The 112304-nt window shown below is 45.2% G+C and overlaps 2 protein-coding genes across 5 annotated transcripts in view; both read right to left on the bottom strand.

Annotated features, from left to right (window-relative positions):
- Positions 1-27908, bottom strand: part of arl13b (ADP-ribosylation factor-like 13b) — a 163630-nt gene extending 135722 nt beyond the window's left edge. For both annotated transcript variants that reach the window (XM_086006595.1, XM_086006596.1), the window contains exons 1-3: positions 27737-27908; positions 22740-22865; positions 8089-8159 (exon numbers count right to left, since the gene is read on the bottom strand). In XM_086006595.1, the coding sequence (XP_085862721.1) occupies positions 8089-8159; positions 22740-22798 (130 nt within the window). In that variant the 5' untranslated portion in view covers positions 22799-22865; positions 27737-27908. The remainder of the gene's footprint in view (positions 1-8088; positions 8160-22739; positions 22866-27736) is intronic.
- Positions 27909-48206: 20298 nt separating this feature from the next.
- Positions 48207-111664, bottom strand: LOC147107521 (OX-2 membrane glycoprotein-like). 3 transcript variants are annotated; one of them, XM_086006594.1, is made up of 5 exons: positions 111350-111662; positions 92764-93099; positions 90673-90972; positions 77304-77411; positions 48207-53150 (listed from the first exon to the last, which is right to left on the bottom strand). In XM_086006594.1, exons 1-5 carry the CDS (start codon positions 111390-111392, stop codon positions 53107-53109), a joined length of 831 nt encoding a protein of 276 aa, XP_085862720.1. In that variant the 5' UTR covers positions 111393-111662; the 3' UTR covers positions 48207-53106. The 3 variants fall into 3 exon arrangements, 2 of the variants coding, with proteins under 2 accessions (XP_085862720.1, XP_085862719.1); XM_086006593.1 differs by lacking the exon at positions 48207-53150 and adding an exon at positions 72325-73143 and having other exon boundaries at positions 111350-111658; XR_015080825.1 differs by lacking the exon at positions 48207-53150 and adding an exon at positions 78279-78600 and having other exon boundaries at positions 77333-77411; positions 111350-111664.
- Positions 111665-112304: the final 640 nt, after the last annotated feature.

The raw sequence follows: 112304 nt of genomic DNA, 5'->3' as shown, positions 1-112304 counted from the left end.
CCCAGTCGCTCTCTCTCTTCCCCCCGTCGCTCTCTCTCTTCCCCCCGTCGCTCTCTCTCTTCCCCCCCCAGTCACTCTCTTCTTCCCCCCCCAGTCGCTCTCTCTCTTCCCCCCCAGTCGCTCTCTCTCTTCCCCCCCAGTCGCTCTCTCTTCCCCCCCCAGTCGCTCTCTCTCTTCCCCCCCAGTCGCTCTCTCTCTTCCCCCCCCCAGTCGCTCTCTCTTCCCCCCCCAGTCGCTCTCTCTCTTCCCCCCCCAGTCGCTCTCTCTTCCCCCCCCCAGTCGCTCTCTCTCTTCCCCCCGTCGCTCTCTCTCTTCCCCCCCAGTCGCTCTCTCTCTTCCCCCCCAGTCGCTCTCTCTCTTCCCCCCCAGTCGCTCTCTCTCTTCCCCCCCAGTCGCTCTCTCTCTTCCCCCCCCAGTCGCTCTGTCTCTTCCCCCCCGTCGCTCTCTCTCTTCCCCCCCCGCAGTCGCTCTCTCTCTCTTCCGCCCCCCCCAGTCGCTCTCTCTCTTCCGCCCCCCCCGTCGCTCTCTCTCTTCCGCCCCCCCCCCAGTCGCTCTCTCTCTTCCGCCCCCCCCAGTCGCTCTCTCTCTTCCGCCCCCCCCCACAGTCGCTCTCTCTCTTCCGCCCCCCCCCCACAGTCGCTCTCTCTCTTTCCGCCCCCCCCCACAGTCGCTCTCTCTCTTTCCCCCCCCCCCCCCACAGTCGCTCTCTCTCTCTTCCAACAACAACATGCCCTCGAAAAAGCCTCGGCACCACCGGGCACCCCAGCTAGTATATATATAAAAGGATACTTCTGTCTGTCATTCCATCTGTCTTTCTGTCTGTCTGTCTTGATTTAACTCGAAAGTTATAGAGCGTACCTACATGTGCGTTACGTCGAAAGAAAGCTGACAATTCCAGAACCGTCCTAAGCGTATTTACGTTTCGGCCGGACAAAAATTGCGCCCGCGGTATCCAAAAAACGTTCAACATTCCGCTCATTAGCATCTCATTATCCGCTCATTAGCGACTGAGTGACCTCGAGGTCGACCAATCGTACGCCGGGTTCCTGGCGCGTGCGGTGCTCTCTCCTAGTCGAGTGACGGGACGATTGACCAATCCTACGCTTTGGTGACCTGACGGTCGACCAATCGGTGCATGTGTGGGCGGGGCCTTATCGTTCTGAACCGAGGTGAGTCGCCGCCATCTTGATTCTAAACTTTTCATTTCTTTTTCCCGCTTTCTGCGTGTTTCTTTTCAAATCTACATTTCCAGCAAAAAAAAGTTGCTTTTAAAACACAAATTGTTTTTTAAAAAAAGTTAATTAATTTGTAAATCTTTTCTCTAACCTCTATAATTCTTCTCCTACCTTTCACCATTTTTCCAGGCCCGGGGCCTAGGCTTCTCCAACTGCCAGCAGTGCAACTCTAGACCCAGGCTCCCGGCCTAGGCAGAGACAAACACTGGCAGAGGGGAGAGGGTGTGCTGCCTCAGCTCCATTCCCAGGGTCAGTAGGTGGGGAGGCTTCATAAGCAACTGGGGTAGGTCGCAAGCCCCGAATAATAATCTGAAGATCCTGTGTTTGCAGCTGAGGAAATTTCTTCTGCTGACAGCCCCAGATTAACGGCAGCCATCTTTGTCAAGGAGGGCGAAAAGTTTCAGTGCGACGCCATTTTGATTCAGTGTGTAACAGAGTGCCTGCGCGGCCATCTTAGTACAGGAACAGAGAGTGGGTGGGGCTTCTGTGCTCCAAATCGGGTCCTGGTGACCGAGACAGACAATCGACTGTGTGGGCGGGGCCTAATCTTTCCAACTGAAAAGCAAGCGGCGGCCATTGTTTGTGGTACAACACTGAGAGGTGAGGACCACTTTTTTAATAAAAAGATTGGTGAGGTTGTAAAGTGGATGTTATAGAAAGATTTACCAAAAATGTTTTATAAGTACAGGAAACTTTGTGCTATCCGGAGGTGAGCTATCCGGCAATCTGCAGCCACCACAAAAATCAGCAGCCGTTTTTTATTCTTTGTTTGTTCTATTTTCCTTTGTTTGAACAGTCAAGCTGGGCAAGGTCTGTAGCTATAGCAACAGCTTCAGCTGCAGAGCTTTAGGGCCACACCCGAAGCTGTTGCTAAGCAACAGTGTTTGCTGTCAAATACGGAGATAAGAATCTCCGTATCTCTCAACATTAACTCTGGAGAGTAGGGCAGTTTTAAGGCAAGGCAGCAGCTCGGTCCCGTGGGTGCCGGATAGCACAAAGTTTCCTGTACTTTAAGTATATCTCCCTCCACCACCCCCCTTCCCCCCCCCCACACCCCCCCCCTTCCCCCCCCCCCACACCCCCCACTTCCCCCCCCCACACCCCCACCATCCCCCCCCACACCCCCTCCACATCCTTCCCCCCACCCCCCCTACCCCCCTCCTTCCCCCCAGCCCCCCTACCACCCCCTCCCTCTTCCCCCCTCCCTCCCTTCTTCCTCCCTCCCTTCTTCCCCCCTCCCTTCTTCCCCCCCTCCCCTCCCTCTTCCCCCCTCTTCCCCCTCATCCCTCCCCTCCTCTTCCCCTCCCTCTCCTCTTCCCCCTCCCTCCCTCTCTCTCCTCTTCCCCCTCCCTCCCTCTCTCTCCTCTTCCCCCTCCCTCCCTCGCTCTCCTCTTCCCCCTCCCTCCCTCGCTCTCCTCTTCCCCCCTCCCTCCCTCGCTCTCCTCTTCCCCCCTCCCTCTCCTCTTCCCCCTCCCTCTCCTCTTCCTCCCCCCCTCTTCTCCCCCCTCCCTACCTCCCTCTTCTTCCCCCCTCCTTCCGTCCCCCTCCCCCCTCTTCCCCCTCCCTCCTCTTCCCCCCCCACCACCTCCCTCCCCACCTCCCTCTTCCCCCCTCCCTCCTCTTCCCCCCCCACCCCCCCTCCCTCCATCCCTATGTTCTATGGGAGGTTATTTGTGTCCTCCTTTGTGAAGACAGAACCAAAGTATGTATTTGATTGGTCTGCCATTTCTTGGTTCCCCATTATAAATTCCCCTGATTCTGACTGCAAGGGACCTACGCTTGACTTCAACAATTTTTTCTCTTCACATATCTATAGAAGCTTTTACAGTCAGTTTTTATGTTCCCTGAAAGCTTACGCTCATATTCTATTTTCCCCCTCTAAATTAATCCCTTTGTCCTCCTTTGCAGAATCCTAAACTGCTCCCAATCCTCAGATTTGCTGCTTTCTCTGGCCAAATTATATGTCCTCTCCTTGGATCTTATGCTATCCCTAATTTCCCTTGTTCGCCACGGTTGATTTGCCTTTTTTGTTTTATTTTTATGCCAAGCAGGGATGAACAAATTCTGTAGTTCATCCATGCAATCTTTAAATGTTTGCCATTGCCTATCCACCGCCAACCCTTTAAGTAATGTTCCCCAATCCATCCTAACCAACTCGTGCCTCATACCATCATAGTTTCCTTTATTTAAATTCAGTACCCTAGTCTCTGAGTCAACTACTTCACTCTCCATTTTAATGAAGAATTCTATCATATTATGATCGCTCCTCCCAAAGGGGCCTCGCACAACAAGTTGCTAATTAATCCTTTCTCATTACATAATACCCAGTCTAAAATGGCCTGATCTCTAGTTGGTTCCTCGACATTTTGGTCCAGGAAACCATCCCCTATACACTCTAGGAATTCCTCCTCCACAGTATTGTTACTAATTTGGTTAGCCCAATCTATATGTAGATTAAAAAGTCACCCATGATGACTGCTGTGCCGTTATTGCACGCATCTCTAATTTCCCATTTAATGCCACCCCCAACCTCAGCATTACTCTTTGGGGGTCTGTATACAGCTCCCACTAACATTTTCTGCCCCATGGTATTTCTCAGCTCTACACATACAGATTCTACATCATCAGAGCTAATAGCCTTCCTTACTATTGTGTTAATCTCCTCTTCAAACAGCAATGCACCCCACCTCCTTTTCCTTTTTTCCTGTCCTTTCTGAATATTGAATACTCCTGGATGTTGAATTCCCAGTCTGGGCACCCTGGAGCCATGTCTCTGTAATCCCAATTATATCATATCCGTTTACATCTATTTGTGCAGCTAATTCATCCACCTTATTACGAATGCTCCTCGCATTAAGACACAAAGGGGCAAAAATTGGGTGAGTAGCACCACCTGTTAGCGCCTAAAGAGGCAGTCAGTGGCTGTAGCGCCACTGGGTGCGCCTCCCGCGATATTCAGCAGGGGCGCTAATGGTGGCATTAGCCTGTTGCGCTGCGCCGCCACCGATGACGTCATCGGTGTGCGCAGCGCCCCATTAGCGATATTTGGTAGCGAACGCCGTTGTAGTGCCGTTTGCTACCCGCGCCCGGTTCACGGGGCCTTGCTGTGCCGACAGCGGCGCAAGTTAAGGTGGAGGTGCGGGGCGACCGCCTGCCAGCACCTCCGTCCCCGGCCTCCTGGCGCCACCCCCCCCCCCCCCGCGGCATTGCCGACTGTTTCCCGAGAGCCCGGCACTTCTCCTCGGTGCCGGGCTCTTTTGCCGGCACTCGCGATCGGGGATCGCGCTGTTGCAGGCCCCTCCCCCTTAACAATGGGAGGAAGGCCTGCAGTACCGCAGCGTGCCGTGCCGCAGCGTGTGGCGCTGCGGCACGTTGCGCTGCGATATTCAGTTTCAGCGCCCTAAGAGGGACGCGGAGCGCCTCGAGCCTCGCCCAGTGTCCCTTGAGGGTTTCTGAAACTGAATTTCTGGCGATCGGTATTACTCCCAACGCTGCGCAAAAATCAGTGCCCAGGCGAACTTGGCGCTTCAACCCAATTTCTAGGCCAAAAGCCTTCAGGCTTGATTTTTTTAACACTCTTAGTCCTTTTAGAATTATTATTTACACCCTTGATTTCTCTGCCTTCCACGTTTGCTTTTCTTCTTCCTATCTTTTGTTTCTATCCTTGCTTCCCGTTCTCTGACTCCCTGCACAGGTTCCCAACCCCCTGCCATTTTAGTTTAAACCCTCCCCAACAGCACTAGCAAACACTCCCCCTAGGACATCGGTTACGGTCCCGCCCAGGTGCAAACTGTCCAGTTTGTACTGGTCCCACCTCCCCCAGAACCGGTTCTAATGTCCCAGGAATTTGAATCCCTCCCCCTTTGCACCATTCCTCTAGCCACTTATTCATCTGAAATATCCTTCTATTTCTACTCTGACTAGCACGTGGCACTGGTAGCAATCCTGAGATTACTACCTTTGAGGTCCTATTTTTTAAATTTACCTCCTAACTTCCTATATTCAGCTTTTAGGACCTCATCCCAGTTTATACCTATATCAATGGTCCCTATATGCACCGCGACAACTGGCTGTTCACGCTCCCCCTCCAGAATGCCCTGCAGCCGCTCCGAGACATCCTTGAACCTTGCACCAGGGAGGCAACATACCATCCTGGAGTCTCGTTTGCGGCCACAGAAACGCCTATTTATTCCCCTTATAATAGAATTCCTATCACTATAGCTCTCCCGCTTTTTTTCCTCCCGTCCTGTGCAGCAGGACCACCCACGGTGCCAGGAAGTTGGCTGCTGCTGCCTTCCCCAGATACGCCATCTCCCTCAACAATATCCAAAATGGTATATCTGTTTGAAAGGGGGATGGCCACAAGGGACCCCTGCACTACCTGCCTGCGCCTACTACTCTGCCTGGCGGTCACCCATTCCCTTCCTGCCTGTGCAGCCTTTGCCTGCGGTGTGACCAACTCCTTAAACGTGCTATCCACGATGTCCTCAGCATCGCGAATGCTTCAGTATGTATCCATTAGCAGCTCCAGCGCCGCAATGCAGTCTGCCAGTAGCTGCAGCTAGATACACTTCCCGCACACATGGTCATCAGGGACACAGGAAGTGTCCCTGATTTCCCACATAGTGCAGGAGGAGCATGCCATGGGGCCAAGCTGTGCTGCCATGACTTAACCTTTAATTAATTCAAATTAAATTAAATCAAATCAATACCACTAATTACACTACAATTAAATGATATACTCAAGGGCTCTTGTTTACAAGCACTCCCAGCTACACAACAGAGACCCTAGAAACTATAAACCACATGCCGCGGATGTGTGATCAGAAGCTCATTTCAGGGTCAGATATGACACCAAGGTTTGAACAGTGTGGTTCAGCCTCCGACAGATGCCAGGAAGAGGGCTGGAGTAGGTGGCTAGGGAACGGAGTTTGTGGTGGGGACCGAAGACAATGGCTTCGGTATTCCCAATATTTAGTTGGAGAAAATTTCTGCTCACCCAGTACTGGATGTCAGATAAGCAATCTGACAATTTAGAGACCATGGAGGAGTCGAGAGATGTGGTGGTGAGGTAGAGCTGGGTGTCGTCAGCGTACATGTGGAAACTGACGCCGTGTTTTCGGATGATGCCGCCAAGGGGCAGCATGTAGATGAGAAATAGGAGGGGCCCAAGGGTAGATCCTTGGGGGACCCCAGAGGCAACGATCCGGGAGCGGGAAGAGAAGCCGTTGCAGGTGATTCTCTGGCTACGATTAGATAGATAAGAATGGAACCAGGCGAGTGCAGTCCCACTCAGCTGGACAATGGTGGAGAGGTGTTGGAGGAGGATGGAGTGGTCAACCGTGTCAAAGGCTGCAAACAGGTCGAGAAGGATGAGGAGGGATAGTTTACCTTTGTTACAGTCACAAAGGATGTCATTTGCGACTTTGATGAGCCGTTTCGGTACTGTGGCAAGGGCGGAAACATGATTGGACGGATTCAAACATGGAGTTCCAGGAAAGATGGGCAATGATTTGGGAGGTGACAACACATTCAAGGAATTCGGCGAGGAAAGGGAAGTAGAAGATGGGGCGGTAGTTTGCAAAGACGGAGGGGTCAAGGGCTGGTTTTTGGAGGAGAGGGGTGATGGTGGCAGATTTGAAGGAGAGGGGGACAGTACTTGAGGAGAGAGAACCGTTAATAATATCAGCTAACATGGGAGCCAGAAAAGGAAGATGGGTGGTCAGCAGTTTAGTGGGAATAGGGTCGTGAGGGCCGGAAGTGGGTCTCATGGACAAGATGAGCATGGGGAGGTCAAGAGGGGAGATTGGAGAGAAACTGGAGAAAGATGAGAGTTCAGGGCTGGGGCAGGGGGGAACCTTAGAGGAAGTTTGGCCCAGTGGGCTCGGGGAAATGGCAGAGGCAGCTGATCGGATGGTCTCAATCTTGGAGACAAAGAAGTCCATGAGCTCCTCGCACTTGTTATTGTAAGAGATATTCCCATTTGTTGAAAAGCAGGCTGCTGGTGGTGAATCTCCCAGTCCCATAAAACCCACCTGGACAATATTTCCAGCTGGCCTGTCTTTGATCAGCAGTCATTATAGTAAGCAGGAATGGCAACCTTTCTGACTAAAAAGATCAGTACCTGGCTACAGAGATCAATACCAACTAAGATTAAGGACCCCTTTAAAGTATGGAAATGTCAGCATTTAAATTAATTTCTAAATGTATTCACTAAAAGAGACACAAATATATGAACTCAGAGTTAGGCAGCACTTTCAAAAACTCTCGTCACCAGCCCATAACATTCTCCTCATTCATGTTCATGAACAGAAAATTATGGTCATTCTAACAAGTCATCTGCTGCATGAGAGGTCAGGTCAGTGGAATGGGGTCTTGGAAAGTTTCACCTTCATATCTTATTTCCTTCTCCATCCCACCTCCTTCAATTTTCTTTACTCCTGAATATGATATTTCATATTAGGGTGCAATTCCATGGCACCAGCTACATCCAATATCTTGCTCAAACAGACCAGATTGCCGAGTCCAATTGTTATGCAGTGGCCACTGGCTGAAAGGTGTGTATTGTGTGGTTGCTGGCTGAAAAGAGGACTGGGCTCAACTGTGATACCCCAATGCTCAATACTTGCCGATTAAGCTTACACATGAAGGTAACATGTTTGATAAGGCCAAGTTTTCTTACTTGGGAGCAATGCCAGCACTATAAGATTTGAATGGTCTAATTAAATTTTATAAACTAGAAGCTTACAGGAGCCATAACTTCCTGTTAGACAAGATTTCATGTTGATACCTACAACCATCACAGAGATTTACAAAAAGTTAAAGTTTTGGTGGATCACCAGAGATCTCTTACCTCCTTGAATCCCTTTTACAGTTGCAGTTTTCCCAGCATTATCCAATCCCACCATTACTAGAGTCACCTTCCTGCGAAAAGAACATGTTGCATTCACTTAAAAGACTAATTTTGCAATTTGCTATACTATTAAAAAGATGAATTGTGTCAAACTACAGCTCTCTCAGAATTTGTATCATTATATAGTTATAATAAAACTGGAGGCTTACACACTTTAGATCATAAAATTAACAAAAAACAAATTTTCCAGAATTATCTCTTAACCACCATAATTGTGTCAAGGCACAGTTCCACTAGATCACTATAAAAATACAGATTAATATATGGGCTGGAGTATGTTACAAAGGAGCAATACATCAGGGGCTTCACATTACATCAAATTGAGGGAGCAAAACTTGAAAATGATTTATCAATAATTATTGTAGGGTCTATGAATGAATGAATGAAGAGGTAAAGCTGGATGTTATCAGCATATACATGGAATGTGGACCGGTGCCTATGGAAGACGTCACCTCCAGGCAGAATGTAGATGAGGAACAGGAGAGGGCCACCAAGATCATCCTTGGGGAATTCAGGGGGGGGGGGGTGTGGGGGAAGTATAAGGTTGGGAAGAGAAACTTCTTTTGGAGATGCGCTGATTGGTTCCACTCCTCCTGTACTAACACATTCAAGGGTGAAGACATGAAATACTCTGGCCGGAATTTTTCGGGTGTCAGTGGGTCAGGAACCCACCGTCAACCCACCACAATGCGCTTTTCCCAATGTCGGGTCTGTCAGCACCGAGCAGACCCAACAGGCAGCGGCGGGCGACCCAATTAAACTAATTATAATGTAATGGACTTACCAGACCCTTAACAGGCTTTTTTACCTTACTTTTTAACTTTAACTTCATGGCCACGGGAACCACGCTGTTAGGTGACCACAGCTGTCAAGCTGAGGTGGGAGTTCAGTGGCCATTGCTCCAGCTGATTACTTGACAGCTTCAAATGTACAGTAATATCTCCCACCTGACAGAGATCACTTTCCTCAGCCACAAGCTGTTCCTCACTGCATTTCCACAACAGATTTAGCATGCTGCAAGTCTTTCCACAAGTCTCCATTCAGTCTCACCTCATTACCTCTCTCATTGACAGATAGCTTCTGTCATCTGTACTTCACCTGCCATCTATTCCATCGACATGGGTGCCCTTTATACTCTCTAACATTGGTCCTCAGAATACCACCACAATCAGCCCAAACACCAGCAGCAGCAGCACCATCAACACCAACCTTCTCCGCAATCACCTGATGCTGCACAGGACAGAGGTCCTCAGCACCAGAGCACATTACTGCCCAGGAGACCAGGGATGGTCTCATCATGGCCAGATTTACTTAACGTTACGCTGCACACCATGGCTGTCACATGATCTGCCAGGTTGGCAGCACCCCACACCAACACCATAAAGCATCGCTACAATGCCCAAGCCATTCCTTTCACACTCCTCAGCATTGTGGAGGATACCATTATGTCTCACCATTCACTGTAACTCACTAAGCCACTTCCAAAGGTGCACAAAAACCTGTCCAAGAGCGTAAAGTGTTGAAGATAAAGATTAGAATGTTTGACAGCACATTAATAGAAACTTTACATAAACTTTGGGTAAAAGACACAAGTGGCTACTCTTGTGTGTTGTTAGTTGGTATGATTGCACTCTGATGAGAGTGGGTATTGGGGGGGGGGGGGGGGGCTAGTGAGATGGGAATGTGATAATGTAGATAGAGAGGGATGGGTGGAGGTGTAAGTTAAGTTGGTGGGACTAAGGATGAGCAGGAGTAGGGCACGGAATACAGAGTGATGGGGATGTGATGAGAGGTACAGCAGGATGAGGTTGAGTGTGACTTTGTACTAATGTTTCCTGATCTACTAAGTTCATTGAAAAGGTTTGCCGCGACCCACCTCCGACATCACCCACCCCGGACCCACTGAGGTAAGGAAAATCCCGGCCTCGGTGATTCAAAGCAAGTGAGAAAAAGATCTTTAGGACACGAAGCAAGCAGTGAGATCACAGAGATGCCCGCATTGTGACTATCCTAGATACCCTCCAAAATCGCTCTACTTTACCCCCCCTTCTCACTCTGGTCTCTGCTCCCTATCTCACTCAATCCACTTACAAGTTCCTGGGCCTGGGCCTCTCAGTTACGTAGAAATCACAAAAGGCCATTCAGCCAACCAGTCCACATTGGTTTTATCCTCCATATTAGTAGCAGTCCCAATTCCTTGTGCCCCAATTCAGTGCTGCTCCCTTTTGCTCTTTAGTACTAAGAGGACTGCTATTAGCTTGAATTTTTTTTTTTGGGGGGGGGGGGGGGGTGCGGGCAGTAAGAGCTTTAAAAGATTTTTTTATTTTTTTATTTTTTTTAAAGAAGTTATTTTTCACCCCAACTGTTACTGATTGGTTGACCCCAAGAAGCAACCAGACTGTAGCTCTGCAGCACTTGGTACCATACAAGAACCAATGCAAAACAGCCTGTGAAAAAGGGTTGCTGTACAACACATCCCTAATGCCCTTATTATTTTGCAAAAACAGAAAATTAACTAACCTCATTAACTGGAGCATATTGTGCAAATATTATTAACCAAGCAGATCATTAACCTAGATTATGAAACGACTTGCGACCATTGGGAAGGTGATAAAGGAAGCAATTAACAGCTCATTCAGTATGAATGCCCTTCTATATTACAGTAGGAATCCAAATCAGTGAATACAGTGATGTGTATGTGGTGTAGTTGTCTTGGAGACAGCACTCCTGACCATGTTAGGCAGTGATATTATTGTAAATATACGTGTAACAGGAGGTTTTGACAGAGGGCACAATTCTCTTTTTTTTGTGGAAGCTGAGTGCACTGAATCTGTAATTCAGAATAGGCACTGACTGGTTTCTTTAGAAAAACAGTGTCCAGAGTCATGACAGCTGAGCATAAGTAGAGCATACTTTACTTAGAGAAGTATTTTAGAATTATGTTCTATTTATGTTCTCCCTCCCATTGTCCAACTCAGTGGAACAACACTCACTTGGTGCTATGCAAGGTGGAAAGCTAAAAAGAATGACTTGCATTTATATAGCGTGTTTCATGACCTCAGGATGCCCCAAGGAAGTGCTTTTGAAGTGTAGTCACTGTTGTAATGTAGGAAACGCAGCAACCAATTTGCGCACAGCAAGTTCCCACAAAACAGCAATGTGATAATGACCAGATAATCTGTTTTAGTGATATAAAAACAGAAAATGCTGGAAAGATCTGTGGAGAGAGAAACAGAGTTCATGTTTCTCTCATTTCAGATGAAAGGTCATTGACCTGAAACGTTAACTCTGTTTCTCTCTCCACAGATGCTGCCTGACCTGCTGAGTATTTCCAGCATTTTCTGTTTTTATTTCAGATTTCCAGCATCCACAGTACTTGACTTTTGTATCTGTTTTAGTGATGTTGGTTGAGGAATAAATATTGGCCAGGATACCAAGGAGAATGCCATGCTCTTCAAAATAGTGCCATGGAATCTTATACGTTCACCTGAGAGCAGACGGGACCGGGGTTTAACAGCATCCAAAAGACTCCCTCAGTACTGCACCGGGAGCATCAACCTAGATTTTGTGCTCAAGTCTCTGGAGTGGGACTTGAACCCACAACCTTCTGGCTCAGAAGCATGAGTGCTACCACTGAGCCACGGCTGACACCATGTACACAATGAAGTACACTGGAAAAAACAAAGCTAACACTTGGCGTACACTACAGACCATGAGGTCTGCTTAATAAAGAAGACAGCTTGCGCTATGAAGAGGTAGGAAGGGTATGTGAGAACAGGAAAAATATTGTAAAGGGCAACATTAATCAACTAAATATAAATCACGTTGGCAAACATAATCCATGATGACTGCTTCATGAACTAGTGCGTTAGGGAAGCATAAAGGGTCATCTTGACCTGGTATTCATAAATGACTCAAACAACATTAATAAAAAGAAAATCATTGCACCCTGGGGGGTGGGGATAGCAATCACAGAATGATAAAGGTCAATACAATCTGGAATTCAGAAATACAAAGGGCCATGGTATATAAATGTAGAAGACTAACTTGAAAAAAAAAGGAGGGAACAACTTAAACAAATTGATTGGAAGTTGTACAACAGCACTTCAATACAGAGCAGAATGCCGAGCAGTCAGGATAAATACATACCTAGAATGATCGAGCAAAGATGAAACAAGCATAACCATAAATGGATCAACAAAGTAACTGAGACAACCTACACACATCCTGCAGAGAGAGAGGAAGGGATTCACTAGGACAGATATAGGAACATGCAAAACACATTAAAAAGGTAATCAGAGGGGCAGAGAGACCCAGGTAAATAGCTGCAGAGGCAAAACAAAACAGTAAGAAATTCTCTCAGTACTTCAAAAATAAAAAGGGGACTCAGAAGAGGCAAGAGCCATAAAAAGCACAAATGGGCTTGAAACAGAGGATGAGCACACGATAGTAAATATTCTGAATGATTCGTGCCTCCAAACATTCACAGGGAAGACGCAAGGACATTCCTGCTGAAGCAGAGATAACCTAAGCAGAATGAATGAATTTGATAAAACTGGTTATGTTCAGATTTCCAAAAGGCATTGCATATTATTGCCCGTAGCTATTAGTTAAGCTCAAAGTTGTGGGGATTCTGGATAAATCCTGGGAATGGATAAGAAACTGGTTAAAGGAGCCTTGAAAGGAGGCATCCCAGAGGTGGTCTTTTAGAGTTATACAAGATAGTACAGTAAATGGTAGATATATATAATGGACTTCCAGATAGAATAGTGGAGCAAAATATCCGGGAATCATTTAAGAAACAATTAGATGATACAGTGGTGGAACTTTAAGGCGCTAAGATGGGCCAAATAGGTTCTCTCATCTGTAATCATCTTGTGAAGAGCTGCTACCTCACTGTATTTTCCACTCCACAGCCTAGTGTGCTGCAAGCCAAGTTCTCTGTCCAAGTTTTTTCCTGTGGCCCTCAAATTAGGGGCTTCCACTGGAGCATATGTCTACATTTTTCTGTGTTACTGGCATAGGGGAGGGCTGGCTTAAACTCAATTTAGCCCGATTGGCAAAATTGGGCCTTTTATCCACAAAATGAAGAATGTTAGCTTTGGGGAATATTTCCCCACTCCAGACACCCAATGACATACTAAGCAACCACAGGTCAGGTATACATTCATACAATCAATCAGCTACACAATAAAGTTCCCTCTACTATAACCCAATATGCACAATGCAAAGCGACTGACCCACATTAAAAAGTCTTGAAAGCTACAGCAATAAACTTTGTCCTCGCAAAGAAAATGGCATTTGAACTTTTAAACCACTAATACAGAACGGAACCAAATATTTAGATATGTCAAAAGAATGGAATGTGCATACGGACATTGAAAGAAAGTGGAAGAGCTTCAGAAACAAAGTGAAAGCATGTATGCAGATGTGGGGGAGGAGAGCGCGAGCAGGCAGAGGGCATTTCTTTTTGGCTGATATTGCTGGCAACATTTTATTCATATTTTTCTTAGCTAGCTTAGCAAGACTTACTTTTTTCTCTGCTTTCTTTCTGCAATTTATTCAGATAAATTGCCATATGTCCCCTTTCCAGGAGACTGTCCTCCTATTTAGTAACTTGGAATCAGAAAATTGTCCAAAATTATCTACCACATTTATTGAGTAAAATTCCTTGAAAGCTCTTTGGTTAAGGGGGAAGCTTTGCTGTAAGTGGCGAGGGGTGGGTGCAGGGGGAGGGAGGAAGAGAAACAAATCACTCACAAGTGAAGCACCAGGAAAACCAAAGTTCACACAAAGAGCAGACAGAGGCATTTTGAACAAAAAACCTACACAGCCATGAGGCGTATCATTTGAAGAAACTAATGGCCCAGAAATTCGGGTCTCCACGGGTGAGTACGCACAGGGTACTCACCTGTAGGCCGAATGGAAGTGCCGGTTTTCTGCATGCGCGGGAAACCGGCACTTCCGATCCTCTGAACGAAGGGGTTCAGAGGTCAAACGCGCGCACAGGAGAGGCTGCACGTGCGCTTTGAACTTAGGTTTTTTTTTTGCAAGTTTTCCCGGGATCGTAAGCCTGCAGTATTTAGAAATGTATAAAGCAGGTGTAAGGCCTGCTTTTTACAAGGTAAGTGGTCAATTAATTAAAATTTAAACATTTTTTCCACAGGTTATTATTTTTAAATACTTTAAAGCAAGGTAAGTTTATTTTTAGCCCCGTTAGAATATAAAATTATTTTTTTCAAAAATTTAAATTATTGTTTAAAATAGTTATTTAGTGTAATTTATAGTTTATTTAAAAAGTGTGATTTAAAAAAAAAAATTATTTGAAGGTTTACTACTATTTTGGGGCCGTAGTATTTATAAGTTTTGACAGGTCTTCCTGTCAATCTTATGAATGGGCTTTTCCCTCCTCAGATTGGCTGCCCATGGCTCACGTGATCCCAGGGGACGCATCGCACTAACTGCGCCCCTGGGACACGCAAGCACAGCGCGCCAGCAGCTGGGCCAGGCCCCGGATCGGAATTCCACGCAGGCCCACAGCTCAGCGGCCGGCGCCCAAGGTAAGTGCAGGTCGGGGGCTTACACCCACGGGAAGCCCCCGACCCGAATTTCTGGGCCAATAAGTCAAGTTAAAAGAATTCAGAAGTGGAACACACAGGCCCGAATTATGCAGTCAGCAAAGTTCATTGCACTTACACTTGCCCACAGACTTTCTGTGGGCATTGCGACTTGTGGTAATTAGAGACCAAACAGCACAGCGCCCTCTACAGGGGATCTGGAACCTGAGCGAACAGGAAAAGTAACAGCATGTCTCCTCAACCCATCAGATTGAAGAATCCTTACTGCGACACAGTCTAAACCAGGAAGTGTCAGTTAGAATATTTAATTCAATGTAAAAATCATGTACAAAAAGCAAAATATAGAGAGAGAAAGAAAGATGGGATTGAGAGAGATAAAAGAGACAGAAGGAAAAAGTTTTAAAAAAAATTAAAATCTCCAATAATTAAAATCTGAAGGAATAAGACTCTGCATTTATAAAAATAAATATTCAATGCCAGAGAAGTTGGTTGGCAGTAATTAAGACTTACCACGCTGTTAAAAACTCACTTACACTTGAATGGGCAAGTTCTAACTTTTTCTGGTGTGTAGCTAGTGGGTAATTACCGCAAGTTCACACCGTTGCATGTGCATGGATACAGAGTCTATGGGCGAGGTACCGGTGTAGCGAAGGTTCTGAAGTAGCAGGGCAACTTGGACAGAACTTCAGCATTTAACTGCGCATGCGCAAACACTGGAAGTTGCTGTCCGATTTACTCCTTAATAACGATGAACGCTGATAGCCTTACCATTATGGTTACCACAAATTCCGGGCCATTACAGAACTATTCTATTCACCACGTGTCTTGACCCCATAATTGCCTTTGTCTTGTCAGTCTGCGTGCCCGACATCCAGTCCTAGATGAGCTGCAATTTCCTCCAATTAAATATTGGAAAGACTGAAGCCATTGTTTTTGGCCCCCACCACAAATTCCTTTCCTTGCCATCGATTCCACAGGTCTGTTTTTTCACCTCTTGTAGAAGAGAGCGCAAAACTCAAGAGAGGACTGCAGGTGGGCCACCACAAATAGTCCAGCTAACTGATGCAGAGGAGGCGGCACTGGAGATAAGTCACACATATGCATCCCTCTCCATCCGAGATAGAGAGACAGGGAGCTCACAAATAGCTGGTGACAGAATTACAAATATCTCTTGACACACACATGCTGATCTTATTTAATCAATGACTGAAGTATGTGAAGATTAAGTATGGCGATTGTCAAGATTGTGGCTTTGCCATGATTACATCATATCCCTTTATTTTTTCTTTCAGGGCCTACACACGCACAGCAAGTGTCGCAGGACATCCACGAGGGTGATTCTGCAGAAGACCTCATTCCTTCTGAGGGTGCACAGGACGTACAGCCATGCACCAATGTAAATATTCGCACTTCGGTGGATCCACTGAGACAGTTAGCTGGGTTTTCACTTGGTGATTCACACCTCACAAGTGAGCACAAGCAGACACTGGTGACAGGGACAGCTGTGGAGAGTGGTAGGAAGCGCAAGTTCAAGAAATCGTAACTCACCGTGGGCATGCAAATTGGTGTATGACAAACTGTTACATTGTTAAGTTTTCTTTCTTTTCTAATGCCAAGTAAAATTTATTGATTTGCACCACTTCCATGCCTTGCCCATTATTACGTCCTGAGTGCCAACTCACCCTTTCATTTGTTTCATGTCAATACATGTGCAATGCCTGGATGAGTGGTTGAAGGAGTTTGGGGGGGGGGTCCTGGTGGTAGGAGTGGACTGCAGAATTTCATTTCTTATGTTTTACACTAGGTGAACCTTTGTTATATTAGGGCATCCCTGGCAGCAATGTAAGCGGCTGGTCTGGTGATGGATGCCCCATCGTCATTATCCTCCTTCTCCTCTATATTCTCCTCATCCGAAGATGAGCGAGGAGCCCCTTTGTCCTCCTCAATCTGCAATCCTCACTGCTGCGCAATGTTGTGCAGGGCGCAGCACACCACTATTATTCTGGAGCCCCTCACTGGCGAGTACTGAAGGGCACCTCCAGACCTATCTAGGCACCTGAAGCTCATCTACAACATTCCAAATCTTTGCTCTATGACACGCCTGGTGGTCATGTGGCTCTCATTGTAGCACTCCTGCATAGCCACCAGGTCCAGCAGGGAGCAGGTCTTCCTCGAAGAGGCTGCAAATGTCTGCCAACCACCCGACGTGACAGCCTCAGCCTGTGAAAGCGTTGCTCTTCCGAGGTGTCAAGGAAGCTGAACTTGTGTCTGTAAACCCTGTGCCGTGGGTAGTGCCCTCCTCCTGTGCATGTGCTGATCCCACCACAGCACGTCGTCGCTGCCGTAGATCGTGATAGTCTTCCTTTTCTAAAGCGGTGTTAAACACATACAACCAACAACACAAGGAGATATTAGGGCAGATGACCAAAAGCTTGGCCGCAAAGGTAGGTTTTAAGGCGCGTCTTAAAAGGAGAAAAGAGAGGTAAAGAGGTGGAGAGGTTTAGGGAGGGAATTCCAAAGCTTAGGGCCTTGGCAGCTGAAGGCACGGCTGCCAATGGTGGAGCAATTAAAAATCGGGGATGCTCAAGAGGCCAGAATTATAGGAGCAAAGATATCTCAGAGGGTTATGGGACTGGAGATTACAGAGATAGGGAGGGGCGAAACCATAGAGGGATTTAAAAATAAGGATGAGAATTTTAAAATCGAGGCATTGTTTAACTAGGAGCCAATGTAGGTCAGCGAGCACAGGGGTGATGGATAATTGGGACTTGATGCGAGTTAGGACACAGGCAACAGAGTTTTGAATTACCAAGTTTATAGAGGGTAGAACGTAGGAGGCCAGCCAGGAGTGTGTTGGAATAGTCAAGTCCAGAGGTAATGAAGGCATGGATGAGGGTTTCAGCAGCAGATGAACTGAGGCAGGAGCAGAATCGAACAATGTTCCAGAGATGGAAATAGGCGGTGTTAGTGATGGTGCAGATGCTTGGTCGGAAGCTCGTCTTGGGGTCAAATATGACACCAAGGTTGCGAACAGTCTGTTTCAGCCTCAGACAGGGAGAGGGATGGTGTTGGTGTCTAGGGAACGGAGAGTGTGGTGGGGACCGAAGACAATGGCTTCGGTCTTCCCAGTATTTAGTTGGAGGAAATTTCAGCTCATCCAGTACTGGATGTCAGACAAGCAGTCTGACAATTTAGCGACAGTGGAGGGGTCGAAAGTGGTAGAGGAGAAGTAAAGCTGGGTGTCGTCAGCGTACATGGGGAAGCTAACACACCTTCCATCCTGATCTTTTCAGTTTTAAATCCTCCAAGATTGGATATAGCTGTATCCACACATGAACTCTCTGCCAAACATTTGCCAGAGGGAACGGAGACATCAGCTGCAATAAAAGGAGCTTTTATTCAAATGAGGTAATGACAAGTTTAAATACTGACCTGAATTGCAGCGCAAACTCGCCTCTGTTTTACTGGTCAGTTTCCCAAGCCCCAGGAAACCCATGATGTGCACCTTAAATTTAGAGTGAAGTTAAAATCAATGTGCAGACCTCATTAACAGCTCCCAAGGACGTTAATTGCACCAATAACTACCCATCCACCTGCAATAATTAAATCTCCAACTTTGGTGAGTAGGTTTCTCGCCAGCATCCAAACATGACTCGATTAAACCCGGAAGTGGGCACATTGGAGCTGGGTTGTGCTCCCAATCAAACATTTTAACCCACCCCCAACCCATCCATTCTTGGAGGTTAAAATTGCCCGCCCCCCCACCCCACTCCTTGTCTTCTGAACTGGTAACTAAAGCCTGATCCAACTGATTAGTCTTCTTTGAATAATATTTACATAGAAGAATTGTTCTTCCCCAAATATTCTTCCGCAAAGCAGATCATGCAGTTCCAGCTTCATATTTTGGAAAGCCAAAATGAGAATGTTAGCTGAGATACTGCAAGTGGCAATCCTATGGTAGATGCACCAATATCCATCTAATTCCTGAACAAAATGAATCAATAACTTAGATGCATCAATCAGACTAGCATAATGAACTTTCTTTATACTTCTATTTTCAGAACTCCAGTGGTTCTCCTGGGGATCTGCAAACATCTGGCAGAACCACTGGGTTGGTCTACTGGTAAACAATGCATCAAAATTATATATAAAGTGGAAGTTCTAAAAATTGTTAAAACACATTACATACACTCAAAAACTGTGATCTTCTAGTTTTGTTTAGACAAATAGCCCAAAGTTCTACATAGCACCAAAGTTCTACACAGCACCAAAAGTTAAACTTTTCTTTATAGAACATAGGAACAGGAGTAGGCCATTCAGGCCCTCGAGCTTGTTCCGCCATTCAATGAGATCATGGCTGATCTGCGACCCAACTCCACATATCTGCCTTTGGCCCATATCCCTTAATACCTTTGGTTAACAAAAAGCTATCAATCTCCGAGTTAAAATTAACAATTGATCTAGCATCAAATGCCGTTTGCGGGAGAGAGTTCCAAACTTCTACCACCCTTTCTATGTAGAAATGTTTCCTAATTTCACTCCTGAAAAGGTCTGTCTCTAATTTTTAGACTATGCCCCCTAGTCCTAGACTCCCTAACCAGCAGAAATAGTTTCTCTCTATCTACCCAATCTGTTCCCCTTAATATCTTGAAAACTTCGATCAGATCACCCCTTAACCTTCTAAATTCTAGGGATTACAACCCTAATTTATGTAATCTCTCCTCGTAACTTAACCCTTGAAGTCTGGGTATCATTCTGGTAAACCTACGCTGCACTCCCTCCAAGGCCAATATATCCTTCCTAAGGTGTGGTGCCCAGAACTGCTCACAGTACTCCAGGTGTGGTCTAACCAGGGTTTTGTACAGCTGCAACATAACTTCTACCCCCTTGTATTCTAGTCCTCTCGATATAAAGGCCAGCATTCTATTAGCCTTTTTTGATTATTTTCTGTAACTGTCCATGACATTTTAATGATCTATGTACAGGAAACTCTTTTTTATCCGGCACCGACGGGACCAGCGTGGTGCAGGTTGATCAAAAAGTCCGGATTACAGAGAGGTATACTTACCAAGGTACGAGAGCCCCGTACACGGCCACAGGTGCAGGAGTCCCGGTTACACGGCCACAGATCCAGGAGTCCCTGTTGCTCGGCCACAGGTGCAGGAACCCCGGTTACACGGCCACAGATCCAGGAACCCCGGTTACACGGCCACTAATATATAGTAAAACTTACCTGAACCTACTCCTGAATTTTGCTGGTTAAGAGAGATTTCCGAATATTTAGGTGCCGGTTAAGAGAGAGTTTCCTGTACCTGGACCCCCAAGTCTCTTTGGACATCCACTGTTTATAGCTTTTTACCATTTAGAAAGTAACCTGTTCTATCCTTTAACAAGTGTTACTATCAGCCTAGTTTGCAATCTCTTTGTGCAGTTCAAAGCAAGTTAACAGAATTCAACAGCATTCTGTAAATTCCAACGCCTGTCACATCATGTTTCACAATCAAGTTAAATTCAGTGAAGCAGCAATAGTACCAAACCCCTAAAAAGCCTTTTAAACAAATGGTCCTGGTAGATTATTCTGTGCGAGGCAATTTCCCAGCGGCCTGCCTTACTGATTTTTAAAATGCAAAGTTTTCATTTAGAAACATAGTTGGTACAATGTAGCCCCAGTCAGTCATAAACAACAACTTTTTAAATATGTGGTACAGGTACACCATCCCTTATCCGAAAGCCTTGGGACCAGCTGAGTTTCGGTTTTCGGATTTCAGAAGGTATTATTATAAGACTGGGAAATTTGTATTTAATATAAATTTTTTAAAGTTCAGGCTACCTCTTGCGACTGTTCCGTGTCTCATTCCCCTTCCTGCTTCTCTGGAAAGCCGGATATCGGCTGACTCCTACTAAGCTGGCCCGCAAATCAGGTCGGGGGTCGGGTGGGGGAGAAAAGAATATCGGACGGGCCGCGGGTCGGGTGGGGGGGGGGGGGGGGGGGGGGAAAAGAGAGGGAAAGAATATCGGACGGGCCGCTGCAGCTATCGGACGGGCCGCTGTATTGTTGGGTTCACTCTCCCGGTACCTCCTTCACACTGCCCGGCTCGGCCTGCAATCTCCTACCCAGGAGGGAACTCTGTGACCCTCTGCCCTGCTCAGCGTAAGTCGTGCGCCACTCTGGTCATGTCGTGCACACGACTTACACTGAACGAAAAAACTTTCGGTTTTTAGAGGTTTTCGGTTTTCAGAAGTTCGGATAAAGGATAGTCTACCTGTACTAGTAAGAACATCTTTACAAGGAAGATAACTACTGGGGTAGGAGGCTAGTTCTGGATAATTTGCTTAGTGACCCAAATTAGGATTTGACTCCAGCATTGGGTATCAAATGTGGGTAGGCCTTGAATATTGGGTCTGTCAATAAAAAGAAATTAACTGTGGGCCACTATTGTTAAAACTATGATGTGACACACAGTACAATCCACAGAAAGTATTTTCTTTTTCACTGCTCTGACAGATTTAATAAGACCAGAAAGAAAGTCTGGTTCATACTCTCATGCCTTTACCAAACAGGCATTTAATCAACTTTAATGGATTAACATTGAAACTTAAGCAAATTGCCGTTGCTATCAAATTACTAAAAGTAATGAAAGGCAACAAAGCACAAATGCAATATGAAGTAAATATTTCATGTTAGGAATCGTTGAATCCCTTTCATTTGATAGCCCTATTTCTATTGCCGGCAGGCATCAAACTCCCACCACAGAAGCAGTATCTGCTTCGACAAATATTACTGCACCTGGGTAGTCAAAGTCGTTTCAGAATATTAAAAATATATGATGCAGTGTAGCTTATTAAACAGTTTATGCCAAGAATATATCTTGAATAATAGTAATAGTACCATTAATCAACAGCTCAGAAGTCATGAGAGATTGCCAAAATAATTCTGCCTGCACTGAATAAGTTAAAAATCTAGAAAATAAACTACTTCATAATAAAAGGATTCCAAACAGAAATAACACTACATCCATCTGTACTAAAATGATGAACAAAATTATGAAATAGGTTCTATATCATCATGCATCTTTCTTCCCTCTTATGTAACATTTTGCCAGACTTAGAGCTCACTAGTAATGGTTTGAAAGCTAAAATTTGCTAGTCATCTACAAATCAGTTAATATTTAGGCATATAAATTGCATAGAACTATTGTTCAAATAGTTTTCATCTTTGTTTAGCTAAGCTGTTTTTGCGTATGCATCACATACAGACATGTCTCTGAATTAGAATTTGTGCCATTTATGTTACTTTTCAACCAGTGTACAAGTTTAATTAGTATTTTAAAAGTTAACAGATCTATTTCACCAAATAACTTGTCAGTAGGCAGAGAGCCCTTTAACACAGACAGTGAACATGGGTATGCAAACTTTGTAAGGCCAGTGTGCACCCTTTTTAAGAGATTTCAATTTTTGGAAAAGTATGCACTGTACCACTAAACAGAGCATTACTCTGGAAGTAGTCCATTTAGAGTGCTATTTTAAGAACACAGAAGATACACCACTGAAGTGAATAATTATCTTTATTTCACAATTACCTATTCAATTTGCAGCAGAGAAACAGACCATGCATATTAAGCCTCCAGGTTGCATTCGATCATGCGAATAATGTTTTTCTGAACTAAATCCAAATGTCGAAGTCCTCACTTATGGAATACTGCTTAAACACTATTTCCACACAACTTGAAATCACAATTTCCCCAACTGTAATTCTTATTTCTTGGTAGAAATCATGATGACACAGGATAGAGAAATTCAATAATATGGTTTTAGCATTTAATTCAAAACCCAACAAATGAGATGTGCCACATTTCTACGTCAGAAATATTGGACTTTATTAGGCCGAAACCTGTACTGACTTACAAGGAGAATTCTTTTTAGCAAGTACTTTACCAATTGCAGCCAGACCAATTATCTGGAATGTCTATATTAGCAGGAGGCTCACTTAGAGCAATACTGCTTAAATCATACCTGACAGGTTCTCGCCAACGTTTTAGCCAGCTGCAGCAGTTAGCCATGAGGCTAAACATCCCTTCTCAGAATTCTGTGAGGATCAAACTTCAGCTGCCCAAATACCAGCAACTCAGAGGTAAACATCTGCAACAAAATGAAGAAAACCATCAAACAGAGTTCACAAGAATGTACTTTCAAAATTAAAAACAACAGCTTTGAATTTGAAATGATCTAATCAAAGAGATCAGATTCTTTCTCTAAATAATAAAAGAAACATGAAATCTGGAACCTTAGTTCAGTGAATTTAATCCATGTAGTAAAGCAATGACCTTGGCACTTTTAAGTGCTAAATAGGTACAACGATATAAACACAAATCATTGCGTTATTATTAGCATATATTGCATTCTTTCAATTTAAACTGCTAGTCCACAATAGTGTTTACTGTTCTCCAAAAAAAAGTAAAACAATTATTTCTCTCCATTCATATTTTGCAAGTACAGGTATTAGGACTTTTTTTTTTTTTTAATCATTTTGTTTCAAGCCAAGTGCAAGTGGTTTCATACATTTCAATTCCTATAAATGTTGAGAACTAATTTTATAAATAAATCAGAACTGTGGCATTGTTTACTTCAGGTCATAGGCCATGCTGTGTTATAATTAATTAAGTGTGACACTTACAGGAAGTGTGCGCTAGATGCAACATTTTTAATATATTATTAGATTTCCCAATGAGGAAATCGGGGGGGAGGGGGAAGGGGGGAGGAGGAAGGGGAAGGGAGGAGAGAAGGAGGAAGGGGAAGGGTAGAGAAGAGGAAGTTGAAAAGAGGAGTGAAAGAGCAAAGGAGGGGAGGGAGAAGGGGCACAGCAGAGTTTGCCTCAGCATGGGTTGGAGGATGTCAGAGTGCAAATGTTGCCTATCAAGCGAGACGTGTGAGGGGCAATTCTGTCTCAGCAATGGTGGTCGGGTGGGGGTGGGAAGGGGGTTGCTACTAACTATCCAGCTTCTGCCTCGGGGGGGGGGGGGGGGGGCAGATCTAATTTTTGCCGTGGGGTGGGGTGGGGGCGTGCTTGGGAGGTGTTGTCAAGCATCCTACATCTAATTTCTGTCCTGGGGAGGGCAGGGGGTTGCAATTTTTATTCTCAACGAGGGGGAATGGGGCGATGCTGAATTTTTAGCCTCTTCGAGGACCGGAGATGCTGCTGGCCACTAATTACTGCCTCAGCCAGGATGGAACGGTGATTTGTGTCATGACTACATTGCTGGGGGCAGGGGGGGGGGGCAGGGGGGGGGGGTGGCGGAGGGGTAGGATGGGCCAGCTCCGTGCAATTTTTTATTTCCTCTTCAGCTTTAGGCATTCTTTATCAGGGTTTCCTATTCAGTATTCAGTTTTGAGATAATTCAAGCTTCTGGCTGGGATTGGATTTTCAAAGCTGGGGTCAAATTTATACAATTTTTGTTATAGTGCATTTAGTTATCTAACTTCGTGTAATCCTTTAGTGTTTCTTCAGTTTGGCCTCAGTCGGTGCGGCTGGTTGCAGATACTTATCATGTCATTCCTACAATTTACTTTTTTATTCTTGCTCAAGTTTCAACATCTTCAATTTTTTTCTGCGCTGTTCTTCACTTTTTACAAAACGTGGTTCCACATTTTATTTTATCCTGCATGATCCGAAGGTGTTCTTCCAATTTTTTTTTTTTAATGGACCGGTCACCTATAGCTACAAGACTGTTAGAACGTTGCCACTCAGCGTTTAGCATATAATAAATAAAAAAAGATGGAAGATGGGGAAAGGGGGGGGGGGGGGGGGTGGAGGGAACACAGGGAACAAAAAAGGAAAAAGGGAAAAATTTGCATATTTGGTGTAGTTCAAATCCTCGGGATGCCCCGAAGCTTTTCAAACAATTGTTCGTTCTTGAAGTGCCGTCGCTGCTTTTAAAAAAGAACTTGTATTCATATAGCAACTTATTCCATTCTCAAGATGTCCCAAAGTGTGCTTCACATTCAATTAATTACTTTTGAAATGTAGTCACTACTGCTATGTAGCAAACTTGTTAATATCATACAATTAAAAGCAAATACTGTATATAGATAAACTGGGTCAGAATGAAAGGAAGGCATCATATTTTGTTGTGGATGATTGCATCCTTTATTATTCTGCACCTCTTACATCAGTACTGAGTGCATGGCAGGGGAACTAAACATAGCTACTACACAGAAACAGACTATGTATAGCAGCATTCACAGAGCCACACTTCAGCCACAAAAAGCTCCAGAGGCACCAGTTGGCCAACACTGTAGTAAAGCAACACACTCTCCCATTATAATGAGCCTTGGGTAGAATTAATAGCTCTCAGAAGATCTGAATTAAGGAATTAAACTAACATTTTTTAAATGTTAAAAATATTCAGACAATGGCCAAAAATTTGCTGCCACAATAACAGTGAGTTTAAAGGCATTCGCCGTTATATATGTGTAAATCATCCAGCAACTAGTGGTGAGGAACAGAGGCCCAGTGAATTGCAAATCACCAGAAATTGCAGGACAATTTGCACTGCACCACCGTTAACCTCGCGAAAATGGCAACTCATCCTCAACCGCCCCATAAGTTTCATGAAGTTGCTGCATTTGAATATTAATGGCCATTAAACTTGCATCAGAAAATTAGAACTAGTAATTAACAGTGTGCCTTTTTAATGAGGAGATTTATGTTCCTGCAATGCCAATCAATCACTCCGACAGGTAGTAAATTGTTGTTGAGATTTTTTTTTAAATATATAAATGTTCTTACTTTTCCTTTCTGTCTTATTTTTCTCTCTCTTAATCCAATCTTTCTTTCGCTTATTTTATTTATCTTTCTGTTCCTGATTTGACTAATTCATCCACTCTAATTACCCTCTTTCGCCATCATTCTTCATTTTCTTTCTCAATCCTTAAATCTCAATGGTTAAGGAGAAACTCTGGCTCCATCATTCACAAAGATCCCAGTTCCCCCATTGCCCTCGCCACACAATTATCAGCTCACACTTCCAGCAATTTACAGGGCAAAAAAAAATTGAGCAGACAGGTGAGGGAAAAAGTCTAATTAACAGGGGATGCCACAAGATGTCCTGCTCCAGCAAATTGTGGCCTATTAATATGACTGTCAGAAGTGAACTTAAATCAAGCAGGTCAGCAAAACAATTAAAAATGCTAACAAAGCAATGGGATTTATTTATAGGGGTACAGACTTCAATAGCAGTGACATTATGTTAAACTTGTATAGAACCCTGGTCAGACCACACTTAGAGTATTGTGCACAGTTCTGGTCTCCATACTATAAAAAAGGACTTAGAAGCACTGGGGGAAATGCAACAAAAAAAAATGACAAGGATGGTACCAGAACTGAGATTACAGTTAACAGGAAAGATTGAACATGTTGGGGCTTTAGACTTGGAGGTGACCCGATAGAGATCTTTAAAATTATGAATGGGTTGGACAGGGTAGATGTGGATGCTGCCTGACCTGCTGAGTATTTCCAGCATTTTCTGCTTTTATTTCAGATTTCCAGCATCTGCAGTATTTTGATTTTGTAGATGTGGAGAGAATATTTCCACTTGCAGAAGAATCCAAAACTAGGGGCCATAAATACAAGATAGTTACTAATAAATCCAATAGGGAACTAAAGATAAATTTCTTTACTCAGAGAGTGGAACTCACTATCACAAGAAGTGGTTGAGGCAAATAGCTTGGATGCTTTCAGAAGGAAACTATACAAGTACATGAGAGAAAAAAATAGAAAGCTATGTTGAAAGGCTGAGGTGAGGTAGATAGAATGGGAGGAAACTCGTGTGGAATGTAAACACCAGCACAGACTAGTTGGAATTAATGGCCTGTTTCTGTGCCATACATTCTATGCAAGTTCCATCTTCAAACTGTTTAGGTAAAGCTTTGTTGACAAAATACAACGTCATAATGTTAGAACAAATCATCGGGCTGCTTGCACAAAACAAGTCAGAGGGAGACAGGAAGGGTGGCAAGCAAGCAGTCACTGAAAAAACTTTTGTCCATGAGCAACGTCAAAGGAGATCAGCCAAGCATGGTGATGAAATCGATATACGGCTTTTATAAGAACTTAAGAAATAAGAGCAGGAGTAGGCCATTTGGCCCCTCGAGCCTGCTCCGCCATTCAACAAGATCATGGCTAATCTTCTACCTCAACTCCACTTTCCTGCACTATCCCCATATCCCTTAATTCACAAAAAATCTGTTGATCTCTGTCTTGAATATATTCAATGACTGAACTGCCACAGCCCTCTGGGGTAGAAAATTCCAAAAATTCACCACCATCTGAGTGAAAAAATTTCTCATCATCTCAGTCCTAAATGGCCAACCCCTTATTCTGAGACTGTGAACCCCGGTTCTAGACTCCCTAGCCAGGGGAAACATCCTCCCTGCATCTACCCGGTCAAGCCCTGTAAGAATTTTGTATGTTTCAATGAGATCACCTCTCATTCGTTTAAACTCTAGAGAAAATAATTTCATGACCCCCAATCGCCTACTCACCCCCCCCAAAAAAATTGCCACAATTTCATCAAAATAATGCATCTGTAAAGAGGCTGCATTTCTTGTTCATCCCCAAACATTACTGTGAAAACCTTTGATTACTGGTTCCTATCCATCTTGCAATAGATGAAGCCAAGAAACTGTTCAGCTAAAATAATAGGCTTCAGGTTTGCGTTCATAATCTGCCGCCCTCTCCAAGTCTTTCCTTCGAGCGACGCCGACCTCCTTATTTAATGTTTGTCCACAAACCGTGAACACGACCGTAGATCGTGGGTGGGTGGCGGGGACAAAGAAACTCTCGGCACAATGTCCCGCTCTTCGGCTCCAGCCCCTAATACAGGCTGGCGCCTGTGAAGCTGCAACTCCCGCACAGCGGCAGGGCCGGGCCTGCTTCCCATGTGGAGCAGAGCCCGGGGCTGGTAGTCAGGATGAATGCGATTCCGAGCTCGGCTGAAGGGGGGATTACTTACCGCAAGGCCATGGCTGCTCTTTCCAGTCACTGTTCTCCACAGCACTCCGGCGCGGCGCTGTGTATATACGGGTACCCCCGTTGCCGTGGCGCTTGTTGCTAACGGGGGTTACCTGGTGACGGGAAGAACCTTCCGCCGCCAATCAGCGCGTTCGCCCAGTGACGTCACTGCCATCTGTGCCGCTCGCTCGCGACATCTCCGGCTCGACGCCCCGCGGGGCCGAGCCGACGCCGACACCGCTCCTGGCTTTACAAAGTGCTGCCAGCCTTGCTGAGTGTTTCCAGCATTTTCCCCTGGTGTTTGTCTTCGGCTTAGATTGTGATCGTTTTCTTCGGTGGGGCGAAAACAACAACTTGTATTTATATAGCGCCTTTAACGTAGTAAAACGTCCCAAGACGCTTCACAGGAGAATTATAAGACAAAGAATTTGACACTGATCCACATAAGGATAAATTAGGGCAGCTGACCAAAAGCTTGGTCAAAGAGGTAGGTTTTAAGGAGCGTCTTAAAGGAGGGAAGAGAGGTAGCAAGGTGGAGAGGTTTAGACGGAATTCCAGAGCTTAGGGCCTAGGCAACAGAAGGCACGGCCACCAATGATTGAGCGATTATAATCAGGGATGCTCAAGAGGGCAGAATTTGAGGAGCACAGATATCGGGGGGGGGCGGTGGTTGTGGGGCTGAAGGAGATTACAGAGATAGGAGGAGGTGATTCCATGGAGGGATTTGAAAACAAGGATGAGAATTTTGAAATCAAAGCGCTGCTTAACCGGGAGTCAATGTAGGTCAGCGATAACAGGGGTTGATGTAAGCCAAAAGTGGACCAAGTGATATACAAGGTCGACGCTTAGTTGGGTACAGATGACAAACTTCGAGTGATGGTTCAAAACGATCCTTTAATTTTCACAGGGCTTGGGGAGAACCTTCTGAGACCCTTCTCAGATTCGACTCCACCGATACCTTGGTTATGTTTACATTTATACACACAAATTGCATCCCGCCCTCAGGACAGGTGCAAAGCTATCAACGTCTGAATGACAAATATAAAGCATGACATTAATTACATTTCTGTTATCCGTTGGTTCCGGGACCTTCTGTGACTGTGGCCTTGGCTTAGTCAACAACCGCCCTTTGTCTCTGGCCTGATGATTTGTTCAGTAACATGTTTTCTTAAGATAACAGTTCCTGTTCTTGTAACAAGCTCAAGTTACTTCTTTTGTACAAGCGGGTAGATTGTGATTAGTTCCAATCAACCCTGTCTAGACAGCTATTTTAGTTTTGTACATTACAAACTTCCTTTAACTTTGTCTTTCATGTCTTGTTTCTCAACTTTTTGATAGTGGTTAAACATATATATATATATATATGCAACCTTTTGTACAAGTAAGTCCTTCTGTTAACGTAATACACATGAACAAAACCTTAAACACAAATTTTAGTTACTTCAGGGGTGATGGGCAAACGGGTCTTGGTGCGAAAACGGCAACTTGCGCTTTCAGGAGGCTAACTTTTTTAACTGCTGGTGCTCCACAGTGACCCTGATAGCATTCGTTTCATGTATTTACCGAATGTCGAGGTCAACATTTGGGATATGCCTTTTCTGTTAACCCAGAAGGAGACACAGGGTTGCTCCAGTGTCGTCAACCCAAATAATTTAGCAAAAGTGCCCCCTTTTTAAGAGGGGCACAGCTAATAGAATCCCAAATCGTACAAAACAAAGGAAACTTAATAAACAAAATAATACTATTTCTACTTTCACCTACGCACGCCAGTCCCCCGCGGTGCCCACTGGGCACAGAAGACATCAAGCGTACTGGCGGACACCGCCTGCTGCTTCTCCAGGGCCACCCCGGCATGGACAAAGCCACTATCCCCACAACATTTGGGATCTCTTAAGAAGTCAGAAATATCACTTCTAAACATTGGGGAATCCCGCCACTCTGTAAACCTGCAATGCACTGGCCTGCACTAGCAAGCACCTGTGACTTGCTTTATGCGCCAGTGCACTAACCTTACTGATGTCTCCAGTGGTAGCCAAGAATGATCTGGTATCATAAAAAGTTCAGGATAATTGTGACCTTTCCAGCTACTGCCAATACAGTGCCTGTGGTGGAGGCGCACTGTAGGTTATTTTGTGGTTTCTTTCGTGAACAGCAGTGTTCACCATTGCAGCTCCTGAGTGAAATGGAGGCAGAGGCACCTTGGTCTGTATATACTGTGGTGTGGGAACTGACAGAAGGGCAGCGTATGTAGGGGGTTTGCACAGGCGTGTTTGGTCAGTCAGCTTTGCCTCTGACTACCTTCTTTGAGCAGTTCGAATCGCTCGCCCCCTGGGTTCTGGACACCGGACTTAGATACAGGCAGCGATACAGAAAATCGAGTAGACAAGTGGTTTGGCGTAAAAGAACCAAGATTTTATTGAACTGAAAAATTATAACGATCTTACACAAGAAAATTACCGGTACAGCACACTACAGACATAAAATGCTTATACTTAAAGGGAATGGGGAACACATGGCACAATCGAGGGAAAACAACTATATTAGCAATCCCCTTAATTCCCACCACCTATACCTAACTAGATTAGACTATGAGGGGCCAGAACTTCATGCTCACCAATCCAAGAACTTGTTACGTTTAAAAAAACAGTTGAAGGTTTTGGGTTCACTCCTTGTGCACTCTGTGGCCTGCTGACGTCACGTGGTTCCAGCGCGCTGCAAGGGTGCCGTCCAGGTAAAATACCCCAATATTAAAGTCTCTGCCTGGGTATTTTACCTCGCAGGACGGGCTCTTCTTCAGTTGATGTTCTTCCTTGGTTGATCCTGTTGGGTTGAATGAGCTGGACTGAGGGCCTGTTTATTCGAAGCCCCATGCAGTCTTCTTCATACAACCCGTCCTGGTTGTAATCTGGCAGCGAATTGAGAGGCAGGAGGGAAGAGAGAAAAGGCAAGAGCCAGGGTGGCTTCCTGATGGGCCCATAGTTATACCCCCATCGGGAGCCCTTATCTGCGCTGCAAATCTGTTCAGTCCTTTGTCTGATTTGAGTGAGCTCATTTAAATGTTTAAAAACGTTTATAAAAATGACCTGTAGAGTGATAGTCGTTATATCTAAAGTAGCCTCGAAACCCTGGCCGTTGTTAAAGACAAGTTGTGAATTGCTCCCATTCAGGCTTAATGTCTCTGGTGAGCGGTTCCCGATTTAAAATGCAGAAAGCCTAATGGCTTGATGGAGCCCATTCCAACTTAATGACTGGAATGTACAGTCTTTTTGTTCATTTTATCAGTCCTTACAAAGTCTTTGATTAGTTTAAAACTTGAACTCCTTGACCTGCTTGTTTTGCAGAACCTTTGTTTTAAAATGCCATTCGGCCTGGTCACGAGGTTTACCGCAGCCATTTTTGGGTACCCTGGTTTTAAAATCAAGTCCACCCAGGGTCCCTTTTGATTAATAACTTCGGGGAATGTTGGAATTTTGAGAACCTTACACGTATGCCTCTTGAGGTGACCGACCAAGCTGTTCTCTCTCCATAGCTGCTCCTTACTCCAAAGAAGCAAGATATAGTGATATTCCCATTGGGAAATGCATTGTAACCTCTTTAGAATTGGGGTAGGAGAAATGGGAAACCCACAGCAGAGGCGCAAAAGTAGGTTGGCCTCACCGATAAAAAAAATTTAAATGATGAAAATCAGTATTTCAGTAAATTTGTATGCCTCTTTTAAAAGTACATGCTGGGCCCCTTTAAAATGTCTGCTGGGTCCTATAAATGATTTGCACCTTTTCTTCACTGTCTAGCAGTACTGGATGCTCTTTTTATACATCTATTACCACATCATTAACATATTATTTAAATACGCCTGTCCGTTTTAAGGCAGGTGATTCCAGCATTGGGTAGAAGTGATGTTAAAAATTTGGGCATGCAAAAAAGTGGATGTGATTCTTTCTCAAAATTAGGCTGAGATTTTGGATTGCTTTTTAAGTATAAAACAAGACCAACATATTTTTGTTGTCTGTAATTAAAGCAACCCACTGTCTACTCCACAGAGACCGTGGGTTGCTGAAAATACAGACAAAGGAAGTTGCATATTATTTATGGGTCCTTGCTGCTAGCAGGAGCTCAAAATTACTCCTTATTGCTCTCCCGAGCAAATCTGACCCATCCTTCAGCTCCAAGTACCTTAACCATAACAGATTTCCTGAAATATTTCATTCTGCATCAATGGGAATTTATCTTAAAAATGCCAATATGGCAAAGGTGGCACAGTGAGCATAAAATTACATGCTATAATGTTACATGGCAGGGCCACCTTAAACAAAAGACAACATAAGAAGAAACAAAAATGTTTTAAAAGGTGCCTTTAAAAATAACACAGAGCACATTTTTTAAAATCAAAAAGTAATGACAAACCCAATTGTGGAATGAGCTGAAAGTAACCTGCAGCCCCCCTGAACTTCTGAAACGGCAACATAACTGGCAAGTAAAGTTTTATTTTAAAAAAATTACAAAGTAATCACTCGCAAAGTGGTCAAAATGATTTAATAATAATGCAACACCCATCTGAAGGGCTGTAAAATTGCAGAACTGTTCTGATAAAAGATCATCGACCTGAAACATTGGCCCAGAAATTCGGGTCAGGGGCTTCCCGCGGGTGTAAGCCCCCGACCTGCACTTACCTCGCGCGCCAGCCGTTGAGCTGTGGGCCCGCGTGGAATTCCGATCCTGGGCCTGCTCCAACTGCCGGCACGCAGTGCTTGCGTATCCCAGGGGCGCAGTTAGTTCGATGCGTCTCCTGGGATCACATGGGCCATGGAGAGCCAATCGGAGCAGGGAATGCAACTTATAAATACTACGGGCCCCAGAACATCACTAAATCTTCAAATAAATTTTTAAAAAACATCACATTTTTTAAATAAATTATAAATTACATGAAATAACTATTTTAAACAATAATTTAAATTTTTGAAATTTTTTTTAAATTTTCTAATGGGGCTAAAAATAAATACCTTGCTTTAAAGCATTTAAAAATAATAAACCTGTGGAAAAAATGTTTTAATATTAATGAATTCACCACTTACCTTGTAAAAAGCAGGCCTTACGCCTGCTTTTTAAATGTGTAACTTCTGTAGACTTACCCTCCCGGGAAAACCTGCATAAAAAACGTAAGTTCGATGCGCACACGCAGCCTCTCCTGCGCACGCATTTGACCACTTAACCCCTGCTTTCAGGGGAATGGAAGTGCCGGTTTCCCGCGCATGCGTAGTGCATGCAGGAGACCGGCACTTCCATTGGGCTTACGGGTGAGTACCCCGTGCGTACTCACCCGTGGAGACCTGAATTTCTGGGCCAATAACTCTATTTCTCTCTCCATAGATGCTGCCTGACCTGCTGAGTATTTCTAACACTTTCTGTTTTTATTTCAATGTTTCCTGCTAATATTTTTGTTGGGTGCGCTGTCCCTTTAACGGGCTGCGCAGGACCTCCAGACAGATGCACAGCCGTGCAGCTTAGCGAGCACTGGGGTGAATGGTGAATGGGACTTGCTGCGTGTTAGGATACGGGCAGCAGAGCTTTGGATGAGCTCAAGTTCATTGAGGGTGGAAGATGGGAGGCCGGCCAGGAGAACATTGGAATAGTCAAGTCTGGCAAATAACACATAAATGTAATGTTGTAGGACCAACATAGAATACGCTCTCATTTTTAAAAATTCATTTATTTATTGCCCAACCCTAGTTGCCCTTGAGAGGATGGTAGTGGGCAGCCTTCTTGAACTGCTGCGGCCTGGCGGGGAGGAGAGGGAGAATGTGGTGCAGGTGTAAAGGGGATGGGGGTGGAAGAACGTGATCCAGGCTTAACGAGGCAGGAGAATGTGGTCTATCTTCCCATCTGAATCATGTTCTTGCTCTCATCCCCCTCTCCCCTTTAGACCTGGATCATGTCTTCCCCCCTCCCTACTGTTCTCACTGTGCTCCTCCCCTCCAGCTCCTTACCTTCTCCCCCCTCTCCGAGCTCCTCTCTCTCCGATCCCCTCTCCACCCCACTCCGATCTCCCCTCTCCCTCCCATTTCCTCTCCTCCCCCCTCCGATCTCCTCTCTCTTCCAATCTCCTCTCTTCCCTCCTCCAATCTCCACTCTTCCCCCCACCTCTGATCTCTCCTCCCCCCTCCGAATTCCTCTCTCTCCAATCTCCTCTCTTCCCTCCTCCGATCTCCACTCTCCCCCCCCGATCTCCTCTCCTCCCACCTGATCTCTCTTCCTCCTCCAATCTCTTCTCCTCCCCCTCCGATCTCCACTCTTTCCCCCCCTGATCTCCTCTCCTCCCTCCCGAACTCTCTCTCCCTCCTCCAATCTCCTCTCCTCCCCCTTCTGATCTCCTCTCTTCCCCCTCCAATCTCCTCTCTCTCCCTCTCTCCCCCTTCGATCCTCTCTCTCTCTTCTGCCCTCCAATCTCCTCTCTCTCTCTCCCCTTTCGATCCTCTCTCCCCCCTTCAATCCCCTCTCCTCCCCCCTCCGATCTCCTCTCTTCCCCCCTCCAATCTCCTCTCTCTCTCTCACCCCCCTTCGATCCTCTCTCTCTCTTCCCCCCTCCAATCTCCTCTCTCTCTCTCTCTCGCCCCCTTCGATCCTCTCTCTCTCTCTTCCCCCCTCCAATCTCCTCTGTCTCTCTCTCTCTCTCTCCCCCCCCCTTCGATCCTCTCTCCCCCCCTCCAATCCCCTCTCCTCCCACCCTTTTCAGCCACCAACTTGATCCACTAACCTTCTCCGCCCAGAGCCGACTGGAGTGAAGTGTGGCGGTGCAGGCTGGCGCTGCACCGTTGGGTACTGCGCATGCACGACCGGATCAAGGGCGTATGCGCAGTACCAAACAGGCGCACATGCGCAAAGAGAGTCAAAAATGCGTTGCAAATAATCACTCCTATATGCTGCACAAATATAGCAGTTTTACGCCATTCAGTGTATTTTAATGGTGAAGCAGACAGCAAGATGTCGTTTTCGCAAAGCTAATGGCAGATTGGTGCATCTCGAACAGCAACCTTTGGGTTTCTGCGTTTATCTGCGCATCTGCTCCTCACCTAAAGGTGCTGTAGCATTTGCACATAAATAATAGTGAGCGTGATTAACCTCACCATTATTTTAACATAGAAACATAGAAGATAGGAGCAGGAGTAGGCCATTCGGCCCCTCGAGCCCGCTCTGCCATTTAATGAGATCATGGCTGATCATCCAAATTCAGTACCCTGTCCCTGCTTTCTCCCCATATCCATTGATCCCTTTAGCCTCAAGAAATATATCCAACTCCTTCTTGAATATATTTAATGAATTGGGCTCAACTGCCCTGTGTGGCAGACAATTCCACAGGTTCACCACTCTGGGTGAAGAAATTCCTCCTTATCTCAGTCCTAAATGGCTTACCCCTTATCCTTAGACTGTGATCCCTGGTTCTGGACTCCCCCGCCATCGGTAACATCCTTCCTGCATCTAGTCTGGCTAGTCCTGTTAGAAATTTATGAGTTTCAATGAGATCCCCTCTCATTCTTCTAAACTCTAGCGAATATAAGCCTAATCAACCCAATCTCTCCTCATACGTCATTCCTGCCATCCCAGGTATCAGTCTGGTAAATCTTTGCTGCACTCTCTCCCGCTGCACTCTCTCCATGACTAAAACATCCCTCCTCAGATAAGGCAAACTGCACACAATACTCAAGGTGTGGTCTCACCAAGGCCCTGTACAGCTGCAGCAAGACATCCTTGCTCCTGTACTCAAATCCTCTCGCTATGAAGGCCAACATACCATTTGCCTTCTTAACCGCCTGCTGCACCTGCATGCTTATCTTCAGCGACTGGTGCACAAGGAGACCCAGGTCTCGTTTCACTTCCCTTTTTCCCAATCTATTGCCGTTCAGATAATAATCTGTCTTCCTGTTATTGCCCCCGAAGTGGATAACCTCGTATTTATCCACATTATTACTGCATTTGCCATGCATCTGCCCAATAACCCAACCTGTCCAAATTATACTGGAGTTTCTCGGCATCTTCCTCACAGCACACATGCCCACCCAGCTTTGTGTCATCTGCGAACTTGGAGATATTACATCTAGTTCCCTTGTCTAGATCATTTATTGTGAATAGCTGGAGTCCTAGCACCGATCCCTGCGGTACCCCACTAGTCACTGCCTGCCACTCGGAAAAAGACCCGTTTATTCCAACACTTTGCTTTCTGTCTGCCAACCAGTTCTCTATCCAAGACAGTACCGTACCCCCAATCCCATGTGCCTTAACTTTACACGCTAATCTCTTATGCGGGACCTTATCGAAAGCCTTCTGAAAGTCAAATACACCACATCCACTGGTTCTCCCTTATCTATTCTACCAGTTACATCCTCAAAAAATTCCAGTAGATTAGTCAAGCATGATTTACCTTGTTGACTTTGTCCGATCCTGTCACATTTTTCCAAGTGCTCTGCTATTACATCTTTTATAATGGACTCTAGCATTCTCCCCACTACCTGTTTTTTCTCTACCACCCTTTTTAAATAGTGGGGTTACATTAGCTATTCTCCAATCCATGGGAACTGTTCCAGAGTCTATAGAATTTTGGAAGATGACGAGCAATGCATCTACTATTTCTAGTGCCACTTCCTTAAGTACCGTAGGATGTAGATTATCAGTCCCTGGGGATTTAACGGCCTTCAATCCCGTCAATTTCCCTAACACCATTTCCCTACAAATACTTATTTCATTCAATTCCTCCCTCTCATTAGACCCTATGTTCCCCGACATCTCTGGGAGGTTATTTATGTCCTCTGTGAAGCCAGATACAAAGTATGTATTTAATTGGTCTGCCATTTCTTTGTTCCCCAATATAAATTCCCCTGATTCTGACTGCAAGGGACCTACGCTTGACTTCACCAGTCTTTTTCTCTTCACATATCTATAGAAGCTTTTACAGTCAGCTTTTATGTTCCGTGCAAGCTTACTCTCATAATCTATTTCCCCCTCTTAATTAATCCATTTGTCCTCCTTTGCTGAATCGTAAACTGCTCCCAATCCTCAGGTTTGCTGCTTTTTCTGGCCAAATTATATGTCCTCTCCTTGGATCTTATGCTATCCCTAATTTCCCTTGTTAGCCACAGTTGAGTCACCTTTTTTGTTTTATTTTTGTGCCAAACTGGGATGAACAAATTTTGTAGTTCATCAATGCAATCTTTAAATGTTTGCCATTGCCTATCCACCATCAACCCTTTAAGTAATATTCCCCAATCCATCCTAGCCAGCTCGTGCCTCATACCATCGTAGTTTCCTTTATTTAAATTCAGGACCCTAGTCTCTGAGTTAACTACTTCACTCTCCATTTTATTGAAGAATTCTATCATATTATGATCGCTCCTCCCAAAGGGGCCTCACACAACAAGATTGCTAATTAATCCTTTCTTATTACATAATACCCAGTCTAAGATGGCCTGATCTCTCGTTGGTTTCTCAACATATTAGCCCAGGAAACCATCCCGTATACACTCTAGGAATTTCTCCTGCACAGTATTGTTACTAATTTGGTTAGCCCAATCTATATGTAGATTAAAGTCACCCATGATAACTACTGTGCCCTTGTTGCACGCATCTCTAATTTCCCATTTAATGCCACCCCTAACCTCAGCGTTACTCTTTGGGGGTCTGTATACCACTCCCACTAATGTTTTCTGTCCTTTGGTATTTCTCAGCTCTGCCCATACAGATTCCACATCATCAGAGCTAATATTCTTCCTTACTATTGTGTTAATCTCTTCTTTAACCAGCAATGCTACCCCACCTCCTTTTCCTTTTTTCCTGTCCTTAAATTCCCAGCCTTGGCCACCCTGGAGCCATGTCTCCGTAATCCCAATTATATCATATCCGTTTACATCTATTTGCGCAGCTAATTCATCCACCTTATTATGAATGCTTCTCGCATTAAGACACAAAGCCTTCAGGCTTGATTTTTTAACACTTTTAGAATTATTATTTACTGTGGCCCTGTTTGATTTACACCCTTGATTTCTCTGCCTTCCACTTTTGTTTTTCTCCTTCCTGTCTTTTGTTTCTATCCTTGCTTCCCTTTCCTCTGTCTCCTTGCACAGGTTCCCAACCCCCTGCCATTTTAGTTTAAACCCTCCCCAACAGCACTAGCAATCACTCCCCCTAGGACATCAGTTCCGGTCCTACCTAGGTGCAAACCGTCCAGTTTGTACTGGTCCCACCTCCCCCAGAACCGGTTCCAATGTCCCAGGAATTTGAATCCCTCCCCCTTGCACCATTCCTCTAGCTACGTATTCATCTGAAATATCCTTCTATTTCTACTTTGACTAGCATGTGGCACTGGTAGCAATCCTGAGATTACCACCTTTGAGGTCCTATTTTTTAAATTTACCTCCTAATTCCCTATATTCAGCTTTTAGGACCTCATCCCGTTTCTTACCTATATCGTTGGTACCTATATGCACCACGACAACTGGCTGTTCACCCTCCCCCTCCAGAATGCCCTGCAGCCACCCCGAGACATCCTTGACCCTTGCACCAGGGAGGCAACTTATAGTCCTGGAGTCTCGTTTGCCAGAAAATTATGGCTTATAAAAAAAATCAGGCAATATTAAATACTGGAATAAAAGTAATGCATAGGTCAAAGTGGAGAAAGCTTTTTGTAATGTATCAAACTGCTTTGCAGATCACTGTTTCTATGCCAACAAAGAAAGATGCATTAATACAATAGCAAAATACTGCGGATGCTGGAAATCTGAAATAACAACAGAAAACGCTGGAAAAACTCAGCAGGCCAGGCAGCATCCGTGGAGAGAGAAACAGAGTTAACGTTTCACGTCGAAGACCTTTCATCAGAACTGGAAACAAACAGGAAAAGGAACAGATTTTAAAACAAGTTTTGGGGCTGGGAAATGGGGGAGGGGATGAAAGAACAAAAGGAGAGGTCTGTGATTGGATGGAAGGCAGGAGAATTAAAGAGACATTAAGAGATATTCAAGGCAAGGGGAGATGGTAATGGGACAGGTAAAGAAACAAAGGATGGCTCTAGATGGAGTGTAAATTGCGCTGGCGGAATGAGAGACAGCTGCCATGTGGGGGAAAAAAACACAAACACAAACAATAAGTGTGGATAAAAAATATAAATGTGATAGAGGCCGAGGTTATGATCTGAAATTGTTGAACGTTATGTTGAGTCCAGAGGGCTGTAGAGTACCTAATCGGAAGATGAGGTACTGTTCCTCAAGCTTACGCTGAGCTTCCGTGGAACAATGCAAGAGGCCGAGGACGGTGAGGTCGGAGTGGGAATGAAGCGGTGAATTAAAGTGACAAGCGACCGGAAGCTTGGGGTCCCCCTTACGGACTGAACAGAGGTGTTCCACAAAGTGTTCACCCAATCTGTGTTTGGTCTCCCCAATGTAGAGGAGACCACATCGTGAGCAGCGAATACAGTATACTAAATTGCAAGAAGTACAAGTAAATCGCTGTTTCACCTGGAAGGGGTGTTTGGGGCCCTGGACAGTGGGAAGTGGGGGAGGTATAAGGGCATGTGTTACATCTCCTGCGCTTGCACGGGAAAGTGCCAGGGGAAGGGGTGCTGGGGGTGATAGAGGAGTGGACTAGGGTGTCGCAGAGGGAGCGGTCCCTACGGAATGCTGATAGGGGAGGTGAGGGGAAGATGCGTTTGGTGGTGGGATCACGCTGGACGTGGAGGAAATGGCAGAGGATGATCCGTTGAATGTGGAGGCTGGTGGGGTGAAAGGTGAGGACAAGAGGAACTCTGTCGTGGTTCCAGGAGGGAGGGGCAGGGGTGAGGGCAGAAGTGCGGTAGATGCTTGATTTAATTTTGGGAAATGAAGTGGAGCAAATAACTGATGTGAAAGAGGGACAATATTTGTGAAATAACAACTACAGCATAGGTTCAATATAAGAATAGAAATAGCTTGGAGCCAAAGAGAAGGCTGTTGGACTAGAAAAAAGTAAAGTTCTATATGGTAACAATAATAAAATGGGCATAAAAGTTAACAACAGGTTAATGGACAAGCAATGGGATATCTTCAAATATGAGATGGACAGTGGGCAAATAAATATATTCCTATAAGATGAAAAAATGGCACATCAAAGAACAGAATTTCATGGATAAATAGTGAAATTAAAATTAAAACTGCTACTGAAAAGGGAGGTATATAATAAAACAAAAGGCTGGAAATACTCAGCAGGTCAGGCAGCATCTGCGGAGAGAGAAACAGACTTAACGGGCCAGAAATTCCAGAACGGGGCTTGCAGCGCGTGCAAGCCCCGTATTTGCACTTACCCCGCGCTCCTGCCGATCAGCTTCTGGGACGCCTGAACTTGGAGAAATAGAAAGCACATTCCCGGGCAGCGTATGACGTCACGCCGCCCAGGAGTGCAGCCAGCGCGGACCCAGGAGCGTGCAGTGTAAGTGAGACACGCCCCTTGAGGTCTCAGTTTCACAGGACACGCCCCCAATGTTTCTGTCAAGCTGCTTTGCTTTTTTACATGCAAAGCAGCAGTTTAAATAGGTTTTTGGAAGTTTTTTGAAGATTTTGGTAACTTTTATAAACTTTTTAAAATGTTTACATTATTTTGAGTAATCTGAAGTAGTTTTAAAGAGAATTAAAGCAATTTAAAGACTTTTAAAAGCCCTAAAAGAATTTTTTTAATTCCATTTATTTATTTAGCAATGTCGTCGTCATACGTGTCTTCACACTGTTCCCTTTGGGGAACTGTATGAAGTGGTGGAAGGATTTATGGCCGTGATTAACGCTCATTCCGTGACCGTAACCATCTTTGAACCAGCCATTAGGGCGGTTAGTCCTATGGCGGGAGGGTTTTACGGGCTCCCACAAGCTATACAAGGAGGGGGGCCACCCACACCCACGGACGCAAATATCCCACTGGATGTCAACCCAGAATTTAGAGCTGGAGCTCCGACTCCACTTGCCGGGACTGTCTGGAGCGGGGTTCGAAACCCTACCCTGATCTGGCCCAGCGGCGGGGATCCTACCGCTATGACAAAGGCCCAATCCGATTAGCAACGTGAAATGGCAGCATAGGGCTCCAGTCACGGGGAGGGAAAAGGCGCAGGAAACGTATGGGTGTCACCTTTTGTGCGGAGTGGGCCTTTTGCGTAGCAGTAAGCATCCCCGCCGCTGGGCCAGAAGGAGTAGGGTTTTGAACCCCACTCCAGACAGTCCCGGCAAGTGGAGTCGGAGCTCCAACTTTAAATTCTGGGTGGACATCCAGCGGGATACTTGCGTCCGTGGGTGTTGGTGGCCCCACCCCCCCCTCAGATGGGTTGTGGGAGCCTGTAAAACCCTCCCGCCATAGGACTAACCACCCTAATGGCTGGTTCAAAGATGGTTACGGTCACGGAATGAGCGTTAATCACGGCCATAAATCCTTCCACCACTCCATACAGTTCCCCAAAGGGAACAGTGTGAGGATACGTCCGATGATGACCTCTTGCGCAATGCACCTCCTTGGACCCTCAGTCGCAGATGCGAGGGGGCAAGTCGTGCAAGTGTTAATTTTTTTATTTTATTGACATGTAAAATGTTGGCCCAATAATTCCCTTCCAAATGCGCTAGTACGGTCGGGGTACTTACGCATCTGGCTGGATGAAATGCCGGTTTTCAGCATGCACAGTGCATGTGGGGAAAACCGGCATTTCCTGTCCTCTGAACGAAGGGGTTCAGAGGCAGAACGCGTGCGACTGCACATGCAGCGCGTGCGCAGTATAATTCGCCGCTTTCATTAATGCTTTCAGTGAGGTCCAGTCATTACAACTTACACATGAAAAAAGCATGGGTACAGTTGCTACAGAGGCTGCGGAGGAAGATATTTCTTATCGTGGAGCTTCTGAAAGTATGTATGTCTGTATATATTCCTTTGCGTGTTATGTATATATTCCTTTACTTATGTGTATGAATGTATTATTTAATTATGACTTTCAGAGAAAGTAACTTATTGGAAAATCATAATTAAAAACATACATTCATAGTAAAGGAATATAAAACATACATACATATACGTAAAGGAATATATGTGGACATACATACATAACTCATTCTCACATTCCATTCACACAGCCACAATTGCTCCTTCTACCTACCGTTCTGAAAACACTTTAAAAAAAAAAAAATTTTAACTTTAAAACTTACTTAAAATTTCTTAAAATAACTTCCCTCCCTTTCCCAAACAAAAATATTGCATTTGAAAAGCTCCACGATAAAATATATCTTCCTCCGCAGCCAATGAACCACTTTACACTTGCTTTTTTTCAGTGTAACTTCTAAGGACTTAACCTCACGGATTTCATGAATGAAATCCACGAAGTTCACTGCGCAAGCGCTGCCTGTGCAGTCGCACGCGCTCGAGGTCTGGAAATGCCGGCGTTCCCCGCATGCGCTGTTCATGCTGAACGCCAGCATTTCCAACGGCCAGAAGCGTGAGTAAGCCGACCGTACTCACGCTTCTGGCCTGGAATTTCTGGCCCAACGTTTCAGGTCGATGACCTTTCGTCAGAACTAGAAAAAGTTACAGATGTAACAGGCTTTAAGCAAGTGTATGGGTAGGGAAAGGGGGATGGGAGGAAAGAACATAAGGGAAGGTCTGTGATCCCAGTTTCACCCCAGTTTGGCATAAAAATAAAACAAAAAAGGTGACTCAACCATGGCTAACAAGGGAAATTAGGGATAGCATAAGATCAAAGGAGAGGACATATAAATTGGCCAGAAGAAGCAGTAAACCTGAGGATTGGGAGCAGTTTAGGATTCAACAAAGGAGGACAAAGGGATTAATTAAGAAGGGGAAAATAGAATATGAGAGTAAGCTTTCAGGGAACATAAAAACTGACTGTAAAAGCTTTTACAGATATGTGAAGAGAAAAAGATTGGTGAAGTCAAGCGTAGGTCCCTTGCAGTCAGAATCAGGGGAATTTATAATGGGGAACAAAGAAATGGCTGACCAATTAAATACATATTTTGGTTCTGTCTTCACAAAGGAGGACACAAATAACCTCCCAGAGATGTCGGGGAACATAGGGTCTGATGAAAGGGAGGAACTGAAAGAAATCAGTATTTGTAGGGAAATGGTGTTAGGGAAATTGATGGGATTGAAGGCCGATAAATCCCCAGGGCCTGATAATCTACATCCTAGGGTACTTAAGGAAGTGGCCCTAGAAATAGTAGATGCATTGCTGATCATCTTCCAACATTCGATGGAATCTGAAACAGTACCCATGGATTGGAGGGGAGCTAATGTTACCCCACTATTCAAAAAAGGTGGTAGAGAGAAAACGGGGAATTACAGACCGGTAAGCCTGACATCGGTAGTGGGGAAAATGCTAGAGTCCATTATAAAAGATGTAATAGCAGAGCAGCTGGAAAACAGTGACAGGATCGGACAAAGTCAACATGGATTTACAAAAGGTAAATCATGCTTGGCTAATCGACTGGAATTTTTTGAGGATGTAACTGGTAAAATAGATAAGAGAGAACCAGTGGATGTGGTGTATTTGGACTTTCAGAAGGCTTTCGATAAGGTCCCGCATAAGAGATTAGTGTGTAAATTTAAGGCACATGGGATTGAGGGCAAGGTATTGACTTGGATAGAGAACTGGTTGGCAGACAGAAAGCAAAGAGTTGGAATAAACGAGTCTTTTTCCGAGTGGCAGGCAGTGACTAGTGGGGTACTGCAGGGATCGGTCCTTGGACCCCAGCTATTCACAATATATATTAATGATCTAGACAAGGGAACTAGATGTAATATCTCCAAATTTGCAGACGACACAAAGCTGGGTGGGCGTGTGTGCTGTGAGGAGGATGCCGAGAAACTCCAGTATGATTTGGACAGGTTGGGTGATTGGGCAGAAGCATGGCAGATGCAATGTAATGTGGATAAATGTGAGGTTATCCACTTTGGTGACAAAAACAGGAAGGCAGATTATTATCTGAATGGCAATAGATTGGGAGAAGGGGAAGTGCAACAAGACCTGGGTGTCCTTGTGCACCAGTCGCTGAAGGTAAGCATGCAGGTGCAGCAGGCAGTTAAGAAGGCAAATGGTATGTTGGCCTTCGTAGCGAGAGGGTTCGAGTACAGGAACAAGGATGTCTTGCTGCAGTTGTACAGGGCCTTGGTGAGACCACATCTTGAGTATTGTGTGCAGTTTTGGTCGCCTTATCTGAGGAAGGATGTTCTTGCCATGGAAGGAGTTCAGCGAAGATTCACCAGGCTGATACCTGGGATGGCAGGAATGACGCATGAGGAGAGATTGGGTCGATTGGGCTTATACTCGCTGGAGTTTAGAAGAATGAGAGGGGATCTCATTGAAACTTATAAAATTCTGACAGGACTGGACAGACTAGATGCAGGAAGGATGTTCCTGATGGTCGGGGAGTCCAGAACCAGGGGTCACAGTCTAAGGATAAGGGGTAAGCCATTTAGGACAGAAATGAGGAGGAATTTCTTCACCCAGAGAGTGGTGAACCTGTGTAATTCTCTACCACAGAAGGCAGTAGAGGCCAATTCATTAAATATATTCAAGAAGGAGTTGGATATATTTCTTAAGGCTAAAGGGATCAAGGGGTATGGGGAGAAAGCAGGGACAGGGCACTGAATTTGGATGATCAGCCATGATCGCATTGAATGGCGGAGCAGGCTCGAGGGGTCGAATGGCATACTCCTGCTCCTATCTTCTATGTTATGTTTCTATAGGATGGAAGGCAGGAGTGATTAAATGACAAAAGGGATGATAGTACAAAGCAAAAGGAGATGGTAATGCGACAAGTAAAGAAACAAAAGATGAGTCTAGAAGAGGTGTAAATGGAAATGGCAGAATCATCAACAGCTGCCATGTGAAAAAATAGGGGCAGAGGTTATGATCTGAAATTGTTGAACTCGATGTTGAGTCCAAAAGGCTATAAAGTGCCTAATCGAAAGATGAGGTGTTGTTCCTCAAGCTTACGTTGAGCATCGTTGGAACAATGTAAGAGGCCGAGGTCAGTGGGAGTGGAGCAGAGAATTAAAGTGACAGACACTCGGAAGCTTGGGGTCACGCTTACAGACTGAACGGAGGTGTTCCGCAAAGCAGTCACCCAATCTGCGTTTGATCTCCCCAATGTAGAGGAGACCACATCGTGGGCAGCGAATACAATATGCTAAATTGGAAGAAGTACAAGTAAATCGCTGGTTCACCTGGAAGGAATGTTTGGGGCCCTGGACAATGGGAAGGGAAAAAGTAAAAGGGCAGATGTTGCATCCCCTGTGTTTGCACGGGAAGGTGCCATGGGAAGGGGAGGGGGTGTTAGGGATCTGGGTGGAGAGTGTTGCATGGAGCAGTACCAATAAAACAAATTTTGAAATCACTTCACAGACTCCCAGGCCGCCTGTAATGTTTGTGTGATGAAATATTCCATTCATCACTGCCTGTGACTGTGGTTGGTTTCAGTTTCATTTCCCTCACCATTGTATTGTACTATGTGTAGGGCTCCGCCCATACCTGGCCCCTATGTAAGCTGGCCCAGCCTGCAGCACATCCAGTACGGCAGAGCTCTGGATGGAAGATACCTCTCTCCTGTGTGTTACCTTCTAAGTCAATAAAAGCCTTGTTTTGTTTCGCTAACATCGAGTCTCGGATTTATTGAGGCACATCAGTTTGCAGCCTCGCGTCTGTATTCCATGTTTATATGGAGTGTGGGAGGTTGCAGCCCCTGTTCAATTATTTGAAGGGGCTGCTCCTCAATTTCTGGCTGCACTTCAGTCTCACGCTCCTGATCTTTGACCACCCAGTGCGGAGATGGTAGGCAAGTCGGAGGACCTCTTCGTAGGTCTGCTCCTGAGTCTGGCCAAGGTGGCCATCCACAGGTCCAGGTTAGATGTGTCCCGTGGGGGTGGTCGCTCTGGCTGCTTGCCTCTCATACAAGAATGGAAACCCAATGTGCAGGCATAATAGTCTGTGGCTAAATGTTGGAGTGGTGCAGCACTTCCTGTTTGATGGCTGGCAAAGTGGATCCTGCAAGTAGGGTCACCCTGTTTGGCACTCCTGCGCATTTTCTTTCTGTGCCGTAGTACACCTATCTGCCAGCAGATGGCAGCTAAGCTCAATATTCTGCACGTTACGGGCTGGATGTTTCCAACCTCGGCAGGTCCATGGCGGGCGACACCTGTGTGGAGACCTCGCATCTGTCTCGATCCTGGCCTCCAACAAAATTTTACGTTGATTGGGCTTCATAAGCCCACCTTGCGCAGTTCTCGGCCAATTAATAGTATGCGGGTCTGATGGTGTCTTTTGATGATGCGTCATCAGCCGGTTTCCTTAAAGGGGCCATGACCAAATTGATTTTGACAGTTCTCCTGTCAGTGCTCTGCAGCATTGAGGTGCTGCAAACACTGACAAGCACTGCACAAAGGTGCATGGCTGCACCCAGGCTCTCCCATGACTTTATGGAGGGAATCACAGCACGCAGGGAGGTTCTCTTCCCTTCCAATGGGCGGAAGAGACCTCCCCAGGACACCAACTCAGCCTGGTTGCACATTGCACAGGAGGGCACAAGCAGGGATGTCATCGGGAGGACCAGGCTGCAGTGGCGCAAACCTGTCAATGATCTCAGTAGATCATGAAACGTTACTGCAAAGCCACACGCAACCTTATCCTCCTGTACCACTCATCACATCCTCATCACTCTGCCTTCCCTACCCTACTCTTGCACATCCTTACTCACACCAACTTACCTTGCATCTCCACCCATCCCTCTCTCTTTCTACATTATCACTTCCCAATATCACTAGCCACCCCTCACACTCACCCTCATCCTAGGCCAATCATACCAAATAACAACACATAAGGGTAGGCACTTGGGTGTTTTAGCCAAACTTCATGTAAACTTTCTGTTAATGTGTTGTCAAGCATTGAAATCCTTATTATCATGACTTTCCCTTCTTGGACAGATCTGTGTGCACCTTTGGAAGTGGCTTAGTGAGTTCCAGTGAATGGTGGTGAGTGTGAAAGGAATGGTTTGGACATTGTAGGGATGCTTTATCGGGCTGGTGTTGGGTGGTGCCAACCTGGTGCATCATGTGGCAGCCAGGGTGTTCAGTGTTAAGTGAAGCAAATCTGGACATGGTGAGGCCATCGCTGGCGTCCCAGGCAGCAATGTGCATGGGTGATGATGCCCTGTGTCCAGGGCAACATCAGTTGATTGCGGAGAAGGTTGGTGTGGATGTTAGTGCTGCTGGTGTGCCCAGTGATGCTGGTGTTGGGGCTGATTGTGTTGCAATTCTGAGGATCAATGTGAGATTTTTTTAAGGGCACCGATGCTGATGGAATAGGTAGCAAGGGAGGTTGAGTTGACAGAAGTAATCTGTCAATGCTGAGATAGGTTGTTCCAAGGAGGTGACAGTGGATAGAGAGATTACTCCAAACACTTCAAAAGTGCATAAAGCTCAAAAGTGGATTCCAAATCATTAATGCTCCAGCTTCTAAGATTGGGAAGTGAATAGCTGTGAAATGGTAGGTTTTATACCACTTTTGCAGCTTTCACCAATTCACAGCAATCCACAGTCATTGAGAACCCAACATACTTACCTGACGTGATAGCCGCTCTCCAGGAACCTCGTTGAAAACCTGGTAAAATGGTAAGTACATGGGAAAATGGTTCTTAACTACCTTTTAATAAGTTTTTAAGTATCTAAATTGGCTGACCTGTCGCTTGGTGTCTGGTCTGTTAAGGGATGACAGACCCGACACTTGGGAAACTGACAAGGAGGCAGGTTCAGTGCGGGATACCAACCCGCTGTCAATCTTTGTGATTTTAACAGCGGACCCGCCTCCAAACCCGCACTCTGAGCGCTGGCAAAATTCAGCCCTTCATCTCTGACGCACTGCACTTGTGAAAGCACGGCCACCCAGGGAAAGTTTTGTGCTCTGCTGAGTTGATGCCTCTTTTCCACAGGGAAAGTAATGAACACGTTTCCCCTTGCAACAAGGCCTCTGCTACTTGCTTGATGCATCTGTGCAGAGTGACTGACTGATTTGGCATATGTCATAAATTGTGGCTTGGAAGGATCAGGTGGTTAAAAAGTCACAGTCACAGAATATAGTGGCCTAGAAATTTGCCAATTTTTCAGATGGTAAAGAGGCACCTAAATCTCTAATGTGGGGGCATGAAGCGTGCACTCATAAGAAGCTAGTAGTGCGTGCCCGCCATATTAGTATAGGCAAAAAAATTGCCTCCAAGGCCCATGCCTGAAACAAGCATTGGGCCCTTTGCCTATTTAAATATGGAGCACAACATCTGCTTGAAGCCCCCTGTGCAAAATTGCATTGCCCTGAACGCAGCTGGCGTTCTAGGCCATTAAGGATTATAGGGATCCCCTCAAATAATTTCCATCCTCAGTACTTTGTTTGCTATAACTTCAATCACAGCAGCAAGCAACAGTGCAAGAGAAAAGTCTTTTATAAAAAAAATGTTTATATGCAATTAGACATCAGTGCTTCTTTGAAAAACATTCATAAATTTAGAATCAACTTTTTCAACACAAATGCAGTTTTAAGAATTGAACTTCAGCAGCCCACGCTAGTGGATTGATCATGTGTAGATTTTATATGGGCAAGATGGGCCAGGGTGATGCTAACCATAAGAAACATAGAAACAGAAAAATAGGAGTAAGAGTAGGCCATTCGGCCCTTCGAGCCTGCTCCACCATTCAATATGATCATGGCTGATCCTCTATCTCAATACCATATTCCTGCTCTCTCCCCATACCCCATGACGCCTTTTGTGTCGAGAAATCTATCTACAGGAAACTTCACGATATCCGGCACCGACGGGACCGGCGTGATGCCGATCTATGAAAACTTCCAGACAGACCAGCGCTAATGTTGAAGGATACGGAGGTTTTCATCTCCGTATCTGACAACAAACACTGTTGCTTAGCAACAGCTTGTAAACAGTCGGCCCATACCTTGGAAGCATCTCTGTAGCTTAGCAACAGCTTTAGAGAGGCTTTCCAGAGACTGACTGTTTAAAAAAATGCTAGGAGAAGAAAAAAAAAGAAAAAAAACCTAACAAAACGACTGCTGATTTCTGCCGTTAGATCGAGGTTTCCGGCCATACAACCTCCGGATAAACCAAAGTTTCCTGTATTTCCTTTTTAAATATATTCAGTAACTTGGCCTCCACAGCCTTCTGTGGTAGAAAATTCCACAGGTTCACCACCCTCTGAGTGATGAAATTTTTCCTCATCTCAGTCCTAAATGTCCTACCCTGTATCCTGAGACTGTGACCCCTCGTTCTAGACCCCCCAGCCAGGGGAAACATCCTCCCTGCATCCAGTCTGTCTAGCCGTGTCAGAATTTTATACGTTTCAATGAGATCCCCTCTCATTCTTCTAAACTTTAGTGAATACAGGCCTAGTCGACCCAATCTCTCCTCATACGACAGTCCTGTCATCCCAGGAATCAGTCTGGTGAACCTTTGCTGCACTCCCTCTATGGCAAGTATATCCTTTCTTAGGTAAGGAGACCAAAACTGCACACAGTACTCCAGGTGTAGTCACGCCAAGGCCCTATATAACTGTAGTAAGACATCCTTGCTCCTGTACTCAAATCCCCTTGCAATGAAGGCCGACATACCATTTGCCTTCCTAACTGCTTGCTGCACCTGCATGTTTGCTTTCAGTGACTGGTTTACAAGGATACCCAGGTCCCTTTGTACATCAACATTTCCCAATCTATCACCATTTAAATAATACTCTGCCTTTCTGTTTTTACTACCGAAGTGGATAACTTCACATTTATCCACGTTATACTGCATCTGTTGTGTATATGCCCACTCACTCAACTTGTCTAAATTGCCTTGAAGCCTCTTTGCATCCTCCTCACAACTCGCAGTCCCACCTCGTTTCGTGTCGTCAGCAAACTTGGAAATATTACATTTGGTTCCCTCATCCAAATCATTGATATATCTTGTGAATAGCTGGGGCCCAAGCACTGATCCCTGCGGTACCCCACTAGTCACCGCCTGCCACCCTGAAAAAGACCCATTTATTCCTACTCTCTTTCCTGTCTGTTAACCAATTTTTAATCCATGCCAGTATATTACCCCAATCCCATGTGCTTTAATTTTGCACACTAACCTCTTATGTGGGACTTTATCAAAGGTCTTCTGAAAATCCAAATACACCACATCCACTGGTTCTTCCTTATCTATTCTACCAGTTACATCCTCAAAAAACTCCAGTAGGTTTGTCAAACACGATTTCCCTTTCATAAATCCATGTTGACTTTGTCTAATCCCGTTGATATTTTCTAAGTGTCCTGTTATCACATCCTTTATAATAGACTCTAGCATTTTCCCTACTACTGATGTTAGGCTAACTGGTCTGTAGTTCCCTGTTTTCTCTTTCCCTCCTTTTTTAAATAGTGGGGTTACATTTGCCACCCTCCAATCTGTAGGAACTGTTCCATAATCTATAGAATTTTGGAAGATGACAAGCAATGCATCCACTATTTCCATGGCTACCTCTTTTAGTACTCTGGGATGCAGATTATCAGGCCCTGGGGATTTTTCGGCTTTCAGTCCCATTAATTTTTCCAGCACTATTTTTTTACTAATACTAATTTCCTTTAATTCCTCCTTCTCACTAGACCCTTGGTTCTTTAGCATTTCTGGGAAGTTATTTGTGTCCTCTTCCGTGAAGACAGAATCAAAGTATTTGTTTAATTGCCCAGCCATTTCCTTGTTCCCCATTATAAATTCTCCCATTTTGACTGTAAGGGACCTACATTTGTCTTCACTAATCTTTTTCTTTTTACTTGTAGAAGCTTTTACAGTCCGCTTTTATGTTCCTTGCAAGTTTACTCTCATACTCTATTTTTCCCCTCTTTATCAATCTCTTGGTCCTTTTTTCCTGAACTCCAAACTGCTCCCAATCCTCAGGCTTGCTACTTTATCTGGCAACTTTATATGACTCCTCTTTGGATCTAATATTACCCTTAATTTCTTTTGTTAGACATGGTTGGACCGATTTTCCTTTTGTATTTTTGCGCCAGAAAGGAATATATAACTGTTGCAATTCATGCATTCATTCCTTAAATGTTAGCCATTGCCTATCCACCGTCATGCCTTTTAATGAAGCTCCCCAATCTATGATAGCCAACTCCCTCCTCATATCTTTGTAGTTTCCTTTATTTAGACTTAGGACCCTAGTTTCAGATTGGACTACTTAACTTTCCATCTTAATGAAGAATTCTATCATGTTATGATCACTCTTCCCTAAAGGACCCCGCACAACAAGATTATTAATTAACCCCTTCTCATTGCACAATATCCAATCTAGGATATCCTGTTCCCTAATTGGCTTCTCAACGTACTGGTCTAAAAAACCATCTCATACACACTCCAGGAATTCATCCTCCACAGTATTATTGCTAATTTGGTTTGGCCAGTCTATATGTAGATTAAAGTCACCCATGATTACTGTAGTACCCTTGTTACATGCATCTCTAATTTCCTGTTTGATGCCATCTCCTACATTACCACTACTGTTTGGAGGCCTATAGACAACTCCCACCAATGTTTTCTGCCCCTTGGTGCTTCTTAGCTCCACCCAGACTGATTCTGCATCTTGATTTTCTGAGCCAATATCCTTTCTCACTATTGCTCTGATTTCATCCTTTACTAACAACGCCACCCCACCTCCTTTTCCTTTTCACCTGTCCTTCCTAAATATCGAATATCCTTGGATATTCAGCTCCCAGCCTTGGTCACCCTGCAACCATGTCTCCGTAATCGCACTTATATCGTATCTGTTTTCATCTATTTGCACTGTTAATTCGTCTACTTTATTATGAATGCTTCGTGCATTCAGATACAGTGCCTTTAGGTTTGTCTTTTTAACATTTTTAGAATCTTAACATTTTTTTGTACTATGTCCTTTTGTACTATAAGATTTTGAGATTTGGCATGAAACCTGATTACATGATTATGATATTGAAATATAGCTTATGCTGGCTCCCTTTACCGACAGATTTTCTTTGCTGCAAAATGCAGCGTTCTGCAAATTGGCTGCATGATTCATTGAGTCTCCATGGCGCCAGTGGAGGTTCGCCAAGTGGAGCCACCATGATGCTGTTAAGACTCGTAAAAACCCAATTGGTTCACTAATGCCTTTTAAGGGAGGAAACCTGCCGTCTTTACCTGGTCTGGCCGACATGTGACTGCAATCCCACACCAATGTGATTGAATTTTAACTGCCCTTTAAAGTGGCCTCACAGCCCACTCATTTGTATCAAACCTCAGGGCAGCTAGGCATGGGCAATAAATGCTGGCCTTGCCACTGATGGTCACATCCTGAGAATGAATATAAAACTAAATCAGGGCTGAAGAGTAAAATTTATCCACAGGAGGAGGGGGAATTAATAGAGCCACTGTTATACATTTCTCACAAATGAGTTACAAAATGGCATATGCAGAGGATTGTGGAAGGCCACCTTCTTAGCATCTAAGTTGGGGCTTATAATGCATATTGGCAAAATATACAAACTACCAGGGCCACAAACTATCTGATGTTATCTTTAGGCTAATATTATGAATGCATGTTCCTCACAGGGAGCCTTGCCTGCCATATTAGGAAATTACAGGCGAGATGAGTTCCCACACTTTTCTGACATACACTCCCGGCTGACAGTGCAGTTTTGTAGGATTGGCCCTTATGTCAAACACTCAAATCTGTGTAATTAGCCGTCTCTCTTTTTGTATATTAGACATAACAACAATAAAAAAACTAGAAGCAACTTGAGCCATATTTGAAGCGATTAATGTTAGAAAGGTTACAGAGTAGAAGTGTCTTTCCTGCGTTACACTGTAATTTTTAAAAATATATTAGCATGTGGCCAACTGACAGAACAAAAAAGGTTCATATTTCAGCTTACTGAATAAAACTGGAGGCAAGACACAATCACATGGAAATCTGTGATATTATGTGAATCAGTAATAAAGTATAGTTACATGAAATTAAAGCCACAATATATTTGTGAAAGCAAACTCAAATGTAATTCAAACATGTATAGCTTGTGAGTGCTCAATAAAATCCTATCTTTCCAATATTTATAATGTAATGCATTGAAAACAGAGGAATAATACTATTTCAATCAATTTTACATTTCAGTAGTAAATTAATTCTCAATGGCGTCTCCCGTCTCTGAGTCAGAAGGTACAGGGTTCGACTGAACATGTCTGCCATCATACGTCGTGGTTCTGTTTCTTACAAATCCTGGTTTGGGGTCAAACTGCTTTTAATTAGAAGTTAATGGTGGAAATTCCTCCTGAGTTGTCAGCTGATCTACCGCTGTCCAAGACGATTTAATCTCCAAATAAATTCAAACCCTAAGAAAATAAAGGCCATAAATTGCATATTGTAAATGAATAAAACCAAGAGAGAGACCAAAATGCAGTAATTAGATATCATAATTTTATGAAGCAACATAAAATGCAGAAGGATATAGCTGTGGTTATGTGTGGGACACCATTACCCTGAGGACCACCTGTGGTGTTGAAAAAAGTTTAATGACCTCACTGGTCAGCTCAGTGGTAGCTTCCCCTCCTCAGCTCATTTGCCTAATGAATCACAGCACGAGGTGCAAACTCAGATGTGTTTTAAGGATGACGATTGGTGGGAGGGGAAAATTCCAGTGTAGACCCTAGAGGCAACCAGTAATTTGTATAGAACTGATTCTGCCTAGCTTTGTTGGCCAGAACATCCTTATGCTCAAAACTAGGCACAGATAAGTAGTACTTGACATTAAAATCAGTCCCAAAGAGTCTTATGTAATCTGTAATTGGCTATTCTGCTTCCAACATCTATAGCTAGGCCCTCTGAAATGGCCCAGCAAACCACTCAGTGTAGCAAACCACTATGAAGCACAATAATAAGAATAAAACCGGACGGACCACCCAGCATCGACCTCGGCACCGGCTATGGACACTGTAGTGTATGTGCCTTTAAGTCAGAACTACTTTTTACAGCTCCTGTATACTGTAGTACCGGCAGTGACCACACCGGTATATAAGCTGTGCGCATGCCTCTGTACCCCAGTCTAGAGTTTACCCTCCTCCAGTAAAGACTTGTTATTTGTTTATGTACAGCATCCGTGTGATTATTTATCCACTGAACCACGGATCTAACAGTGGCGACGAGTGTCGATGCGAATCTACCTGCAACATTAAAAAAAAATAGTCGAGTCCAGGAACACGGACGTCGACCGCGAGCAACCGCCCAGCAGTCAGGCAGAGATCCAACTTCGCTGGGGAGGCTGTGGAGAGCCGGGCTTGGTTCCCCAGCCACAACGAGCAGTAAGAGACCGACGACAGGCCCAGAGCAGACCCTTCCCAAGCAGCGGCGGCTGGAGCCGACCGACAGCAGAGAAAGAGAGCCGAGCAGCGTCGACGGGGTAAGAAAGAGGGTGAAGAGAGCAGGCGCAGCCGGGGGTTGATCACCGAGCGGCATCGAGGAAAAATACTGCAAACCGGAGAGAGGGTAAGAAACAGCTGGGTTCTAGACTGAGCGGCGTCGACAAATATCAAAAGAACGCGCAGAGCACAGCCAGGGATCACGGGCTGATCAGGGTCCGCGGAGCGAAGCAAGGGGAGACGCCATTGAGCCGTGGAGAAGCAGGGAGAGGCCATTTTGCGAAGCAGCAGCGGAGAAGACGGGCGAGCGCGGGAAGGAAGGAAAGCGCGGGAGACGCCATTTTGTGCCAGCGGAGAAGAAGGGGAAGCGCGGGAGGCGCCATTGGTGATAGTTAACGCACAACCAAGGATGCCGAAGAGTGGCAGTATCTCTACGTTCGACAATGAAGTCGAAGATTGGGCGACATATGTGGAACGTATTGAGGTGTACTGCAGGGCGAATGAAGTACCAGATGCTAATAAAGCACTGGTTCTGTTAAATTCCATGGGTGCAAAAACTTATGGGTTACTGTGAAATCTAATAACCCCAGAGAAGCCGGTAAACAAGAATTTTGAAAGCATAGTAGAAATCCTACAGGACCACTTAAACCCCACACCGCTGCTGATAGCAGAGCGATTTAAGTTCCATAAAAGGAACCAACACAAAGATGAAAGCAATGCTGAGTACCTAACGGAACTGCGCAAGCTATCAAAATACTGCCAGTTTGGAGCGAGACTAGCAGACACGTTAAGGGATAAGTTTGTGTGTGGGCTACAAAGTGAAGGAACCCAGAAACGGCTTCTATCAGAAAAGGACCTTACGCTGGACAAAGCTTTCAGTATGGCAGTATCACACGAAGCAGCCACAAGGGGCGCTGCAGAGATACAACGGAGACCGCAAGAATATGGCACCAACGAAATGACCTATGGAACAGGGAGGTGCTATCGCTGCGGCAGAACAACACATGACCAGAAAGATTGTTGGTTCAAGGACCAAGTGTGCAGACAGTGTGGGAAAGCAGGACACATAGCAAGAGTCTGCAGGTCTGGGAAGAAAACCAACAGTAAGAAATCTCCACAGGAGAAGTACAAAAAGGTACACCAGGTGATGGACAGTGGTTCAGACGAACAGAAAAGTGACACAGACTCCGGAAGCAAGGAGCTGGGTTGTCTGAAACTACATAATGTAACCGAAATGGAAGATCACCAGACTATCTGGGTTACACTCAAGATAGACGGAGTCCAAGTGGAAATGGAATTGGACACAGGGTCAGCTCTAACAGTCATAAATCAAAGAGACTACAAGCGGCTATTTTCACACATACCCTTGAAAGCTACAGAGATTGTCTTGAAGACGTATACGGGGCAAAAAGTCTACCCCAAAGGAAAAATAAGGGTGAAAGTGACATATAAAGGTCAGGAAATACCTAAAATGGATATATATGTATTGCCAAATGGAGGACCACCACTGCTAGGATGTGAATGGATCTGGAAGATACATTTAGATTGGCATTCCATACAGGCACTGAAGGTGGAGGCCAAAAAGGATGACGACGTCACATCTGGACGACTGTCAAAAATGCTAACTGACGCAAAAGAAGTGTTCCAGGAGGGACTAGGAACACTAAAAGGAATAACAGCAACAATTAAAATAGAGGATAATGCAAGCCCAAAGTTTCTGAAGGCCAGACCAGTGCCTTATGCGATCAGACCAGCAGTTGAAGCAGAGCTGGAAGGGTTGGAACGTTCAGGAGTACTGTCCAAAGTGGACTGGAGCGAGTGGGCTACACCCATCGTTCCTGTAATGAAGAGGTCGTTGAGTAATACGCCTGGGGAACCAAAGAAGGTCCGCATCTGTGGGGATTTTAAGGTGACAGTGAACCCAGTCCTTCACACGGTGCAATATCCGCTTCCACGGATTGAGGATATTTTCGCCTCGCTATCTGGTGGTAAACGCTTCACCAAAATTGATCTAGCCCAGGCGTACTTGCAAATGGAGGTAGAAGAAGCTTCGAAACATTACCTTACGATCAACACCCATAAAGGTCTCTATCATTACAACCGGCTGGTGTTTGAAGTAGCCTCGGCTCCGGCTATCTGGCAAAGGGTGATGGATCAGGTCCTGCAAGGGTTTCCAGGGACCCAGTGTTATTTGGACGACATCTTGGTCACGGGCGAAAATGACGGTGATCACCTCGCTAACTTGGAGAAGGTGCTCGCCAGATTAAAGGAATATGGGCTACGAGCTAATCGCCAGAAGTGCGTGTTTTTCCAGAAACGGTTTGCCAGAGCAGATCTGCTCTGATAATGGACCATAGTTTGTGTCCGACGAGTTCCAAAAATTCATGAAACGGAATGGGGTAAGGCAGTACACATCCGCCCCGTATCATCCAGCCACCGATGGATTGGCTGAGAGGTTCGTACAAACCTTTAAGAAGGCGATAAAGGCCATGTGCGACGAGGAAATTCCACTACAGCATAAGATGGACAATTTCTTATTAGCCTACCGAAACGTGACACATGCAGTTACCAACCAGACCCCGGCCATGATGTTCTTTAACCGAAGGTTGAGATCTCGTCTGGACTTGCTCAGACCAAATGTGCGAAGAAATGTTGAGGACAAACAATTCCAGCACATCAACGAGAAGCCGACAAGGAGCTTCAATGTAGGGCAACCAGTCTTGGCCCGGGACTATCGAACAGAGAAGTGGCAACCCGGAACGATATGTACAAGGCAGGGGCCATTAATGTACACAGTGGATGTCGGGGAGAACATTGTGAAATGCCACGTCGATCAGATCTTAGCATCACAGGAATGCGTCAACCCCATGTCTCGAGTACCTGGGGATGAACCCGACATACCGGTAGCATCTACTTCAGACCCAGTAGCAGTAGAACCCGATGAACTACCCGATGAAAGGGGGTCAGAATCGCCTCTGCACCAAGAACAAGAACCTCCGGAAAGGCGCTATTCCGAAAGGGTCAGGAAGCCGCCCCAAAGACTGAATCTATAAATGAACTTTTGTTATTGAATGTACATGTAAAAATGTAATTGTTATTTGAATATTAAGGGGGTATTATTAATCTAAAAAGGGAGGAATTGTAGTGTATGTGCCTTTAAGCCAGAACTACTTCTTACAGCTCCTGTATACTGTAGTACCGGCAGTGACCACACCGGTATATAAGCTGTGCGCATACCTCTGTACCCCAGTCTAGAGTTTACCCTCCTCCAGTAAAGACTTGTTATTTGTTTATGTACAGCATCCGTGTGATTATTTATCCACTGAACCACGGATCTAACAGACACGGCAACGGCACACCCAGTCCAGTCAACCCTGCAAAGTCCTCCTCACCAACATCTGGGGAGAGCTGTCCTACAGACTAGTCAAGCAACAGCCTGACATAGTCATACTGACATAGTCACACTCACAGAATCATACCTTTCAACCAATGTCCCAAACTCCTCCATCACCATCCCTGGGTATGTCCTGTCCCACCAGCAGGACAGACCCACCAGGGGTGGCGGCACAGTGGTATACAGTCGGGAAGGATGGCCCTGGGAGTCCTCAATATTGACTCTCGATCCCCTGAAGTCTCATGGCTTCAGGTCAAGCATGGGCAAGGATACCTCCTGCTGATTACCACCTACTGCCCTCCCTCAGCTGATGAATCAGTACTCCTCCATGTTGAACACCACCTGGAAGAAGCACTGAGAGTAGCAAGGGCACAGAATCCACTCTGGATGGGGGACTTCAATGTCCATCACCAAGAGTGGCTCGGTAGCACCACTACTGAACAAGCTGGCCAAGTCCTGAAGGACATAGCTGCCAGTCTGGGCCTGCCAGACCACTTGGCTCCCGATCTCATTACAGACTTGGTCCAAACATGAACAAAGGAGCTAAATTCCAGAGGTGAGGTGAGAGTGACTGCCCTTGACATCAAGGCAGCATTTGAACGAATCTGGCATCAAGGAGCCCTAGTAAAACTGAAGTCAATGGGAATCGGGGGGAAAACTCTCCACCGGTTGAAGTCATACCTAGCACAAAGGAAGATGGTTGAGGTGGTTGAAGGTCAATCATCACAGCCCCAGGACATCGCTGCAGGAGTTCCTCAGGGCAGTGTCCTAGGCTCAACCATCTTCAGCTGCTTCATCAATGACCTTCCCTCCAACATAAGGTCAGAAATGGGGATGTTCGCTGATGACTGCACAGTGTTCAGCGCCATTCACAATTCCTCAGATAATGAAGCAGTCCATGCCCACATGTAACAAGACCTGGACGACGTTCAGGCTTGGGCTGATAAGTGGCAGGTAACATTCACGCCACAGAAGTGCTAGGCAATGACTATCTCCAACAAGCAAGAGTCTAACCACCGCCTCTTGACATTCAACGGCATTACCATCACCAAATCCACCACCATCAACATCCTGGGGGTCACCACTGACCAGAAACTTAACTGGACCAGCCACATAAATACTGTGGCAACAAGAGCAGGTCAGAGGCTAGGTATTCTGTGGCGAGTGTCTCACCTCCTGACTCCCAAAGCCTTTCCACCATCTACTAGGCACAAGTAAAGAGTGTGATGGAATACTCTCCACTTGCCTGGATGAGTGCAGCTCCAACAACACTCAAGAAGCTCGATACCATCTTGGACAAAGCAGCCCGCTTGATTGGTACCCCATCCACCACCTTAAACATTCACTCCCTCTACCACTGGCATACCGTGGCTGCAGTGTGTACCATCTACAAGATGCACTACAGCAACTCGCCAAGGCTTCTTCGACAGCACATCCCAAACCCGCGAGTCCTCTTCCACCTAGAAGGACAAGGGCACCACCTCCAAGTTCCCCTCCAAGTCACACACCACCCTGACTTAGAAGTATATTGCTGATCCTTCATAATCGCTGGGTCAAAATCCTGGAACTCCCTACTTAACAGCACTGTGGGAGTACCTTCACCACACGGACTGTAGCAGTTCAAGAAGGTGGCTCACCACCACCTTTTCTAGGGCAATTAGGGATGGGCAATAAATGCTGGCCTTGCCAGCGACGCCCACATCCCATAAACGAATAAGAAAAGTCCAAAGTTGCTGCAGGTCACTCTCTAAATCTGCCTGAGTGGACTGGCCCAGACCACATTCTAAATTACGGAAACTGGGATCACTTAAATATGTGGGGTGAGTATCATGCTGGTGCGGCAGGGAGGCGGCCCTGGGAGGGCCAATGAAAATCCTTGTGGTAAAATCTTTGGGGGGAAAAATTAGGTTGGTTTGTGCCGCGCCCAGGTGCAAATTCCCTAGCGCCCGGGTGCGGTGCTGCTAACGTCTCCCGTGAAATTCAGCGGGAGTTTAGCGGCGGTGGTAGCTGGTAGTGCCCTGCGGTGCTACGCCGCCGGCAATGATATCAGCACCCCGCTTGCGGCCCGGCCGCAAACTTCCCTTGTGCCCCCTGACCTATCGCCGGACGATATGTCCGACAGGATCAGGAGGTGTTTTTGCAGTGGCAGCGGCGCTCCTTAAAGGGCAGGTGTCGGGTGGCCATTTTTATTTTGGCCGACTGCCAGCACCTGCCCCCTTTCCCTTTCTTATGCGGGGTGCCTGCCGCGATCGCTCAGCCCAGCACTCCTCAGTCCTGCAGGGCACCAGTGTGCACAGCACTAGGCCCTTCCCCTTTAATCAGGGGAGGAGGCCTGCAATGATGCAGCGCTACGTGCCGCCGCGCATGGCGCTATTGCACGTAGCAGCGCAAACTTCAGTAGTAGCGCCCCAAGGAGGAGGTGGAGCGCTTCCAGTAGTGCCCCACCTCCTGCTTGGGGCATTACTACTGAATTAATGGCGGAGTGGTGCTAACTTTTTCGGGGCACTAAAATTAGCACCCTGGCAACATCGTGCCCCAAAATGGGCGCCACCCAATTTTTCCCCCTTGGTTTGGAATGGAGCAATGAATCTTCTCTGGGATTGATTACCTTTCACTAGTAATAGTTGAGGGTTTTCGTAAAGCCCTCAGGAGGCATCACACCAGCTGTCAGCTGCCAAGAATTCCCGATAGGCCTTTAAAAGGGTGGATTATATTAAATTCACTGGGTAGCCTGGGAACTCCCCAGACACACCCACTTAATGTAGGGGATGTGGGAGGAAGATCCATCCATACCACCTTCTATTAGAAAATGATTAAGTGGAAGAAACAGGGCAGAATCCTGGTGTAATCCGGTTCAGCCCCAAAATCCAGCCACAGGTGGACAACCCACCTGATCTCTGCCCTGAATCGGAGTTTCGGGGCCTAAGTAAATAAGAGCATAAGTGAGCTGATCAATATTGTGCAACTACCCATTACCTGCCACTGTGTACACATAACCGCCTTTTTATATTGAGCATGCAATGCATCACCAGTCAAAAATGGATCTGGCCAGTGAGTTATTTCCTTTCTTTTGAGTTTTGTGGATGTAAGGTCAGTTCTTCTTCTGTGCAACCAGGATTATTTTCAAAAAGCAAACTAATATGAATCACTTGAACGTGTTTTTCAACAGAAATGAGGACTTAGCAACATTTTAGCAGAATACAATGGTATAACTATGAATAAGAGGAAACTGACCAGTTTCCTCATTGGTGCGTGATAGGAGTTAGTGGGAATTCCAAAGAAAATTCAAGCTGATAATATCAATGCTAACTTGTGTCACCTTCCTCACTTCTGGCAAGATCAACGGGAGCAATTTAACCTTTAGACTACAACCTTTAGACTACAACAATTATGTTCTTATGTTCTTAATCCAGGGAAATAATGTCTCCCTGGACTGGACAAATTAGCACATTTTTAGTTCATACATGTGATGCTGAGAAACACTGAGGGACCATATTTCGTTGAATGTTCCAGTGGACTCCCACTGTAACTCTGGTGGAAATCCAGAGAACAGTTCAGATGTTCTGCTTTATGAATTAAACTGGGATTTGCCCACTTGGGCTTGTAAGATGGGTGGAGCCGGAGGTGGGAATCCTACACTGGGTGTTGCCATTACCCCGGAGCAGTTGCGACCCAGTGTATGTCTGGGCCAGTGCGCCTTATGAGATGAGGTGTACCAGCCTTCAGCAGAGCACAAGTGGGCACCACTGGGCTGGGCATTACGAAGCAGCCTGGACCATTGAGGAAAGAGACAATTATTTAAAAAAACAAAAATCTGAAGGGGGCTGTGGATCGTATCTCAGGAAGGAGGGGACCAAGCAGAGTCGAGGAGGTGGCGATGGTCCCCAGTTAGCAGGCAGGCGCCAGAGTTTCCAGCAACATAGGCCAGGCAGGGTGCCAAGATGCATCACAGTGGCACAGGAGCTTCCGGAATCATACAGACCAGGTGCCTTCCTACTGACCACGCATACTCTGGCATGATAATGCTAAAGAGCACCAGCAAGCGAGATCCGAGTGCAATGGCTGCGACCACATCTCATGTAGTTCTAGGATATAATATTTTATAGTAATAAAACAAATCTAATGTCTGCAGTAGTTTTATTTACTGCTATTTCTAAACTATAGATTTTTTCTAGCTAATTAATGGGGTCAGTTTTAGTGCCACTGCCATCACTATTTGGGGTTCAAACAGGGTAGTAAAGCCAAGATATCCAACATAGATACATAGAAGAAAGGAGCAGGAGTAGGCCATTCGGCCCCTCGAGCCTGCGCCGCCATTCAACGAAATCATGGCTGATCATCCAAATTCAGTACCCTGTTGTCCCTGCTTTCTCCCCATATCCCTTGATCCCTTTAGTCTTAAGAAATATATCCAATTCCTTCTTGAATATATTTAATGAATTGGCCACCACTGCTTTCTGTGGTAGAGAATTCCACAGGTTCACCACTCTCTGGGTGAAGAAATTCCTCCTCATCTCTGTCCTAAATGGCTTGCTCCTTATCCTTAGACTGTGACCCCTGGTTCTGGACTCCCCGACCATCGGGAACATCCTTCCTGCATCTAGTCTGTCTAGTCCTGTAAGAATTTTATAAGTTTCAATGAGATCCCCTCTCATTCTTCTAAACTCCAGCGAGTATAAGCCCAATCGATCCAATCTCTCCTCATACATCATTCCTGCCATCCCAGGAATCAGCCTGGTGAATCTTCGCTGCACTCCCTCCATGGCAAGAACATCCTTCCTCAGATAAGGCGACCAAAACTGCACACAATACTCAAGGTGTGGTCTCACCAAGGCCCTGTACAACTGCAGCAAGACATCCTTGTTCCTGTACTCGAACCCTCTCGCTACGAAGGCCAACATGCCATTTGCCTTCTTAACCGCCTGCTGCACCTGCATGCTTACCTTCAGCGACTGGTGCACAAGGACACCCAGGTCTCGTTGCACTTCCCCTTCTCCCAATCTATTGCCATTCAGATAATAATCTGCCTTCCTGTTTTTGACACCAAAGTGGATAACCTCGCATTTATCCACGTTATATTGCATCTGCCATGCTTCTGCCCAATCACCCAACCTGTCCAAATCATATTGGCGTTTCTCGGCATCCCCTTCACAGCACACATGCCCACCCAGCTTTGTGTCGTCTGCAAACTTGGAGATATTACATCTAGTTCCCTCATCAAGATCATTAATATATATTATGAATAGCTGCGGTCCTAGGGCCGATCCCTGCGGTACCCCACTAGTCACTGCCTGCCACTCGGAAAAAGACCCGTTTATTCCAACTTTTTGCTTTCTGTCTGCCAACCAGTTCTCTATCCAAGTCAATACCTTGCCCCCAATCCCATGTGCCTTAACTTTACACGCTAATCTCTTATGCGGGACCTTATCGAAAGCCTTCTGAAAGTCCAAAAACACCACATCCACTGGTTCTCCCTTATCTATTTCACCAGTTACATCCTCAAAAAATTCCAGTCGATTAGTCAAGCACGATTTACCTTTTGTAAATCCATGTTGACTTTGTCCGATCCTGTCACTGTTTTCCAAGTGCTCTGCTATTACATCTTTTATAATGGACTCTAGCATTCTCCCCACTACCGATGTCAGGCTTACCAGTCTATAATTCCCCGTTTTCTCTCTACCACCTTTTTTGAATAGTGGGGTAACATTAGCTACCCTCCAATCCATGGGTACTGTTCCAGAATCTATTGAATTTGGAAGAGAAATTAATTGCACCAAATTCTCTCGAGTTTAAAGCCCCGCCCCATTATGTGGGCAGGAAGCTTACATCTGAAGCATGTGGATCTGTGATTAGCCTGTCCAATGGGGGCAGGAAGGGCACGGCCCCATTTCTTAATCCATTATTAAGGAAGTGGTAACAAGGTTCTTAGAAAATCATAATATGATTAGGCAGAGTCAACATGGTTTTATGAAAGATTAATCATGTTTGACAAATGTATTGGTGTTTTTTGAGGATGTAACTAGCAGGGTAAAGGGGAACCAGTGGATGTAGTATATTTAGATTTCTAAAAGGCATTTGATAAGGTGCCACATAAGAGTTTGCTACACAAAATAAGGGCCCATGGGGTTGGGGGTAATACACTAGCATGGATAGAGGATTGGTTAATGGACAGAAAACAGAGATTAGGGATAAACAGGTCATTTTCAGATTGGCAGGCTGTAACTAGTGGGATGCTGCAAGGATTAGTGCTTGAGCCTCAGCTATTTACAATCTATATTAATGACTTAGATGAAGGGACCAAATGCAATGTATCCAAGTTTGCTGCCAATACAAATCTAGGTGGAAAAGTAAGATGTGAGGTGGACGCAAAGAGCCTGCAAAACGATATAGACAGGTTAAGTGAGTGGGCAATAAGGTGGCAGATAGAGTATAATGTGGGGAAATGTGAGGTTATTCACTTTGGTAGGAAGAATAGAAAAACAGAATATTTTTTAAATGGTGAGAAACTATTAAATATTAGTGTTCAGAGAGATTTGGGTGTCCTAGTACAAGAAACACAGAGGCCGCGATTTTACTAACCTCGGCGGGTCTGGGGCAGGCGATGTCAGTGGTGGGTCCCGACCCCGTTGCTGGCTCCATCTCGCTGTGTAAAATGACTTTCTGTTGATTGCACTTGTTAAGCCCGCCTAGCACGTTACCCGGCCCAATTAGAGGAAGCGGGTCTGGTGACGTAATTTTATGGCGAGTCATCAGCCGTTTTTTTTAAAGGGACCATGCGCAAATTGATTTTGACAGTTCAGCTGTCAGTGTTCTACAGCATTGAGGTGCTGCAAACACTGACAATGACTGCACAACGGCACAGGGCTGCACGCAGGTTCTCCTATGACTCCCTCCATATGCTTATGGAGGGAGTCACAGCACACAGGCAGGTCCTCTTCCCTTCTGATGGGTGAAAGAAACCTCCCCAGGAGATCAACACAGCCTGGTTGCACATTGCAGAGGAGGGCACAAGCAGGGCCTGGTTGCAGTGCCGCAAACATTTCAATGATCTCAGTAGATCACAAAATGTTAGTACAAAGCCACACTCAACCTCATCCTGCTGTGCCTCTCATCACATCCCCATCACTCTGCCTTCCCTATCCTACTCCTGCACATCCTTACTCACACCAACTTACCTTGGTGTGGAGATGCCGGAGTTGGACTGGGGTGGACAAATGTAAGAAGTCACACGACACCAGGTTATAGTCCAACAGCTTTATTTGAAATCACAAGCTTTCGGAGCGCTGCTCCTTCACCTGAAGAAGGAGCAGCGCTCCGAAAGCTTGTGATTTCAAATAAAGCTGTTGGACTATAACCTGGTGTCGTGTGACTTCTTACAACTTACCTTGGACCTCCATCCATCCCTCTCTATCTGTATTATCACATCCACATCTCACTAGCCACCCCTCATACTCACCCTCATCCTAGTGCAATCATACCAAATAACAACACACAAGGATAGCCACTTGGGTGTTTTATGCAATCTTCATGTAAAGTTTCTGTTAATGTGGTGTCAAACATTGAAGCCTTTATTTTCAACACTTTGCATTCTTGGACAGATTTGTGTGCACCTTTGGAAGTGGCTTAGTGAGTTGCAGTGAATGGTGAGACATAACGGTACCCCCCGCAATGATCACGAGTGTAAAAGGAATGGCTTGGGCATTGTAGAGATCCTTTATGGTGTTGGTGTGGAGTGGTGCCAACCTGGCGCATAATGTGGCAGCCAGGGTGTACAGTGTCAAGTGAAGTAAATTTGGCCATGGTGAGGCCATCCCTGGCCTCCAGGGCAGCAATGTGGTCGGGTGCTGATGCCCTGTGTCTTGTGCAGCATCAGTTAATTGCAGAGAAGGTTGGTGTTGTTCTTGGTGCTGCTGGTGTGCCTGGGTGCTGCTGGTTTTTGGGGCTGATCATGGTAGGATTCTGAGGACTAAGGTGAGAGAGTATAAAAGACACCCATGTTGATGGAATAGATGGCAGGTGAAGTAGAGATGACAGAAGCATTCTGTCAATGGTGAGAGAGTTCTTCCAATGAGGTGAGAGTGGTTGGAAAGTGGAAAGCCTGCAGAATGTGTGCTGGAAAAGCTTTTGCCTGAGGAAAGTGAATATCAGTCAGGTGGGAGCTTTTACTGTACATTTGATGCTGTCAAGTAATCAGCTGGCGCAATGGCCACTGAAATCACGCCTCAGCTTGACAGCCGTGGTCTGTGCACAGCGGGAATCCCGTGGTCATGAAGTTAAAGACAAAAGGTAAGTGAAAAAAGGCTGTTAAGCATCTGGCAACTAGATGCTAATCATTTTAATTAGGTCCTCCACCACTGCCTGTCGGGTCTGCTCAGAGCTGACAGACCTGACATTGGGGTTGGCATGCGGCCGCTGGCAAAAAAACGTTATCACCCAACCCACCACCGATCGCACCCGCTGAACCCCTGTAAAATCCCGGCCAGAGAATTGGCATGCAGGTACAGCAAGCAATTAGGAAGGCAAGTGACATGTTGGCCTTTATTGCTAGAGGGTTCGAGTACAAGAGTAAGGAAGTCTTACTACAATTGTACAGGGCTCTGGTGAGACCACACCTGGAATACTGTGCACAATTTTGGTCTCCTTATTTAAGGAACAACATACTTGCCTTAGAGGTGGTGTAACGAAGGTTCATTAAATTGATCCCTGGGATGAGACGGTTGTCCGATGAGGAGAGATTGAGTAGATTGGGCCTATACTCTGGAGTTTAGAAGAATGAGAGGTGATCTCATTGAAACATACAAGATTCTGAGGGGGATTGACAAGGTAGATGCTGAGAAATTGTTTCCCCTGGCTGGAGAGTCTAGAACTAGGGGGCATAGTCTCAGGATAAGGGGTAGCCCATTTAAGACTGAGATGAGGAGGCATTTCTTCACTCAGAGGGTTGTGAATCTTTGGAATTCTCTGCCCCAAAGTGTTGTGGATGTTTAGTCTTTGAGTATATTCAAGGCTGAGATAGATTTTTGGACTCCAGAGGAATTAAGGGATATGGGGATAGGGCAGGAAAGTGGAGTTGTGGTCGAAGATCAGCCATGATCTTATTAAATGGTGGAGCAGGCTTGAGGGGCCAAATGGCCTACTCCTGCTCCTAATTCTTATGCTCTTATGTTCTTGGCCTGACATGTGGGGGCCCAAAATCTCCAGCATGTCCAAGGAAACCTAGCACGGTGGCGGTCTCATGGTGGACCTTCAGATGGGGCCTCCACTAAATGGCTCACGAATGTCAATGGCAAGTGTTTCTAAGCATTTTAAAGGTCCTTTTGGTAATTAAAAAAAAATCCTGCTGGCACCTTGACTTTCATGAGCCTTTGTGCCAGTTGTTATTCTTTCTTTTGCTCCAAGCTCACTTTACTAATGGAGATCCTCCAAATTGACATGTTTGGAGGAAGAGGAGAATCTGCGGAGTGATGCCGGGCAGGTCAGGCTAACCAAAAGATGCTCCATGCCCTCCTGCCTGGTCCAGCACCCCTGCATCTGCAGAGACATGTCATATTACCTTGCTTTGGCATATAGCGTGCTGATTGAGGCTCCCGTTTCCAAAGGAGACTGCACCAGCAAACCCTGGTAACATCACCATGAGATGTGAATGCTTAAGTAACCACTGTGCTGGAAGGATCTTGAGAAGCACCTCAAATAGGTGCCCAAAAATATTTTTGTAAATTGATCGAAACACCTTCTTGTCTTGACAATGTGAATGAACATTCTTGAATTAGCTGACAATCAGATATTTTATTAAGAATGGTCTTATAAGTAGCAAGATGTTCCCCACTACCTCTCAGCAGCTATATGACCTTTTACAATACTGGTAGATGTTTAGAATTAAATACATATTTAATTTAATATGGAGCTACCAGTGCAATTGCTTGGCCAGTTTTACTGGAGAGCAAATGATTTAATTGGCCTTAGGTAGTTATATACATATCCTATAAAGTCTCAAATTTACCTTCCAATTCACAGAATCATTGAAACAACGCAGACATCAGCCAATCAGCGCATCAAGTCTGCACCAGTGCTTTTCTCCATGTGAGCCATTTTCTCATATCACACTCTCCTGGTAGCTCCCTAGTGTTTATTATTTGTGTGTTTTAAGCAACTATCTAATTGACTTTTAAAATAATGAATATGGACTCTGCTTGAACAAGGACACCATAGTACTAGTAGCCAATTAATCAGTGGTGAGTAGAGGAGTGGAGCAGATCCAATTGGGATGAGGCTTACTGTTACAACTCTAAAAAGTTGCAATTAAAATTACCTACCTAAATTACTACACCCACACTCTGCTCATCGAATGAGCAGCAGCCCATAACACTTCTTGTAATTCACTCTATCATATTTTCAGGAAGTGCCCTGAAGTGAAAAAAGGTTCTGCTTTCTGAAAATAATTTTGAATTTCCACACAGGGTTTAAACCTTCTGCAAATATGCAAATATCCCAGATGGACCCACAAAAAAATTGCAGTAAGGCTGAAGGTGATTTTACAAAATATGAAGCAAAAACAAATGACAGAAACAAAATAACAATTCCGGTAGTACTAATATTTCTGAAATAGGAAAAAGGGATGTAGTTCTCATGATGTCCTGATACAACCAATGCATTACTGCTGAAGTCCAGTCACTATTGTTATGTAGATGGATACACAGCATATACCCAATTAAAATTTTTGTTGATGAGCATGTACTCACTTCTGGGGAGCCAGAAACGGTGACATATGCTTGTTAACTGGCCGCCAGGATACTGGAGTCAAAGCCGTCCTGCACCACCCCTACCAAAGTCCCACTGTAAGATCTATTGAGTCTGTTGCTGTCACCATAAAGGTAGAAATGATTGCAGACATGTCAGCCATGGCTTAGTGGTGGCACTCTGAGTCAGAAGGTTGTGGTTACAAGTCCCACTCCAGAGTTTTGAGCTCATAATCCAGGCGGACACTCCCAGTGCAGTACTGAGGGAGTGCTATACTGTTGGAGGTGCTGTCATTCGGATGAGACATTAAACTGAGGCCCCGTCTTCCCTCTCTGGTAGGCATAGAAGATCCCACAGCACTATTCAAAGAAGAGCAAGGGAGTTGTCCCTGGTGTTCCTGGCCAATAATTATCCCTCAACCAACATCACTAAAAATAAAACTGGTCATTATCTCATTGTTATTTATGGAACCTTGTTGTGTGCAAATTGGCTGCCGCGTTTCCTACATTACAACAGTGACTACACTTCAAAAGTACTGTAAAGCACTTTGGAACATCCTGAGGTTGTGAAAAGTGCTATATAAATGCAAGTCTTTGGGGGAAAAATTGGGTCACACCCCCTTTGGGACGCTAACTTCGCCGGGGCGCTACTTTTAGCACCCTGAAAAAGTTAGCGTCCCTGCGCCCAAAATTGAATGGGAGCGCCAGCGCTACTGGAAGCGCTCCCCCTCACTCTTGGAGCGCTCCCATTAAATATCGCGGTGTTATGTGCAGCAACGCCACGCACGTTGGCACGTAGCACCACGGTACTGCAGTCCTCCCTGCTGATTAAAAGGGAGGGGCCTAGTGCCGGGCTGACCGATCGCAGCCAGCACCCTGCTTGAGGCGAGAGGGAGCAGGTGCTGGCAGGCGGCCCAAAAAAATGGCTGCCCGGCACCTGCCCATTAATTTGCGTCGCCCCAGCCGCAAACATGGCACCTTAACCCTGTCGAACATAGCGTCTGGCGGTAGGTCAGGGGGCACGAGCCAAGATTGCGGTCGGAGTGCATCACCGGAGGCGCAACGCCGCAGGGTGCTACCGGCTACCGCCGCTGCTAACCTCCCGCTGAATTTCACGGGAGGCGATAGCGGCGTCGCGCCCGGGCACTAGGTGCATTGCGCCCATTAGCGCTCCCTCTGGGCGCTAACAGGAGGCGCAAAGCAACCAAATTTTTCCCCCTTTCTTATTTCCGCTTTTAGTGGCGCCAGCGGGGCTCAATGGCAGCAACAGTGGCTCTTGGGTAGAGGGTTAAGTGGAACTGACACTGGGTGCTGCAGCGGGATTCGGGTAGGCTGCTGGAAGAGGGAGAGTGAAGAGCCCGGGAGTAGCCCTGGTGTGGAGGGGCGGGGGTGGGTGCGGGACTGACACTGGGTGCTGCAGCGGGATTCGGGTAGGCTGCTGGAAGAGGGAGAGTGAAGAGCCCGGGAGTAGCGGCTGGTGTGGAGGGGCGGAGGGTGGGTGCGGGACTGACACTGGGTGCCGTAGCAGGATTCAGGCAAGCTGCTGGAAGAGGGAGTGAAGAGCCCGGGAGTAGCGGCTGGTGTGGAGGGGCGGGGGGTGGGTGCGGGACTGACACTGGGTGCTGCAGCGGGATTCGGGTAGGCTGCTGGAAGAGGGAGAGTGAAGAGCCCGGGAGTAGCGGCTGGTGTGGAGGGGCGGGGGGTGGGTGCGGGACTGACACTGGGTGCCGTAGCGGGATTCGGGTAGGCTGCTGGAAGAGGGAGTGAAGAGCCCGGGAGTAGCCCTGGCGTGGAGGGTGGGGGGGGGGTGGTGGCTGTGGGCAGAGGTGGGAAGAGAGGGACACAGTGTTAGATGGCTGGGTGATAAACAGAGAGGCAGCATAGGCTATGGGGGAAGGGATAAAAGGTTTGTTTATTCTGTCTAGTTTCAGAAGTCTTGCTTTAAAGATCCCTTTCTGGTCTGATGATGGTACATTTGTACAATCTCTGTTCTTCACAACATGCACTCGGGTTTATTCACCAGGCTGTTTTCTGTATTGCCAGTACTTAAGGCTAAAGGGATCAAGGGATATGGGCAGAAAGCAGGGACAGGGTACTGAATTTGGATGATCAGCCATGATCTTATTAAATGGCGGAACATGCTCGAGGGGCCGAATGGCCTACTCCTGCTCCTATCTTCTATGTTTCTATTACAATTGTAGCAGTTAATTGTTTTGCAGTCTGTTTTTCAACATGTTCCACAAATTAAGATTCCATACTTTCCCTCAGGCCTCCAACTTCCATCCTTTCTCTCTTCCCCCCTCCACTCCCAAGGCCTCCATCTTTGTCTTGGTAGCAAGCTATAGTTTGACTGCTCTGGCTGGCTGCTGTTGGTGGATGGTTGGCGTCTGGTAGCTGGCTACTGGTTATGGATTGAATGCTTCTGATTGCTGACTGCTGTTGTTTGCTGACCTCTCGTTGGTAATGTTTGGTAATGAGGGAGAGGGCATTCCCAACTGTTCACTTCAATTGCCTCTGGTTACATCCATGGGCCCTGGTATTCAGTAGTGCCCCAGGAAGCTGGCAATTGTGTAACAACAACCAGAAGGCCCCATGTTCGATGGGCATTTCTGTTTCTGCTCCTGCTTCCTTGTGTTGGTGGTGCCTGGGTACTGGTGGTAGGTGGCTGTATTTTTGTCGGCTGCTGGTGGTGATTGGCTGGACACAGGATGGTGGACTGACTGCAGGATGGTGGGCTGGTTACCCTTCCTGATCTACATTAGCTCAGCTATTCACTGGATAAAATCACTGAGTCATCAGGGGAGCATATTTTATGCGTTTTAATTGTATAATGTGTTTTTACATATCATGACATAGTATGCACATCATAATGAATTTATGCACACTTATATACAAAAAGTGTACTCCAAAATCCTGGAAATTGCACCAAATTAAATGTCAAAAATAGTCATGTGCCCTCAGACCTCCATAGAAAAAATTTATTTTCCATGGTATGCAGTAAACTTCTAAAAATTGCCATTTACTGAGAGTAGGTACAATTTAGGGAAACACCTTATTTTGTGGAACTGCACAATGCAGGTGTTTAGAACTGACAACCATTATCTGAAAACCAATGTGGCCTCAGAATTGCGGACGCTATCCAGTGTGTGAATGTGGTTTCTAAGGCGCTGAGAAAATATAAAGAGCTGAAAACTACCTCAAAACATCTCTATCAGAAGATGGAAGAAGCTGCAAGAATGAAAAATGAAGCTGGCATAAGTTGCATTGGGCAGAATTCCTTTGAATGTGTGCCAACCACCAGTAGATGTCACTTAGACCATCCTTCCAGTTTATGCTCCTTTCCGAAAGACGGCACCTCCAACAGTGCAACAATCACTCAGTACTGCACGGGAGTCAAATAATAAAGAGATAATGCGCCTGTTTCATGACCATTTCTCCCTGGGACTGCCTATTCCCCAGGCACAAATTTCAGGAAAATGAGAAGGCAGAGTTTTGCCAGTTCTCTGCCATCTTTACATTGCCCCAGAATCTCCAAGACTTCCCCAGAGGGGAAAAGCTTTGGTAATGAGGGAGAGGGCATTCCCAACTGTTCACTTCAATTGCCTCTGGTTACATCCATGGGCCCTGGTATTCAGTAGTGCCCCAGGAAGCTGGCAGTTGTGTAACAACAACCAGAAGGCCTCAAGAGTTCGATGGGCATTCCTGTTTCTGCTCCTGCTTCCTTGTGTTAAGCTCTGCTAGTGGGTGAGCCTACACAGGGAGTGTGCCTACACCATGTTAATGACCTGGCCGCCCCATATATGGGTGTCCATAAATTTGAACAGGGACAAGGTAGTTTGGGCATGTTGCACCTGGGCACAGGTCCCCCCAGGAAAAATGCGCATTACAACTCTAAGAACTAAACTAATCCTTTGTAAATAACTTTTAAATAAAACAGTTTCTTTTAACATTTCTTACCATTGTGAAAGCCTAATTAATCTAAAGGGTTTCTTTTGAATTTAAACCTATAACATACAACGGATGTGTCAAAACTGCAGTTTATTCAACATAATAAAGCTAATAACAAATGAAAAAGAGAAAATAAAAACACATTGAGAGAACAGAGTTTGATAATAATTAATTCTTGAACATAACATACAATCTTGCACCTGTCTCTGAGCGTTCATCTCTTGCAAATTATTATAATAACAAAGAAGGGAGGGGAAAGGAAGAGGCAAGTTAAGAATACTCCATATTCAATAGGACAATTGACACAACACCAACACACTAATAAAACACTCTTTAAATCACTTTTTTTATGTTTTGCAAGACTCTGCACCTGGCATGAGGACTTGCTCGATGAGAACACAAATGAGAGAATCCGATGAGTTGGTCTGGTGCCTGATTCGTGGTAATCCCGATCATTAAAATGAATGCCAGGAAAATCGGGAGTCCCACTAATCGAGCACACTGATCCCCGTGATTGATTCTCTAACCTGCGCCCATGTTAAGTGGGGCTCTTACCCAGAATGGAGCCTCGCAAAGTTCACACACAAGTACAATCTTTCAACCTTATGCCTGCTAGAAAAAAATTAAATAAGTCTTTTCTTTTGTTAATACAACATCTAACATCATCTGAAAGAAATAGTGCTGAGCGTCAGTAGTTTATGTTTCTATTTTGAATAACAAGATCCTCTGAAAGCATTTCAGAAAATATATTAGTACATCTACAGCCCTTCTTGGATATGCTTCTCCACTATTCTTTTGTATTGCTCCAAAGGAGGTGTTTTTGATATGTGGTTGTGTAATTGGCTGGTACTCTTTTTCACTTGACATCCTCCACACACTGCTGGATCACATTCTGGGGAAACCAAGTGAAGGGATAATCTTACTTTAACATATTTTCAATGTTAGTTAATGGTGAGTCTTTATGTAATAGTAGCAAACTGAGACTATACAATAATAACTACACTTTAATACGTTAATATAACGGTTGAAAACTGGTTACAGTCCCAAGGCATTCCCCTTTAACTTTTGCTTCCAGAGTCTCTCGAGAGTTTTTATAGAATTTCCCCCAATATAACCATCCGCTCCAACTAGTTTCCCCAGTGGGGGGACAGACGATAGCTCATTCAACCTTGATGGGGTTTCTGTAGGGGGGCTTTTCAAAGAAGTGCGAGTCACTAATTCTAAACAGTATAGAAGTGAACCAGTACAATATCTGATATTCACTCTCTGCACATTTTTCCTTCTATTGTTTTTGTGAGCTGCTCAATAACACAACAAAAAGTTAATTAAACTCTGCTAAATAAAACGCTCATTTCCATCTATTCCCAATTTTCTTCTCTCATTTCCTGGCTGCAGCATCATACAAGTGGCCATACTTCACAGCCTAGATTTACCACTTAAGTTAGGAGAGCCTAACTCAGGCAGACTTGAGTGAGAAATACAATGGGAGCTGATCCACTGGCTCCCAGTTTGTTTCTGCTGCTTCTGGGACTTTTGTCCACATGCTCCTGGGACCAATTATTTCCAATGCATGTTAACTCATCGACCTGGTGTTAAGGTTGTATTTGCTTGTTAGTTGCTTGGTAATTCATGTGGAATGTGCAAGTTAATTCAGCATGATTTAATTTTCACTTTGTGTTCATTCCTCCCATTTAAAGCTGCTGTTAAAGCACAAAAGGGAACTGTCAGGGCTAGTGAGTAGTACAACAGATACTGCCTAAACAAAGAGGATTCTGAAGCATGGCTGCCCCATCGAGTCTGACAATCTCTAGCGGGAAGAACAGCAAAAGAAGAAAATCATAGCCTGGATGGTTCAAGGCCATGTGAGGCAGATTTTCAGGACTACTTGGTGACTACTGTGTGAATACTGCTGACATGTCTCATACCAAGATCTCAGTGACAAATATTGTGAAAGTAGGCTTTGCCTTAACAGGGATACGACTTCAGGCCAGTGCCACTTACTGGAACAAGACCTGCAGCCAAGCAACAACATTCGAAGGTCATTCTCAATGAAATTGAAAACTACACTCAATTTCTCTACCACTGGATTATTTCAGCTACCAACAGAAGATGTCATTCAGATCACTATAGAGTTCAACAATACAGCACTGATATAATTTTTGAATATTCAGGGAATCAAGGGATATGGGGATAGTGCAGGAAAGTGGAGATGAGGTAGAAGATCAGCCATGATCTTATTGAAAAGGCTCGAAGGGCCAAATGGCCTACTCCTGCTCCTAACCTATTCTTTTCAATTTATCAAAAGGAGAAAACAGACAAGTCATGCACTAACAATTGTTTATTGACTTCAAAATTATCATCATTAATAGTTAAACTTAAACAGAAAGTATGTAAATAATTAGTAGATATTAAAGCTGCAGACAGGGTCACCTAGCAATTTGAATAACAGAGTTTATAAAGGACTCGCCTGCCACTATCTCGCACTGCCCTCTCCCAATCACAGGGACTCCTGTGGGACAACCGATCACACCACTTACCTGGTCTTGGCAGGCGGTCTCTGGGCAATATGAATTTCCGCCACTTCCCGCCCTGACTGGATTCTTACTAAGTTACATAATTCTGACTGAAGTAGTTAAATATATTCCTTGCTGTTTACTGAAATGTTTAAACTATCTGACTGCGACTTCTCCGGCAAAAATAACCAGAAGGCAGATACAGCTTTGAACAGGCATGCTCATGCAGTAAAGTCCCTTTGTAATTACTGAGATCTATAATTATCACAGCAATAACACTGCTTCCTTTATAATTTCCTCCTGCAGTTGGGCTCCACATGGAGTACTGAGAACAACATTGATCGGCATTCTAAAGTAGGCACCACTTTACTTTGAAGAGGTCATTGCATAGGTTGAATAACTTGATATCTTTAGGAGGAGTAGTGAATATGGAGGAGACAGCTCAGAAATTACAAAATGAGTTGAACAAAATATATAAATAGGCAGAACAATGGTGGATCAAATTTAACTCGGACAAGTGTAAAGTATCACACATAGGAAGGGAAAATAGGTGACATACGTGCTTCATGAATGGTGTTGAAATAGCTTCAACAACAGCTGCATGCCATTCTATAACCCAATCATGAGAGACATCAAACCCTGGACATAAAGAAAGCTTAGGCCACCTCTGCCACAGACTCTTCCCCACTTCCTGAACACAAGAAACCCGCAAGAGGACCACGGCCAAATGATTCCTGCTGACTTCCCGCCTGCTCTGCCATTAGCCTCGTGAAAACAGGAGCTTGCCGTCAATCTCCCAGTGAGTTTCAAGAAATTACTGCATTTGTGCTGTTAAAATGAATTAAACTCACTGCAGAAAGCTAGGGCTGATACTCCACAATGTAAGAACCCTTTTAATGATGAGATTTATGTTCCTGCAATGCCACTTAACCTCCCTCAGCCCAGGTAGGGAACAAATGGAACTGTGAAGTTTCATTCTTGCAGGTAGTAAATTGTTCCCAGAGGTTTTTAAAATTCTAAATTTTTAAAAGTTGTTCTTAAAAAATTTTCTGCCTCTTTTTTCTCTCTTGTAGGGGTTCGCAAAAATCCCCTAAATCCCTGAAGATTGGAAAATATTGGTCCACATCGTGGATGAAGAATTGTGTGACTTGAATTGTCTCTGGGTTGGACAATGTTTTAAAAGCATACCCAGAACTCTTGGACAACATCAGGACTTTAAGATCAAAATGGTACCTCTGAGTTTCGAACTGTGTAAATTGCAGAGGGGTTTGAAAATGGCCATCAGAAAAGCTTGGCCAAAAGGACAAAAGAAGCAGCTCGAAGTGTCTGTGTAAGTGGGAGGATCAAACAGTGGCAGTCAGATTCTGTCAATCAAAGGGGATTTCCCTTCCCTGCTGACAATCGATGTTTATTTATTGAAACTGCTGTCTTGTTGACATAGCACTCAGGCTGCGGTTTCAGGGAACCGCAGAACAAAGGGCTTCTGTTTACACAGAAATCCAACCCCATTCAACACCACTTACACATAATGGGACACATCGAAACTACGGCAAGGACTTTGATAAGGAATGAATGGGTTTTTGAATCACCCATTAAACTCCAGATGTGGGCGGGAACATTTCAGCCCCAGAATGTAGACACATTCATACCACTCTGAAGCAGGCAATCATAGCCTTTCTCTTGTGTATTCGAACTTTTGGGCACCAATTTGCACACAGACCCTTTCAGCACCAAACAGCAGGAGCTGGCAGGATATAAAGATAGCTCCTGAGAAGCTATCTCTCTCTTATACCCTTGGACCACAGGTGAGCAGGTTTCTGACTCCTCAGCAAGGCAATCTAGTAAGGAGTTAAAGGGGGGTGGTAATTTAAGGGAAATTGCTAAGATTGTTTAATTAACATTGAAGCCATTTATCCCTCATTTTGCCGTCTGTCTTCCGCCATTTAAGCAATTGTACAGTGATTACTAAAATCGTGTGATGTAGTTTTCTTTAGTTTAATAAAGTTTGACTTTCTCACATCCAGACCAGTTGTCCGTTTTAATATATATCATTAATTATAAGTCCTCCAGTCAGAACTGGAAGGGTGGGATTAGCGATTCAAAACCGCTGCTTGGGATTGGTCAGAGTGTAGTAGCAAAAGGCTGCCTGACCAGGTGAATTACCGTAAACCAGGTAAAGGAAGGTAAATTACCGTAAACCACGGAAAAGATGCCCCCCTACACTCTCTCTCTCTTAATCCAATCTTGCTTTGCCTCTCTTTATTTCTCTTTATCTAGTTTGACTCTAATTCAACCTATTTCCTTCTCTGTCATTTCTGTTTCTTTCTCTATCCTTAAATCTCATTGGTTAAGGAGATAGACTGTTGGTCCCAGATGTCCCGTTGCCCTCGCTGCACCATTATCAGCTCGCACTTCCAGCAATTTGCGCCGCAAACATTTTTCAAGCTGAAGAATGAGGGAAACAATCTAACAAACGGGCACGCTGTGAGTTGCTCCAGCAAATTCTGGGCCATTGTGTAAAACAATAAAGTTTCCTTACCTTTCTGGTATATCCTCTTTTTGTAGCAATAGAAACTGAATATGAATATAACTACCAGAATTGCTACCAGTACTAAAATAATCCATATACGGTTCTGCGATGTGTGTGCTGCAGAGACACAAAAGGGAAATATTAATAACTTTTGTAAAAACTTGGATTAAATCCTTGTGTTGTTTCTTTCTGTTTGTAGGATTGTTAAGTATGACTTTGGATCAGATAGTCCTGGTTCTGAGCGATTACATAGGATTACATAGGCTATACGGCACAGAAACAGGCCATTTGGCCCAACCAGTCCATGCTGGCATTTATGCTCTACTCGAGCCGCCTCCCATCTTTCCTCATCTAAATCTATCAGCTTAACCCTCTATTCCCTTCTCCCTCATATGCTTGTCCAGCCTCTCCTTAAATGCATCTATACTATTCACTTCAACCACTCCCTGTGGTAACGAGTTCCACATTCTCGCCACACTTTGGGTAAAGAAGTTTCTTCTGAATTCCCTATTGGATTTCTTGGTGACTATCTTATATTGATGGCCTCTAGTTATGCTCTTCCCCACAAGTGGAAACATTCTCTCTGTATCCACTCTATCAAAACCTTTCATAATTTTAAAGACCTCTATTAGGTCACCCCTCAGCCTTCTTTTTTCAAGAGAAAAGAGACCCAGTCTGTTCATCCTTTCCTGATACGTATACCCTCACATTTCTGGTATCATCCTTGTAAATCTTCTCTGCACCCTCTCTAGTGCCTCTATATCCTTTTTATAATATGGCGACCAGAACTGCACGCAGTACTCTAAGTGTGGTCTAAGCTTACAAAGCTAGGTGGGACAGTAAGCTGTGTGGGGAACACAAAGGGGGCGCCATTATTGGCGGTGCGCAAAGTTTAGAGCCTGGCGCTAATTATCGCCTCCGACAGCAAACTTGGCTTTTATCACCCCTGGAGGCGATTGGAGCGCTAAGTCAGGCGCTACACACCTCTCTTAAGGCGCTAAGGCCGAGGAGCGAGGCGCTACCTCAGAGCGCTGGCGAAGCTCATGTGATGTTAGTTAGCAGTGGAACACAAACACACTGGCACCGTCCAATTCTTAAAGGGGAGTTCTGACGAATGGTCATCGACCTGAAACGTTAACTCTGTTTCTCTCTTCACAGATGCTGCTTGACCTGCTGAGTTTCTCCTGCATTTTCTGCTTTTATCTTAAAGGGGAGGGTTGATCTTGCTCTCCATCCACATCCTGCTCATTGCAGCCTTGAATCTCGGCCTGAATCTCAGCCGGGAGAGACCTGTACATCAAATCTGCTGGAAAGAACAATGGAGAGAACCAGGGAAAAAGCTCAGAGTGCAGACCCCATAGTCTCTTCTAAATCGATACAAGGAAGGTCAAATCAAAAATCAACCTGCAAAGTGCTGCTCAGTACCCAAAACTCCTTCACACAGCGTTGACTCTTTCCACAAGTCTCTCTCTCTCTCTCAGAATGCGTGGTGCAAAAATGTCACCGACAAAAAAAGGCAGGAAGTGGTCGCCTTTAAATAGCACTCCCCTAGTCCCTTTCTGACAGCATAACACTCCCCTCAACCTGTTGTTGCTAGCGGCAGGCAGTAAGGCAGGGGGCGCCACCCAATTTCCGGTCCGGGACACTAACGGGGCGTTGCGCACTCTACTGATGTCATGATCTGCCGGCGCAGGAGATCATGACGGTAGTGTTTAGCGCCGCCACAAAATGTCTAGTTAATTTTGCGAGCGGCGCAAACATCGCTGCGCCCGGGCGCTAGTTGCTTTGCGCCCCACTTGGCACCCTCTTAAGGCGCTAACGGGAGGCGCAAACAACTAAATTTTTCCCCCAAAGAGTCTGCAAAGGGATATGGATAAACTAAGTGAGTGGGCAGTAAGGTGGCAGATGGAGTATAATGTAGGGAAATGTGAGGTTACTCACTTTGGTAGGAAGAATAGAAAAACAGAATATTTTTTAAATGGCAAGAAACTTTCAAATGTTGGTGTTCAGAGAGATTTGGGTGTCCTCGTGCAAGAAACACGGAAAGCTAGCATGCAGGTACAGCAAGCAATAAGAAAGGTAAATGGCATGCTTGCCTTAATTGCAAGGGGGTTGGAGTATAAGAGTAAGGAAGTCTTGCTACAATTGTACAGGGCCTTGGTGAGACCACACCTGGAGTACTGTGCACAGTGTTGGTCTCCCTATCTAAGGAAAGATATACTTGCCTTGGAGGCGGTGCAACAAAAGTTCACTAGATTGATTGCTGGGATGAGAGGGCTCTCCTATGATGAGAGATTGTGTAGAATGGGCCTATACTCTCTGGAATTTAGAAGAATGAGAGGTGATCTCATTGAAACATACAAGATTCTGAGGGGTTTGACAGGGTAGATGCTGAGAGGTTGTTTCCCCTGGCTGGAGTGTCTAGAACTAAAAGGGCATAGTCTCAGGATAAGGGGTAGGCCATTTAAGACTGAGATGAGGAGGAATTCCTTCACTCAGAGGGTTGTGAATCTTTGGAATTCTCTGCCCCAGAGGGTTGTGAATGCTGAGTCTTTGAGTATATTCAAGGCTGAGATAGATAGATTTTTGGACTCTAGGGGAATCAAGGGATATGAAGATTGGGCGGGAAAGTGGAGTTGAGGTCGATGATCGGCCATGATCTTATTGAATGGCGGAGCAGGCTTGAGGGGCCGTATGGCCTACTCCTGCTCCTATTTCTTATGTTCTTATGTTCTTAACCAAGGTTCGATACAGTTTTAGCATAACTTCCCTACTTTTCAATTCTATCCCTCTAAAAATAAACCCTAGTGCTTGGTTTGCTTTTTTTTATGGCCTTGATAACCTGTGGCGCAACTTTTACTGATTTGTGTATTTGTACTCCGAGGTCCCTTTGTTCCTCTACCCCACCTAGACTTGCACCCTCCAAATGATAAGTGACCTCCCTATTTGTTGAGTCTGTGTGTCCCAGTTATGTTTAGGATCAATCACTGGACACAGACAACAAGAATAACTTTTAACAGGTCTTTACTATTCGGAGGTCAGGGCTGAACTGCCCAGCAAATCCCTACACAACACTTATATACCGGTGTGGTCACCACCGGTATTACAGTATACAGCAGCCAAGAGATAGTACATCTCTTAAAGTAGTTCTCTTAAGGTGGAACAGGTTACATACACCACACTATTCTTCCTACCAAAATGTAATACCTCACATTTATCTGTGTTGAACTTCATTTGCCAATTATTTGCCCATTCTGCCCATTTATTAATGTCCTCCTGTAATTTGTTGCAGTCCTCCTCAGTATTGACTATCCCCCCCCAATTTGGTATCATCCACAAATTTAGAAATTGTCTTTTTGATTCCAAAGTCTAAATCATTAATGTAAATTGTGAACAGCAGTGGTCCCAGCACTGATCCTTGTGGAACACCACTACCCACCTTCTGCCACTGTGAATAGCGACCCTTTACTCCCACTCTCTGCTTTCTGTCCTGAAGCCAGCCAGCAATCCATTCTACTACTTGTCCCCTGGCTGCGCATTCTCTGACCTTATTCATTAGTCTATTATGGGGTACCTTATCGAAGGCCTTTTGAAAATCTAGATAAATTACATCTACTATGTTACCATTGTCTATTCTCTCTGTTACCTCTTCAAAAAATTCAATAAGGTTGGTCAAGCAAGATTTTCCCTTTTGAAATCCATGCTGACTATTCATTATTATACTTTTCGTTTCTAGATGTTCTTCTATTTTCTCCTTTAGTAGGGATTCCATTATTTTTCCTACCACCGATGTTAAGCTGACTGGTCTATAATTCCCTGGACATGTTCTATCCCCCTTCTTAAATATAGGTATTATTATGTTAGCTATCCACCAGTCCTCTGGCACTACATCTTTTTCTAATGAATTATTAAATATGTGTAGTAATGCCTCTGCTATCTCTTCCCTAGATTCTTTTAAAATGCATGGATACAATCCATCCGGACCAGGGGTTTTATCCTCTTTGAGTTTGATTAATTTATTTAATATATCCCTTTTTTATTTTAAATGCACTTATCTCATTACTCATCTCATCATCCAATGTCATGTCCACCTGTTCTATCTCCCTGGTAAATACTGAAGCGAAATAATGATTTAATATTTCTGCCATCTCCCTATTGTTACCTGTGGTATTATCCTGTCTATCTCTTAATTGCCCTATTCCCATACCAACCTTCCTTTTTTTATTGATGTGCCTCTAAAATATTTTACTATTTTGTTTTATGTTCCTTGATAATTTAATTTCATAGTTCTTCTCTGCCTTCCTAATTGTTTTTTTGACTTCTCTCCTAATCCCTTCAAATTCTCTCTTATCATGCACTCCTCTGCTGTCTATATACTTAATTTATGCCTTTTTCCTTACCATCAATTGTTCGCTTATGTCTTTATTCATCTATGGAGTCTCATTAGTGTTTAGTTTGTTCTTTCCTTTTAGCAGAATATATTTTTCCTGCACTCTGTTGAACACTGTTTTAAATGTTTCCCATTTTCGTTCTACATCATTGTTTGCCAGGATTGTTGCCCATTTTATCTTCCCAAGTTCTATTCTCAGCCCCTCAAAATCAACTTTTCTCCAATCTATTAACCTGGTTTTTGTCATACTTATGTCCTTCTCTAGAATCATCTTAAAGCATATTGTATTATATTATGGTCACTATTGCCTATATGTTTCCCTACTTTTACTTCTCTTATCTGCTCTGGTTCATTGCCCATAACTAGATCCAATTGTGAATCCTCCCTTGTTGGGCTTTTTCCATATTAGGTTAGAAAGGAGTCTTGTAGACATTGTAGGAACTCCATTCCCTTATCCCTTTTACCTACCTCTACTATCCAATTAATATCGGGGTAATTGAAATCCCCCATGATTATTATTCTATATTTTTTACTCATATCTCTCATTTGTCTGTATATTTGTTCCTCCACCTCCCTTCCACTATTAGGTGGTCTGTAGACTACGCCTATTAGTGTGATTGATCCTTTATTATCTTTTATCTCTATCCATATGGATTCTATTTTTGTCTTGCCAACATCTTCGTCCCTGTTTTCTACTGCCATTATGTTATCCCTAGTAAGTACAGCTACTCCACCTCCCCTTTTCCTATCTCTATCTTTTCTAAATATGTTACACCCTGCAATGTTTAATTCCCAGTCCTAATTTTTCTGTAGCTATGTCTCAGTAATCCCGATTATGTCTGGTTCCTCCCAATACATGATTGCCTCACAGCTCCCCTGTTTTATTATGTGTGCATTGCTGTACAGACAGTTTAACTCATTTTTAATAGGATTTCCTCTCACTTTATGGTTAACCATCTTTTTAGACTCCTGTTCTATAACTCCATTTGCTCCCTTGCTGTCAATGTCCTCCCTTACTTTATTCTTTCCTATGCTCACTTTTCCTGTTTTGTTTATATTTAGGCTGCTTACATTTCTTGTAGATCCCGCCCCCCTTATTAGTTTAAAGCCTTTGCCACCTCCCTATTTACCCTTTCCGCTAGGACACGGGTCCCAACCTAGTTAAGGTGGAGCCCGCCCCATCGGTACAGCTCCTTCCTATCACAGAACTGGTGCCAATGAGTTACTCAGAAATTTATAAAATGTACATCTAATGCCAGAAGTCTGTTTTTGTTTGAAAAGGAAATCCTTTTTCCCCCCTCCACTGACTTCCGTACCTTAAGATTAATAAACTTTTCAAAGAATTTTGTTTATCAGAAGACAAAGCGAATGTCAGAACTTAAGCCAAGATCTAACTTCTTCCTAATGTAATCCTGTCAATTGTATGATTGCAAAGACAAGGGAGCCTTCGTTAAGCAAATTTTAAAATATTGTTTGCTGGGCCTAGGAGGCGCAGAATGACGGTGGACACTGAAATGCACCTGGGATTTTTTGAGGTTCCCTCAATTACATAAAGTACAGATTGGGACAAGCACTGTGAGTGTGGAGGCCCTGGGGAAGGGGGGAATCCAGAGCAGGAGATTAAAAATCGAGATGCAGTTCCTTAAAGAGCCATCTGTACTTCGTGTGAAGGAGATTTTAGTACCTTGATTTTTGTGCTAGATTTGTTGGAGAACAAGCCTGGAGTTTGCAAGTGCCCAGGAGGAATGGCTTTTTTTAACAGACAGAGCCCTGGAAATTATGCTGATGGAAGTGATGCAAAGGAGTGCTGCCATTTTTGGCTGTAAGTGATCACCCTCCTCAAAAACCATCTCTCAGGGCTGCATGGGAAGAGGTGGTAGATCAGGCCAATGCAATTTCTACTGTTAAGAGATCTTCTTCCCAGATGAGGAAACAATTCAACATCTTGAAGAAGATTGCTGCTTGAAGTACCTGCTTTATGTTATTTCTTGGCACACACACAAATTCACCTCAGCCAGCTGTGTACTCACATGGGATGCTTCATCTTTATGGGCCCCTTTCACATTTCTCAGAAATTTTTTTTTATGATTGTCATATGATTGTTGGGTGTCTGCCAGTCATTTAACTAATTTAACTAATTGAAACAAAAACACAACTCAGCATGTCAGGCAGCATCTGTGGAGAGAGAAACAGAGTTAACATTTCAGGTTGATGACCTTTCATCAGAACTTGACCTTCAGCAGCAGCCTTAGTTCCATTTTAGCATCTGCCTCATCTGGCTCGTTAAAACACGCGGGTCCGCGCGGGTGTGATCGGAGGCGGGTCGGGTGGGAAATTTGAAATGAGTTGGAGCGGGTCGGGAACCCGCCATCATCCCGCCCCCACACGCCTTTTCCTCGGGAGCGTTTGCCAGTGCAGCAGCGACCATAACGGCAGAGACAGGCGACCTAATTCAAGTTATTATCTTGTTGTCAGACCCTTAAGCGCCTTTTTCAACCTACGTTTCATTTTTCCCTGACTGACCACGGGATTCACGCAGCTCGGAATACCACGTCTGTCAGCCTGAGGTGGGAGTTGAGTGGCCATTGCTCCATTTGATTAGTTGACAGCATGAAATGTACTATAAAAGCTCCCACCTCACAGCTGATCACTTTCCTCAGGCAGAAGCTGTTGCTGACTGCATTCTCAGCACAGATTTAGCTTTCTACAGGCTGCAAGTGTTTGCAGCAAAGTCACCATCCAGTCTCACCTGATTGGTAGAACCTATTACACCATTGACAGATTGCTTCTCTCATCTCTACTTAACCTGCCATCTATTCCATCAGCATGGGTGCCTTTTATACTGTCTCACCTTGGTCCTTAGATTCGGACCACAATGAGCCCCAATACCAGCAGCACCAACAACACCACCAACCTTCCCCTCAACCACCTGATGCTGCACAGGACAGAGGGCATCAGCGCAGGGCTGCACCATGTCAAAAGCGGTACCCCCAACACAGGGTATACATGCAGAGGATGAGCTTTCTCAACATGATGGAGCAGCAGTGCCAAACAAGGCTCAGGCTATCGCACCAGGTCATCGTAGACATTTGCACATTGCTCGAGTAAGACCTGCAGCCCAGAGGAGCGGGTGGACATGCCTTACCAGTGGCTGTCAAAGTCACCAGAGCCCTCAACTTCTTTGCTTCAGACTCCTTAAGGGATCTGCAGCAGACATTTGCGGCATCTCACAGTCGGCTGCCCACAGATGCATCACATGGGTCACTGATGCCCTCTTTGACAAATCAGCCAATTATATCAACTTTGCCACCAATGAAGCCAGTGTTACTGAGTGGGCGCTCAGCTTTGCCACTCTGGCTGGCTTCCCCCGGGTGCAGGGCATCATCAACTGCACACATGTGACCATCAGGGCACCTCATCTTCACCCAGGAGTCTTTGTCAACCACAAGTGCTTTCACTCCCTTAATGTGCAGCTGGTTTGCAACCATAGGAAGATCATCATGCATGTGTGTGACAAATTCCCTGGCAGCTGCCATGATGCTTTCAGTCCTTCACCAATCCACCCTCCCTCAGTTCTTCGCTCCTCCAAACAGACTTTATGGCTGGCTGCTTGGAGACAAGGGCTATCCACTGAAGGCGTGGCTCATGAGGAGGCCAAGTACTAAGGCCCAGGAGAGATATAATGAAAGCCAAATTTTCACCAGATGTGTCATAGAGCATACAATAGGCATACTCAAAATGCGCTTCAGATGCCTTGATAGATCTGGAGGAGCCCTTCAGCATGCACCAGCCAGGGTCTCCAGAATCTTCGTGGTCTGCTGCGCCCTGCACAACATAGCACAGCAACGAGGATTAGCACTGCAGGAAGAGCAAGGCACTGAGCACAGTCTCTTCAGAGGAGGAGGAGCAGTAAGAGGAGGAGGAGGAACAGGAGGAGCATCAGCTGGACGACGAGGAGGAACAGGAGCTGGAGGAATCTGCGGTCCAAATCCCACCAGCACCCAAGCACATTGCTGCCTGGGAGGCCAGGGACGGCCTCATCATGGCCAGATTTACTAAACTTTCTGCATTACACCCATATGGCTGCCACATGCTGCACCAGGTTGGCACCACCCCACAGCAACACCATAAAGGATCTCTACAATGACCAAGCCATTCCTTTCGCACTGACCACCATTGCTGGAGGTAGAATTATGTCTCACCATTCACTACAACTCACTAAGCTACTTCCAAAGGTGCACACCAATTTGTCCAAGACTGGAAAGTGGTGAAAATAAAGATTTTTATGGTTGACATCACATTAATGTAAACTTGACATTAACATTGAATAAAACACCCAAGTGGCTACCCTTGGGAATCTACTTTTGTGTCATCTTTCCCTTACGTGTGCTTCCATAAGTTGCTACCCCTATGGCTTCAGCAGAGGTAGAGACAGCCTGCGCACTTCCCTGCTGTGACTGCTTAGACATGCTTGGCGGATGTCCTCTGGGTTTTGGAGCCTGTGATGACCCTGCCTAAGTCTGCTACTCCTGCAACTGTGCAGGGGCAGACTTGGTCATCGCTGTCCGAGGAGGCATCTGGGGCTCTGACTGAGGGGGTGGCAATGGGGGAGAAGTGTGAGCACTATGAGAGGAGCCCACACTTCCATGTCCCCTCTCACCATCATCCCTCTCATGGGCCACCCGCACTTCCCTCCTAGCAAGGAGCTGGAGAGCACCTTGCTGCACATCAGTGGGGCCATGAGGACCCACGTTTACACTGACACCCCTCCTAGACAGGAGATCTATGAGCATCTGCCATCTATTCTCCATAGATAGCCATCTATTCTCCATAGAGACTGACATGAAGAAAGGCTTATGAAATAATACTGAGCAGCCTGCGGGTGGCGCTGTCCAGGGAGAGTATAAATATTCGGGCACGGGCTCAGCTTGTGCAGGGCATTCTTAACAGGAACTAGTGAAGGACACAACTAGACCTCCATGTTGATTAAAGCTTTGTTTAACGCTTAGACCAAGTGCCTAGTAGATTTCTTATGTCAGAGACCATGTGCTCCTGTGAGTGGCGCATTAGCTGCTCCATGCAGGTGCCCATCCTTTCCATGGAAGAGCCTACAGTCGCCATCACCTGCGACATGGTGGTGCTCATGTTGGAGATGGATTCCTCCATTCTCTGAACATTTGCAGACATTGTGGTCACAAAACCTGTCAAAGCCTCCTCCACATCTTCCTGCACCTCCAGGATCGCCCTCTTTCTGGATGGCCCCTGAAGCTCAGTGTCTGCATGCAGCTGAGCAGAGCTGGGAGCGTCCTGCGCCCTTGGGCAAGGAGTCTCCATTGCTGTCCCTGTTTCCACCATCTGCTCTTGCTCACTTGTGACTTGTGACAGACCAGGTGACAACACTACTCTATCTCGCATAGGACCCACCGAGGTGTGCGTCTCTGCGCTGATGCTGGGTGTGCTTGTGTCTGGTGGCACTGCGCCCTCAGAGGCTGAAGGCTCCTCTGAGGAGTCATCATTCTCTTCCTCCTGGACAGTTCGGGGGTGGGGGGAGGGGGAGGTGCTCTTGATGGACCTGTGGGAGAGTAAAGAGATGAGTTAGATATGCCATATGAAGAAGGTGTATGTATATATGCCATTATCCACATGATGACCATTCAGTGGCTGATGACATCTGTCCCCATATGAGTGACTGCTGTATGCCATGTAGCTGCATGATATGTAATTCTGTCACCAGGTTTCTGAGATGTTCCCCTCTCTCCGTCACCCACCTCCAGCTGCTCGGTCACTCCCGATACTTCTAATGCAGCCTCCTCTGCTGTTGTGAGGGTGGCAAATGATGGAGGGCCACCTCCAGTTCTCTCTCTCTCTCCCTCTTATTGTGCACTCTCTTTTCCTGCAAGGAGGGAAAGAAGAGAAGGTTGAGTGAGAGTGATGGAATGAGTGTAAGGAATGGATGGGTTACACCTTTAGAGGGTGACTATGATGGAGTGGGGTGGCAATGTCAAGTAGCCTCCTTGTGTGTTGTTAGTTGGTATGATTGCATTAGGATGAGGGTGGCTTGTCAGATGGGGATGTGATATTGTAGATATATAGAGAGAGAGATGGGTGGACGTGCAAAGTATGTTGGTGTGAGTAAGGATGTACTGGAGTAGGGTTGGGAAGACAGAGTGATGGGGACAGCAGGATGATGTTGAATGTGGTTTTATACTCACCTTTCCTGATCTACTGAGATCATTGGAATGTTTCCAACACTGCACCCAGGTCCTCCTGAACACATCCCTGCTGTTGACCTCCTCTGCAATTTTGAGCCAGGCTCTTTTTGTCGCCTGGAGAGGTCTCTTCCACTCATTCGAAGGGAAGAGGACCTCCCTGCGTGCTCTGGCTCCCTCCACAAGCATATGGAGGGCTCATCAGAGAACCTGGGTGCAGTCCTCTGTCTTTGTGCAGTCATGTCTCCAAGTGTTTGAAGCAATCAAAACCTCCATTGCAGTGCCTGCACACTCCTAGGTGAACCTTCAAATGCAATGTGGCCATGACTCCTTTAAATATCCCAGTCAACAAAGGCAGACATCGATGACGAAGTCCAACACCGCCTTCAGTGTGCCAGTGCAGCCTTCGGTTGCCTGAGGAAAAGAGTGTTTGAAGACCAGGGCCTCAAACCCGGCACTAAGCTCATGGTCTACAGAGCAGCAGTGATACCTGCCCTGCTGTATGCCTCAGAGACATGGACCATGTACAGCAGGCACCTCAAAACACTGGAGAGGTACCACCAACACTGTCTCTGCAAGATCCTGCAAATCCATTGGCAGGATAGGCGCACCAACTTCAGTGTTCTTGCTCAGGCCAACATCCCCAGCATCGAAGCTTTGACCACGCTCGATCAGCTCCGATGGACGGGTCACATCATCCGCATACCCGATACGAGACTCCCAAAACAAGCGCTGTACTCGGAGCTCCGACATGGCAAGAGAGCCCCAGGTGAGCAGAGGAAACGCTTCAAGGACACCCTCAAAGCCTCCATGAAAAAGTGTAACATCCCCACTAACACCTGGGAATCTCTGGCCCAAGACCGCACAAAGTGGAGGAGAAGCATCCGGGAAGGCGCCGAACACCTTGAGTCTCTTCGCCGGGAGCAAGCGGAAGCCAAGCGCAAGCAGCACAAGGAGCACACGTCAACCCAAGCACCCCACCCACCCGCACCTTCAACCACCATCTGCCCCACCTGTGACAGAGACTGTAGGTCCCGCATTGGACTCATCAGTCACCTGAGAACTCATTTTTAATGTGGAAGTAAGTCATCCTTGGTTCTGAGGGACTGCCTAAGAAGAAGAGAAGAAGAAATAGCCCAGCTGAAAATGCGTCATCGCTGACATCATCAGATCTGCACCATTTAATAGGGCCGGGTAATGCACAGGGTGGGCTTAATAGGCCCCATTAGTGCAAAGTCGATTTCTGCAGCAGGATGGAAGCAAGAATGGGGTCGCAACCTGCCACACCGACCGCCCTCACCTGACCCACCCAGGTAAAGAAAATTCCGGCTTTGTTTTCTTCCTTTCAGGTGTCAAGGACTGCAAGCTTCAATGACTCTTAGATACCAACCCCCCTCCTGATCCTTCTTCCTCTTCACTTTCTTCTGACCCCATCCCTCCTTCCAATTTCACCTCTTGTCGCATTTTCACTATCCCCTCTGACCTTCCCCTCTGTGACCCTGAATGATCAGACCTCAGCAAAGGCCTCAGCTTCATCCCCTTATGCCCCCACCTCAATGAATTTCAAGCTCAACATGATGCCAAGATCTTCTTCCACTGCCTTTGCCTCCGCGCCCACTTCTTTGGCCAGGAGACTTCACTCGCACAGCAGACAATAGAGTTCTGATGACAGGTCATCAATCTGAAATGTAAACTCTGTTTCTCTCTCCACAGATACTACCTGATCTGCTGAGTATTTCCAGCAATTTTTGTTTTTATCTAACTCATTGATATTAATAATGTAGTTCACTTGATGTGTACAGTCTTTAAATGAGATTATAGCACCTCTCTTTTTATATGCAAATTAAGTACTATTTGAATCTTAATTGAGGTCGCCGTTATTAAGGCCAGAATAGGATTCACCTTTAAATATGGCCCCAAAAACAAGTAGCTGTTGTGATATGATCAAAATATTCTGAAAAATCTTCAATTGTCAAGAATTGCCATTTTCTTTCACTTTAACAGTAGCAACAGCTGTCCCATCCCAAGAAACACAGAAACATAGAAGGCCCACTTTTAAAGACTGCACAATCTATCAACAATCGATCAACACGCTTGCAACTTGTGCCGATTGTTTTGAAGCTAACCAACAGGGTTTGTTGCTTTATACGGAGCTCTGAGCTCTGTATCTTTTACTACAGCGTTCGGTTATCCGGAATTGTTGATGAACCGGCACCACGTCGGTCCCGTCCATGCCAGATACCAGAAAGTTTCCTGTATTTGAATCTTACTGAGGTCGCAGTTATTAAGGCCAGAATAGGATTCACCTTTAAATATGGCCCCAAAAACAAGTAGCTGTTGTGGTACGATCAAAATATTCTGAAAAATCTTCAATTGTCAAGAATTGCCAGTTTCCTTCACTTTAACAGTAGCAGCAGCTGTCCCATCCCAAGAAACACAGAAACATAGAAGGCCCACTTTTAAAGACTGCACAATCTATCAACATATTAATAATTCAACAAGGGACATAATTCAGCCTGTTTTAACTATGTATTGAGAACTGAGCTTCAGTATTATGCCACGACACCACTCTGACATGATTAAAAATGTAGATGTGTTTTAGATTGTTTTAACACATGGATATCATTACTAATGGTAATAGCTGCAATGAAGCGTTCCACATAATAAAAATAGATAGATGATTAATAGACGTGTGGTATTTGGAATGTGGTAGTTTGATTGATAATTAAGTTAACTAGGTGCTGAATTTTGACATAACGGACATAAGCATCATACTTACAATGTTGTCTTAATGTGAAGGTCTTCACTATTTCTGTATTAGTTGCTGGATGATTCATCACACAAATCACCTCTGCACCTGAGACAGACTCAGCTGACACCACTGTGAAGTTACTGGTGACAGTCACTGTTCCATTGGAGTTTACAATTACAGATTCAGTTGCTTCTCCAGTCACGTTACTTGTTACATTACAAGCAATCTTTGGAGCCGGCTTTCCCGTAGAGGAGAAGGTCACTACTAACAGTTCAGAACTCTCAGAAACAGGGATGGAATACAAGTCCAAATGAACATCAGGTATTACTGTAAAAGGAAAAGGAATTTAAAAAGAGTACTGATGATTCAGAACCAAAATCCAATTACATTAATTACATTGGACCTGAAATTGCAGTTGGAGGCTTCCCGCGGGCGAATGCCTTTGAACCGCAAGTAAAATCCGTACTTACCTGATGGCCCCGGACCTACAAAGACTCGCACTCCTGGGTCTGCAGGCACATGCCTGTGCAAAGGCCCACGTATCCCAGGGGCACATGCAGTTCGCAAGCGTCCCTGGGATCATGTGGGCCAGCCCAACCAATCAAAAAGGGGGATTCCCATTATGCTTATGCAGATTTCATTTACGTACGGAATCCCCATAAGAATCACATAAAAATAAATTTTCACACAACCTAAATAAAAATAAATCATCACATGTTTAAAATTAATTAAAATACAATTTAATTAAACATTTAAAACAATAATTTTATTTTCAAAAAATAAATGTAAACATTTCTAAAGGGGCTTAAACTAACCTAAACTCATTTTAAAGGTTTTTGAATGTTTAAATGATTTTTTTAAATGTATTTTAATATTTATTTAAACCCTTACGCTAGTAAAAGAAGGCCTTACGCTGGCTTTTACCAGGCATAAGAGTTTCATGGGCATTTGCTGGGCAGTAGTTGGGCAAATAGTCCAATCCTGCGCCAGTGAATGTCCATTTCCTTCAGAATCATATGATCTCTCAAGCTGTAACTTGACAGATCACAAGTTCCAGGTTTTTGCGCCTGTGCATTGCATGCGGAAACCCAGAACTTGCGGGGCACTTATGACTGAGTACGCTATGTGTATGCAGTCATAGGCCCCGGAAAATCCGGGCCAATAACTTATAATCACTTGTAATGTTTAGACAATTTTCTAAAGAAAGGCTTTATAACTCTATGAAAAATTTGATGTAGACTACTTGGCCTAGAAATTAGATTGCGCAACGCCCATTTTTCAGAGGAAAAATGGGCGCTGAAGGTTCCAACATGGCGTAAGATAAGATAGGCGTAAATAGGTTATTTAGCTCAAACAGCAAGCTCAGAATTTACAAGTTTTGGGCAAGAGATGTAGAACCAATTCCCAGAGAAATATATGGTGGTTTTCTACTGGGAAATTAAAATGATTTTTAAACATACTATGCTATGCACTCTGGCACATAACCGAGAAACATTCCACCCATAGTCCACTTAAACTGATGAGCAGTAAATTGTTGAAAACTTCTGATCCACTGCTCAGCTGTATATTCTACTTCATGGGATATCAAAAATCTGAAATTCTAATCAAATCATTACATGTAAGCCAGAATCGAGAAATTCATTTACATATAATTTTCAATACAAATAGACAATGTACGCAATCTTCAAGACTTGAATTGTAGTTTAATCTTTGTGATTTAGAGTAATGAAAGGTAAAGATAAGATAGGCATAAATAGGCTATTTAGCTCAAACAGCAAGCACAGAATTCACAAGTTTCGGGCAAGATTACATTTTCGACGTGTGATAGTAGATATGTAGAACCAACTCCCAGAAAAGGTATTACTTCAAGGTCAATTGATACCATTATAAAGAAACTGGGTCAAATAACTGTTAAGATTAGGGACTGAGAGCTGTAGATATATTAATAGATCTGTTTAATTTACATGAGGATTAGAAAGAAAATATAGAGATCTTGGGTGAGTAGACAGTCTGTGATTGAAGTAGTCATGTATGGACTGTGCAAGGAGATAGTTTGGTGAGCTGAGCAGCCTTTTTCACTTCCAAGCTTTCTTATGTTCTTATTTGTATCTGTCTTACCATGTACAGTGAGGCAGGTCTTCCCAATGTTTGATCCTTCTGGAAATGTAATAAAGAGACACTGATAACATCCTTCATCTTCAAGCCTCACTCCAGACAGTGCAATGGTGGACACTTGCAACTCTGACTGTCTGAAAGCAGCTCTACCACTAAATGACCCAATTACATTGTATCCATACTTTTCATTAAATGTAGCGACATTATCCGCAGATTGACCATTTAACTTTTGCCAGGTGACCTGTAGAATTTCTTTTAAATGTGTAGTACAGCTGAAGGTAACATTTCCATCTAAAACTGCTGTTATATTCTCCTGTGTCTCCACATTCAGATCTTTTCCTGTGAAATGAAATTAGAATATAGTAAAACACATCAATTGTTCCACAAACATTTTCTGTAAAGCATTTATCTCTAAAGTATTTGGAGTTTTACAAATGACAATGGCCTATTGTGTAAGCCGCGGCTCGGTGGTAGCATTCTGGCCTCCGAGTCAGAAGGTTGTGGGTTCAAATCCCACCCCAGAGACTTGAGCATATAACTCTAGCCTGATACTCCCAGTGCAGTACTGAGGAAGCATTGCACTGTCGGAGGTGTTCGTATTTCAAATGAAATGTTAAACCGAGGCCCTGTCTGCCTTCTCAGGTGAACATAAAATATACCATGGCACAATTCGAAGAGCAGGAGAGGTTTTCCCAGTGTCCTGGCCAATAATGATCCCTCAACCAACATTATTAAAGCAGATTATCTGGTCATTATCACATTACTGTTTGTGGGAACTTGCTGTGTGCAAATTGGCTGTTGCATTTCCTACATTACAACAGTGAGTACATTCAAAAGTACTAAATTGGCTGTAAAGCACTTTTAATGTATGCAATTTCAGCATGCTGTTTAATGATAGATTGAGATTGAGATTTATTTTCAATATTTTTTCTAAGTTGCCAGAGAGGAGAGTTATTGAATAAGCCCCATGTCTTCTAAAATTCAGAAGTCACCTATAGAGGGGAATAAATTTAGAACAGATCAGTCTTTTTACTTAAAGTAAAAGGGGCAAAAATTCAGTACCTTAGCACCTCCCGTTAGCGGCAGCAGAAGGCACTAATAGGGCACTAGAGCATTATTGCCAGGGCGAGGCGAATCCAATGCTGTACGCCAAATCCTGCGCCCCCATAGCACCACCACTTACAGTTATCGCCGGGAGCCTCAGCACTAGGTGGATCATGACATCAGTGAGTGTGCAACGCTCACTCAGCACCCAATCTGCTAAATTGATTGTCGCCACCTACCTTAGCGCCTGGAGGAAATAATGACAGGGAGAGCTGGTGTGAAGCAGCAGGAAGTTGGCTCCAGGGACATTATTTAAAGGGATCATCAGTAATGAGTCGCAGCTGTAGGTTAGTGGAGTTTCAGTGCTTTCTTGTCAGTTTCACATAGTGCAGCAGTCTCATTCTGTTATTTCAATGTTATTTAGTATCAGAAGCATTGTGGCAACCAAAAAGTAGCTACATTTGTTCTTCAAAAAATCAAACTGCTACACTTGGTTACATTAATGGGGCTGTACTGGCAGTTGACCTTGCCCTCCAGGACCTACAGTGGAAGGAGCAAAGGCAGTGAGAAAGACTGGAACATGTGGCCAGAGGAAGGAGGAGGGCCATCAGGGTTACCTTACCCTCCGAGGGTATTCCGAGAGCACTTCTCCTACTTACAATTAAGTGAGGAGCAGTGTATTAGAAGGCTCCGCTTCACCAAGGAGGTAGTCACAGAACACTGCCACCTCCTGCAACCAGACCTCAAGCTTCAGATCAGAGCGACTTGTGCAATCCCTTAGTGCCCCTTGTTACTGTGCTTTTGCCTACTCTAGTGCTCCTACGAAGTGTTGGCCCAGTGGCTGCAGCAGGGCTGGTGGAAGGCTGCTGAGTGTCCATGCAAGAGACTTCAGTTGGCCTTGTAGGACACACTCGACCAGCTCTGGGCCTGGAAGGCCTGGCTGTAGACTGCACCACCTCAGCGTGGATGGCAGCAGTCTGGGCTGGCTGGATGACAGGCAGTGACAAGGGCTATGGCGGAGTGGCAGTAGTGGGAGCAGGAATGCTGTCATCATGAGAGAGGACATCAGGTTCTGCTCCACTGGCTCACTGCCACTCCTCCGGGGCAGCACCTCAGCATCCCTAGCAACCTATTGGAGCACAGATTGTTGGCCTAATACAACACCGTCAAAGCCCTGGTCGACGGTGGTAGACCCAGCCATGATGGCAGCAGTCAGAGCTTGCGTGGCATCAAGCTGAGACTGCATGAGAGTAGTCTAAGATTGGATGCCACCAAGCATTACAACATTAAGACGTTGCATCGCTTCCGCCTGTGCTGCAATGGAAGCTGCCAGATCGCCCATCACATGCAGCATCAGGCCTGGGTCACCACAGTTTCTCTGAGAGTCCACCATCCTTTGCAGACTGGAAATGATGGCCTCCATGGTGCGCACCACCCTTCATCTCTCCACAGCGAACACCAACGCCTCCAATGCTTGATCGCAGAATCTGTGGCCTCTCTCCCTGGGGCGTGGATCTGCCACGAGTACAGCTGCTTCAGTCATCTGGCTCCTTCTTCTTGACCAGCTGTTGCTTGCTGAGGCAGCTGCACAGCCAGCAATGCTGAGACTGAAGTTCTGCAGCATCAATGAACCTCCCCTTTAACAACTGAAAAAAGCCTGTAGCAATGATGGCTTGCGATTAGACTGCACCTGATATTGGTCCACCCTTTTAGTGTAAATCCAATGAGCTTGGGCTTTAAGAGTTGAATTAGCGCTCCAATCATTTCTTTGAGCAGTGAGCATGAATTTTGCGTAGAGTCTAAAGCATTAGCGCCTGGCGCTAATTCTCCAACTTTTCTAATTATATGACCCATTCCTGGGCTATAATGAATTTCTAGCCAAAAATATCTGAGGAATATGTCACATTTCAGGATTTTTAATATTTGGCCTAGGAGGGATTTTGAATTAATTTATTTATCTATATATATAAAAGAGTTTGTCTGTCTGTTTGTCTGTCTGTCCGGCTATACAATCAAAAGTTATAGAGCCTACCAACACCTATGTTATATCAAAAGAAAGCTTATCATTAGGGGAGTCTAATAGGCATATTTACTTTTTGGTCAGACAAAAATTGTTCCAACAGTATACAAAAAAGGTTCAAGAAACGGCAAAATTCCGCTCATTAGCGTTGAGTGACGTGATGGTTGACCAATCGGTGTATCACGGGGGGGGGGGGTTCATTTTGTGTGTGGGCGGGCCTAATCTTTCTGAGCTGAGGTGAATGGCCACCATCTTGATTTCTAACTATTGATTTATTTTTCCCACTTTCTGTGTGTTTATTTTTCCCACTTCCTGTGTGTGTGGAGGGGAAATTGTTTTTAAAAAAAGTAAATTAATTTGTAAATATTTTTTCTAAGCTGATTCATTTTCCTACCTTTCACCCTTTTTTTTCCTCTTGAATCGCTGCCTCCGCCGGGCACCGCAACCTTGGAGGGTTACCCCACCTGCAGGCCTCGAAGCCTTGGCCTCGCCTCGCCAACCACGCCCGAGCTAGGCACCACCCGTCCCACTGGGCCCGCCCCGTGATCGCCGCCATCTTGGTAAAGGCTGGCGGCGCGGGACTGAGCTGAGCATAGCCATCACTGCCATCTTAGTAAAGGCTGGTGGGGTGGGAGTCAGCACATGCGTCAACATCGGCGGCGGCCCGGAGCGCGACCTCAGCTAAGATGAGTCCGGCCGGGCCTCACGTGCTAGGCCACGCACCGGCCGACCCTGAGCCGCTGATCCGCACACGGGGGCTTCGGCTCACCGTGGCCGGGCTCTCAGGAAAGGCAGACAGAGAGGGGGAGGGAGGGACAGAGAGGAAATCAGGGAGAGACAGGGGGAGGGAGAGGAGAGGGAGAGCGAGAGGAGAGGGGGGAGGGAGAGGAGAGGGGGGGAGGGAGAGGAGAGGAGGGGGGGAGGGAGAGAGAGGGGGGAGGGAGAGGAGAGGAGGGGAGGGAGGGAGAGGTGGGGGGAGGGAGAGGAGAGGGAGGGGAGGGAGAGGAGAAGGGGGAGGGAGAGGAGAGGCGGAGGGGGGAGGGAGAGGAGGAGGGGAGGGAGAGGAGAGGGGGAGGGAGAGGAGAGGGGGAGGGAGAGGAGAGGGGGAGGGAGAGGAGAGGGAGGGTGAGAAGAGGGGGAGGGAGGGTGAGGAGAGGGGGAGGGAGGGTGTGGAGAGGGGGGAGGGAGGGTGAGGGGAGGGAGAGGAGAGGGGGAGGGAGGGAGAGGAGAGGGGCAGGGAGGGAGAGGAGAGGGGGAGGGAGAGAGAGAGAGTGAAGCAGGGAGAGACAGGGGGAGGGAGAGAGAGAGGGGTGAGGGAGAGGAGAGGGGGAGGGAGAGGAGAGGGAGGGTGAGGAGAGGGGGAGGGAGGGTGAGGAGAGGGGGAGGGAGGGGGAGGAGAGGGGGAGGGAGGGAGAGGAGAGGGGCAGGGAGGGAGAGGAGAGGGGAGGGGAGAGAGGGAGTGAAGCAGGGAGAGACAGGGGGAGGGAGAGAGAGAGGGTGAGGGAGGGAAAGAGTGAGGGGGTGGGAGAGGGAGGGAGAGCTCGACTTCTTCCTTCCTTCCTTCCTTCACAGGGGTCCATCGGGCCAGGCCTGAGGCGGCTCCTTCCCCCCCTCTCTCTCCAGGCTAATCCCGAACTAAATCCAGCAGTCTCTCTCTCTCTCTCTTCCCCCCCATCTCTCTCTTCTCCCCCCAGTCTCTCTCTCTCTCTCTCTCCCTACCCCTCTCTCTCTCTCCCCCCAGTCTCTCTCTCTCTCTCTTCCCCCCCAGTCGCTCTCTCCCCCCCAGTCTCTCTCTCCCCCCCAGTCTCTCTCTCTCTCTCTTCCCCCCAGTCTCTCTCTCTCTCTCTCTCCCCCCCAGTCGCTCTCTCCCCCCCCTTCCTCCCAGTCACTCTCTCCCCCCCAGTCTCTTCTCTTCTCCCCCCAGTCTCTCTCTCTTCCAACAACAACATGCCCTCAAAAAAAACCCTCGGCACCGCCGGGCACTCCAGCTAGTATTAAGATAATGGCCTGGAATTTGCGGTCAGAAGCGAAGCTGCTGGCCCTGAAGTACGCTTTGCACAAGGATCTCATGATCCTTGTGTCGAGAACTTCGAGTTTTCCAAATTCAAATCAACGAAGTATAGTGGGATCCCCTTGTGTGAACTGCTGTGACATCAACAAGCTGTCTGAGCAGCCAATCAAAATACAGAATTCTCAAACAGTGACCAAGGAAGTGAATAAGCTCTTAAAATTCTAACCTTTTTAATGTTAGAAAGGCGCAAAGTAAAGGTTGGGGCTCTCACATGGGGTAAAGGCAAACCTGAAACAAAGATGGTCAAAATTAAAACAAATTTTTTTAAAGTTTCTTAAAATTTTTAATTTTTATTAAAATGGACAAATTTCACACTGTTTAAAATTAATATTAGCTCAACAGGCCCTAAACATTTTGTTTAGCAGTAATAACGCTGTCAAAACCCCAGTTATACCTAATCCTTTTGGGTCTAACTTTTAGTGGGGCATTTAACAGCGTACTTACTGCGTTGTTCAATGTTTTCGTCAGTTTCCCTGATTTTGGATGATGACACAGATTGCCGACTCTGTGGGGCTGTCTGTATCAGAGCTGCAAATGACTGACCGCAACTTCAGGGTTGCCGCATGAGCCTGTGTGTGCGCCAAATCCCAAAGTTGTGGTCAGTTTCAAAGGCAGAATCACGGCGAACGTTGACAGTTTGCCGTCATCCCAACCGCAAATTCCGGTCCAATATTCTTATATTAAATTCAGCTCACAAGGAATTAAATCCAAACTCACTCTGCTTCTTGGAATGTGGATTAGATTCAGATGAGGTAGCTGAAGAAATGCTGCTTCTTGCACACCAATTCAGCTTGGGGGTTGTTTAGACATTCCAATGACATTCACAACTATTATGTTGGAAATTGTTTCATTCATGTGAGCACAGTCTAAGGTCTTAGCTGAACAGGCCGTGTAGGAACCATGCTGAACCTTTATAAAGCGCTGGTTAGGTCACAACTGGAGTATTGCGTCCAGTTCTGGTCACCACACTTTAGGAAGGATGTGATGGCCCTTGAAAGGGTACAGAGGAGATTTACCAGAGTGGTTCCGGGGATGGGGATCTTAGCTACAGGGACAGTTCGGAGAAGTTGGATTTGTTTTCATTAGAGCAAAGGAGGTTGAGGGGTGGTTTGATAGAGGTGTACAAGATTATGACGGGTTTGGATAGGCTAGACGGGGAAAGGCTGTTCCCACTAGTTGATGGTACAAGGACTAGGGGACACAGTTATAAGGTTTTAGGCAAGAGATACAAGGGGGATGTGAAGAAAAACTTTTTTACGCAGCGAGTGGTGAGGACCTGGAACTCGCTGCCGATGGAAGTGGTGGAAGCAGAGACACTCAATGTTTTCAAGGGGAGACTGGATAGGCACTTGAGGGAAATAAACTTGTAGGACTACTGGGATAGAGCGGGGGAATGGGACTGATTGGATTGCTCTACAGAGAGCCGGCATGGACTCGATGGGCCGAATGGCTTCCTTCTGTGCAGTTATGGCTCTGACTTATAACTCTATGTAGAAGGTTTCTGATTCGAGGTAGCAGCCTTCATTGGCACCTCGACTGGGCAATCCCTGAGCACAAGAAGCTAGGGGTAGATCAGAGGTCTTTGGCTTCCTATCCAGTTGGGACATAGGGGCCGGGATTATCCTTCTAGTGGAGCAGGACTTCCACTCGGCTCTCCGGCACTAATGGAAACCTCACCCTGTTTTCTGGTTTGGGGTTCAACCCATATACGCAGCGGGCTCCTGGCAGGATTCTCGCCACCAAGAGGGAGCCCGCCATTGTCCAGCCACAAAATTCCAGTGATGCTGCAGCAGAAGAGGTGGCTGGGCAGTTACTGCAGCAGAAGTGCCCCAAAGATGGGAAGATTGGCACAAGAAGGTAACAAGGGCCGGAATAGAGTTGCCAACATGGTTGGACGTATTTCTGGTGGTTTCACCACGCCCAGTCAAATAGACTTTTTCCCATCTCCAATATTTTTAGAACTAATAAATTAAAGTGTTCCAGGAAAATTAAAAAATACATATTTTTTAATGCCCCTATGATTTGTTTCTCCTGGAATTGCTCTCAGCAGTGTCAAGAAAATTCATCTTTAATTCCTGGAGACTCCAGGTCACTCCTGGATGGTTGGCAACCCTAGGCTCGCATGAAGAGTGAGGAAGTGCTATAAGGACCTCTCCCTCTATCAGGAGAAGCCAGGGTTGTTGTTGTTCCTTCTGAAGGTCTACCACTAACTTCCCCATGGTGGCCCTGGGAAGTAGCAGTAATTGGCCTTGCTTCAACCCTGTCTGAACAATCCTGTCCAGTCGTGCATTTCTTCATGTACTCTCTATTCCTCCGATACTGGATTACTGCTCATTCCTCGTTCCCTCTGCTCTTTCAGTCACTACACCCCTTCTGTCTGGAATTCTCTCCCACAGTTTCTTCACCCTGCCATTATCTTGGTAATAGTTATACATAAGGCATAATTACTGCACTTACAGTGTTTGAAGTTATTCACAGGCATAATGTGGTTGCACATCATGGCAGAATGTATCAAATATTAAAGGAACAGTTCTGACTAAAATAAACCAACCAGCAATTTTGCATATTGTTTATTACAAAGAACATGTGCAATGTGGTGTCTTTGAAGTAAAGCTTCACTGAAGCTGTTAAAAGATACAGAATTATTGGGATTTATTATCATCAACTATAAGTCGGCTCCACATGTTGATCACATTTAGGGAACAGTGATCATAGTATCATAAGGTTTAGATTAGCTTTGGAAAAGGACAGGGAGCAATCTAGAGTAAAAATACTTAATTGGAGGAAGGGAAATTTCAGTGGGTTGAGAACGGATCTGGCCCAGGTAATTTGGAATCAAAGATTGGCAGGCAAAACTGTAATCGAACAATGGGCTGCCTTTAAAGAGGAGATGGTTCGGGTGCAGTTGAGGTACATTCCTACGAGATGGAAGGGTAGGGCAACTAAAGCCAGAGTTCCCTGGATGACGAAAGAGATAGAGAGTAAGATGAAGCAGAAAAAGAGTGCGTATGACAGATATCAGGTTGAGAATACAAGTGAGAATCAAGCTGAATATAGAAAGTTCAGAGGGGAAGTGAAAAAGAAAATAAGAGGGGCAAAGAGAGAGTATGAGAATAGATTGGCAACTAACATAAAAGGGAATTCAAAAGTTTTCTATAGGCATATAAATAATAAATGGGTAGTAAGAGGAGGGGAGGGGCCAGTTAGGGACCAAAATGGAGAGCTACGTATGGAGGCAGAGGCCATGGCTGAGGTACTAAATGAATATTTTGCATCTGTCTTCACCAAAGAAGAAGATGCTGCCAAAGTCATAGTGAAAGAGGAGGTAGTGGAGATACTGGATGAGATAAAAATTGATAAAGAGGAGGTACTGGAAAGGCTGTCTGAACTTAAAATTGGTAAGTCACCAGGGCCGGATGGGATGCATCCTAGGATGCTGAGGGAGGTTAAGGAAGAAATCGCATAGGTACTTGCCATAGTCTTCCAATCCTCCTTAGATACGGGGGTGGTGCCTAGGACTGGAGAATTGCAAATGTTACACGCTTATTCAAAAAAGGGTGTAAGGATAAACCCAGCAACTACAGGCCAGTCAGTTTAACCTCGGTAGTGGGGAAGCTTTTGGAAACGATAATCAGGGACAAAGTTAACAGTCACTTGGACAAGTGTGAATTAATTAAGGAAAGCCAACACGGATTTGTTAAAGGCAAATCGTGTTTAACTAACTTGATCGAGTTTTTTGATGAGGTAACAGAGAGGGTTGATGAGCACAATACGGTTGATGTGGTGTAAATGGACTTCCAAAAGGCGTTTGATAAAGTGCCACATAATAGGCTGGCCAGCAAAGTTGAAGCCTATAGAATAAAAGGGACAGTGGCAGCATGGATATTAAATTAGCTAAGTGACAAGAAACAGAGAGTAGTGGTGAATGGTTGTTTTTTGGACTGGAGTGGTGTCCCCCAGGGGTCGGTACTTGGACCACTGCTTTTCTTGACATATATTAATGATTTGGACTTGGGAGTACAGGGCACAATTTCTAAATTTGCAGATGACACAAAACTTGGAAGTATAGTGAACATAGAAACATAGAAACATAGAAGATAGGAGCAGGAGTACGCCATTCGGCCCCTCGAGCCTGTTCCGCCATTCAATTAGATCATCGCTGATCATCCAAATTCAGTACCCTGTCTCTGCTTTCTCCCCATATCCCTTGATCCCTTTAGCCTTAAGAAATATATCTAACTCCTTCTTGACTTTATTTAATAAGTTGGCCTCAACTGCCTTCTGTGGTAGAGAATTCCACAGGTTCACCACTCTGGGTGAAGAAATTCCTCCTCATCTCAGTCCTAAATGGCTTACCCCTTATCCTTAGACTGTGACCCCTGGTTCTAGACTCCCCTGCCATCGGGAACATCCTTCCTGCATCTAGTCTGTCTAGTCCTGTTAGAATTTTATAAGTTTCAATGAGATCCCCTCTTATTCTTCTAAACTCTAGCGAATATAAGTCTAATCGACCCAATCTCTCTTCATATATCATTCCTGCCATCCCAGGTATCAGTCTGGTGAATCTTCACTGCACTTCCTCCATGGCAAGAACATCCTTCCTCAGATAAGGCGACCAAAACTGCACACAATACTCAAGGTGTGATCTCACCAAGGCCCTGTACAACTGCAACAAGGCATCCTTGCTCCTGTACTCGAATCCTCTCGCTTTGAAGGTCAACATACCATTTGACCAATGCTGGGAACTCAACATCCAGGGGTATTCAATATTCAGGAAAGACAGGCAAAAAGGAAAAGGAGGTGGGGTAGCATTGCTGGTTAAAGAGGAGATTAATACAATAGTAAGGAAGGATATTAGCTCTGATGATGTGGAATCTGTATGGGCAGAGCTGAGAAATACCAAGGGGCAGAAAATGTTAGTGGGAGTTGTATACAGACCCCCAAACAGTAATGCCGAGGTTGGGGATGAAATTAAATGGGAAATTAGAGATGTGTGCAGTTATCATAGGTGACTTTAATCTACATATAGATTGGGCTAACCAAATTAGTAACAATACTGTGGAGGAGGAATTCCTGGAGTGTATACAGGATGGTTTCCTGGACCAAAATGTCGAGGAACCAACTTAAGATCAGGTCATCTTAAACTGGGTATTATGTAATGAGAAAGCATTAATTAGCAATCTTGTTGTGTGAGGCCCCTTGGGGCGGAGCGATCATAATATGATAGAATTCTTCATTAAGATGGAGAGTGAAGTATTTGACTCAGAGACTAGGGTCCTGAATTTAAATAAAGGAAACTATGATGGTATGAGGCGCGAGTTGGGTAGGATTGATTGGGGAATGTTACTTAAAGGGTTGACGGTGGATAGGCAATGGCAAATATTTAAAGATCGCATGGATGAACTACAGAATTTGTTCATCCCTGTTTGGCATAAAAATAAAACAAAAAAGGTGACACAAATGTGGCTAACAAGGGAAATTAGGGATAGCATAAGATCCAAGGAGAGGACATATAAATTGGCCAGAAAAAGCAGCAAAGCTGAGGATTGGGAGCAGTTTAGGATTCAGCAAAGGAGGACAAAGGGATTAATTAAGAGGGGGGAAATAGATTATGAGAGTAAGCTTTCAGGGAACATAAAAACTCACTGTAAAAGCTTCTATAGATATGTGAAGAGAAAAAGATTGGTGAAGTCAAGCATAGGTCCCTTGCAGTCAGAATCAGGGGAATTTATATTGGGGAACAAAGAAATGGCAGACCAATTAAATACATACTTTGGCTCTGTTTTCACAAAGGAGGACATAAATAACCTCCCGGGGAACATAGGGTCTAATGAGAGGGAGGAACTAAATGAAATCAGTATTTGTAGGGAAATGGTGTTAAGGAAATTGACGGGATTGAAGGCCGGTAAATCCCCAGGGCCTGATAATCTACATCCTAGGGTACTTAAGGTTGTGGCCCTAGAAATAGTAAATGCATTGCTGGTCATCTTCTAAAATTCTATAGATTCTGGAACAGTTCCCATGGATTGGAGGGTAGTTAATATTACCCCACTATTCAAAAAAGGTGGTAGAGGGAAAACGGGGAATTACAGACCGGTAAGCCTGACATCGATAGTGGGGGAAATGCTAGAGTCCATTATAAAAGATGTAATAGCAGAGCACTTGGAAAACAGTGACAGGATCGGACAAATTCAACATGGATTTACAAAACCACAAAGCACCCGGTCCAGATGGAATCCCTGGGCGTGTCCTTAGAGCATGTGCTGACCAGCTGGCAGCCGTGTTTACGGATATATTGAACCATTCACTGTACCAGTCTGTAGTCCCCACCCGCTTCAAGATGACGTTGGTTATTCCAGTCCCCAAAAAAACAAAAGTAGCCTGTTTAAATGACTACCGCCCCATAGCACTCACTTCTGTCATCATGAAGTGCTTTGAGAGGCTGGTCAAAACCCACATCAGCTCCTTACTACCTGACACACTGGACCCACTCCAATTTGCCTACCACCCAAACAGATCTAGGGATGATGCCATCGCCACTGTACTGCACACTGCCTTATCACACCTGGTTAAGAGGAACACCTATGTGAGAATGTTGTTCATTGATTATAGTTCAGCATTCAATACCATTATCCCCGCCAAGCTTGTCAACAAGCTCAGTGAGCTAGGACTTAACAGCTCCCTATGCAACTGGATCCTGGACTTCCTGACGGGCAGATCCCAGGTGGTAAAAATAGACAGTAACACCTCCTCCACACTGATCCTGAACACGGGAGCTCCCCAGGGTTGTGTGCTCAGCCCCCTTCTGTACTCCCTGTTTACTCACGATTGCGTGGCCACGCACAACTCCAACTCCATCATCAAGTTTGCTGATGACACTACCGTTGTAGGCCTGATCACAGATGGCGATGAGGCAGGCTACAGGGAGGAGGTAAGAGCCCTAGCAGAATGGTGCAAGTACAACAACCTCTCCCTCAACATCAGCAAAACAAAGGAGATGATCGTGGACTACAGGAAGCGGCAGGGGGAGGGACACACCCCAATCTACATCGAAGGGGCTGAGGTGGAGAGGGTCAGCAGCTTCAAATTCCTGGGTGTACTCATTACGGAGGACTTAACGTGGTCCCATCACATCGACGTCGTAACCAAGAAGGCATGCCAATGCCTGTTCTTCCGCAGGAGACTGAAGAAATTTGGAATGGCCCCCCAGATTCTCACTAACTTCTACCGGTGCACCATCGAGAGTATCCTGTCCGGCTGCATCACTACCTGGTATGGCAACTGCACCGCTACAGACCGCAAGGCTCTACAGATGGTGGTGAAAGCTGCACAACATACTATAGGAATTAAACTACCTGCTGTGCAGGATATCTACCTCGAGAGGTGCCGGGGGAAGGCCCTGAGAATCATCAAAGACGCAAGCCACCCCAGCCACAACCTCTTTGCCCTGCTCCCGTCCGGTAAGAGATACCGAAGCATACGGTCTCGTACCAGCAGGTTTCAAAACAGCTTCTACAACCAGGCCATAAGACTCATGAATGAATAATTTATTATTATTTATTACTGTTGTTTTATTTATTATTACTGTATTTCTATTAGTATTTTTATCATTGCTATGCCATATTTATTCCAATGTTGGAGGACTCGTACAAATCAACATTTCATTGTGCAGTACACACGTCTGCTGCATATATGACAAATAAAATAAAATTGAATTGAATTGAAAAGGTAAATCGTGCTTGACTAATCAACTGGAATCTTTTGAGGATGTAACTGGTAGAATAGATAAGGGAGAACCAGTGGAGTGGTGTATTTGGACTTTCAGAAGGCTTTCGATAAGGTCCCGCATAAGAGATTAGCGTGTAAATTTAAAGCACATGGGATTGGGGGCAAGGTACAGACTTGGATAGAGAACTGGCTAGCAGACAGGAAGCAAAGAGTTGGAATAAACGGCTCTTTTTCCGAGTGGCAGGCAGTGACTAGTGGGGTACTGCAGGGATCGGTGCTAGGACCCCAGCTATTCACAATATATATTAATGATCTAGACGAGGGAACTAGATGTAATATCTCCAAGTTTGCAGATGACACAAAGCTGGGTGGGCATGTGTGCTGTGAGGAGGATGCCGAGAAACTCCAGTATGATTTGGACAGGTTGGGTGATTGGGCAGATGCTCGCTGGAGTTTAGAAGAATGAGAGGGGATCTCATTGAAACATATAAAATTCTAACAGGACTAGACAGACTAGATGCAGGAAGGATATTCCCGATGGCGGGGGAGTCCAGAATCAGGGGTCACAGTCTAAAGATAAGGGGTAAGCCATTTAGGACAGAGATGAGGAGGAATTTCTTCACCCAGAGAGTGGTGAACCTGTGGAATTCTCTACCACAGAAGGCAGTTGAGGCCAATTCATTAAATATATTCAAGAAGGAGTCAGATATATTTCTTAAGGCCAAAGGGATCAAGGGATATGGGGAGAAGGCAGGGACAGAGTACTAAGTTTGGATGATCAGCCATGATCTCATTGAATGGTGGAGCAGGCTCGAGGGGCCGAATGGCCTACTCATGCTCCTATCTTCTGTTTCTATGTTTCTATGTTTAACCGCCTGCTGCACCTGCATGCTTACTTTCAGCAACTGGTGCACAAGGACACCCAGGCCTCGTTGCACTTCCCCTTTTCCCAATCTGTTGCCGTTCAGATAATAATCTGTCTTCCTGTTTTTACCACCAAAGCGGATAGCCTCGCATTTATCCACATTATACTGCATCTGCCATGTATGCATCTGCTCAATCACCCAACCTGTCCAAATCACACTGGAGTTTCTCTGCATCCTCCTCACAGCACACACGCCCACCCAGCTTTGTATCGTCTGCAAACTTGGAGATATTACATCGTAAAAAGACCCGTTTATTCCAACTCTTTGCTTCCTGTCTGCCAACCAGTTCTCTATCCAAGTCAATACCTTACCCCCAATCCCATGTGCTTTAACTTTGCACGCCAATCTCTTATGTGGGACCTTATCGAAAGCCTTCTGAAAGTCCAAATACACCACATCCACTGATTCTCCCTTATCTATTCTACCAGTTACATCCTCAACAAATTCCAGTAGATTAGTCAAGCACGATTTACCTTTTGTAAATCCATGTTGACTTTGTCTGATCCTGTCACTGTTTTCCAAGTGCTCTGCTATTACATCTTTTATGATGGACTCTAGCATTTTCCCCACTACCAATGTCAGGCTATAATTCCCCGTTTTCTCTCTACCACCTTTTTGAAATAGTGGAGTTACATTAGCTACCCTCCAATCCATGGGAACTGTTCCAGAGTCTATAGTCTAACAGCGAGGTGGATAGTGATAGACTTCAAGAAGACATAGACAGGCTGGTGAAATGGGCAGACAAGTGGCAGATGAAATTTAACGCAGAAAAGTGCGAACGGATACATTTTGGTAGGAAGAACGAGGAGAGGCAATATAAACTAACGGGTACAATCCTAAAGGGGGTGCATGAACAGAGAGACCTGGGGGTATATGTGCACAAATTGTTGAAGGTGGCAGGGCAGGTTGAGAAAGCGGTTAAAATTGGGCTTCATAAATAGAGGCATAGCAAGGAAGATATGATGAACCTTTATAAATCACTGGTTTGGCCTCAACTGGAGTATTGTGTCCAATTCTGGGCACTGTTTTAGGAAGGATGTGAAGGCCTTAGAGAGGGTGCAGAAAAGATTTACAACAATGATTCGAGGGATGAGGGACTTCAGTTACGTGGATAGACTAGAGAAGCTGGGGTTGTTCTCCTTAGAGCAGAGAAGGTTGAGAGGAGATTTGATAGAGGTATTTAAAATCATGAGGGGTCTAGATGGAGTAGATAGAGGGAAACTGTTCCCATTGGCAGAAGGGTCGAGAACCAGAGGACACAGATTCAAGGTGATTGGCAAAAGAACAAAGGCGACATGAGGGAAAACTTTTTTACGCAGCGAGTGGTTAGGATCTGGAATGCACTGCCTGAAAGGGTGGTGGAGGCAGACTCAATCGTGGCATTCAAAAGGGAATTGGATAAGCACCTGAAGGAAATAAATTTGCAGGGCTATGGGGAAAGGGCGAGGGAGTGGGACTAGCTGAAGTGCTCTTGCAAGAGAGCTGGCATGGGCTCAACAGGCCGAATGGCCTCCTTCTGTGCTGTAAACATTCTATGATTCTATGATTCATTCTTTGCTTGACGAAGAGCACAGCAGTTAACTTCTACTGAAGTGCTAGCACTGGCACAGGCATGATAGGACAAACAGCTCACTGTGTGCTGTAATTTCTATGATTCTGATATCAGTCCTAAATTTCCCTTTCACGTTTTTAAACTTGTGCCCCCTTGTCTTATTGTCACAATTGAATTAGTGCTTGGTTTTATCTTTTCTATCTCATTTACTATTTTAAATATCTTCATGAGTTGTACGCTGGGAATATCCTCTTCATGACAGAGTTTCGCTAAGACTGAGCCCCCCGAGGAATATGCTGGTGGTGCAGCAGTGGGACCATTACTGCAGCACTCAAGGAAGCGCAGCCAGAAACGGCCCAACGAGTGATATAGCTGCAACCTTGTAAGCATCAGTAGAGAATGAAGCCTACACAGGTAAGTCACTGGCAGCCAAATGGGAGGGAGAGAAGGCCACTACAAGGCCCTCTCATTCTGCTGGAGGAACCCAGGATTATTCCTGCCAATTCCCATGATCTACTGCCATCTTCCATGTGGTGTCCCCAGGTAGCGGCAGTAAGTAGGGTGGAAGGGAGAGAAATCTTCCTGGTCCAATGCCATTGTATGCACAGGTGCGTGTGGCAGTCCCAGCAAGTGTGGGAAGAAGGCAAAGTCTCACCAGCCAATTTTCCATCATTCTCTGCCTCAATCCCGTTATATGTGGCAACAAGGAAGACAATCCTGGCTCTCTTCTTAATGATCTCTTTCTAAGACTGAACAGCTCATGGTTTTCTTGTCTTTCTTCATAACTCTGTCTTCTGTCACTAGGATTCTGCATTGCTTCCACTGTCCGAATGTCACACTTGTGTCTCGGTAACTGACATGTTACTAAAGTTGTGGTCTGATGAGTACTGTACAGTTTTAAAATGATGTCCTCTTATTGTTATCCAACTATTTTGGTTATATAGTTCAACTCTCTTGGGGTGAAATTGGTCTAAACGGCTGATAGCAAATCGGCAGCCATTTGACAAAGCGTCCGATTTTCTATCCATTGAAGTTAATGGAAAACAAAATCAGGTGCAGTGTAAAATGGGCTTATGAGCTTGTTTCACACTACTGGTGAGGACCACTTTCACCCCCTCTATTTCTTTGTTGATTGCTGCTTTGCAGTGATTTGACGTGTTAAGTGCTGAGTCTATTAAACCCCATAAATCTCTCTCAATTTCAAACCAGACTATGAAGTCACCTGCCAGAACTTGCACATAAATAACAACCTGACTTGACTTATTGATAAAATTGATTAAGCATTTTAACAAATTACTTTTTAAAAAAGAGATGTGTCAGTAATGGTTGTTTTTTAAACCACACATTTTATAACTTGGATCCCTTGGCCTACTGAGTCGGCATGGAAATAACTCAAGGGATCCCCAAGATCCACAGACTACTGTTCATCTGTCATCAAATGTCTAATTTTTTCTGCATTTGTTGACTTACTGGCACATTATTTATGTTGCTGGCTACAAATAAGACACTGTTGGAGCAAAAGATCTGGCTGACAATCCCGTGACTGGCAGAATGAATGTGAAGAAAGGAGAAAGAGTTTGTGGGCTATTGGCAGAGTGCAGAGCACTGGAACCTGATGTTTAATTTCTGGAAAAACACAGGCGCTGTTGCACAAGATGGGTTCAAGGAGACTGTTTGCCATTCCAGAGTAGCCCTCTCCCTGGAGTATTTCTTCCCATTTTACTATTCCCATGCTTTCTCTCATTTCCTTAAAATCAGCTTGTTTTAAATTAAGCTTTTTATTAGCTTCCTTTTGTTTTCTATCCCCATTTCTACCCCGAATATCAGAACATTATGGTCACTAGATGTCATATGTTCCGTTTTACTTTGCTTATTGTTCCATCCTCATTTGTTAGAACCACATCTAATACTGCAAAACCCCTTGTGGCTTCCTTAACATACTGTTTTAGAAACAAGTCCCTCAGAATTTCAAGAAATGCGCACTCACATGCAGACTGTCCCCATTGTGCACTTCAGTTAGTTTGAGGAAGACTGAAATCCCCTAGGATGGCTACTGAAGGCTTGCCACTCGTCTTTCTTATTGTCTCCCACAAAACTACATCAGCCTCTCTTGGATTATTTAGTGGCCTGTAGCATCTTCCAATTATGAACTTTTGCCATTTACTGTCTTTTAATTTTATCCATAGAGACTCAATTCCATTTGAACTAGTCTCACTCTAACAAATAATGCCACCCCATCTCCTACCTTACCTTCCTGGTCCTTCCTAAAACACACAAAACACGGCATGTTAATGCGCTGGTTCATGGCAGATATTGCATTCGGCGATATGCAAATGAGTTTGAGCAGAAACTCAAGAAAAAAAACACTTCTCAAAACGGGCACAATTTTGAGCGCAATTTGCACCCTTATCTTCGATTTCTCCCAAACTTTACCCTGTGGCTAAGCGTTAATTGAAAAGTCTCCACTCTGTAAAAGACCCAGGATCTGACCGTTACCCAGTTGAGTCCAGAAGGTTCTGCTCCCTGAACTGACACCATTCCAGCTCTAAGACTGCATCACGTTGAAGGTTTCATACAGGGGTTAACACCTGATACCGACTAAACACTGTCTACCCGTGCAGCAGCACCAAACCCCTATTGAATACTCTCCCTGGATGCACAGAAGGGACTTGACCAAGTAGTACTGAGACAAATGGCTGTCTGTGACACACTCCAGAAATGGATCCCTCTCAGGGTGACGCCACAAGCCCTCAACCCGGCCAGCCACCTAAGAGAACTGAAGAAATAGCCGGTAGTGGACGGGAGCAACCGCCAGTATGGAGGGTGGCAGTGTTGGAAGGTATAGCGCATAATACTGTAATGTTAAAATGCTCCACTTTACTCCACTCTAAAGATCAGATCTTCATTTGAGTTCATTTTTTAAAGGTAATCATTTAAACCTATTATTAGAGCAATGTTCACAATTTCATTCCTTTTAATTGATCTGGTTGCCATATATAACCACGTCTTAAACACATTGCTTCGTTTCTTCTTTATAAATGCAAGTCTTTCTTTCTGGAAGCATTTGCTATGTCGCTGCCTGTTAGTGACCAGAGTAATGCTTTCTCCAATATTTTTCCTTCTTCCTAATCATTTCCTATTTACATTCGATCACTGGAGCCCAGTCAGAAAGTGTTCGATGAGTGCACCACGTATTATATACTTGAACTAATGGGAACATGTATTCATTTAACGGAAAGGATTCTCACCGTCTACAACAGCGACCAGCAGTGCGAGGGTAAAGAGTTTCATCTGCAGATCGTCCCACGAATCCAAAAAACGAGTTTTCAACAGGTCTCAGTCAATGGACATGGGATCGGTGCTGACAAGAGCCTGAGTCATGTAGAAAAGCTGCTGCCAGGCGAAATCGAGTGAAAGGGGAGATCTGAACACAGAGTCACTGGCTGCTTGTACTTTCTTGGTACATGTTTCAACGTGTTATAAACTTTCAACACTGTATTTGAGTAAATAGCTCCGCACTGTTTCACTTCAGATTCTGAAATGCAGCCACAACCAATTGAGCAGCTGTATTTAACCAAAGGGTGTTTGTACATAGCGTGCAAGGGAAATCTGCAACCCAGCTCCACCCCCCCCCCCCAAATAAAGGGTATTTCTGGACTTTTTTATTCCCTTCTGGGATGTGGGCGTCGCTGGCAATGCCAGCATTTATTGCCCATCCCTAATTGCCCTTGAGAAGTTGGTGGTGAGCTGCCTTCTTGAACCGCTGAAGTCCCTGTGGTGAAGTTATTCCCGCGGTGCTGTAAGGGAGGGAGTTCCTGGATTTTAGCCCAGCCACAATGAAGGAACTGCGATATATTTCCAAGTCAGGATGATGTGTGACTTGGAGGGGAACTTGGAGGTGGTGGTGTTCCCATGTACCTGCAGCCCTTGTCCTTCTAGGCTATTCTAGGTCTATTAAAGACCACTACTCGGTCACCCCTCAGCCATCTCTTTTCAAGAGAAAAGAGACCCAGCCTGTTCATCCTTTCCGGATATGTATACCCTCGCATTTCTGGTATCATCCTTGTAAATTTTCTCTGCACCCTCTCCAGTGCCTCTATATCCTTTTTACAATATGGCAACCAGAATTGCAGGCAGTACTCAAAGTGTGGTCTAACCAAGGTTGAATACAAGTTTAGCATAACTTCACTACTGTAAGATGTG

The sequence above is a fragment of the Somniosus microcephalus genome, chromosome 14 (genome assembly GCF_052327205.1).
Source record: "Somniosus microcephalus isolate GS21.2 chromosome 14, FLI_Smic_1.0, whole genome shotgun sequence".
In the NCBI taxonomy this organism is placed as follows: Eukaryota; Metazoa; Chordata; class Chondrichthyes; order Squaliformes; family Somniosidae; genus Somniosus; species Somniosus microcephalus.
This window is presented reverse-complemented; position numbering and strand designations above follow the sequence as displayed.

Excerpts from the sequence above, each read along its gene's own strand:
- LOC147107521 (XM_086006593.1), bottom strand. The coding sequence starts at position 111,392 with ATGAAACTCTTTACCCTCGCACTGCTGGTCGCTGTTGTAGACG. Across the intron at positions 93,100-111,349 it reads GCTGGTCGCTGTTGTAGACG|GAAAAGATCTGAATGTGGAG; the intron begins GTGAGAATCCTT and ends TTCATTTCACAG. Across the intron at positions 77,412-90,672 it reads CTTCACATTAAGACAACATT|CACACACATCGCAGAACCGT; the intron begins GTAAGTATGATG and ends GTGTCTCTGCAG.